This window comes from Rhinopithecus bieti, unplaced genomic scaffold, assembly GCF_001698545.2.
Source record: "Rhinopithecus bieti isolate Rb0 unplaced genomic scaffold, ASM169854v2 scaffold_5889, whole genome shotgun sequence".
Taxonomy (NCBI): domain Eukaryota; kingdom Metazoa; phylum Chordata; class Mammalia; order Primates; family Cercopithecidae; genus Rhinopithecus; species Rhinopithecus bieti.
The window spans coordinates 3,076,335-3,204,916 of NW_016805277.1; the positions used below are offsets into that span (position 1 = coordinate 3,076,335).

Sequence of the window (128,582 nt, forward strand, 5' to 3'; positions counted from 1 at the left end):
TCAGGCCCTGCTGGGGTGGCTGCCTTTTGTGAGTCTGCAGGATGATGGGGCTGAGATGCCTGGTGCAGGTGAGTCTGGGTGGTGGGAAGGGCCCAGATTATTGGGGGAGGGAGGAGAGCGCTTGAAGCTTGCTTGGAACCCCAGCCATGGAAGGGAGTCTCAGAGAAGATAAGCCCAAGGCCTGGAGCCTCTGCCCCATCCTCCCCGCACCTGAAGGTCCTTACCACGCCAGCTGTCAGGTTGATGCTCCACACCATGCTGCCATTGCAGAGCGGGGCCTGCGGGAGAAAAGTGACAGTGAGCAGAGTGCTGGCAGGGGTCGTGGGCCTGCCCTGCCAGCCCAGGCCAGGTCTGCACCAGCACAGGCCCCACACGCATCCCTCGTGTGGCGCAGAGGCAGGCCTGGCAGCCCCTCAGCGTTCCTGAGCTTCGTTTTCTGCTTTGAACAGTGGGCGTGGGGGTGAGGACCCATGTATAGGGTCTTGGAACTGAGAGAAAAAAATTGAGTGACACCACTAGTAAGGGACAAGCTGCATGTGAGGCTTGCCATAGTCAGGGCAAGAGGACAGGGGCCTGCGGAAAGGGCCAGGGCGGGGATGAGTGAAGTAGTGGTGGCCTGGGCCACTGTTGACCAAGACAAATCAGATGGGAGGCAGTGGGGGTCTGGTGTATTAAATGCCCTGCCTTCTGATTGTGAGGGAACATTGCAGTTAGGAGCATGGGCACTCTGGTGTTGGCCAGGCCTGGCTTGAATCCAGCCTCTGTCACTTAACCTCACTGAACCTTAGCAGAATGGGTTCATTGTACCTGCCTCTTGAGGTGGCTGGCAGTGATGAAATGACACATAAAGCACGTGTACCAGGCCTGGTGTAAGCAGCGCTCAAGACGTGAGCTGTTACTAGTGAGGCAAGGAGTGGACTCTACTAACAAATCCTCCTGTAAGGGCAGGCCTATTACGGTGCTGGGGAGAATGGCTGCATTATTATGGTCAAAATCCAGTTGGCAAATGCCACATGGTTCTGGGAGGGTGCTGGCCCTTCTCTGCTGTCCTCTGTTCAGGAATGGCTGAGTAGGAGCTGGCAGTGGCAGACAAGGCCAGGCCAGGAGAGCAGGTAGTCCCTGGGGACTCTGCCAGACCCCTTCATAGGTCCATCCACACTGCTGAGCCCCCAGCCCAGCTCCTCTTTCTCTCATGGCCGGGCCAGGCCTTGGTCCATGGGGATTCTTCCTGACCCTTAGGCATCTTAGGATCTAAGCCCAGCTTGCTCATTACCTCATCCTGGGAATCACCCACCCTGGAGCCCTCATAGCTAGGACCCTGGCTAGCCGACACTCACCTTCTGGTTCTGGGTGATGTTGACCAGCTCCTCAATGAGCTCCTTGAGGGCTGTAGAGGGAGGCACAGGGCTTGGGGAGGCAAAGCCGCCGAGGTAAGTGAGAGCAATGACCATGGTCAATAAGAGCTCCATGAGGCCCAGTGCCAACAGGAGAGGATTGAGGAGCGCACGCATAGGCTGGGTGGCTTGTGGCCTTGGCGTCTTGTGGCAGCTTTTATAGGCCCAAGTGGTGACGCCTGACACCATGGTCTCTGCTTTTTCAGGCACTATCTAGAAACCACATCTTTACTCATCTTGATTTTACTTTGTGGAAAATCCAGTGTCGCATAAAGGAAAGAGTTTGATTTCTCGTGGACTTATTGAGAAGGGTCCAGGGCAGAGTTTCCAAGATCTGGGTGGGTTTAATTCCAGCGGCAGGCAAGGGGCCCTGAGAGCGGCATGGCATCTGCAATGCTGCCCTGAGTTCCAGCAGTTTTGCCTGTGACAACCCTGAGTACCTGGACAGCTGACCCAACTCTGAGCTCCTGTCTTCAGACCCTTTTGGGTCACCGGAAGTGCTGGGCAGATAGTGCACTGTGGCTGTGGCCACAGTCTACCAGCTATGGGAATTCGAGGAGTTTTTTTTTTTTAATAAACCAGTCTCTTAAATTAAGTAATACTTGCTTGGATACAAAATTCAAACAGGCAATAGAAGAGTAAAGTTCACTTCTTTTGGCTTGCCTAATTCCTCCTTGGCCCCACTGTGGGAGGGATTGTCAAAGTTCAGATTTCCAGGTCTCCACTGAGCAATCCAGACAGATTCAGAGGTCTTCCTGGGACTTTTTTTTTTGGTGTTTTTTGTTTTTTTGGAGATGGGATCTCACTATGTTGCCTGCCTAGGTTGGCCTCCAACTCCCGGACTTAAGCGATCCCCCCACCTCAGTTTCCAGAGTGGCTGGGAGTAGTGTGCACCTATATCTGGCCCCTTTAATTTAAAGTGCACGGGCCATCCTGCTGGGAAACTCTTAACCCGGCCAGGCTGGCAGCCTTAGTTCAGGTCAGGGATTATAAGTGTTCCTAGTGCCACTGGGGCTTGGGGTGATCCCGTTTGCTCACCAGTCTCTGCAGGATCAACCCCTGCCGTCTGGGGGCCTCAAGTTTCCCTTCTGCAGAATGAGTGCTGTGGAGGGGCGGCTCCTGGGCCTGGCCCCTGCAGCCATGTCGCCTTTTCCTGCTCTTCCCTCATTTTCCTAGAAGTCTTCCAGAAACTCCCACAACAGAGGCCACGGCATTTGCCTGTTGGGTGTTGATGTCAAGATTTCTCCTTTACCCACTTCCTCCCCAAGCCAGCGCCTCCCCAGCCCCCCTCTCTGCCTGCTCAGGCTCCTCAACGGGGCTCAACCTCCTCACAAGGGTGTGCTTGTGACCTGTGCCACAAGGAATGTTGGATTCCCGCTCAGAGGCATCCCAACCTTGTTCACCCTCTCTTCCCACAGGGAACATCATTCCCACCCGCTCTGTCCACACTCGAAGCTTCCCAGCCCAGCTGCTGGCCCTGACTCCCAAAAGTCTGCCCCTTGCCCTCGAGGGCCCCCAGTGCCTGGAGTGCCGCTACTTGGCTGTGTGATCCCTCTACCGGCCTGTTTCCTAATCTGTAGTAGAGAGTCCATGGCATCTCCCATAGGGTCTCCGTGATGGGGGAAGGAGCGGGGAACTACCCTGGCCTGTGCAACTCCCGGTGCCCCGCCCGGATGAGTCAACGCCCCCGTAACCCCATGGCTACCAAAAACCCTGCCGGGAGCGGTGGGCAGGCGCGCCCCCGCGCGTGGGTGAAGGCGCTGGCGCGGCTGTTGCGACGGCGATGGCCCGCGGAGATAGGGGAGTGGCCTTATGTAACAGGAGATAGGCCCGATAAGCAGGATCTGCGCGGCCGGGCCCTCCTCCACTGCCTCTGGCGGTGGCCGGTGCGGGAAGCAGGGGTGGGCGCAGAGACCGGCCTGTCTGGAAGCTGCGGAGGCTGGCGAGGGGGTGGCAAAGGTGGAAGTGGTGGTCCGAGCGCCAGGCAGGGCAGGGGCCAGCTGGACACCTGGGCCCGCGGCGTCCCCGAGCGCCAGTGCGCACCGGCGAGGGGTGGGAGCGGCGGAGGGGCCGAGGCGCGCACGTGCCCCTACAGCACCGGCCGTATCAGGCCGAGGGATCCTGCGGGCCCGGCCGAGCGGCAGCACCTGCCCTCGAGGGTGGTCTCCGGGGACCGAGGCGTGCCGGGCCGTGCGGAGAGGCGCGGCCCAGATGGCTACATCAGAGGGTCTATTGCTTGTTTCTAGATTGTCAGCGGGGCTCCACTCCCGTGCGGGCAATTTTAATTAACACTAACTACCAAAGGGCCGCTCAGGGCACTTGGCGCATGTGGCTCGCACCTGCCTGCAATGCGCCGCGTGGGCCGCCGGCTGACGGCCATGGGGGAGCCTCCCCGCTTTGCTCTGGCTCTGAAGCGCTGGGATTGGGACCGCCCTTCCTCCGGACCAGCTCACCCTGGAAAAGCTGGGAAAGCTGGGGTTGCTTTTTCGGGTTTCCTCGGACTCTGGCTCTCCGTTGGCAAAGACATGCCCAGTCGGGAGGAGTAAGGCCTGAGAGAGTTGTTTTAGTAAGTGAAACGATTTAATTTTTTAGATTTCTATTTTTAGGAAAGTTACGAATGCTGATAATTTTAAAAATCAAGAAGGTTCATTATGTAAAGCGGCAGCGCTGGGAATCCGTGCTCTATGGGCCTCTGGCATTGCTGCTCCTCTTGTGAGTGAGGCACTCTCTGCCCTGCTGTTTCCCTTACTGTCTTTTAAAGGTTATTTATATTGCAGACAGCCTTGGAAGAGATAGTACCTTCCTCCGGAGCTAAAGGCAGGCGCACTTCCCATTATAAAACTTCAGGCTCCCTAAGCTCATGCTTCCTCTCCTGTAAAGCAACCCATTTGTACAGGTGCCAGCTGGCCCTCTCTGCGTCTCCCTGGGAGAACTGGAGTTCAGGGAACAAAAATGTTCATGCTCTACTACTACTTTTGTGCATAATAAACATGTTTGCCATTGATACAAGAATCCTGTGTCTTCTACCAGCATCCACGAAACTGTAAAGTGTGGCATACTGACTTGTTAGCTTGTAAGTAGGGTGAAAACTCAGATCTCTCTATTTTTGACAAGCAGCCTTCTCCCAACCCAGCCTCTTATCCAGGGAAACCTCTTTTATCTCCCTTCATGTTTCTAAATTAAGCCTAGGTTGCTATTTCTTGATTTTTTAGACATAGGAGCTGTTGTCTACAATGAATATTTCGTTCTTTCCTCCTTGCTGTCCTTCCTCCACCTGCATCCTTCCTTTTTTCTCATCAATACAGATAGATCATAATTTGGGTCAGTCAAAAGCCTTGTATGCTGTTTGCCTAATGATACTAATATATTCACAGGTGAAACATGGTTGGCTATGATTACTTTTATTTTCTTTCAAAACTTTTTACCTCTGGAGTTAATAATTATCTTGTTTTTCCATATTCTTAGTTTTCTGTGTTCCTCTCAGTGACTGAACCCTAAACTCTCGACCAAATACATGAAACTACTCTCAAGAAATTTGATGAGTTTTTCTCATAATTCATCTTCCTAAGGAAGCCAGGAGGTCAGGCCATCTGGCCTGCTCTGATCTAGCACTGCCCCGACCCTGCCACACAGCCGTCGTCCTGGGGCCTGTCGCCACTGCCCTGGGAACTCCCTTCGCCACTATGTGTGCTTCTCTCGAGTTTTTGATCTTCCTTTTTTCTTGGGTAAACATATCCCCTGATAGCTTTCTAATAAAGGGTGTGGAGAAAGTAAACTTTTTGAGAACTTGCATGTCTAAATAGATGTTTCATCCTCAAGTTGAATTTGACAGTTTAGTTAGGTATAGAATTTTAGGCAGGAAATACTTTTCTTTCAGAATTATAAAGGCCTGTGCTGTTGCCTCCTATCTTCCAGAAGTGCTAAAGTCTAGAACCACTTTGAATCCAGATCTTTCCTCACTCCTTTTGTAGAAATTGTCTTGGTCCCTATACGCCACATTTTACAACAATGTGCCTTGGTATAGTTCTGTTCTCAACAACTGTACCAGATACGTAGTGGGCCCTTTCAAACTGAAGACATGCCATTAAGTTCTGGTAAATTTTATTTTTTTAAAAAAACCTCTCTGTTGTTTTTACTTCTTTTATTGTTGTTGTTGAGACAGAGTCTTGCTCTGTTGTCCAGACTGGAGTGCAATGGCGTGATCTCAGCTCACTGCAACCTCCGCCTCTCAGGTTCAAGGGATTCTCCTGCCTCAGGTCCCGAGTGGCTGGGAGTATGTGCACCCACCATCATGCCCGGCTAATTTTTTGTATTTTTAGTAGATGGGGTTTTGCCATGTTGGACAGGCTGGTCTCCCACTCCTGATCTCAGGTGACCTGCCTGCCTTGGCCTCCCAACGTGCTGAGATTACAAGTGTGAGCCACCGCGCCCAGCGGACGGCGGTCTTCCCACTCCGATTTCGAGGTGAGCCCTGCCCTGCCTTGGCCTCCCAACGTGCTGGAGATACAGGTGGTGGGAGCCACCCGCGCCAAGCTGGACAGGCTGGTCTCCCCGTCTGATTCTTCAGGTGACTGCCCTGCCTTGGCCCTCCACGGGCCCTGGAGATTACAAGGTTGACCACCGCGCCCCAGAGCCTGAAGGCTGGTCTCCCGCTCCTGGTTCTCAGGTGGACCTGCCCGGCCTTGGCCCCTCCCAACGTGGGCTGAATTACAGGGTGTGAGCCACCGCCCAGCGGGACAGGCTGGTCCCCCGCTCCTGATCTCAGGTGACCTTGCCCTGCCTGGCCTCAACCAACGTGCTGAGATTTACAGGGTGTGGAGCCACCCGCGCCCGAGCTGGACAGGACCTGGTCTCCCGCTCCCCTGATCTCAGGTGACCTGCCTGCCTTGGCTCGCCAATGGTGCTGAAGATTACAGGTGTGGAGCCACCGCCCCAGCTGGAACAGGCCCTGGTCCTCCCGCCCTGATCTCAGTCCTGCCTGGCCCCCTTGGCCTCCCAACGTGCTGAAAATTACAGGTGGTGGAGCCATCGGCCCAGCCTGATTTCTTACTTCTTCAATCTTTGACAAATATTCATTTCACATCACAAAATAAACTAGATACATTTTTAATCCCCTCCCTTTCTCCCCTTCTTTGGGTTGTACAGGTATCCTTACCTCCGTTTGTTTGTTTCCACACAGAGGTTTAGGGACCACCCATCTTTCACCCTGTTTTTATCAACCCCCCCAGCCAAATGCAGTTGAAAATCCACATATAACTTTTGACCTTCCCCAGAAACTAACTCCTAATACCCTATTGGTTGAGTGAGCCCCTAAATTGATACATAAAATCATTTAACACATATTTTTGTATGTTATATGGCTATTATGTACTGTAATCTGGCGGTACCGTCAGGCGGAAGTAATGCTAAAGAGAAAGAAGAATGTTGGCTAGCGCAGTGGCTCATGGCCTGTAATGCCCAGCACTTTGGAAGCCAGGCAGGCAGATCATTTGAAGGTCAGGGGTTTGAGACCAAACCTGCCCTACAAATGGCAAACCCTGTCCTCCCTACAAAAATCAAAAATTAACCAGATGCCTCGTGGCACAATTCTGTAAATGCCCAGCTACTCGGAGCTGAGCTGTAAAATCACTTGAACCTGGGGCCCAGAAGGTTGCCAGTACCAAGATCACAGCACGCATCCCGAGCCTGGGTGACCAGAATGAAGACTCCATCTCAAAAAAAAAAAAAAAAGGTTTAAGAAAATTTACAAGGAAGGAGGAAAAATATATTCCTATTCATCATTAAGTAGAGGGTGGAACCCATCACAAATGTCTTCAGTGTCACTGTCTTCACGTTGGGGCAGGCCCAAAGGAGCGAAGAAGAGGAGGGGTCGGTCTTGTCATCTCAGGGGTGGCAGAGGCAGGAGAAAATCCATGGATAAGTGGATCTGTGCCGTTCAGAACCTGCTATTCAAGGGTCAACTGTGTATGTAAAAAATTTAGTGGAATCTCCACCTTCCCTCACAAATAACAATTTTTCTTAGGTGTTTTTTTTTGGGGGGGGGGGTTATCCTATTTGTTTATGTAAATACAAGCAACTGTGGATATATAGTCTTATTTTCCCTTGTCCCTACATGTGAAGTGGCTTAATATACACCTTTTGCACCCTGTTTTTTCTCACTTATAAAAATAATATATTTTTGTATTCACACTTAAATTGGGGTATTTTATGACTTGTCTTCTCCGTTCTCTTTCGTCTCTCTTACTGGAACTGCCATTTTTTGATTATACCTCTTTGACTTCTCCTTGAATTTTCTTTTTATTCTAAAAATTTCTCTCCTCTGGGATATTCTCATAGCTTTATCTTTCTTCCTGAGGGCATTTGATTCTTTGACAGTGTGTGTGCGCACGTGCACATGCACGCTGACGGCACTGTGTTCTTGTTTCTTTGATGAGATAGCTTCTAAGTTTCCTTTTTCATACATAATCTTTATTTTCTCCAAGTTTTCTTTAAAAAATTGTTTTGAACTGGGCACGGTGGCTCACGCCTGTAATTCCAGCACGTTGGGAGGCCGATCGCTTGAGCCCAGGAGTTTGACACCAGCCTGGGCAACATAGGGAGGCTTCATTTCTGCAAAACACAAAAAAAACTTAGCCAGGCATGTGGTGCGTGCCTGTGGTCCCAGTTACTTGGGAGGCTGTGGTGGGAGCATCACTTGAGCTCAGGAGTCGAAGCTGCAGTGAGTTGTGATCATACCACTTCACTCCAGCCTGGGTGACAGCCAGACTCTGTCTCAAAAAAAAATACTTTTTCCATGTTATTGGCTTTCCTTGCATGTTAGGGGATCCTGGATTGTCTGTACATGTTAAAACAGATAGGGAGCTCTGAGGGTAAATGTATGGGAGGGGGCTGTTTCCTGTAGGGCGGGTGGCTGACTGTTTTCACTTGGGGAACCTCCTGTGCCAGTTTCTTTGTCGTTTTTCGGCAGGCAGGTCAGCTCGCGCAGAAAAGATTCTCCCTGTCTCCAGCATTCTGGCAGCAAGGGTGCAGAGAGGGCTGGGGTGGGGGCCTTGGCATCTGTTGACTGTTCCTGATTTCAGCATATTTCGACTGCCCCCCACTGTGTCTGGTGTTTCTCAGTCCAGATATCCTGTCTGGAGAAAACCCTGCTACAGGAGGGTCACCCAACTTTGAGGAACAAAAATGGGTATCTGTTTCTTAAACTGAGTTTCAACAACTTTCCTTGTTTTCACCCCTTGCCCTTCTGATGTCCTTGGTCTTTTCTCAGTTCCTGAGCATTCTCGGGACTCTTAAATCAGCATGGGTCTCAGCTGGCATGAGATGCAGTTTCCTTGGGTCAGCCAAGTAGTCTGCCCGCCGTCCATCCACTTTCCACCTTTCCGACGCTGGTGCTGCCATTCCTTTCTCCCATTTTGGGGCTTTTAAAACTTTAGAAAATTCAGTTACTGTCATTTCAGTTGGTTATAAAGTGGGAGTTTGTATTTATTCCATTGTTTTTACTTGGAATTTATATTTTTAATGTGGAGAATTTATAAACAAGACAAGCAATAAGAGGCAACCACTAATCTTGCACCCCTTCTCCCTGGTGCTATTAACACCTCTGTATCTTTGCTATGCACATTTATATTTTGTTAGAAAAAATGAGATAATATACTATATGGTTTTTACTCTTTTTTCACTTAAATTATATGAAGAGCATTCTCCAATGTCAGTATTCTGCATTTAAAAAAAAAGATTACACAAAAATGTTATTGTGTAAAGTACAGATATGCAAAGAAATAAAAAGCCCCATAGTCCCAGCATCCAGAGAAAACAATCATTGTAATATTTTGGTATCTGTCATGCTAGTATGTGGGTATATCCTAAAATAAAAGGAAAATAACTTCTTCTTCTTCTTCTTCTTTTAAGACAGAGTCTGGCTCTGTCACCTATGTTAGAGTGCAGTGGCACCATCTTGGCTCACTACAACCTCTGCCTCTCAGGCACAAGCAATCCTCCCACCTCAGCCTCCTGAGTAGCTGAGACTACAGGTGAGCCACTACACCTGGCTAATTTCTGTATTTGTTGTAGAGACCAGGTTTCACCATGTTGCCCAGGCTGGTCTCAAACTCTTGGGCTCAAGCAATCTGCCTGCCTTGGCCTCCTGAAGAGCTGAGATTACAGGTGTGAGCCACTGTGCCTGGCTGACATATTTTCCTTATTTATTAGTACTTTTTTGAGACGGGGTCTCACTCTGATACCCAGGCTAAAGAGCAATGGTGCAAATACGGCTCACTGCAGTCTCGACCCCCTGGGTTCAAGTGGTCCTCCCACCTCAGCTTCCTGCATAGCTAGGACTACAGGGCACCATCACACCCCCACGCTGATTTTAATTTTTTTTGTAGAGATAGGGTTAAACCTTTAGATACCAAGGTTTTACTAATACCAGGTCAAAGGGGTGGAAGATAAATGTTTGTTTGCCTTTTATTGCTTGTCTCTTTGATAAATTCTCTACTTTAAAAATATAAATTCCAAGTAAAAACAATGGAATGAACATGAACTCCCACTTCATAACCACTCAAACCATAGTAGCGCCAATCTTATCCTGTTGCCCAGGTTGGTCTTGAACTCCTGTGCTCAAGTGATCCTCTTATCTTGGCCTCCCAGTGTGCTGGAATTACAGGCATCAGCCACTGCACCGGCCTATTACTTAATCTAATACATTTCTGTGCCAAGCACCTGGGAGACAAATAATTACAAATAATTCCCATAACAATGATAAGTTCATACATTCATTAAGGAAATGTTTATTGAGTGCTCACTATGTAGGTGCTAAACAAAACAGCACAGTCCCTGTCCTCTAAGAGATACATTCTAGTGGGTGGAGATAATGAACAAATACATGATATATAGTATGTTAGACAGTGGAAAGTACAGTGGAGAGGGAAAAAAAGAGGGCAGGTAGAATGGAGTGAGTGCACTATTATATATGGGATGGTGACGTAAGGCATCACTGAGAAGGTGTTATTTGAGCAGAGGCCTGAAGGATGAGAGGAAGTGGCCATGCAGATATTTGGGGGAAGAAATTTCCAAGCTGAAGATACAAGCAAGTGCAAAGGCCCTTTTCTTATTTTTTTTGTGCTGCTGTAACAGAATACCTAAGACTGAGTAATTTATAAATAATAAAAATTTATTGCTTACAGTTCTGGAGGCTGGGAAATCCAAGATCAAGGCTCCAGCAGAATTAATGTTATATTTACAGAAAAGATACAAAAATAGCACAGAGAGTTGCCATATCCCCTCCCCTTACCCAGCTTCTCCCAATGGTAGCACATTACATAATCATAGTGCAATGATCAAAAACAGAAAAATGAGCATGGATTTATTAAGTAAACTATGGATCCTATTCTAGTCTCACCAGTGTTTCCATTCACATCCTTTTTCAGTTTCAAGATCAACCCAGGATCTCACAGTGCATTGAGTTAATTCTCTTTGGTCTCCTGCAGTCTGAATGGTTCCTCAGTCTTGTCTTGTCTTTCATAACCCTTACATTTTCCAGGAATACTGATGAGTTATGCTGTCAAAAGCTCCTCAGTTTGGTCCCCCTGGTGTTTTCTCCTAATTGCACGGAGGTTCTACATTTTCACAGAGATGAAGTTGGGGCCTTCTAACCACATCAGGTCACAGGGTTCATGAGGTCCATGCCTTCTTATTGGTGATGTTGACCCTGACCACTTGGTTGAGATGGTTTCTGTCAGGTTCTTCCATGATAAAGTTACTTTCCCTTTTTACTTAATATATTGGGAAAGATAGTTTGAGATTATATACATTTTTTCTCAGATTTGTGCCTACGAATAATAGCTTCATCAGTGACTCGTCTCTGAAATGATTTTGATTGTGGTATTTGCCTAATGTTGCCTAATGATGATTTTTCTTTTTCCCTCTTTCCTTCTACATTTATTACTTGTAATTCTGCTATAAAGAAGTGCTGTCCTTGTCCCTGATTAATTTTTTTTAAAGTAAGTACTTGTGTATAGCCATGTAAGTTCATGAATATTTATTTTATTCTGCTTATACTCCAATACTGTCTTTATTTTGTTTCTCAAATTGTTCTACCTCTGATCATTGGGAGTTACTTCAGGTTGGGTTCTGTGTTCTTTGAACAAACTCTACCTTTTTTTTTTTTTTTTTTTTTTTTTTTTTTTATAAATATTTACTTAATTTCTGGCACCACAAAAAATTCTAGGGTCATTTTGTATTTTCCTTGCTTCAGCCCTGAAATCAACCACCTCTCCAAGGAGCCAGAGTTCTTTTTATTGAAGAGGGTGTTTTAAAATCAAGATCTTGGAACTAGGTGTCCTCATTATTACTGGGGTGTCATCACATTGGGCCCTCTTTAAATAACTTTGTTACTTTCACTATAAGCTTTTCGTTATTTTCTTAGTGGTTACCCTGAGGATTACAAATGAACACCTTAATTTAGATGAATGTTAATTTCCATTTCAAAAGTTCCTATATAGTTCTGTTGCCTCTTTTGTAGCATTATTGTCATACAAATTATATTTTTATACATTATAAGCCCATCAACAGTGTTAAAATTCTTTTTTTTTTTTTTTTTTTTTTTTGAAACAGAGTCTCGCTCTGTCACCCAGGCTGGAGTGCTGTGGCCAGATCTCAGCTCACTGCAAGCTCCGCCTCCCGGGTTCACGCCATTCTCCTGCCTCAGCCTCCCGAGCAGCTGGGACTACAGGCGCCCGCGACCTCGCCCGGCTAATTTTTTTGTTAGCCAGGATGGTCTCGATCTCCTGACCTCGTGATCCGCCCGTCTCGGCCTCCCAAAGTGCTGGGATTACAGGCTTGAGCCACCGCGCCCGGCCTAAAATTCTTAATGCAGTTGCCTTTAAATCATATAGGAAAAGAGCTGCAACCAAAAATACTTTTTTTTTTGAGATGGAGTTTTGCTCTTGTCACCCAGGCTGGAGTGCAGTGGTGTGATCTCAGCTCACTGCAACCTCTGCCTCCTGGGTTCAAGAGATTCTCCTGCCTCAGCCTCCTGAGTAGCTGGGATTACAGGCACACCCACCATAACACCTGGTTAAGTTTTTGTATTTTTAGTAGAGACAGGGTTTCACCGTGTTGGTCAGGCTGGTCTCGAACTCCTGACCTCAGGTGATCCGCCCACCTTGGCCTCTCAAAGGGTTGGGATTACAGGCATGAGCCACTGCTCTCAGCCCCCAAAATACATTTATGCTTTTATATTACCTATATATTTACCTTTACCAGTACTCTTTGAGTATTCATGTGCATTTGAGTCATTTCATTTCATCCTAAAGGATTCATTCTCCTTTCATATTTCTTGTAGGGCAAGTCTGGTGAAGACAGGTTATCACAATGTTTATCTGGGAGTGTCTTCATTTCTTGTTTTTGAAGGACAGTTTTTCTGGATATAGAATTCTTGGTTGAGGCTGGGCACAGTAACCCACACCTTAATCCCAGCACTTTTGGAGACCAAGGTGGGAGGATTGCTTAGGACTAGGAGTTTAAGACCAGCCTGGGCAAGATAGGAAGATCCCCGTCTCTTAAAAAAATTTTATTTTTTATTTTTTTTATTTTGGTGGCACATGCTGGTAGTCTTGAGAGGCTGAGGAGAATTGCTTGAGCCCAGGAGTTCGAAGCTACAGTGAGCTATGATTGCACCACTGCAAAAATAATTCTTGGTTGATAGTCTTTTTCATTCAGCACTTTCAATATGTCATTTCACTGCTTTCAGGCCTGCACTGTTTCTTATGAGAAGTCAGTTCTTAGCTTTACTTGCTTCTTTCTTTTGAGATCTCTTTTTCAATAATTTGATCATGATGCATCTAAATGTGAATCCCTTTTAGTTTACCCTACTTAGAGTTTGTTCAATTTCTTGGATACAAAGATTAATGTTTTCATAAAATTTGGGATGTTTCGGGCTACTATTTCTTCAAATAGTCTTTCTGCTCCTTTCTCTTTCTCTTCTAGGATTCTCATTATGATTGGCATACTTGGTATTCTGGTACACTTGATAGTGTCTCAAAGAAGCTCTCTTCATTTTCTTCATTCTTTCTTTCTATTCCTCAGACTGTATAATCTCAATTGACCTGTCTTTGGACTCACTTCTTTCTTCTGCCAGTTCAAATTTGCTGTTGACCCCCATCTAGTGAATTTTTATTTCCATTATTGTATTTCTCAATTCCAGAACTTCTATTTTTTTGTCTCCTTACTGATAGTCCTGATAATTTGGTGAAACATTATTCTCATAATTTCCTTTAATTCTTTAGACTTTTGTTTCTGTTAGTTCCTTGAACATATTTACAATAGCTGATACCTAGTCTTGCCTAGTAAGTCTAACATCTGGGCTTCCTCATAGATTGTTTCTATTGACTGCTTTTTAAATTGCTGTGTATGGCATGGGTCGTATGTTCCTGTTCTTTGTGTGTCTTGTTTTAAATACTACATCAATTATTGAAGTCAGATTACCTCCTCTCCAGGGTTTGCACCTGTTACTATTCCTTATTGTTGCTGCTTTTGGTTGGTTCTGTGTCTTTCCTGGACTAATTCTGTAAATTCTGTATTCTTTGTTATGTTTGGTTCCTGAAGTCTCTCCTCAGCCTAGTGGGTAAGCTAATGATTGGACAGATTTTCTAATGCCTTGAACCAATAAATTTTCTAGCTTTTGTCAAGTGCGTGCATGTCTATTTGTCCAGTCATGTCATTGATGTATCAGCAGGCAGTTTACAACTGCCTTTACCTTCATTTCTGGCATGAATTGAGTTTCAAGGTCAGCCAGAGATGAGAGCTTAGGACCGTCTCAGGACATGCATACATCCCTGCACATGCACATGGACTTCTAGATTCCCAGGAATATGCTTGAGCTTGTCAAAGCGCCCATGGACATCTTCCCAGATTTTTCCTTTTAAGTTTCTTGGTCAGCCTTTTGTTAGCCCCACCTGATAACGCTGTCTCAGGCAGCCACAGGGTTACCCAGTTGCCACTGATTATTCTGCAGGAAGGGCTGTTTTCAGAGTGAGCTCTGAGTTAAATAAAGACAGGTCCTGAAAATGGAGCTTTTCAGTGAGTTGCCAGACAAGTCAAATAGAGGCAGTTCTCTAGTAGTGGAGATCTGGGGGACCTCCAAATTCATTCTGACTCCTCCAGTGGTTACTAGGTTGCTGGTTTTCACAGACACTAAGAGGGCTGTTGGTTTTCAAGGCTACCATGGAATAAGGAAGAGGGGCATGGGATTAGGGCAACTTAAAATGCCACTTTCTGCTCTGAGATTCAGCTGTTTTCCTTTAATAAACACGCCTCAGTTTGTTGCTAACCATTAAGTTACTTTCCAAAGTTCTGAAAAAGTTGATTTTGACATTTTTGCCAGTCTTGTTGCTTTCATGAAGGAGCAGATTTTGGGTGGCTTTTACTCCATCCTTATTGAAGTAGAAATCCTTTAGATATTAAAATTATAAATTTATACAGATCCTTTGGATTCAATCAACACCACAGGGTTCTTTTTACGGCCTCCCTTCCTGATATGCAAACACCTTTTTCCAACAGTGAGAAACTAAATTTGTATTATCTACAACACAGGTATGTATTTGTTTGACTTTAGTATATACATAAAAATTTCAGAATTGCTGACCCACACCCCTGTGAGAAACACATTTTCTTGAGTTACTTTTTAAAAAGATCGCTGGCTGCTGTGTTGAGAACCATGGGGAACAGGCCCTAAATCAGTGGGAGCAGTTAGGTGGTTACTCAGATTATTCAGGTTAGAGATGGCAGTGGCTTGGACCAGAGCAATGATGTGCAAACTCTATTGTGAATTTGAACGTGAGGGATGTAGGTTGTGTGCTGCTTATGAGAATCTAATGCCTGATGATCTGAGATGGAACAGTTTCATCCTAAAACCATCCCCCTCACCCCACCCATCCATGGAAAAATTGTCAACGAAATCAGTCCTTGGTGCCAAAATGGTTGGGGACTGTTGGTTTAAATGGTGAGGCATGGTCAGATTCCGGATGTGTTTTGAAAATTGAACCCATAGTATTAAACTGATGAATTAGATAGGAGATGTAAGATAAAGAATCAAGGATAATGCCAATTTTTGCCTGAGCAATTGGAATAATGGAGTTGCCATCAACTGAAAGCCTGTGGAAGAGATTCAAGTTCTTGGAGAAAGATTGGTTTTGCTCATTTTAAGTTTTAGACATTTATTATTCAAGTGCAGATAGATGCCCAGTTATCCACAGGCAGCTGAATCTATCAGTCAAGCATTTAGGAGAGATGTGGACTGGAGACAAACATTTATGAGTTATCAGTGTATAGATGGTGGCTGTAGGAGTAGTCAGTGCCCTGCAAATATCCTATGATCCTAGGAACTGCCAATGTGTTCCTGCCAACTTTCAGCTGCTGCTATCTGGTTTTTCTTGTCTTTTTAGACAGGGTCTCACTCTGCCACCCAGGCTGGAGTGCAGTGGCACAAATCACAGCTCACTGCAGTCTTGATCCCTCAGACTCCAGGGATCCTCCTATCAGCCGAGAAGCTGAGACTATAGCTGAGACTATAGGTGTGTACCACCATGCCTTGCTAATTTTTAAAAAATTCTGTGTAAAGATGGGGTGTCACCATGTTGCTCAGACTTTTTTTTCTCTTTTTAAACTGTGGAAAGCAGTTCTGCTAGTACACATGGTAAGCCAGTAACTAACACGTGCTAGAATAGTCCTCACTCAGTAACCCTGGGAAGTTGTTATATAAATACTCCAGGTCTCTTGGCCCTTAGGTGGGATAATTCTGAGGTATACATTTTGCCAAACTCCCCAAAGTCTCCCTGTGGCACCAAACTCTAATTGCCCACTACCGTAGCTGGCTTAACAGTAAACTTTTCATTGGCTGCTTTCTCTTTCATACAGTTTCCCCAATTTCCTACCGATTACTTTCACGTGAAGCATTGTTTTACGTTTTGCTTCCGGGAGAACCCAAACTAAGATGGTTTAAAGCTATGACATTGGACGGGATCACCAAATAAGTGAGCACAGAGAAGAAAAGAGGTGCAGACTCCGTGTGAGTATGAAACCCTGTGACACTGAGGGGCCAGGGAAATGAAGAGGAAACAGCGAAGGAAACGGGATGTGCAGGTATTGCAAGGAGGTTGCAGGGAGGAAGGCAGAGCTGGATTCCAGTAGGGCTGGGCATTGTCAGGACAGTTTGAGGACAGTGCAGTGGAGGGTGACATAATGATGGGCTGTGGAATTTATGTTGAATAAGGAGAGAAGTACAGGCATGAGGGAAATGACCTGTGAAAAAGCCATAGAATCAACGGATTGAAATCTCAGTGGGGTCAAAGAATTGGGGGGGTTGAGGACCACAGAATTGTATACACCATGGGGTTACTGGAGAGTGAGATACTTAAAACTGAGATTTTGGAGGGGTGCAGTTATTGTTATTAAAAGGACTGGGCTCTAGAATAAGACTATAGAACTGAGTGTCTTCTCACTGGAGGAAAGAAAAAGGGGCTGAGGGAGGCTGAGGTGGGCGGATCACTTGAGGCTAGACGTTCAAGACCAGCTTGGCCAACATGACAAAACCCTGTCTCTACTAAAAATACAACAATTAGCCTGGTATGGTGGTGCATGCTTGTAATCCTAGCTACTCGGGAGGCTGAGGCAGGAGGATTGCTTGTATCAGGGAGGCAGAAGTTGTGGTGAGCTGAGATGGTGCCATTACACTCCAGCCTGGGTGACAGAGAAAGACTCCATCTCAAAAAATAAAAAAGGGTGAGAGGCCAGGGAGTTGTATTAGACCATCACTTGGATATTGAAATCAGCAATGATTATTAGTAATGGGGTGATACTGAACTGGGAACTAAACTCTTCAACAAATAAGAGGGAGTAACCAGGCTGGGAATAAAAGATAACTGCAACAAGAGTGAAATGAAGATAGGTTTTTCTTGAACACTCACACAGTATTTAGTAGTTGGCAAGCAGTTCTAAGCAGTTTCTAAATGTCATTCAATCTTCATAACAACCCTACAAAACATGTACCATTTTACCCACTTTTACATATAAGGAAACAGAAACAAAACAGGACAAATAACTTGCTCAAGGTCCCCAGCTAGTGAGTGGTGTACTAGGATTGGAGCCCAGGCAGTCTGGCTCATTCTAACCTCCATCCATACTGTGATGGCTATTCATTCCAATGTGGGGAAGGGGGGATATTTGGAGAATGATCTAGAAGCAGCAGTGAGAAGCCAGAAAGGCACCTATCTGAACGAAAGCAGCCACTCTCAAAAGTGCTGCCAAGGATGCCACATACTCAGGGGGAAACCAGATTTAAAACTGGGAAGTCTGTTTTAACTTGCAAATGATAATTTTGTTTCACTGCCTATATTGGTCTTGTATTGACTTTGTTATTCCTTGCTAACAACTAGCACTTTCAGAAACATGTTGATAGAAGGTAACTGGCTTTAATATTTACTGAGAAATGTTTTATTTTGCAATTAAGATGTTTAATTTTGATTTAGCAACAGAAAACATTAAGAAAATATTCTTTGCAAAACTGAGTTTGCTAAAGCTATATGTTGAATTTTATCAAATATAGCTGCTAGAATTTTCAGAATTTCTTCCCCTTCGGTTTTATTATAGTGATGATTTATCAACAGATTTTATTATAGTGATGATTTATCAACAGATTTTTCATTTTCTGAAATCTTGCATTCTTGGGATAAAAATATCTTGGTTATTGTGGATGTTTACTATATGACTAGAATTGATGTGCTCTTAATCTTACTCGTGATTACATTTAGGAACCACCCCCCCTCCGCCCCCACCCTGCCCCCAGGACACTCTGTCTTAAGGTCCTTAGCTTTAATCACATCTGCAAAGTTTCCTTTGCCATATAAAGTAACAGTCACGGGTTCTAGAAATCAGAACCCTGGCTATCTTTGGGGGCCAACTATTTAACCTACCACAGACGCTTTAGGACTTTAGGGCTTAATTATCTTCTGGCCCCAACTGAGAAAAGCTGTCTAGGCAACATGCTCGTTATATCTACAGATGGCATAAAACCATGCCACGTGACTGAATGAAGACCTGGCTGACTCTGAATAACAGAACTCCACAAAGCGTAATTCAAAAGCGTGTGATGTGCTTGCATTTTGTGTGGAATGGAAGGATTCAAGATGTCAGCTGGCAATTCCAGGAAAAACTGTGATTAGACTTTTCTTAGAAATGGCATCTGAAGAGCACATGGCGAGGCCTGCTCTTCTAGGTCTGGTTGGACCCTACAGGGAGCAGGCCTTGACTTTGTGAGTGAGCCTGGCTTGCCTTCCACACGGCAATGCCCCCTTGGAGAGGAATCAGGATTGATGATGAAGCCAGGATACTACACAGGATAGATGCAGAGGAGTGTTACAGGCTTCTTCACGATGGGCAGATCAGGCCTCAAGTGGTCAGAGCTTTCCAAAGGTGAGTGTGCAGAGTGGAGAATTTCCTCTCTGTAGAGAGAGCCCTGAGTCTGGATGACCATCTGGCAGGGATATGTAGGGGAAGAAGGTGGTGGGTACTGACTTAGATGATTACTTAAGGTTCACTGTCAAACTTTGAGACCCCACTCAACTACTTCAAATTTTAGTTGGGGAAACCAAGTCCCAGAGAGAGAGAGGTCACTTGGATTTATAAAGTTAAAAGCAGAGTCAAACATACATCTCACCACTTCTGGTCATCCTCAGATATTAATACTCAGTTTTTCAAACAACATGAAAGGAAATAAATTCAGAGGTAACATTTAACTATGATTAAAAAAAAATACCAAAACCATAAATTTTCAAGGCAGTAATTATCTCAACAAATGCATGCTTTGAGAAAGGAGCATGCATTTGCATTGGGGAGGAAGGCACAGAGTCGAGTCTCGGCTGTGCTGCTGAACCCTGAAGGCCTGTCAGAGGCTGCCTGGAATGGGATGAAGAGCAGGGAATCAGAAACAGGCAATCTGTCCAATTTTCAGTGAAACAAGTTTCATAATTTTAGAACCTCCCGACATCCGAAATCCTAGACACAATGTTCCTTTAAAAGAATATGTTTTCTTACTAAGTTGATATCAGAAATAAGCAGTTTCTTCTTATACACTGAGGACCTACATTTCTATGGCATTTAAATCTTGGGTATTTTTAATGAACATTAAATCCCAGGGAACTAACACTGCATTTCACAATCTCTGAGCACTGATCGATGTTTTTTTTAATCCTGTAGAATTTCTCCACATATTCAGAACGTCCTAAAAGCTCCACAAAATCTTCATCATGAGTGATTACCAGAAGCTGGAAGTTACGCTGCTGCGAGCGACTTTTTATTATCCTGAAAAAATGTATTTAGAACATATTATTAGTAAAGAGCATAACCCCTTCTTCAATTTGAAAAGTCACTGCAAACCTTGCCAGACACATGAACTTGTGCTGTGTGTGTCAGGGCCCCAGCTACCCTGCAGGAAGTGGAGGGGCGGCCCCGGACCTTCAGGCCAGCCAGGCAGGAGTCTCATCTCCTCTCCAGACAGTAGGGACACATGGCCTGACTCCTCACTTAGGTCTGGTTTAGGGACTCATAGGAATACAAGAACTAGTTTCTTCTAGAAGTTCTCACTAAAGCAGGTATAGTTATTTTATTGAGTTTTCCTTAATATCCAAACTGTTCAACTATAGAAGGCTTATTCCTTTGCCTGGGATTTTCCTGACCTGTTACTACTTTTCTCTGGAAGAAAAATTTTAAAGTAATAAAGACAAACTGCAGGTAAGGGGAATAACACTGCTTTCTTAAGAGCTGGGTCTACTTAGAATTCTGCCACCACCAGTCACTAGATGCATCATTACTATGACACACAGGGATGTGAGTGGGTGTTCTGGGAACATTTTGCTGAGGTAACCAGCAATGTGACTGAAACCTGAAAGACTTTTTCTTTTAGCTAGCCACTTATCCCCTTCCTGGAGCTGGATGTACTTGAAGTTTGAAAAGCACCCGCCCTTACTTGCGATGGCTGCAGAAAGGTGGCCCTGTGCTGCTCAGCTCTCCTTCTGGCCCTCTCTGCCAGTAAGGGTCTGTCTGGAGCCAGGAGTGCCTGAAACACCTCCTTTGGGGAAAGTGCCTTTTTCTCTGCCAGCATAGTCCTTATGCAAGAGCTGCTTGACAACCCTGGCGTCTGTACCCACCACAGGTGAATGTGGTAAAAGGTATGTGCAATTTTACCCTCACTGGATTTTACCTAATCTCGAATAAGCTTTTTGAGTAAGAGCTCTGTCATTCTTCACAGTTGTCTGACACATGTGGAAAGCTGGGGAGACAGTCCTAAACCCACTACCACTACCTACAGATGTCTTAGCAGGGCATGCTAATCGCTGTGCATGACATGTGGGTTCCTCTGGTAGGTTTACAGGAAAACCAGACCAGGAACCCCTCACAGTGACCCTCTCCCTGTGAACACAGTTGGGGAGCAGCAGGATGTGTCTGGGGCTGCTATTCACCATCTAGCTCCTTTAGGAGGGATCTGAAGAATTACTATCAAAAGGTAAAGCCCAGGGCCTGGCACCAACTGGCTTCCCAAAGAAGTGGGCAACACAGCTAGAGAGCGTTTTCACCACAGAACTCTCTTGATTTTGAAAAACTATCACAACCTGTCCCCAGATGTGAGATACTTACTCAACCAGAGCATGTGCAAGAGATTCAATGTTTTCTCGGTCAAGATTTGTTGTTGGCTCATCCAAGGCAATGATGCCACAGTTGAGGCAGAACGTTTCAGCCAGGGCCAGGCGAATGATAAGTGAGGCTAATACCTGGAAAAAAGCCCCCATGTGAGAAGCCCAGCACAGACCTTCTCATCTCATGGCAGGCAAGCAGTCCTGACATGATCTTCTCAGCAGGGAAAAGTGGGAAACGTCACAAGTTCACTGTTAGGTAAAGCACTGCCCTCTGGGAGAGCCCACCACTGGGACCAGATTCTTATGTCCTCCAGAAGGAGAACCTGCATGATCTCAGCCCATCATTCACCACAAAACAAAATGCTCAGAGCAATGCTGATGCCCTCACATAAAAAATTACATCAGCTACAACCAACTTGAGACCAAAGGCTAGAAACAGAGACAATGCCATTTATCTGTAATTTTAATAAACCTGTAAGATTAGCAACCTTAAAAATTCTTGACCTGGCTATTTTCCTGATAATGGGATCTGTTAGAAAACTTTGACACGTTTTCTAGAGACACTCACTTTTTCTCAGCTACCTTTAAATTTCCATATTCTTGTGTATAATTCTCAGAGTGAGAGAATAAAAAAGAAAATCCTAGGTCAAAGTATCAGGAGTATAGAAGTGTGGTTTCAGTTAAGCTTACCTGTAGAAAATCCAAGTAACTGGAACTGTTAGGCATTTTCACGGTTACTAGAAACCTAATACTAAAACCCTCAGACCCAACTGAAGCCATCTGAAGATACAAGACACACAGAACTGACAGAGTAGGGCTATTCTGGGAAGTATAAACTACTCTGTTGTGAGCTGTTAAGTCCCCTCTCCCCCTCAATTTGTGGGTGGGTATGCACGAATCAGTGAGTTGGTAATTTTAGAATAGTTTATGTCTTTTCTTTGATGCCTAGGCAAGCCAGAAGACAGAGCCACAGCTTGGCCCTGTGAGGGACAGGCATTTCCTGTCTTTGAATCCAAACTGCTGTCAACTCTACCACCACCCACTCACATGCAGAGTCCCTGGCTGGCTTTGAGAGCCTCAGCAAAAGCCAGTGTTAGGTAGGATGGAGGCCCACCTCCATTATTTGTTCTCTCCCCTCACACCAAGGGGGCAATTATTGCTAATTAATTTTCATAACTCAGAATAGTAACAGAAAATCTTTTCCTCAAGATATTTTGAAAGTATTTTAATCCAAAGAGACCATGTTTCACACTCTGTATTTTCTCATTTATAATTACCACTAAAAATCACCAAAGTAGGTAGGGATACTGATTACAGATCACAAGTTGGTCATTTTTGTAGACTGATTTAGACAATAATCTGCAGATGCTTTAAATTGGTATCAGCTGTCTAGGCTGACAACATAATACATATATGCATGGCATGTTCTTTCTTCTTTTTTTTTTTGAGATGGAGTTTTGCTCTTGTTGCCCAGGCTGGAGTGCAATGACACGATCTCAGCTCACTGCAACCTCCACCTCCTGGGTTCAAGCGATTCTCCTGCCTCAGCCTCCCGAGTAGCTGGGATTACAGGCACATGCTACCACGCCCAGCTAATTTTTGTATTTTTAATAGAGATGCAGTTTCACCATGTCAGTCAGGCTGGTCTCGAACTCCTGATCTCAGATGATCCGCCCTCCTCGGCCTTCCAAAGTGCTGGGATTACAGGCGTGAGCCACCATGCCCAGCTGCATGGCATGTTCTTTAAGCAAAAATTGCAAACTATGAAAATGGGTTAGATAATGTGAGCATCCATTTCTATGATTTCAGAATTTTATTAAAAAAAAATCAAGGACCTAGAGGTGTTCTCAAGTGTAATCTTCTGCCTTAATCTGAAAGCAGAAAGCTCAAGAATCTGTGACATCTTTGTTACAAACCTGTGCACACTGAAGGACCCAGCCTTGTTCCCCAAGGATGCCATATTCCTGACTCTTTGAACTTCATTCCTCTTCCTGATTTCCAGTGCAGGCTGTCCTCACAGGGCCTCACCTGATGCCAGCTGGCCTGACCCAGCAGCTAAGTCTTGGAGTATGGAGTGGTGGGGCTTAGTCCTATGAGGGGCTACTTCCTTACTGAGACTCCCTCCTATGTTCATTCTGGCTTAAGCTAGAATCTGGTTTGCAATACTATGATGTCACTGATTCTGAAACATCTTATGGTTATAATTGCATTTTTTCATTCCTGCTGGCACATAATACAGTGGTACATCTTATAACTGATGAGACACTGACCTTATTCTGATAAGGAGTGACATGAAAACTCTAACAGGTCTTCAGCTTCTTATTCCACATTTAGCTTATGCTGCAAGAATGCTTCAGGCCCTTCTTTTAAGTCTACTTTACATAATGTTGCAGGAAATGATGGTTAGCTTCAGGAGAGTGTAGTAATAGTAGCTGAGCCTGATTCATATTATGTGGCAGCAAAGAGCTTCCCACCATTCAGGTGTAGCCTTGGTGCTTTCACTGCGCTGATGTTTGTTTCTCTCTTTCAGTTACTTGGGTGTGTTGGCTCCCCAGACTTTTGAGATACCTGCCTTTTGTCCAGCACTGCATCGTCCTCGCATATCCAAGGCTGTGTCTCCCTTCAGCATCACCACTCGGTAGTTATAATTCCGCCTTTTATCAGAAGCTGATACATTTTCATCGGCATCAGACCGTATTTCTATGTATTCAATATCTGACACAGAAAAAAGAATATTTTAGAGGAACCTATGCTCTGTAGCCTTTTGTCATTTACAAACATATCAAATAAGCCTAGGAACAACACACGAGGCTGACATTACCAAGGGGAAAAAAATGGCTGGTGTGGAACCTCTTTCTCTGGCTGGGAGGATTCAGGAGCCTGGTGGTTTGGCCAGAAGCAACCCAGATGCTTCAGTTCCTCAGCCTCAACTCTGTCTTTCTTAGTTTCCATTAAGAGCGTCCTCTGGGCTAGGCATGGTGGCTCATGCCTGTAAACCCAACACTTTGGGATGCCAAGGCGGGTGGATCACCTGAGGGCAGGAGTTTTAGACCAGCCTGGCGAACATGGTGAAACCCCATCTCTACTAAAAACACAAAAATCAGCCAGGCGTGGCAGCGCACACCTGTAATTCCAGCTACTACTCGGGAGGCTGAGGTGGGAGAATCACCTGAAGCTGGGAGGTGGAGGTTGCAGTGAGCCAAGATTGCGCCACTGCACTCCAGCCTGGGTGACAAAGAAGAGCGAGACTCCATCTGAAAAAAAAAGTTTCCTCCGGATGGTTTTTTCTTATCGCATTTTGGTTTATCCCTATCTACACTATGACAGAACCTATTATGTCATCAGCTAAATATAATGCCTACTGCAGTCAAATACGTAAGTCTTGTTAGGCTCTAGAACAGAAAACTTTACATTTTCTTGCTACAAGATATTGCCAAGATAAGAATTCTTAGAAAATCTCAAAGACATGCTTAGAAAGGGGTCCAGGGAGGTAATGCTGGCATGATGAGAGGTCATAAGGGGAAGAGCTGTGGGTAGGGCTTTGGAAAGAGCATTTGTGATACACCATAGTACTCACCTTGTCCACGATAGGTACTTCGCCACAGGTCACGAATAATTTTATTGATTTCTTCCATTTTCATACTATGAAATTTCATTATTGCTCTGGAAAAAGAAGCCATTGGTACTTTATATATATATAAAAGATATATAATTATGTGTCATAGTAATACTAAAATACATAAAATATATAATGTATATAAAATATAAATAACTTCAATATTTTCAATGGTAAAAGTGGAATATAGTAAGAGCTAGAAAAAATAAACAGCAGCAAAACTTTGCTGCTTGGCTAATACTGAAAATTGGTAGGCTTATTTCTAGTGCTCCAGGGTTACCCTTCTCCATATTCACTCTCTAGGATACAACAAATACTCCTTTAAGTAAATACTTAAATACTGTGAAAACTTCAGGAAACATAATTTTGTAGACTTTTTTCTTAGGCCGTGGTAACTTATTGGAGGGACTGCTTCCACTGATACTCACGGGTCACAGGAAGGCCTGCTGAATGAACGAGAGGGAGTTAAAGGGGAGGAGGTTTATGGCTGGCCAAGGGGCCGGCAGTCTATGGGGAAAATATGAGAACAGTCTATGGGGAAAATACGAGAATCGCTGGAACTGCCGCCTTGTCCCTCTTCTATCACTATTAAGGCTTACCAAAAGTCAGCTTCTTATGTTGCTTTTATTCCTCAGATCTTAGATTTTTACCAACGGGAAGCTCTGGTTCAGCGAGAATGATTTAGAAGCTTAAGCTGAACTGACATCAAAATTTTATTTTACCTTCCTATTCATAGATTCAGAAATCCTAATTCTAAATATTAACTTCCATCTTTATATTCCAAATCCTAACTCTAAGCACTAACTTCCACTTAGTCCAGACATGTCCCTGTCCCCAACTCTCTTTTAAGGTAGTAGTTTCTAAACACTAAAAGAAAGAACAGAAATGTTTGTAAAAACAAAAGTAGCCTGTCAAAACCTAACATTGTTCCCACCACAGTCACCTTTCATCAAAAAGCCCTTAGGTTCTCTGGAAGCAGGTTTATGAACTAATAAATGTTGCACCAGTGGTAAAAAGGCAAACATTACTGCGATCACCATACAAAGGATGTGAGGCGACTTACTTCCATTTGCAGGCCTCTTATCTGATGCATACAAAAAAAGAAACTGAACATAATGCTACTGCCTCTGTAGAATCATTTCATGATCTTCTGGTTCACCAGCAAGAGAGAAAGAAATGACTCAACATAAATACATTTTAAATATCAGATGAAGGACTGTGAAGTAGCAGAAGACTGGAAAAAACCATATTCTGCTTGTTGATGAGAATGCAGCACGTCTCCATTTTCTACCTTATACATTTATCTCAGCCTAATACTTTATGCTCCTTTCAAAAGGAGACAAAACATCTAAGTATTTCCCAGAAACAAAACAAAACTGATGGAATGTTAGACCAATCATGTAAAGACTGCCTTTCCATAGCTTATATATTATGATACTGATTTTTCAAATGACATTTAAAAAAAGTTATCTTTACACTCAAGTTAAAAATCTTCAAAAACTAACATAAGCATTCTAATGTGGAGAACAAGCTCCAGACAGGGCAGGGGTGGCCAAGGCGCACACATGCAGTCTGCCTTGGCTCCCTTATACAACACAGGTGGTGCATTCTGTCCCATGGCCAGGTCTGCTGAGAGACAGCACTGTGGGGAAAAAGCTCTAGTTCAGGGAGAGATCTCAACCCACCAAAGAGTGTGTCGGATGGAGGTGATGACTACCACTGTGGGATGGACCATTAACTCGTCTTCATATCCTCTCTGTCTACTGTGGAATTTACAGCTGTACTGTGTAAGAGGTGTGGATGATGAAGGGTGCTACAGTAATCTACATAAGGGAATAACAATGATGATTATTATTGATGACCATTTACCATATGCGAGACAAAACTATGCTAAATAATCAATGTCATTTAATCCTTACGACAATACTGGGAATCAGATACTGTTATCTCCATTTACCGTTAACAAAACTAAGATTCAATGAAATCAGTAACTTGTTCAAGATCAGAGAAAAGTGGCTAGGATATTAATAGCCCTTGAATATGATAGTTAAAATTGAAGAGGCAGTCAAAATTCCATCTTTTAAAGCCACCAGCCTCAGTTTTATGAGGAAATGTTATCAAATCTTCAAGATACACCTAGTTCCCAAGTATATAAAGCGTGACACAGCAAGGAGAAACATAAGGGGAAAAAAGTACAAGGCTATTTTGCTTATGAATATAAATATTCTAAAACCAAATTTAGTAGTAAGGGTAGTAAAAAGAATACATCATGACCAAGTAGTGTTTACAACAAGAAAGAAACAGTAAAATTGGGGAAAATAATTCAATTATTGTAGTAACAGATGTCAAAAATAACATTTGATACACTATAACACTGAATTTTGATAAAATATCCTAAGTGAAAAATCGAAGAACGTTTTCTTAACTGGACAAAATGACTCCCTCAGATATCCACAGAAAGCATCAAATTTAATTTAAAATATATAGAAGTGTTCCTCCTAAAACTAAGAAGAGGAGAACAATGCCTCCTATTATGGCTGCTCTAAAATAATGTCCTGGAAATCCCTAACAATTTAGGGATTTCACAATTCAAATTCCTAACTAAAAGAAATGAAAATGAAAAAAAGAGAGAAAAGCCTATTATTGTTTTTGCAGGTGACAGAACTGTATGCTTAGAAAATCCAAGAAAATCAACTGAAAACTGATTCAGACTAATGAGGTAGCCAGAGATAAATATATAAAAATGCAGTTTTATTATCTAGAGCAAACACCAATAGGAAAGGCAATCGAAAAAAAAGGATCCTATTCACAGTGGTGATAAAAACCATAAAATGCCTAGGAATAAGTCTAACAAAAGGGTATAGGAGCTAGAGGAAAAAGCTGTAAAACTTTACCATAGGAGAAAAGAACATGATTGAGTAGGAGATGCATACTAAGGAGTCAAGAATGGTAGATTTGATATTACAAAGATGTCCGTTCTCCTCAAATAATCCCTAAATTAAATGCAATCCAAACAGAAATCCCAACATGATTAAAAAATGCTTAATAGAATCCATAAGCTGACTCTAAAGTTCACATAGAAGAGATAATACAAAAGAAAAAAAAATTTTTAAAGTTGGTGTACAAAGGAAAACCCAGAAACAAACCCAAATGCATATAGAACGTTAGTTTATAACTGCAACAGTTCAAATCAACTGGAAAGGTTTCAATAGTGTTACAAAGGATAAAAAAATAACATTACTACCTGTTATCCAACCTCAAAATAAAATCCAAATGAATGAAAGGATTAAAAGCTAAAGTATTTGGGCAGCTGAGGTGGGAGGATCGCTTGAGCCTGGAGTTTGAGACCAGCCTAGGCAACATAGTGAGACCCCATCTCTACAAAAAAATTTAAAAATTAGCTGGGTGTGGTGGTGAGTGCCTGTAGTCCCAGCTACTTGGGAGGCTGAGGTGAGAGGATCCCCTGAGCCTGGGAAGTTGAAGCTATAGTAAGCTGTGATCATGCCACTGCCCTCCAGCTTTGGTGACAGAGTAAGACCCTGTCTGAAAAAAACAAAAGCTAAGGTAAAATAAAACCATCAGAAGAAAACATTTTGATAATTTTAGGATTGGGAAGCCTTTCTAAATAAGGAACAACATAAATCAAAAGACTAAAGATCTGACTACCTAAAAAATTAAAAGTTACAAAAGATACCATAAAGAAAGCTGAGGTAGTTGGGCACAGTGGCTCATGCCTGTAATCCCAACACTTTAGGAGACTGAGGCAGGCAGATCACTTGAGGTCAGGAGTTTGAGACCAGCCTGACCAACATGGTGAAACCCTGTCTCTACTAAAAATACAAAAATTAGCCAGGTGTGGTGGTGCATGCTTGTAGTCCCAGCTACTTGTGAGACCGAGGCAGGAGACAGAGGTTGAAGTAAGCTGAGATTGTGCCACTGCACTCCAGCCTGGGTGACAGAGCTAGACTCTGTCTCAAAAAAAAAAAAAAAGTTGATGGACAAATGATAAACTGGGAATAGGTACCTGCAATGTATGTGAAAATAAATTAACATCTAGAATCTATTAAAATGTGACAAATCAAGAAAAAGACAACCTAGTAGAAAAACGGGCAAAGAGATATGAATAGGTAATTTCTGGAAAAGAAATACAAAAGATAACATATGAAAAGACATTTAACTTCACTAGTAAAAAGAGGGAAATGTAAATTAAAGTGCAAGCATTTTTTTGTGCAGCCAATAAAAATGTCAGTAACAAAATCCAGACATGGAAACGGGTACTTTCATATATTACCGGTGGAAATTTTATAAGTGTTTTTAGAAGGCAATTTGGCACTAACTAAAAAATATACATAACCTCTGAGCCAGTAACTCCATTTCTAGGAAGCTGTCTTTTTGATATATCTGCTCTAGTGTGCAAAGACACACTCTGCAGCATTATCTGTAGTAGCACATATTCAAAAGCTTTCTAATATGTTCAATAATGGAGTAGATATCATGCATTTTACAGAATATGCAGTCATTAAAAATACAAAGTACTTGAATATATGAATGTAAAAGATTACCACTATGTTAAATGGAAAAAAAAAAAAAACTCAGAAAAATACCTATCTTGTGATAATGCTCACAAAGAACAGAAAAGATTTATTTGGGTGTACTACGTGCAAAGCCATTGTGAGGGAAACGAAAATATGTCACCAACATAATAATTCTTAAGGGCTGAATCAAAGTTAGACATTGTCATGGAAATGAACCTAAGTCTACCTTGAAGTGTGTTCTGTGGTTTGCAGTTATGGAGTATGGGGAAGCCCAAATATCTGTAATACAAGGCTGAATGGCTTTAGTTGCATAAGTGGTACAAAATATTATGAAGTACAAAGGTAGGAAAAAATCACATATATTTGGGAAGAACTTCATCAACGTAACATTCCAAGGATGGGAAATAGCACAGGAAAACATGGGACATATTAAGGGAACAAAATTGTTTGGTTAGAACACACTTGGTAGTAAGAATTGAAATGGGAAAGCCCAGGTATGGAAGTCTTTGCTAAAATTAGAAGGGAATAGGGACCACCAGGTTTAGGAAAATTAAGCTGACAGAAGTATAATGGGTGGAGATGGGGGTGGGAAGGATGGTAAGAGATAAGAGGTGGGAAAGCTACCATGGTAATAGGTGAGAGTTACTTAGGCTGAAGCCATGGAAAGAAAGCAGCTGTGGGCTGGGTTACTCACACCTGCAATCCCAGCATTTGGAAGGCTAAGGTGGGAGGACTACTTGAGCCCAGGAAGTCGAGGCTGCAGTGAGCTGTGATCACAGCACTGCACTCCAGCCTGGGTGACAGAGTGAGATCCTGTACAAGAACCCTATAGGAGCTGAGTGACATAGAGTGGCCCAATTAACACACTTTTGTCACTTGGACTTTACAGGCATTTAACATCAAGTAACTTACAGAATGACCTTGAAAATCCATGACCATGTGCTGAGGCAAAGATTTGAATTTCATGGGCTGCAAACTTCTATGGTCAAGTAGTCATCTAGCTAGTGTATCAGCTCCACCACCTGCCTGGAGTATGCACATCTTTCAGTTAAATGCATATACTAACTCATGCAAAGTAGTATGATTTCTTTGTGAAAACTGGTTCTCGAAAGAAAGAGAGAGGCCGGGTGAGGTGGCTCACACCTGTAATCCCAGTACTTTGGGAGGCCAGGGTGGGTAAATCACTTGAGGTCAGAAGTTAGAAACCATGCTGGCCAACATGGTAAAACTCCATCTCTACTAAAAATACAAAAATTAGCCAGGTGTGGTGGTGGGCACCTGTAATCCCAGCTCTATGGGAGGCTGAGGCAGGAGGATTGCTTGAACCTGGGAGGTGGAGATTACAGTGAGCCAAGATTGCATGACTGCACTCCAGCCTGGGTGATAGAGTGAGACTGTCTCAAAGAAAAAAAAAAAAAAATTGAGAAGCTCTAAGATCTCAGAAAATAATGATTTGTAAATTACTTTAGTCTGATATTTAAATACTCGTTAAGAGTCTGAAAGATTTCATTCAAAATTTCAGTAATAATCGATTGCATTTTATGAGGAAAAATGATGGCTTTAATGGCATTTCTATTTCTGGTAATCCATGAAAGTCTTAACAAGCTTGCCCAGCCTGCCTTATTTTGTTGTTGTTCTGTTTTGTTCTAGGCTTTTAGCAGACTGAAGCCATGGTTTTTAGTTTTGTCTTTAGTGATAAGCAGAAAAGAGGGATGAGGAAGAGGCTTTATGGCCCAACCAGAAACAGAAGCTAAGAACCCATGACTGGATTCTCTCCCTTGGACACCCCATAGACCAATATCTCACCTTCCAGGAGAGGATCCTTCCAGTTCTTGCTTCTTTAAACTCATTAACTTAATTTTCTTTAGCTAGACTCCCAAACATCAGCTTTTACAATTCAGCCTATGGTTCAACCACTATGGCAAGATAAACATTTGTTTAGGTGTGAAAAACCAGTGGCTATCTTTGGGTTTTGTAATCTACCCTCTTGAGGTTGCAGGAGCTACTGTGAAACCTTACTGCATCCATGGTCATGATGGAGATGGTGACTATAAGGTGAGCCCTGAATAAAGCCCTCATCTGAAGCTCCCTTTGAATGCAGGGACCCAGGCTCTGAAGAGCCTCACAGAAAGCTGGCCACCTTGGATGCAAAACGGTAAAGGTTACGTGTTTACAACGAGTCTTAAAAGAAGTATGACCTAATATGCAACCTTCCACATCTGGGGAAAAATGAGAGTAGAACATTTTGGGCATAGGGTAGAACACCATATCTTGAGTGATATATTCTAAAATCATTTAAATTGGTATATTGTATTAGTATGGGGTAATACATTCCAAATGATGGATAATTTCCCCCTTTTCATCTATGTGTCTCTCTGACCATTGCCAATGCTTATACTTACTGATGTTTTTAGATGATTACTAATAACAGATGGTAATCAGCTTTTCTTGAAAATGCACTGCTGATTTCCTGTGTTACCTTAAATAGACAGATGAACGCAACAATTACACTGACTGTATGCTTTATTCTAAGATGTGAAAGAATGAGGGAAATTTTGTACCTTACTTTCTTCTGGGTTAGAAGGCAAATTTAGGGCTCACGTATAAACCTTGAGAAGGCCACTGTTTGCAAGCATAAGCCCACAAAGACTCAATTTTGGGGAAATTTGTATCACTTCTTTTCTTTTTATTTAGAAGAATCCATCTGAGTACCAGGTAACAGAACTCAGTAAACAGCCTGGCTTTGTTCCTTAAGCAAGCCTAAATTGCTGGAAAGCACTCCTGTACCTCTCCACCCCTGCCTGGCTCGACCAAGCTCCCTCATAGGTCCTCACTCTCCTCAGCATGATGCCTCTGTGACTGAGGCACTTTTCTCTGCCGAAAAGCCCTTCCTCCTTATCCCAGGCCCAGGTCAAAAACAGACTATGGAGCACCTACCAAGGTCTCCATCAGAAAGACTGTCAGCAGTTTGGAGGAGGGACAGGGTATGATATTCCTGTTTTCCCAGAGCCTGACAAGAAAGTGGCAGAGTAGGGGTTGTTGAATTCTTTTTTATTTTTTCTCCTATAGCCTAATCTTAGAAGTGAAGGGAATTCTTATTCCTGCTGTCACTGATTCCCAGGGTATGCAGGGATAGCTGGAGGGCTCCTATGTATGTATGGTTTTCTATTCAGTGAATACATATGAAACCCCAGGTCTGCAGGTCAATGGGCTGTAAGTAAGAGAAGAGCTGACTTTGTAGCAAAATACTTACAAGTAAAATTGAAAACAAAACCAACCTGCCTATTTAACTTGGTCCCTGGTCCACTCTAACCATTGCCCCATTTTTCTTGCTCCCCGTCACAGAAGAAGTTGTTATAAGAATTATCTATATTCGCTGTCTCCATTTTTTTTTTTTTTTTTTTTTTCCCCAAGACAGAGTTTTGCTCTCGTTGCCCAGGCTGGAGTACAATGACACGATCTTGGCTCACTGCAACCTCCACCTCCCAGGTTCAGGCAATTCTCCTGCCTCAGCCTCCCGAGTAGCTGGGATTACAGGTGTGCCTCACCACGCCCAGTTAATCTTCGCATTTTTAGTAGAGAGGGAGTTTCACCATGTTGGTCAGGCTGGTCTCGAACTCCTGACCTCAGGTGATCCCGCCCTGGCCTCCCAAAGTGCTAGGATTACAGGTGTGAGCCACCATGCCTGGCTGCTGTCTCCATTTCTTACTACCCATTCTCTCCCCACCCAACTCGACCAGGCTTCAGTTCCAACTGTGCCACTGACTGCTCCTCAGTCATTAACAACTTCCATTTTGTCAAATTTAAGGGTCACTTCTTAGTCCTTATTTGACCCCAAATAGCATTAGATTCTAGATATATTTTCTTCCCTTGGTTTTCAAGATACCACATCTTTAAAAATTTTTTCCCACCTCACCAGCTGCTTATTTACTGGATTTGCAAACATAACTAGTGGTGGGACCTTTCCCTTCTCTCTCTATGCTCATTCCACATGTGATCTCATCTCATGAGTTAAATGCCATGGATATGCTGATGACTCCCCAGTGTACACCTTTCCTTTGAACTCTAGGCTCGAGGTTATATATCCAACTGCCTGCTTGACATCTCTGCTTAGATGTCTACAAGCACTTCAAACTTAAACTGTACAAAACGGAACTACTGATATTCTCTCCCCAGTCCTGCCCATTTTAAGGAATGGCAACCTGTTCCCCCAATATCCTGTTGTTCAAGTAAAAATATGTAGGAGCAACCTTTGGTTATTTTACTTTCCCTCCCTTACACTCAATTCAGAAGCAAGGCCTGTCAACTCTCTCCAGAACAAATTCCAAGTCTATCTTCTATCACTTCCCTCCATTTTCACTGCTACCACCTGATCTAGTCCACCACCATCTCTTGGTTACTACAAGTCTCCTCATCGGTCTCTTTGCTTTTACTCTTGCCCTTTCCAATCCATTCTCCACACACAGCAGTCAGTGCAATTTCTTCCAACTAGAAATCAGATTATATTATTTCCTTCCTTTAAACCCTCTAGTGACTGCCCAATGCAGTTAGAATGAAATAAAACTGTTTACCACAGCTACAAGGTATGACATATCTGGGAATGGCCTATCTCTGATTATATTCCAGCCATGCTTGCCTTCTTCCTGGTCCTTAAAAAAACACTTTCTGTTCGTCCTGGTCTTGGCTACTGCATTAACTATTCTCTCTACCTGGAACGCCTGCGCCCCAGTTTTTTGCATATCTTGCTCCCTTCTCATCAATCAGGTCCCAGCTTAAAGGCCCATCAGTTACGCTCACATTGTTCATTTTCACTGTAATACCTACCATTACTAGCCATTTTGTTATGAATTTATTTCTTTTGTTTCTTCATCCTTATATACTTAGTATCTAGAACAGTATCAAGCATATATGTACTCACATTTTTATTGAAAAAAATCCTAATATACAACTATATATTATGTACACACGCATCTCACTGAAGAGTTACAATACAGAAATAAGTTATGGTTCTAAACCAGGAAGTATAAGTAACAGTTAAAATGTTTTTATATAAATACTAGCTTTTTTAACGGTTACAAAAAAAAGGTCATGTCCGTAATTCCAGCACTTTGGGAGGCTGAGGAGGGTGGATCCCTTGAGGCCAGGAGTTCAAAACCAGCCTGGTCATCATGACGAAACCTCTTCTCTACTAAAAATACAAAAAATTGGCCCGGTGTGGTAGCACATGCCTGTAATCCCAGCTGCTTAGAAGACTGAGGCACGAGAATTGCTTGAACCCAGGAGGCAGAGGTTACAGTGAGCAGAGATCACGCCATTGCACTCCAGCCTGAGAGTGCTGAGAGAACCAGTGAGACTCCTGTCTCCAAAAAAAAAAAAAAAAAGCAGGGGGGCCACTATGGTAGCAGCCTGTCACAGTGGTTCTGAGATCTAATTTTATCTCTACCTCTACCCTTTACCTGGGTAATCTTGGGTAGGCTGCTTAATCTCTCTGATTGCCCTTTAATACAGAGTTAGATATAATAATTAAATTGATTATGGCTATCATGTAGTATTCAATTGCTATTAGTGTCTTCTATGCATAGCCCTCAACCTCAAAGAATGTTTAAATAGGAACAGAAACCTACATTTTCTTAATGAATTTAGTTCTTTAGTGCTATTTAAGAATACAGAATTTAAGAACTTACATTAAAGAATGGAACATGACAAAGAAAGCTGGACTAAATCGCCTCTGAGCTTTTCTGACTCTATACTGAATAACAGTATAGATTTTTAAAAATTCTATTTTATAGATGAGGAAACAGAAACTCAGAGTATCTAAAGAATTTGCTAAATATCTTCAGTCAGGACTCAAAATCATCACTATGGAGAATAGTATGGAGGTTCCTAAAAAAACTAAAGACAGAACTACCATATGATTCTGCAGTCCCACTTACTGGATATTTACGCAAAGGAAATGAAATCATTAGGTTGAAGAGATATCTGCACTCCTATATTTATTACAGCAGTATTCATAATACCCAAGATTTGGAAGCAACCTGAGTGTCCATCAACAGATAAATGGATAAAGAAAATGTGGTTCTTGCTGGGCGCGGTGGCTCATGTCTAATCCCAGCACTTTGGTAGGCTGAGGCGGGTGGATCATTTGAGGTCAAGAGTTCAAGATTAACATGGCCTACATGGCAAAACTCTGTTTCTACTAAAAATACAAAAATCAGCCAGATGTGGTGGCAGGAACCTGTAATTCCAGCTACTCAGAGGCTGAGGGAGGAGAACTGCATGAACCCCGGAGGCAGAGGTTACAGTGAGCTGAAATCACACCACTGCATTCCAGTCTGGGAGACAGAGACTCCGTCTCAAACAAAAAAAAAAAGTCATTCATGTACACAATGGAGTGCTATTCACTGTCATCTGGAATAACATGGATGGAACTGAAGGACACTATGTTAAATGAAATAAGCCAGGCACAGAAAGACAAACTTTGCATGTTCTTATTCATTTGTGGGAGTGAAAAATTAAAACAATTGAACTCATGGAGATAGTGGAGATGATAGTTAGCAGAGGCTAGAAAGGGCAGTGGAGATGGTTAATGAGTACAAAAATATAGTAAGAATAAGATGTAGTATTTGATAGCACAACAGAGTGACTACAGTCAACAACAATTTATTGTACATTTAAAAATAACTAAAATAGTATAATTGGAATGTCTGTAACAAAAGGAGGGATAAATGCTTGAGGTGATGGAAACCCCATTTATCCTGATGTGATTATTATGCATTGTATGCCTGCATCAAAATATCTCATGTATCACATAAATATACCTACTATATAGTCATAAAAAAATAAGAGTAAAACTTTTTTTTAAAAAAAGAATTCAAAATCTGGACATCTGTAGTGTTCAGAGACAGTACTTTTAACCATGTATTATGGACTTCTGAGGTTTTTTAAAAAACATAAAACTTATGTTGGACTTTTACACAAAGTCCAATGTCTTGCTTTATAATACCCATTTTTATTTTTTCATCACAACCAACTTATCTTATTCCAAATAGAAGTTTTGGTGTTTTGTTTTTTGCTTTTTTTTTTTTTTTTTTTTGAGACAGGGTCTCTTTCTGTCACCCAGGCTAGAGTGTAGTGGCACAACCTTGGCTCATTGCAACCCACCACGGCCTTCTGAGTAGTTCGGATTATAGGTGTGTGCTACCACGTCCAGATAATTTTTGTATTTTTTTGTACAGATGGGGTTTTGCCATGTTGCCCAGGTTAGTCTCAAACTCCTGGACTTAAGCAATCCACCCGCTTTGGACTCCCAAAGTGCTAAGATTACAGGCGTGAGCCACTGTGTCTGGCAAAATAGGTTTTTACTGACAAAAATCTGTTTTGATTTGTGTCTCTTCAAATAAACCTATAATATCCTTGCTAGAAGTTACTGGATCTCCTATTCCTTAATGCTCAATGAATGTTTGATAAGTCTATTAGATACACAGCATCTGTTGCTAAACAACGAAAAAAAACTAAGAAGTCCCCTAAAGGCATAAATGAGGAAACTGAGAAGACTAAAAATAATTATTAAAGGCAAAAAAATAAAAAACAAATATATGTATGTGTAGTCTACTGGGCAAGAATTCCTTAAGTTTTGCTTATGTTCTTGTTTCAACACCTTAAATTCCAAGACTAACCACTTTAAACTGTTGGATCTAATATCTAGGAGAGATGGCAACATTCAAAGAGGTTAAAAAACGTAAGTTCTCATTTGGTGTAGGCATACAATTCTATGAGCCTTTTTGGACCCAGGAGCATTGTAACGTTAACCTACCCACTCACAATGAAATGGGACAAAAGATGTATCTATGGAACACTCTCAAAAAATTGTTTTAAAAGTTAAACTTAATCTAACAAAATTTAGTATAATTTATTTTTTAAAATAACATGTTAAGATAATTGGCTCACTCCCAATATTTCACAGTAAATGGATCTAATCTGTCTTACATGATTATGTACTTCCTAAAACTTGTATATGCCAAAAATATGCCTAGGCAATTCTGGGACCACCTTTGTTATCATCACTAACTAAAAAAGTCCTCATACTGAAACCAGAGTTCTCCTGTCTTCCTGAGACCTGTGGTCTGAATGCCACTGCTCAGGTTGGACTGTTGACTATGCTGTATCTGACCAGAAGTCTTAAAAGAGAAGAGAAGCTCTCTATGTAACTCTCTTAGTGCTGAGGAAGATATTTGCCATTCCGGAAAAAACAACCACCACCAAAATCTAAGGTTAGTAATAATTCTCCTGCCACAAATGAACAGAACTGCTAGATAGATTTATAACAAAACTTATTTTAAATTCATAGTTGAGCTCACAAGAAAGAAAGGGAAATCCCTATATAACAAAAATGAAGATAGAAGTGAAAACCAGACCAGTCAGTATGTAACCTGACAGACAAACTAAACTTGGGGTTATTATTATTATGTTATTATTATTTTTGAGACAGAGTCTCATTCTGTTGCCCAGGTTGGAGTGCAGTGGTGCAATCTTGGCTCACTGCAATCTCTGCTTCCCAGTTCAAACGATTCTCCTGCCTCAGCCTCCTGAGTAGCTGAGATTACAGGTGTGCACCACTACACCCAGCTAATTTTTGTATTCTTTTAGTAGAGATGGGGTTTCACCATGTTGGCCAGGCTGGTCTCGAACTCCTGATCTCAAGTGATCCACCCACCTCGGTCTCCCAAAGTGCTGGGCTTACAGGTGTGAGCCACTGTGCCCAGCCATGAACTTGGGGTTATTATTTTTATAACCTAGGGATTGGTTCTTATCATCCAGGACAGAAGATAGTCTAGGAACCTACCAACTGAGAAATTAACAAAAGCCCCTACATGCAGGCCAATGTTTTCTCTGGAGTTCCTAGTTAATATAAAACCAAAATTTCTGTGTAGATAGACATCTACAAGGAAAGGTCACAAGGGAGTCTCACAGAAAAAACAATGCTAGTAAAGATAAGTGCACAACCGAATGTTAATAAAACACAGAAACTTCACTAGGGGACAGAATCAGAATACAAAACAGCAGAAGCAGCCTTTTCAAAATGTGAAATTAAAAAATAATAATCTGAAAGAGAATATAAAATGTGTATAGTTAAAATGAATAAAGACACATTCAAGAAGGAATCAAAATACTAAGGAAGAAAATACATCAAAAGCCTGGTGCAGCGGCTCGCATCTGTAATCCCAGCATTTTGGGAGGCCTAGGTGGGAGGATCGCTTGAGGCCAGGAGTTCAAGACCAGCCTGGGCAACATGACAAAACCCCATCTGTACTAAAAATACCAAAACTAGCTGAGTGGTGGCATGCATCTGTAATTCTAGCTATTCGGGAGGCTGAGGAATGAGAACTGCTTGAACTCAGGAGGTGGAGGCTGTAGTGAGCCGACATCATGCCACTGCACTCCAGCCTGGGCGACAGAGCCAGACTCTGTTTAAAAAAAAAAATTATAAAAAAAACCATGTGAGTTTCTGAAAAAGAACAAAATAGAACTTATAGAAAAAAATGAAGGGGGGAAAAAAACAATGACAACAACTCAATAGGTAGTATTAAGTAGCAGCTAAATAATTTATGAACTACAAGATATGTACCCAGAGTCCACTATATGCAAGAGGGGTTAAGCAATGTAGAGGAAAGAGGAGGTTATGTCTAATAAAAAGTGAAGAAGGGGAAAATAGTGAGAAATGGAGAAAGAATAATATTTGAAGAGATAATGTATGAAAAGTCCACAAAACTGATGAAAGATATCAACCCTCAGATCAAAAAGCACAATTCATGAGCAGAAAAACTAAAGCTGAGTCTAGATACACTATTATAAAATACAGAACACTGAAGACAAAGGGAAAATCCTAAAAGAACCAGAGGAAAACGCAGATTACTTTTAAAGGAACAATTAAAATGATTTCTCAAGTGTAACCATAGAGGCCAACAAAAAATTGAATATTTTCAAAGTGCCAAGAGAACAAAACTGTCAATGTAGAACTCTATGCTCAGCTAAACTATCAAATTAAGAGGAAAAACTTCTTAATGACTGACAGTTTACCTAATAGTCATTCATTGAGAAAAGCTATTGAAGAATATACTCCAAAACAAAGAAAACTGAACCTAAAGAAGGGAGGAGTGGGATTTAACGAGCAAAAATGAACAAAAAAATTAGTAAACATGTGGGGTTATGAAGCCACCATAATAATTATTACTCATTTGTGATGATTTAAAAACGAGGTAAAACTAAAATATTAGACAAAAGAAATAATGCAGATGGGAGAAAATAATTAGCATTCAGGAAAAGGTAAAAGAATTCACATTAAAGCTATGGTTTTAAACTCTGATGTGCATCAGAATCACCCAAAATGCTTGTCAAAAATAGACTGCTGGGCCCTACCCCTCAAATTTTTGATCTAGGTCTCGGGTAGAGGCTGAGAGGCATTCCTAATACGTTCCAAGGTGATAATGATAATGGTGCTCCAGGACCACTTTGAAAACTAATGCATATGATTTTAAGTCAAATAAGTACGTTAAAAATTAAAAGGTAAACCCTCAAATAACTAAAGTAGAATACAACTGATCCTTGAACACAGGTTTGAACTGTGTGGGTCTACGTTTATGCAGATTTTCTTCCACCTCTGCCATCCCAGACAGCAAGACTGACCTCTCCTCTTCTTCCTCCTCCTCCTCTTCAATGTGAAGAAGACAAGGATGAAGACCTTTATGATGATTCATTTCCACTTAACAGAAAATATATTTTTCCCTTATAATTTCTTTTCTGTGGTTTACTGTAAAAGAATACAGCATACAATACATATAACATACAAAATATGTGTTAATCAACTGTTTCTGTTATCAGTAAGGCTTCCAGTCAACAGTAGGCTATTAGTAGTTAAGTTCTGGGAGAATCAAAAGTTACATGTGGATTTCTGACCGCATGGGGGCCTAGTGTCCCTAATACCCATGTTATATTGTCAATTGTATAACCCAAAGAAGGGAAAAGGAGGAGTCAAGAAAAATAAATCCATCTCAAAAAGGCAGGAAAGGAAAAAAAGATGGCAGAAATAAATCCAACTCAATTGAGTAATCACAATGAATATGAAAGGACTAAATTCACTGGTTAAAAGACAGACATACGCTGAATAAAGAAAATTCTGCTATACGTAATTAAGATGGTGTGTGAAATGGCACAGAGATAGACAAAATGACCAATTAAGTAGAATAGAGAACCCAGGCCAAACCAGGCACATAGGGAATTCTGATATATGACAGAAATGACACTGCAGGTCACTGAGAGAAGGAGAGTCTATCAATAAATAAAGCCAACACAACCGGTTATTCATAAAGGAAAAAGTTCAACTTAGAACACTTAAATGAACTTGTATGTGAAAAGCAAAATTTAAAACTTTTAGACAAAAATATAGGAGTAGGGAAGGATTTCTTAACAAGACACACAAGGAGCTAACCAGAAAAGGTTGCTAAATTCAACTAACTCAAAATCAAATCCAGTGTCATCAAAAGATGCTAAGTAAAAAAGATAAGCATAATGTTTGAAAAGACTTTTGTAATACATATAACTGAAAAGGAACTGAAATGAAGAAGAGATAAAGAAGACATTTAAATCAATAAGACCAATAGGGCCAGGAACAATGCCTCACACCTGTAATCCCAGCACTTTGGGAGGCTGAAGCAGGAGGACTGCTTGAGTCAGGAGTTCGAGGTTACACTGAACTATGATTGCGCCATTGCACTCTAGCCTAGGTGACAAAGAGACTCTGTCCCAAAACACACAAAAAGGCAAGACTAATAATGAATAAACAATGATTTATCATTTTAAAGCCATGAGGTTGGCAAACATTAAGAAATTTATAAAACCAATGTCACAGGACCCATCAAAGAAACTCTTATAATACCTGCTAGTGGTATAAATCAGTAAAGTCATTTCTGGAAAACAACATTATTTTGTAAAATTGAGCATACTCCGCAATGCACTCCCACAAACATAACCTTACACCTTTCCTCCAGAAGACATGACAAGACCTGAAAAAAAACCCTAAATGTCCATCTATAGGAGAATGGATACACTGTGGTCTATTCCCATAGTAGATTCTGTATGTCAGTGAAAATGAATGAACCATGGCCACAAACAACATGGATAAACAAAAGCAAATCCAAATAAAGCAAATCCTAGAATATCATATCATTTTTAAAAAGTTTAAAATACGACATATATATGATAAAACTGTTTTTTAAAAAACCAGAGAAAGTAAAAATCTTTGTCACTGGTTACAGGGAATGGGGATGACAGAAAGTTGAGATAAGAAGGGAGCATCTAAGTGTATGCCTTTTTAGTGATAATGGTAGATTGGTTAAAGGGAGGTAGTATCATGAATACTCCTAGATATTAGTATGCTTTATATCTTAACTTTATAACTTAAGCTAGTGTGTGTTTACATATGTACATATATTTTTCCATTGCACGGTATACATAGAATATCATATTTAAAAAGAAAAAATGAGAGGCCGGGCGTGGTGGCTCACACTTATAATCCCAGCACTTTGGAAGGCTGAGGTGGGCGGATCACCTCAGGTCAGGAGTTCGAGGCCAGCCTGACATGGAGAAACCCCGTCTCTACTAAAAATACAAGATTAGCCCGGCGTGGTGGCATGCACCTGTAATCCCAGCTACTTGGGAGGCTGAGGCAAGAGAATCACTTGAACCCGGGAGGCAGAGGTTACAGTGAGCTGAGATCGTGCCATTGCACTCCAGCCTGGGAAACAAGAGTGAAACTCCGTCTCAAAAAAAAAAAAAGAAAAGAGAAAATGAGAGAAAGATTACTAAAATATGTTAATATTCATTGCAATAAGAAAATCCCCAGTCTAATACTTACTGGTCAAGAGTCTTATAATAAATATCCAGATCCTTGTTCACAAGTTCTGTTGTCCTCATAACAATCATCATTTCTCTATACTTTTCCTCAGCATCCCGAAATTGTGGTTCTCGAAGTTCTTTCTTAAAATGAATAATTTCTTCCTCATAACCTTTCTGTCGCCCTAATGCCAAACTGTGATTTCTTTTTATATTGTCTATGTTCTCTTCCAGCTTCTGATGTTCACTGTAAAAAACGAAAACGACAAATAAGGACCATTTTTTAGCTTTTAACAACCTGAAGTGGAAAAGTCATAGATTTCTTTAGACAGGTTAAGTATCATTCTCCTTAGGAATCGTATAACAGAGTCTCTCCTTGCTTATTATTTAGGGCTTTGGTACTAAAAAAAAAAAAAAAAAAACCCCTCTCTTCCTTCCCTATCTCTGCCCCATATAGGTTGCTAAACAGCTAATTTTTGTGTGTTGAACAGAGAACCCTCATAGCATGTTATCACTGATAAAGTTCCTGGCCTTTAGACGCTAAGCACTCTGGTGATTAATATTACAAATTCACAAACTTCTGATTGTGAGCTGAGAATGCACAATTATCAACACTAAGAAGTTATGGATAACAGGCTTCATCATTTTGCTCATGTCAAGGCATAACACGAATTAAATCATATATTAATTATCTGCAGTAATACTTATTAAAAATCTAGATTCCTCCATGAAAACAAAATTTCTCTTGCCCAAGTATAAAAACCATAGTAATGACCAAAAGAAGTAAAATATTCAAACTTTTCTGATAATTTGGCAGATTGTACAAATTTCAACGTTTGCTTTAAAAATCTTCATTTGTTTAACAATCACTTATTAAGCATCCTCTTATGTGTCAGGCACTGCTCTCAAGTTTATGGGCATCTTACAGAGTTGACTGGATTACATGTCTTGTTGGCATTTCTGTTATGTCCTGGTTGAAGAAAGGTTTGAAAATAGTTGTACTTAGTAATGTGAATGAATGTAAAAGTACTGTTATGTACCAATCACAGAAGAAATTTTTTAAATATCTGGTTTTGGTCTTTAGTAGCCACGAATATATTATTTCCTTTCAAAATTTCTTCTAGAAGCATTACTTTTCCAACTTGCCATGGAGAGCATAGTGTAAAAGAACTGAGGCTTGGGAACTAGGATATTAAGGTCACATTCTTGGCTTTCATCATAATTTCCTCTGTGATTTTTCTGGGTCTAAGTGTGCATAATGCATAAAAAAAAGAAGATTCTGAAGATGATGAGCTCTTCTAGTTATAAAATCTGATTTCCCTGATATAGGAAAGAGATTTTAAATAGCTAAACTAAGAGTACTTAAACATAACACAGGATTAACCATTTGTTAGGCTTTATAAATAAAGTTAAAATTCACTTTACTATATCCTTTAGAAAAACCTGAGCATTTTTTTCATTCAGATTTCCATATAAATTCAAGAAGACATGAAAACTCTACAAGGAAGGGTTTAATAAATGAGAAGCCTGGATTTAACCAGGTGAGATGGTTCGCAATCTACGTATTTGCCTAGTACAACCTTTTATACCAGTCTAGTGCCTTAGCATCAACAAGGTTCCTACAGAATTCCTAAGGCAACTCTAAGGCAGTCAAGGCAGGAATAAAATCTTTTCTGGTCTACCAGGAAGGCAGCAACTACAATAAGTAACCATCAGACCAGATAAAGGAAGAATGAGACTCATCTTTCAAAAGAAATGCTCTGGTGGACACATAATTACAAATGAGAAAATCTAGACCGAATCTCTGTGGATAAATCACTGGCAACAACTCCACTGACAATATTATAGACTGTACAAGCTCTGACCCAGGCAAGGTCCACAGCTCCATATTCTTTATGCTTAGTATCACTATTCTGTGCAGGAGGCTAGCAGATGTATGGGGACTAAGTATGTTCAATACTGAATGACTAAGGCTCATCACTACAATGTGATTACCAATTCTGTATCACTTCTTCAGTAATAAAGTTCTTAAGGCCATGAAATAAAATTGTGTCAAAACACTGTTCACCTTCTAGTAACTCTCAAAGGATACTAGGCTGAGGCTAAAATTCTTTTAAAACAGGTATTTAACATTCTTCACATTCCAATAATAAAGACTTTTATTTAAACCGAAGATTATTTTAAAAGCATACTTTTTCATTTGCAAAACCTGCATTTGACCCATTTCCTTCAAATGTCGTTTTCTTTCTTCTTCAACTTCTTTTAGTTCCTCATTTCTTTTCTTAAGGTAAGGTTATCCTGTAGCCACCTTTCTTGTATCTAAAGGTAAACATTAAATTAGTTAACAAAAATAACCAAGTTACTAACGTGAAATCCGTAACAGGCAACTGCTGATAGGAAGTGCCATGTCTGTCTTACTTAGAATCATGTGAAGTTCAACAGAGGGAGAATAAGCCTATGTAAAGGAATCTCCAGGTCTGGGGCAATCTGGATGGCCCATCCCCATCCACAGTCACAAGTGTAATACCTTCTGTAGTGCAGCTTTTACTGCTCTTTCACGACCATAATCTAAAAACCAGGTCTACTGTTTGATGGGGAGTCTCACAATGATGTGAGCATATATCTATGTACTTATTTACTTATACAGTATTAAAATATTTAGAAAAAAATGCCATGAAATGGTGTTCACTTAAAAACATACAAAACAGAAATTTTAAATGGTAAAATTAAAAATATAACTAGATATTTTAATACCTACATCCCCAGTGGATCATTCTGCATAGGAACCCCATGATAAAGCCTACTGACCTAAAAGATCGTAAGAGATCAATACTACTATCGAAGTTTTCCCCAACTTTTTCTTCCTAGTTCTGTCTCCCAACATGTACCAAGACTATTAGAACCTGTGAGGTATATGTTACCTACAGCTTCTACTTTTAGGCTGACAAATAATCATCACTCAAGGCAAGAAGAAGTGCCACAATAGTACTATATATCTATGAACTTGATACTTTCTTAGCCACTGAAATGAAATTTCAAAAAATTGGCTGCTCTTGTTGAGTAGTTTTGTCCTTCAGAAAAGACTCAATCACACTTAGCAGCAGCAACAACAACAACAAAATTATTTCAGTGGTTTTCCTGGTGATCAAAACGAACTATGTTGTCAAGAGACAATCATTAGAAAACAGTTTGTAAGTTGATTCTTTGGAATTTAGGGAAAAAAAATTCCTGCAGAAAGAAATTGGCCCACAAATCCTGTGTGTAGAAAACTTATCCCGAGTTTGGAGTAAGGATTTCTCAAAGAGGGAGCTGGGACCCTCCTGCAATAGCCCTTGCAGCTAAGCTAAACTCAGTGATGTGGAAAGTGAGAGAGATAGACAGACCTGTGGCAATATCTTGCACCAAGAGTAAAGGCCAGGGACTGGTAGATGGGAGAGGGAAATCAAGGATTTCTCTCACATGCTTAATGTTCATATCCAATTCTGCCCATCTGTGTGTGATTATTTTTAGAATTTTTTTTTTTTTTTCTTTTTTAACAGAAAGTAAGGCTACCTTCATTTTTCCTGGAAATAATATAAACATACAGTTTATCCACAGGGTCCACATCTATGGATTCAACTAACCATGGATCAAAATACTGGGGAAAAAAATACAATAAAAGTAACAGTACAATAAAAAAACACAAATTTAAAATAATACAATATAAAAACTACATATCATTTACATGTTAATATCAAAAGCAATCTAGAAATTAAAGTATATCAGAGGATATGGATAGGCTATATGCAAACACTAGATATGCCATTTTATATAAAGGACTTGAGCATCCTAGATTTCGGTATCTGTTGTATTGGGGGGTCCTGGAACCAATCCCCCCCAGAGATACTGAAACAACTGAATACATATCTACTAAAGGCATTATTATAGGCAGTTAAAGGTGACTAAAATGGCATGGTTATAAATGTCCTTTGTTGCTAAGGCAATCTAATGTGCCACTGTAGCTGCTGTGACTTACCAAGGTTCTACTATGGGGGACTATACTTGTTGTTCCTTATTAGGAACAAGGGAATGTGCTACTACTTACTTTCATCTAATACCATAGAACATTTGAATTTGCTTTCACGATTGCATGAAAGGACTCTCTAAAGTGCTATCACATTTCTAGATGAGATTGATTTTTGGCACAAAATATTGTTGCTGGTCTGTCTACTTGCATTGTTACCAGAAAGCTAGGCATTTCTTTCTTTTAAGTCAGCTTCCATTATTCTTCTAGCTTTCAAATACAGTATATACCACCACAAGAGTACAATGCTTCGAAGTCAGATACATCTAGGCTCAAATCAGTGTTATTACTTTTAAACTGGATAACTTTGGGCAAATTAGTTTAAATTCTCTGAACCTCAGTTGCTTATAACATGGTCAATAATAGTACTACCTATCATAAAGAACTATTGTGTGGCCGGGTGCGGTGGCTCACACCTGTAATCCCAGCACTTTGGGAGGTCAAGGCGGGTGGATTACTTGAGGTCAGGAGTTTGAGATCAGCCTGGTCAACATAGTGAAACCCCACCTCTACTAAAATTACAAAAATTAGCCAGGCCTGGTGGCACTCGCCTGTAGCCCCAGGTACTCGGCAGGTTGAGGCAGGAGAATCACTTGAACCCGGGAGGTGAAGGTTGCAGTGAGCCGAGATTGTGCCACTGCACAGTGGTGAGTGAGCAAGACTCCATCTCAAAAAAAAAAAAAAAAAAAAAAGAAGTATTGTGAAGATTAAAGGTATGAGTGTATGTAATCAATATAGTGCCTGACTCAGTAATTGCTAATAAAATGCCTTTTGGGCCAAATTTGTCCTTTGTACTTTAAGCAGTGAGAATTCCAATTATAGTCTACAAAATATAAAATATTAGAGAAATGAAGGGGAAAAAAAAATCAGATGCAGTTATAGTGTACCACAACTGTTTTTTCCATTCTACTAGAAATTTGATAGTGTAGGACCAGTTCTACCTGTTACTACTTTTTATGACCTTGGGCAAGTCAGGTCACCTCCAGTTCTCTTCATATATTCCTTCATCTGAAAACTGAGAAAGGCGATTTATTAAGTTTCCAAATTATTTTATTCTGTGGACTAAATTTAGCAGGGCTTAGATCAGTAGGTAAACAAGTGACTGTTAGGCTCCTCAGCTCTTAAATATTAACCCCAGTCATTCAACTCAGATGACAGTTAATGCATGCAGCTGGTCACTTATGGAAACATAAAAATTAGCTGCATTCTAGATACCTGTGAGAGAGCAGCATGCTGAACAGATTACAGTCCAATGTCCACCAAAAGTCTGGCTGGGAATAACACCACTTCTAGAAGACTGCCTGAAAGCTATGCAGTCCATCCAGTGCTGGTTCAGTAACTGACAGCTAAAGGTATACATCAGAAGCTCTAAGGAATTTCAACAAAACACACATATCTCTGCCCAAACCCCAAGATTCTGATTTACTGTTGTGGATTGGAGACATAGACTTTTTTTTTTTTAGACAGGGTCTTGCTCTGTTGCCCAGGCTGGAGTACAGTGGCACAATAAGGGTTCACTGCAGCCTTGAACTCCCCAGCTCAAGCAATCCCCCGACTTCAGCCTCCGGAGTAGTTGGGACTACAAGTGCACACCATCACACCTGGCTAATTTTTTGTAGAGATGGGGTTTTGCCATATTGCCAGGATAGTATGGAACTCCCAGGCTCAAGCAATCTGCCTGCCTCGGCCTCCCAAAGTGCTGGGATTACAGGCATGAGCCACTGCACCTGGCCAACACATGTATATTTAATAACATAAGTGATTTAAAAAAAACTGAGATGTAATTAATATTACACAAAATTCACTATTTAAACATGTACAATTTAGCAGTTTTAGCTTATTTACAAGGTTATACAACCATCACTACTATCCAATTCCAGAGCATTTGATCACCCCAAAAGGAAATCTCATATTCAATAGCAGTCACTCTATTCCTTCCTTACCTCTAGCACCTGAAAACATTAATCTGCTGTCTGTCACTGGATTTACCTAATCTGTACATTTATTATAAGTGGAATCATACATTATGCAGCCTTTTGTGACTAGCTTCTTTTGCTTAGCATGTCTTAAGGGTTCATGCATGTTGTAGCATGTATCCTTTTTATGGCTGAGTAATATTCCATTGTATGGCTATACCACATTTTATTTATCTGCTCATCAGTTGATGGTCATTTGGGTGTGTCCATATTTTGACTATTACAAATAATGCTGCTACGAGCATTCTTGTACAAGTTGTTGTGGGAACATACGTCTTCAATTTTCTTAGTTCTATACCTAGAAGTGGAAAAACTCAGACGATTTACAGGTGCCCCTAGCTAAGAACTTTTGCTTTCTAAACACTAACATTTATTTCAGGCTTCAATCATACCACCTTCTACAGAACCTCGTATCAAGGAATAATTATGCTGAAATACACTGTATTTTTTTCTTTTTTATAAGCCCTATGAAGTCTGTTAAAGACTATACATGTCTTCCTTTCTATGAATAGTCAGTAGTCAGTACAGGAAACTGGTCTCCTTTTAGCATTGACACAATGTGAATCTTGACTCACTGTGACTTCCTCTCTTCTTTTTTTTTTTTTAAATATGGAGTCTGACTCCGTCACCCAGGCTGGAGTGCAGTGGCACAATCTTGGCTCACTGCAAGCTCTGCCTCCCAGGTTCACGCCATTCTCCTGCCTCAGCCTCCCAAGTAGCTGGGACTACAGGCGCCCGCCACCACGCCTGGCTAATTTTTTTGCATTTTAGTAGAGACGGGGTTTCACCGTGTTAGCCAGGATGGTCTCGATCTCCTGACCTCGTGATCCGCCCGTCTCGGCCTCCCAAAGTGCTGGGATTACAGGCGTGAGCCGCTGCGCGCCTCGCCTTTTTTTTTTTTTCTTTTGAGGTGGAGTTTCACTCTTGTCATCCAGGCTGAAGTGCAATGGCGTGATCTTGGCTCACTTGCAGTCTCTGCCTCTGTTCAAGTGATTCTCCTGCCTCAGCCTCCTGAGTAGCTGGGGTATTACAGGTGCGTGTCGCCACACCTGGTTAATTTTTGTATTTTCAGTAGAGATGGGGTTTTACCATGTTGGCCAGGCTGGTCTTGAATTTCTGACCTCAGGTGATCCATCCACCTCAGGTGATCCATCCACCCTGGCCTCCCAAAGTGTTGGGATTACAGGCGTGAGTCACTGTGCCCGGCCTCCTCTCTTCATTTGACTACTAGAATCTTTAGCAAGCACATCAGACTTCATGCAAACATTTTATACACTTCTCTCCTGGTTTCATTACTTTCTTGCCCTAATTTCTACACTGCCTTGTTTTCCCATTAATTTGAAATACATTTATCTTTGCTCTATTGTATATAACTAAGTAAACAATTTCTGGAACAAGGAAGGTTACAAAGTAAACCAATACCATCAGATCCACTAAATTTAGACTATCACCTTAAAAGGTTCATAGATTATTAATCTTAACAATTTCGTATATGTATACAGAGAGCTGCTGCGAATTTATAGACTGTAATTTTTATATAGGCAACTACATAAAAGCTAGTGATATTTTGTTATATATGCATCATAAATGTACACATTATTCAATATGTATTAGGCCAGGCAGAGATTTGATTTCCCTTTGACTGATATTTCATATATTTGAAATTCTTGGTGCTACAGAAAGAGACCCAGCAGAAAACTAATGTAACTAATCTTCCAAATGATTTTTAGCAACGACTTATAACTGAGTGGTTAAGGCATTCAAATAGTAAATTTTGTTTAAAACAGTAAGAACAGAGAAATGGTATAGTTTTTAAAGGCATTAACTACCATGCTTGCATAAAGCATGTGATGATGGCTTTTTGAAATGATTTTGATTATACTGTAGAAATTAATTTTGTTAATAGAGAAAATAAATGATAAAGGGATCAACTGGAAAATGACCTAATATATAAATATTTTCCTTACAGATAACTTTCAAGATTATTAAACCTTAATCCCACTTTTGTGAATTTATGCTACATAAAGATATGTTAGAATAAGAAAAGATACAGATATATGTTAAAGATATTCACGGTCACACAGTTTATGATAAGGAAATGAAATCAATCTGAGTAAGTTCTGGTATATGCACAAAATGGACTATAATCATTAAATCATTAAACACATAAAACACATTTGATTGTGTTTTTATTTCATGTGCTTAAAGAATTTTCTTTTTTGTAGCAAAAAGAAACTGATCATTAAAATCATTAAATGATCATTAAAAAGAATGTGATATATCTGTGAGTTGACACGTAAAATCAAATTAAGTGAAAAAAGGTACAGAATAATATGATACGACCCCATCCATAAAAGTAAATTTAAATATATACACACACACACACACACACACACACCCCTAAATATATCTACCTATCTATCTGCTGGTATATGAATAAAACTTCTTTAAAAACAAATAAGTGTAACAGTTAATGACATGTAGAAGTGAGACTGAGAATCAGAAGAAGGGGAGGTACACTTTTAGTTTTAAGCCTTTATGTTCAAACTTTTACCACGAGTCTTTTACTGAAAATAAAAATAACAAATAAATGAAATAAGAATGTTATTGGAATTATTTTTCTTTACTTTTTGCATTTCTTTTTTGAGACAGAGTCTCACTCTGTCGCTCAGGCTAGAGTGCAGCGGCGTGATCACAGCTCACTGCAACCTCTGCCTCCCAGGTTCAGGTGATTCTCATACCTCAGCTTCCCGAGTAGCTGGGACTACAGGCATGCACCACCACGGCCGGCTAATTTTTGTATTTTTAGTAGAGACAGAGTTTCACTGTGTTGGCCAGGCTGGTCTTGAACTCCCAGCCTCAAGTGATCCCCCTGCCTTGGCCTCCCAAGGTGCTGGGATTACAGGTGTGAGCCACCAAGCTTAAGCTTGGCCTCTTTACTTTTTGCATTTCTATTCAATGGATCTTCTATTGAAAAGAAAACTATAGCAAAGAATGTCATAGGTGTAAGTGATACCATAAGCAAAACAGACCTACCTTCTGTGTATCAATATCTTGTCTCATGATTCTCATATCTTCATTTATCTTTTCTTTGTGTTTCTCGCATTCACTTAGTTGAGCTATTACTTTATTAAGTTCAGTTTCTTTTTGCTACAAAAAAGAAAATTCTTTAAGCACATGAAATAAAAACACAATCAAATAAATAATTTTAAGTTTTAAATTACCTTCTTATAGTCGTCTTTCCCATCTTGAATATAATTCTCAATGTCTTTCATATAACCATGAATATTTTTAACCTTCTCTTTCATATCATTCAGCTGTAGAAAAATATTCATTAAATTTACACTGGTTGTACTTAAGGGCACATAACAGGAGAGCACAGTAAAACACGGGCTGAGAAGTTATGAACCTTGGGTTTCAGTTTCCACCACTACTGAATTTTATGATCTCAAACAAGTCCCTTTATCACCTATAGGAATGGATTAATTAATCTTAATCCTTAACTTCTATTTTAGATCAAGCAGCAAAATAATTTACCTCTAATCCTTGTTCTAACAAGAATTTCTAATGTCAAAATTATACCATGAATCTGAAAATACTATTTATCTTATGCTATTTAATTTCATGTGGAATAATAGTGTCCAACATGGTGCTATGAACGTAAGTTTAATACAGGTATTTGATAAGTAGATATACAAATGAAATCTTACTTTATCCTGTGCTATTTTGTTGCTTGTATTTTTTTTGTTGATTATTTCTTCTTTTTCTTGCTGGAACTTTTCCAATGTTGTTTCCAAAGGGCTTACCTGCTCTTTAGCATCCTAAAAATAAAAAAAAGATAAAGTATTATATAATATTCCATTATCTTACTTTAGGTGTCAGACTTCACAGCCTTAATAAAAGCACTTTCTATGTGCCAGGCTCTAAAAGTCAACGCATTTGCTCCTTTCAATGACCCTATGAGGACACTACCATCATTTTCAGTCCTATATTTCACATGAGCAAACAGACACAGAGAATGACTTGTCCAGGGTCACAACAGCCAATAAATGAATCAGCCAACATTTTAACCCAGTCCAGCACCAGAGATCACTCTCTTAACCACTATGCATACTATACTGCATCAACCACTAATTTGATTCTTAATCTAGGCCATGTGCTCCCAATTATATTAGCGTGTGGCTTCAAGCATGAGTTTTCATGATTTTACAGTACCCAGTCACTGCTGCATGATCAAAGAATAAGAAAGCTCATTCAGTCTAGACTTTTCTTTTACAGATGAAAATATGGTGGTAAAAACACTTCTGTTCTTAAGCTTAGCCTGCTAAGGCTATGCAGATATTTTATGGTAATAAAAGCATACTGTTAAACTAATGTTGGTGTGTCCACATCTATTCTGGAAGGAATGGGGCTTTCAAGTAATAAACTATTTTACTAAATAGAAGTCCCCATTATTTAGCCTTGTAACAGTAAATCTACAACATAGTTATATGATAACCACAGTTCAAAACAATGGTCCTCAAGCACTTTTAAGATTCTGAAGTATTGAGTGAATCTATAGAGGTAGATACAATAGAAATTACTTCAATATACGTCTGTTTTATCACACTGGTAAGTGGTATGGTATGTTAGGAAGTCAAATGCCTTCAGTGTCAGAAGATCTATCAGAAAATCAACTCTGCTTCCTATTAGCTGCATAAACTTAGGCACTCATGAGACATTTGTAAATCTCAATTTCTTTTTCTATAAAGAGATTTCATCATCTAAATAGGGTTGCTGAGGCACTGAATGGTTCAATGTCAAAGTGCTTTATAAACAGTAAAAAATTATACAAATGCAAGTAGTACTATTTTAATATCATATTCTGAACCTCTGACATTTTACAATCCAAAATTATTTAAGAAATAAAAATTTATAGTAATTATTCAGTAATATACTTAGTACTTATTGAATGAGTACCCATAATTATATAAACCTCGGTAAGACTGTTTCTAAAACTGTTTATAACTGGTTGAGTCCCAGATGTGATTAATCTATATAAGGGATGTCAAAAGGATTCCAGTGGCAACTGAGTGCCTGCTCACTGTATTGGTAAGGATTCTGAACCCACATCTGGAATCAAATGGAAAGAGTGCTATGACTGAGAGTGTCCGCTGTAGATAAAGCATCTGCAGATAAGACAAACCTCCTGTACAAGCAGGAATCCTTATACAGAGTTAACCAACCACCACCTGACCACCTCCAATAACATTTGCTGCTTAACCAGGCAGCCAGTTCTTCCTTATTATGGCAAACTCCTTCTTCCAGAAATCTTTATTTACTAGTACAAGTTCTATCACTTAGGAACCACACAAAGAATGATTATACCATTTTCATTTGATCCTCATAACAGCTGGTTTTCAAAGGGAATGCTTCCAGTTTTTGCCCATTCAGTATGATATTGGCTGTGGGTTTGTCATAAACAGCTCTTATTATTTTGAAATATGTTCCATTGATACATAGTTTATTGAGAGCTTTTAGCATGAAGGGGTGTTGAATTTTATCGAAGGTCTTTTCTCCATCTATTGAGATAATCATGTGGTTTTTGTCTTTGGTTCTGTTCATGTGATGGATTACATTTACCGATTTGCGTATGTTGAACCAGCCTTGCATCCCAGGAATGAAGCCGACTTGATTGTGGTGGATAAGCTTTTTGACGTGCTGCTGGATTCAGTCTGCCAATATTTTATTGAGGATTTTTGCATCGATGCACATCAGGGATACTGGCCTGAAATTTTCTTCTTTTGTTGTGTGTCTGCCAGGTGCCAGGGTTTGGTATTGAGGAATGATGGCTGGCTATACAAATGAGTAGGGACGGATTTAACTCTTTTTCTATTGTTGGAATTAGTTTCAGAAGAATGGTACCTAGGTCCTCTTTGTACCTCTGGTAGAAATTCGCGTGAATCTCTCGGTCCTGGACTTTCTTGTGGGAGGCCTTTACTACCCTCAATTTCAGACCTCTGTTATTGTCATTCAGGATTTGACTTCTTCCTGGGTGAGGACTGGAGGGTGTATGTATCCAGGAATTTATCCATTATCTAGGATTTTGCTAGTTGATTTGCATAGACGTGTTGATAGTATTCTCCGTATCGGCATCTGTATTCTGTGGGATTGCTGGTGATATCACCTTTATCACCTCCTTAGCATCTATTTGATTCTCTCTTCTTTCTTCTTATTAGTCTGGCTAGTGGTCTATTTATCTTAAAAAACCCAGTTCCTGGAGGGATTTTGAAGGTTTTTGTGTCTCTATCTCCTTCGGTCGCTCTATTCTTAGTTATTTCTGCTTCTAGCTAGGCTTTGAATTGTTTGTTCTGTTCTCTATCTTTTAATGTGACGTTAGCGTGTCGAATTAGATCTCCCTGGTTTCCTCTTGTGGGCATTAGGCTATGATATTTCCCTCCCTAACACACTGGCTTCAATGGCTCAGACGATTCTGGTATGTTGTATCTTTGTTCTCATTGGTTTCAAAGAACATCTTTATTTCTGCCTTCATTTCGTTATTTTAACTGGCAGTCATTCGGGAGCAGGTTGTTCAGTTTCCATGTAGTTGTGCGGTTTTGAGTGAGTTTCTTAATCCTGAGTTCTAATTTGATTGCACTGTGGTCTGAGAGACTGTTATGACTTCTGTTCTTTTGCATTTGCTGAGTGTTTTACTTCCAATTATGTGGTCAATTTTAGAATAAGTGCAATGAGGTGCTGAGAGTTCTGGCCATTACACTAATAAGGAGCATTTCATATTAAAGAAACGTGGACTGAGTGAGGTGATGTATGCCTGTAATTTTGGGAGGTCAAAGCTGCATTGCTTGAGGCAGAGTTTGAGAACAGCCTGAACAACATACTGAGACCCTGTCTCTACAAAAATTTTAAAAATTAGCCAGGCGTGGTGGATTGTGCCTGTAGTCCCATTTACTTGAGAGGCTGAGGCAAGACGATTGCCTGAGCTCAGGAGGTCAAGGCTGCAGTGAGTGAGCCGTGACTGCACCACTGCATTCCAGCTCGGGAGACAGAGGAAGACTCTTCATCTCTAAAAAAGAAGAATAGGGTGGGGCATGGTGGCTCACACCTGTAATCCCAGCACTTTGGGAGGCCAAGGTAGGCAGATCAACTGAGTTCAGGAGTTTGAGACCAGCCTGTCCAATGGCACAACCCCGTCTCTACTAAATACAAAAATTAGCTGGGCGTGGTGGTGCATGCCTGTAATCCCAGCTACTCGGGAGGCTGAAGCAGGAGAATCGCTTGAACCCAGGAGATGGAGGTTGCAGTGAACCAAGATTGCACTACTGCACTCCAGCTTGGGCAACAGGGTGAGACTGTCTCAAAAAATAAAAATAAAATTAAAATAATTTTACAAAAAACATGTATGGATATTCTTACCTTTATCTCTCTGAACAAAGACTGAACTTCAGTGGATAATTCCACAGTCTGCTCCTCCAGTTGCTGACGACGTTGCAAATTAGTGGATATCTGAAGTTTCTCAGATTTTAGCTCATTTGTTATACTTTTTAGATGTTGAATCTGTTCCTGCTGGTCCTGTATAAGCTTACGATTCAATTCAATCTTACTAGAAACTACACAAGAACATATTAACACAGTAATTAATGTAAGGGTATAGAAAATACTATTTGTATCATTCTTCCCATTTTTATTAGTCTATGGAATCCACAAATGCTGAGTTTCTGTGGGCCCCACCCCACTGCAACAAACATATAACGAGAACCCTGCTAACTCCTAAATCTGCTTGATGTCCCCTGCTGACCACTCACAGGGAAAGCTCACAGGGCAGGTATGACTGAGAAAGAATACAGCTCATGGCCAGGCACACTGGCTCATGCTTGTAATCCCAGCACTTTGGGAGGCTGAGGCGGGTGAATCCTGAGGTCAGGAGTTTGAGACCAGCCTGACAAACACAGTGAAACCCTGCCTCTACTAAAAAATACAAAAATTAGCTGGGCATGGTGACGTGTGCCTGTAATCCTAGCTACTCAGGAGGGTGAGGCAGGAGAATCACTTGAACCTGGGAGACGGAGGTTGCAGTGAGCTGAGATTGCACCACTGCACTCCAGCCTGGGCAACAAGAGCAAAATTCCATCTTAAAAAAAAAAAAAGAAAAAGAATACAGCTTATTTGATACTCTCCTACTATTCAAAATCTGTTGTGCAAAGTAAAAGAACAAAGAGAAGTGATGCTTTTCAGAAAAAAAGAGCGAATATACTGTGGACTGGAAGGAACTTCCTTGTTCATGTAACAGGTACAAAATTGAGTATAAAAGGCATGTGCTGGTAATGTTGAAGTCTCTATGGGTACAGAAGGACACAGACTGTATTACCTGTGTCTAACTTGTGCTGTTTCTCTTGTTTCTCCTGGTTGACTTGTTGGACAGTTCGATCTAAGTCTATTCCTTGTAGCTTAGCTGCTTGTTGTGCAATTTTTCTTTCAACATCTTTAAGTTCCATCTTAAGAATATAACAAAATTATTTCCTTTAATAAACTTACTGCATTATTCAAAATCTTTAAAAATTAATTGCTATTATCATTTTTTAAATCTAAACTTATAAACCATTTCCAGATACAATTTTAGCAAAGTATAATAGTATAAAAGTAAAATGATGTAAACAAAAGGAAGCTGACTAAAATGAAAACAAACAGAACTGTCTTAATTTTAAATTTATGAATTAAAAAATTTAAACCCAGGGATGTAAACTAAGCAGTTGCTCCCTGAGGGCATCTGAAATTCAGGATGGGGAATTCTAAACACAACCTGTACCTGAATACTAGCTACTATTTTTAACTCTCACACTTCAAATTCAAGCTACCATGGAGCAAGTTTTATTCTGCCTTAAACTACAATAAACTTACCTGGAACCTCTCCATAATTGTAACATCTGTCAGGCACACTTTAGCACTTTCTTCTTCAGGCATTATTGTACCCAAGAGTGTTTCTTGTTCTTCTATGTCGTTCTTTAGGCGCTGTATGTCTCTATTGACATTCTGCAATTTGTTTCTTAATTCTGGTATTTCCTTCTCCTTCAAATCAATTATGCTTTGCCTAAATAGAAAACACAATTAAAAATAAAGTATCTGATGTTTCTCACAGTTAGACTGAGGTTATGTGTATTTTTAGGAAGAATACCACAGAAGTGACATTGTATTCTTTTCAGGGTATCCTATCAGTGGATAGAGAATCATGATATCAATATGTCTTATTACTGATGATGTTAATCTTTATTCACTTGGCTTAGGTGGTGTCGGCCAGGTTTCTCCACTGTAAAGTTACTGTTTTGGTCTTTGTAATTAATAAGTATCTTAGGAGAGAAATGTTGAGACTATGTAAACATCTTGCTTCTCCTCAACTTTCTGCCTACTGATTTTAGTATCCACTGACAGATATTCCTTGCAATAATTATTACTGTGGTGTTTGTCAAACTGAGAAACAGTCTACTAATGAACTGGTCATATTCACCAAAAGCGTTAAGGTCATGAAAGATAAAGACAGACTGTTACAGACTGCAGGAGCCTAAGGAGAAATAACAACTAGATGCTATGTGGGATCCTGCATGGAACCCTGCAACACAAAAGGCCTTGATGGAAAAACTGCTAAATTCGATGTAGTCTGTAATTTAGTTAGTAGCATTATACCAATGTTAATCCTGGTTTTGATAACTGTATTATAACAGAGTACATAAATAGTTAATATCAGGAGAAGCTGGGTGAGGGATATATGTGAATAATTTGTATTATTTTTATAATTTTTCTGTAAACCTAAAATTATTTCAAAGTAACAACTTTTTAAATTACAGGAATAAAAGGAAGGAAGCCAGCCATTAAGTCAAATGCTACATGGGTTTAAGGTACAAAATGTCAACCGATTTTACTGGTACTCATTACTCTAGCTAATGAACTGCCTCCATGGCAGGTACTGACAACTATTTTTGCTGATGCCTCTGAAACAATAACATATATTTAATCTTTAAAAAAAATGTACTTCAGAAATATTCCAAATTCTTATTTAAAATTATGTGGAATTAGTATGACAAAGCAGTATGATAAATTAAACTGGTCTCTAATGGGAGTCTTATTATAAACTAAAAGAATACCCAGAAACTCAAGTGGCTACTACTTAATGATTTTTTTAAAATGCAAACTATGATCAAGAAATGCCAACCTGACCTGTGGCAACAGACTTATAGTTTTAAAAAATTTTAATTTTAATTAATTTATTTACTTTTTATGCTTTAAGTTCTGGGGTACATGTACAGAACATGCAGGTTTGTTACACAGGTATACACGTGCCACGGTGGTTTGCTGCACCCATCAACCCATCATCTACATTAGGTATTTCTCCTAATGCTATCCCTCCCCTAGTCCCCCACCAGCTGACAGACCCCAGTGTGTGATGCTCCCCTCCCTGTGTCCATGTGCTCTCATTGTTCAGCTCCCACTTATGAGTGAGAATATGTGGTGTTTGGGTTTCTGTTCCTGTGTTAGTTTGCTGAGAATGATGGTTTCCAGTTTCATCCATGTCCCTGCAAAGGACATGAACTCATCCTTTTATATGGCTGCATAGTTACTCCATGGTGTATATGTGCCACATTTTCTTTATCCAGTCTACCACTGATGGGCACTTGCGTTGGTTCCAAGTCTTTGCTATTGTGAGTAGTGCCGCAATAAACACACGTGTGCATGTCAGACCTATAGTTTTTTATACCACAGAAATAGGAGGTATTCTTATTCCATATGAGTATAACAAATATGAAGGCATGGAGATTGTGAATAATTCCATGCCAATGTTACCTCTTGAACACTGTTGTCACAGATCAGTAGTTGGCCTTAAATTATGTGACCAATATCTAAAAAGTGACACAGCTATGACAGCCTAATAAAGATTGCCAAGCATTTATTAAACTGGGGACATCTCTGTGAAGAACTATAGGTATACATACAGTTTTAACCCTAGTTTTACATTTTCATACACACACACAAAATCTTTCATCAGTATGGTCCAGGTTTTGGTGCATTCTTTTTTGATGATTACCTAAGATGTTAAAAGAAGTGTTCTGGCTGGGTGTAGTGCTCACGCCTGTAATACCAGCACTTTGGGAGGCTGAGGCTGGTGGATCACCTGAGCTCAGGAGTTCAAGACCAGTCTGGCCAACATGGTGAAACCCCATCTCTACTAAAAATACAATAAATTAGGTGGGTGTGGTGAAGGGCGCCTATAATCCCAGCTACTCGGGAAGCTGAGGCTAAAGAACTGCTTAAACCCAGGAGGCGGAGGCGGAGGTTGCAGTGAGCCGAGATTGTGCCATTGCACTCCAGCCTGGGCAATAAGAGTGAAACTCTGTCTCAAAAGAAGTGTTCTAAGAAAAAGCAGAGAAGCTTCCCTGAAGAATGCACTAGAGAGATCTATTAGGGTTCTCTGGGTTTGTTTTTCATTTTTATGACATTTTATTTTTTATATTCAAGAGTTAATTTTTCTCATAGTTCACAAGGGTTTTAAAAGTATTTTCAATAAATCATAATTGTAAACATTTATGGGGTACAATGTGATGTTCTATGTACACAATGTACAATGATTAAATAAAGGTAATTTAGCATATCCATTACCTTGCCTATCATTTTTTATAGACAGACATTTGAAATTTACTCTTTGGATTTTGTTTTCTCAGAAACTCAATTCACCTATTTTTGGACAGCATTCCTTTTCTAAGGGGATTGTGTGTAAAAAGGCCCACACAGATATGGTACTGAAAAAAACCTGTGGGAGAAATGGGGGGGAAATACCAATTGAGTTTGTATTCAAATGAGGTGCTATAATAAACGAATCTGAGTCAGTACTATACAAAATGATAAACAGGTATATTTTCAGCTGAGTTCTCAGTCATGATGTTAGTTTTACATTAGGTACTGGTGAATCTGAGGCTTTAAATGATAGTATTTCCCGCAAAGAAGCAAGATATGGCTCCCTACTACTACCTCTCTGAGCTCATCTTACACAACTCTTCCCTTTGGCCTTCCAGTCAAATATGTCTCAGAGATTTTGTACTGCCTGGAATATTCTTCTGGACAACTGCACAGCTGGCTCCCTCACTTCTCTCAAGTTTCTACTCCAATGCCACCTTCATCAAGTCCCCCCGACCACCCTTCAGCTACTCCCTATTCCCTTATCTTGCTGTATTTTTCTTGATGCTCCTGATCATCCCCCTGTGTATTATATATTCACTTATTTGTCATCCATCTCCTCCCCACTGGAATATAAACTCCATGAGGGCAGGGACTTTGTCCATTTTGTTTACTGCTGTATTATCTGCACTCCAGTAGACTGCCTATCTTGGCTGCACGAATAGGCAGTTCTCATGATAGTGCTGGTATCAAGGGCGTATTCTAAAGGTGAAAAGGCAAATGGCACACAGATAAATTTAATCTTGTTACTTTACTCCTCTTCACCAATAACCTTCCACCTAAGTGACTATCATAAATAGACCTCCACAATGTCTCTGAAAGTGACCCCAGGGGATATCTGAAAGTAGTGTCTTAACCAGAGGTGGCAGGAAGCTTAATGATCATTATGTAAGTCAATCCCCTCACTTTATGTGGGGATACTAAGGCCCAAATGAGTTAAGTAACATCCTTAAGATCACCCAGCAGAGTTGGAATTTGAAATCAACCTGACTGTACTCTTAGGCAATTGCTTTCCTGTATTTCACAAAAAAAAAACAAAAACAAACAAAAAAAAAAAGTCCTCTTGCTTGAGCATGGTGGCTCATGCTTGTAATCCTAGCACTTTGGGAGGCTGAGGTAGGAGGATTGCTTGAGCCTAGGAGTTCGAGGCTTCAGTGAGCTATAATCAGTCACACCACTATACTCCAGCCTGGGCGACAGGAACAAGACCCTATCAATCAATCAAGTCCTCTTAATTCATTATTGACCTTCCATTTGTAGATTTATTTAAACTTTAAAAAAATGTGTTTTATAATGTTATTTCCTACTATTGGGAAGAAGACCTCCTCTCTCATTTGTCCCAAACTCATCTTCCAGAATGGCCCACTGACATTCTCTTAGAGCTTGCTAAACAAATGGGGATTCATCATTTCCCTGCTCTTCAGGTTTTCAAGTTTTGGTTCCTTTATGAAAATGGTTTCCCCATATACGTGTCCTCACTTAGCAGCCCTGCCAGCATCTTGGTCCATTTTTAGTGCTTCCTCTAGGCCTTTTCTAGCTTCAGGTTCTCTTAAAATGTGTGGTAACCAGACATTTACCTGGCTAAACTAGCCAGGTAGATAACCTAGCTGAGCCCAGTCATCCCATGAAACCATGAAAAACCAATCACTGTGAGACAGTTTTTTTTTTTTTTTTTTTTTTTTTTGAGACGGAGTCTCGCTCTGTCACCCAGGCTGGAGTGCAGTGGCCGGATCTCAGCTCACTGCAAGCTCCGCCTCCCGGGTTTATGCCATTCTCCTGCCTCAGCCTCCCGAGTAGCTGGGACTACAGGCGCCTGCCACCTTGCCCGGCTAGTTTTTTGTATTTTTTAGTAGAGATGGGGTTTCACCGTGTTAGCCAGGATGGTCTCGATCTCCTGACCTCGTGATCCGCCCATCTAGGCCTCCCAAAGTGCTGGGATTACAGGCTTGAGCCACCGCGCCCGGCCTTGTGAGACAGTTTTGAGGGGGGTTGTTACACAGCAATAAATAACGGGAATAGACACTACAGTTCTCATTCATTCAACAAATAGTTATTAAAGTTACAATATAGAATATACAAATGTGTGGTTGCCTAGTCTCTAGGTAACCAGAATGGCACATAGATGCTACTGCAGATATAGGGTTATGCAGATTCAAGTCAGTCACAAGTACTTTGATACTCTTCCCATCAAGAGACACAGTATCCTCCCTCACTGAATCTTGGGAGTCTCTGTGACCACTCTGACCAATAGAAAATGAAGTGTCACTGTGCCAGTTTCTCAGTCTAGGCCTTAAAGGACTTGCAGCTCCCACTTCCTGTTCATGGAATACTTACTCTTGGGATAATCTGTTTAGGAACCCAGTCACTATGCTTCCAAAAGCCCAAGACACATGCAGAGGCCATGTGAAGACGTCCTGCTTTGAGAGCCCCAGCTGAGCTGCCATACAACAGTCAGCATCACTGTCAGTCACGTGAGCCATCAAGAACATCCAGCTTGGTTACACTTTGAGATGATTGCAGCCAACATCTGACTACAACCATAAGACCTCAAGTGAGAGGCACCTAGCTGAGCCCAGTCATACCACAGAACCATGAGAAATTAATTATTGTGAGACAGATTTGAGGTTTGTTACACAGCAATAAATAATTGGAACAGACATTACAGTTCTCATTCATTCAGCAAACAGTTAACAAAGCTGCAATATACACGAAACTGTGGAGATACAACAATAAGTAAGACATGCACCTTACTCTTAGAGGGGAAACTGTGGCCCGGCACGGTGGCTCACTCCTGTAATCCCAGCACTTTGGGAGGCTGAGACAGGTGATTACCTAAGGTCAGGAGTTTGTGACCAGTCTGGCCAACATGGTGAAACCCTGTCTCTACTAAAAATACAAAAAAATTAGCCGACTGTGGTGACGTGCGCCTGTAATCCCAGCTACTTGGGAGGCTGAGGCAGGGGAATTGCTTGAACCAGGGAGGTGGAGGTTGCAGTGAGCCAAGATTGCATCACTGCACTCCAGCCTGGGTGATGACAGCTATAATACGATGTTAATTTCTGCCATTTATTGTATAACTGTCTAACACAGAACTAAGCTCACATTTCTCCTACATGTACTTTCTACCAATTTCAAATTTTATCCATTTGATCTTTTTCTTTTCAATATACTATCTTATTCCTCTCCTTCCTTTTTATTCTCAAACTACTGCTTCTGTCTCCTCATCTCTGTGGCCCCAATAATCTGGTTTTCACCCTTGATGCTTGTATTTGTTATCTCTTGTTGCATAACAAAGTATCCCAAAACTTAGCAGCTTAAAATAACAGCACTTATTATTTCTCAGAGATACCAGGATCAGGAGATACGCTTCTCACTCAGGGTCTCGCATGAAGTCGCAATCAAGCTGCAAGTCAGGACCGCAGTCATCTTAAGGCTTGACTGCTACAAAGTCTATTTCCAAACTCACTTGCTCAAAGGCCTCAGGTCCTTACCATAAGGGCCTCTCCAGAGGGCTGCTTGCAACATGGCAGCTGGCTTCCCTCAGACAAGAGACAGAAGGGGACAGAGTGGGTGAGAGAGGGGAAGAAGAGGGGGAGAGTGAGCAAGTTCACACGAGGGAAGGTACGTGCACATGCGAGCACAGAAGAAGCCATAGTACCTTAAATAACCTAATGTTGGAAAGGCCATGCTATCACTTCTGCCTGTTTTATCAGTTACACAGACCAATCCTGCAACAGCATGAGAGGGGACTATACAAGCGTATGAATACCAAGAGGCCGAGATTACTAGGGACCATCTTAGAAGTTGGCTGCCACAAACCACATCTTCTTAGGCCTTTCTTTCTCCTTTTCCTGAAACTGCTCCTTGGTTTTCCAGGGCAATCACTTTCACTCTCCTGGTTTTTCTGCTTCCTGAGCTTTTCTCAGCCTGTTTCAGTCAATATACTGATATTAGATTAATTTTCCTAAAATACATCTTTCATTAAATCCCTTAGGTTGGCTCCTCATCACCTATCAGAAAGAGTTATAACTAGGCCTGAATATAATGTAGCCCTATCTCCCCAATGTACAGGATTCAATCCCTATAAATAATTCCCCAAACTCCAGATAACATTTCTACTGCAGCATAGGTCATACTCCTCTTCCCTTTGCAGCATGTTCTGACTTCCATCTCCTCTCGGCTGAGCTGAATGAACTTCTCCAGGCCTTATATTCCTCTCCCTGCCTCATTCTCAAAATATTTTTCTCATTTTGTATCCATTGACTCCTCCCTTCTTAACTAACATATTTGTTTGAATCATTTTGTTAAGCACTTGATTAAGCCTAGTTTTCTTTTCTTTTTTTTTTTTTGAGACGGAGTCTCGCTCTGTTACCCAGGCTGGAGTGCAGTGGCCGGATCTCAGCTCACTGCAAGCTCTGCCTCCCGGGTTTAAGCCATTCTCCTGCCTCAGCCTCCCGAGTAGCTGGGGCTACAGGCGCCCGCCACCTCGCCCGGCTAGTTTTTTGTATTTTTTAGTAGAGACGGGGTTTCACCGTGTTAGCCAGGAGGGTCTCGATCTCCTGACCTCGTGATCCGCCCGTCTCGGCCTCCCAAAGTGCTGGGATTACAGGCTTGAGCCACCGCGCCTGGCCAAGCCTAGTTTTCTAAATGTTGAATTCCGAGAGCCTGTCTTCTTAATCAGACCATTAGCTCCTGGAGGGTCATGTCTTAGGTCTCTGGGACCAGCCTTGTTCTCTATGTTCTGGGAGACACTAAGGCAATCATCACATATTTCCTAACTTGATTTTTATTTGTAAACAGAACATAACATGAATTTCTTGTACAAGTGAGGGAAAATATAAACAACTGAAAATCTTTTTGAAAGTGGAAAAGACATTAAAAACATAGTTTAAAACCTGTCTTCTGGGAGAACTTTTCAGTACTTAAATTCTGTTGCTGGGTTCAGAAAGTGGCAAGTCGACAGTCCTAAATCTGTTAAAATCTATGTCCACGAGCTAAGTCTTGGGAATTAAACACACATACAAAAGAACGTAGACTATGTCTACCTCACAGTTTAAGAAATAAGCTTACCGGCCATGCACGGTGCTCACACCTGTGATCCCAGGGAGGCTGAGGTGGGCCAATCCCTTGAGGTCAGGAGTTCAAGATCAGCCTGGCCAACATGGTGAAACTCCATCTTTACTAAAAATTACAAAAATTAGCTGGGCATGGTGGTGCATGCCTGTAATCCCAGCTACTGAGGAGGCTGAGGCATGGGAATTGCTTCTGGGAGGTGGAGGTTGCAATGAGCCAAGATCGTGCCTCCAGCTTAGGTGACAGAGAGAGACTCTGTCTCAGAAAAAAAAAAAAAAAGAAAAGAAAAAAAAGGAAAGAAAGAAAGGAAATAAGCTTACCTTTAAACAAAATAATTGACTCTTCTTATCACAGAAGTGACATAAGACAGGGCATACTAGCTCAGAGTTCTTACTGCGTAACTACCATCTGCCCAGGCATGAGACGGGTACCTTTTACAATGTGCTGCTACATGTACAGTTAAGGTAAATCCCTATTCTTACCTCATGGGCACAAGTCCCAGCATTTCATCACGCCGCTTTTCCTTTTTTTTTAGCTCTGATTCTGTTGACTTGAGTTTATCTGGAGCAAGTCGCAGTTTAGACTGCAAATCACTGATGACTTCTTGTAATTCAGCCTCTGTCTGAAAAACTCTCTGACAAACGGGGCAACATGACTGGTTTTCATCTGTTAGCTGAGTAATGAACTGGGAGTAAACTGCTGTGGCTCCAGCCAGCATGGCTATTTAAGAAAATAAGTTATATCACCAATGAGAAAAAACATAAAATACAGTATTGTCAATATGGTTTTATCTTTTTCTATAAATACATTATTCTTGCTTTATAAATATATTATAAAAGAAAAATTCTGATACTTAAAATTCCAATATTCTCTTCCAAAGAGCATCATACATTCAGATTTGTATAAATATATTTTGGTAACACATTATAAGTATAACAAAATGTCTACTGAGAGCTTTATCTGTGCCAGGCACTGTTCTAAGGGTTTTACAACTATAATCTCATTCACTCCTCAGTACCCCAGGTGGTAGTTGTGACCTCATTTTACAGACGATCAAACACAGGAAGGTTTCAGTAACTTGCCTAAAGTCACACAGTGAGTAAGTTGTAGAACCAGGACTGAAATCCAAGCCATTAGGCTCCATAACCAGGTTTTTAAATTCCCCATCCTTAACAGTTACCTGTGAATGAAAATTCAAAGGTGTCAGAGTATCCTGACAACATCAAGTAGGTGACTTACCTCGCTGTTTTGATGATTTTTCAATTTCCTCTTTAAGCCTGTCTAGATCACTTTCAAAATCCTGGCTACCACAAACATCAAACAGCTTGTCTTCGTAACTGGACAGCTGCTCTTCCTTTCTTTTAGTTCATTATTTATATGATTTTGTTCTGCTCAGCTGAAGCTAGTTCTTTGCTAAAATAAGAACAAATATGGATTTTCATTTTAAAATAGGAGAAATGAGTTTGAAAATTTGAGTAGGCAAAACAAGATAAATTTCTGCCAACAAATCATGACCAAATACTTTTTTTTTAAAAGTTGCGGGACAAGTACACTTCTGTCTTAACTCTCCCCCTGTGATACTGACTCACCTGCCAGTCCTGCTCATGGGCCTGCTCCCAGAAAAATGTACACAGAATTCTGCCTGGTTTCTGGGAGTTCATGGCCTTTGATCCCAGGTTAAGCCTCAGCAAGATGCTTGCTGGGACTATTGGACAGAAAGAAGACAGAACACTCCCATAATTCTCTTTAGTCCTTTCACAAATACTACTTCCTTACTCTCCTGTAAATACTGTTTCTTTGTATCCTCTCCCTCCTTGTTGCTGTCACCCACTTGCCTCCAGAACAGTCATTCCCTCTCATTAATCAAATATTTTGCTTACTAGTACAATTTATCTCCACTTTTAGCTCTTAAATATCATCCTAGCCAACCTCAATACTTACAGATAACATGGTTTTTCAATTTGCAGGTTTCGATGCACTAGCTACCATGTAATCAATTTCATGAATAGATGGTAATATATTGGAATAGGCTGTATGTATACATACTACTTTGAGAAATTGGTTTCAGATAAACGTGTGTTACTGCACACATGCTTCTTCATCATGACTACCGATCGTGAGTCACAGTAAAATTTTAGAAAAAAGTAACTAATACAGATGATATTTTCATCATCCTAGACTCCATTGAGCACTTCTCATCAAGATCACCAGTGACCTAAGTGCCAAGTACAGTCTTCATCTTACTCTACCTCTAGGTAGCACCAAACACTGTTGACTTTCTCCTTGAAGACTATTTTCTCAAGGCACCCAGACACCACGGCTATCTGGCTCTCACTCTGATCCCCTGGGCACATCCCAGTTTCCTTCACTTGATCCTTTTCCTTGGCCTGCTAACATTTTAAATGTTTGTGCTTCCCGGGAATCTAATTGTAACCCCTTTTCTTTGCGTAACTCTCTCAAGGTGACATACTAATGACTTCGAGTATCCCTTGCATAGCAACAACTCCCAATCTCCTGAATTTCAAACTCCAATACTGTATTCCCTCACAGACACTTCCACAAGACACACAGATTAAACATCACCAAAACCAAGTCCTCTACTTTCCTCAAAAATCTGTGTGGAATTTTTGACCCGCTTATCCAACCACCATCCAAGGTAACATCTGAGAAATATGATCACTTTTTATAATGGATTTCTCACAGAAATGAAAATAGAATTTTTAAATTTTAATCTTCATAGGTCTACAAATTTTCAAGGGACAAGACGTCTAAATTACTACCCATTACCATTTTACTTAATTTGTAAAATATGAGGGGTCTTCAAAATGTTCATGGAAAATGTGTATTATAAAAAACTATGCATGAAGTTCAAAATGTTTTGCACTGAAATAAACTCACACTAACTTGTTATAACATGTCTGAATAGGATCTAGTTTAAGGCACTAACACGGTTAAGACATCAGTTTGAAAAGAGCCCCAATTAGAGCTAAAACTGAAGCAAGAACAAACATCAAATTTATGGTGAAGTGTGGGTGGAAGAATGGTGAATCACTGATACTTTACAATAAGTTTATGAGGTCAATGCCCCAAATAAATCAGCAGTTTACAAATGGATAACTCAGTTTAAGAAGGGATGAGCCATTATTAAAGATGAAGCCCACAGTGGCAGACTGTTCACATCAATTTGTGAGGAAAAAATTCATCTTCTTCAAGCCCTAATTGAAGATCAATGATTAACAGCAGAAACAAAAGCCAACACCACAGACACCTCAATTGATTCAGGTTACACAATTCTGACTGAAAAATTAAAGTTGAGCAAACGTTCTACTTGATGGATGCCCAAAACCACTGCTTCCAGATAAGCTGAAGACAACAGCAGAGCTTTCAATGGAGAGTCTCAACAAGTAGGATCAAGTTCCTAAAGCATTCTTCAAAGAATTGTAACAGGAGGTGATGGAATGTGGCTTTACCAGTAAAATCCTGAAGACAAAGCACAGTGAAAGCAATGGCTACCAAGTAGCAGAAGTGGTCCAGTCAAAGCAAAAGCAGCCCAGATAAGAGCAAAGGTCATGGCAATAGTTGTTTGGGATGCTCAAGGCATTTTGCTTGCTGACTTTCTGGAGGGCTAAAGAATGGTAACTGCTTATTATGAGAGTGTTTTGAGAGAGCTAGCCAAAGCATTAGCAGAAAAATGCCCAGGAAACCTTCACCAGAGTCCTTTTCCAACACAACAAATGTTCCTGCTCATCCCTCTCATCAAACAAGGGGCATTTGCAAGAGTTTCTATGGGAAATCATTAGGCATCCACCTTACAGTCCTGATTTGGCTCCTCCTATCTTCTAGTTTCTTAATCTTAAAAAATCTTTAAAGGGCACCCATTTTTACGCTAATAATGTAAAAAAGACTACATTAATATGGTTAAATTCCCAGGACTCTCAGTTTTTTAGGACTGAACTAAATTGCTGGTATCATTGTTCAGAAGAGTCTTCAACTTGATGGAGCTTATGTTGAGAAATACAGTTTATTTCAAATTTTTATCTTTTAATTCCATTTTTCCATGAACTTTCTGAAGTCTTCTTGTATGCAAGAACTAAAGTTGATCAATACAACATACCATTTCAAGACAATAAATTATTTTAAAACAATTAAACAGGTAAGCATGAAATAAGAGATTTCTATTACATCTCCAAATGTTGCAACTTACTTCAATTTGGCAAGTCTGTCCCTGGTCTGATTTATTTCTTTTGATTTACTGTGTAGCCAGTCTTCAAGCTGTTTTTTGTTGGGAAAGTATCCCAACAGTGACGTTAATTCATCACTGTGCCTAGATTTTATTTTTCTGATTTGTTCATCTTTGTCAGCCTATAGGTAAAAAAAAAAACTTTTAAAAATAAAGTCTACATCTCCACATTATATCAAGAACGAAAATAAATTCTAGATTGACTAAAGTTCTAAGCTTAAAACTACAAAAATATGAAAATAAAATATAAAATTTCTTAAAGTCTTCAAGTGGGAATGGTCTCTCTAAGCCCTAAGAGTGGAGTACCAAGTCAAACAATATAGAATTTTAAAACTTCTGTATGTTAAAAGCTAACAGTAATGTTCGTGTGTGTATATATATATTTCTGTATTAACTTTTGTAATTAAACAAAACTTTTAAGCTTGAAAGTCTATTATATAGAGTACTAAGCTCACTTAGCATCTAAAATATAAAGTCAATACCAACTTAATACCTTACAGTCTATGACTCATGAATGCAAGGTAGGCTATTTTAAGTACCAGACAGTAAAATTAGAACAAAAAGAGAAATCATACTTTGTCTTTGGTCAGCATCTCCATCTGGGTACGTGTTGTTGTATGATGGTTTAACTGCTCCATCTCCTGGTCAAGTTTACGCAGGGTCCTGTCTAAGTCTGCTTTTTCATTTTGAAGACTTATTACTTCCATTTTTAAAGTTTCTACATTGCTGTTTTTCTCAGCCTTGCTTAACTCACGTTCCTAGTCAATAATTCATACAAATGCAAAAGTGTTAGATATTTTGTGCCAGAATTAAAATAATGATAAGGTGTATTAGAAATTAACTACTCCTCACAATGTTCCAAATAATATTGTTTGTATCCAACAAGAGAAAAAAACAAGGCACTATATATGTTTTAAGGTAAATCTTATTAAAGTGACCATACTATGTTATAATGGTAGAGAATTAGTAAATAAACCTAGAAGGGTCAAACAGGAAAGAAAAGTGAGAATTAGTGTAAAATTAGGAGACATGTGTCTAAGTATACAGATTAGTGAGTCCTCAGTCAACAATTAAGTATTTATTAAGTCCCCATGTAATTCACTATATTGCCTGGTATGTAGAAACTATAAAAATAGTGTGACGTGGTCCCTGACCAGTATCTCCCCACCCCAACAAGACAACACTGTGAAAAAGTGCTAAATTGACAAAAATGTATGCTACAATGGTAAGTTACGAAGCAAAAATAAATGTTTACTTAAATTATCAAGATGGGCTTTAAGAAGTTTGCCATGCTTTAGAATGCTTACTTTGGTGATGGAGATGTGAAGAAAGAGGACAGACTAGAAGCAAGAAAGAAACTTTGGAAATACCTGAAAAGACTGGCTAAGAAAGTTGTTACCACAGAAAAAGTAGTAATACAGCAAAAATCATCTAGAATTACAATGTGTGTGACCTACAGGAAATACTTGTTTTTTAAAAACTTTGGTAAGTGCTCTTTTTTTTTTTTGAGATGGAGACTCACTCTGTCACCCAGGCTGGAGTGTAGTGGCATAATCTTGGCTCACTGCAACCTCCACTTCCCAGGTTCAAGCAATTCTCTTGTCCCAGCCTCCCAAGTAGCGGGGGACTACAGGTGCGTGTCACCACGCCCAGCTGATTTTTGTATTTTTAGTAGAGATGGGGTTTTGCCATGTTGACCAGCCTGGTCTTGAACTCCTGACCTCAGATGATCTGCCTGCCTTGGCCTCCCAAAGTGCTGGGATTACAGGTATGAGCCACCGCACTCAGCCTGGTAAGTGTTCTTAACCAAGGTGCTCATAAGAATCACCCAGTTTTGTTGTGTTTTTGAATGTACATTTCTATGCCCCATTCTCAGAGATTTTGATTTGGAAGGTCTGAAGCTTTAAGGTCTGAGTACAGTATCTTTAAAAAGCTCCCTATGTGATTCTAATTTTCAACCTACCAGATTGTACAAGCAAAGACTCAGAAGATCAAGATACTCAGATGAATTCATTTTACATGAGAATAAGACAAAGTTGATGTTTTTATTAAAATGCCATAATCTTAGGATTAAAAATAAACAAAATATTTCTAAAAGTCTTATATCTTAAAATTATTAGATTATTCAAACAATATCTTACAGCTTTTATGAGCTCCTGGTCCAGTTCAAGAATCCTATCTGAAGATCCTTCCAACTGCTGTAATTCATACTTCACGTTTTTCAGCTCATTCTGCTTTTTATTTAGGATTTCTGATTTTAACTCAATTATTCTTCCCAGTCCAGTTTTCTTATCTCTTATCTCATCTATCTGTTTTGTTTCAGAGTCTCTTTTCTGCAAAGTCATTCTAAATGCGTACGTAAAGAATAAGCATTAATAATTTACCAAACAATTTAAGAAACAGTTTTTTAATTGCAAAAGGAATATATGTACACTGAAGAAAATACAAAAAAGTACAGTCATGTGTTGTTCAGCAGGGATATATTCCGAGAAATGCATCATTAGGCAATGTTATCATTGTGTGAACGTCAGAATGTATTTATATAAGCCTACATGGTATATAGCTTACTACACACATAGACTATATGGTATAGCCTATTGTTTCTAGGCTACAAACTTACACGGCATATATCTGTACTGAATACTTCAGCAATTGTAATATGATGATAAGTATTTATGTATCTAAACGTATCTAAACACAGAAAACATACAGTAAAATACAGTAATATGATTTTATGGGACTACTGTCAAATATGTGGTCCATCACTGACCAAAACATGTGGTTCAAGACTTTATTTTAAAAACTATTAAAACCATTACCCCGAGATAATCATTAACCATGAGCAAATGTTTGCTCTGCAATTAGCTTTAAAAAATTTTTTACTTAAAACCAAATACAAAATGTAGGTTTACATTTTCTTCATATTTTTATCCTTATACACTTTAGAACATTTGCTTCAATAAAAGTTTCTCTGCCTTGTAGCAGATTTTATGCTAACACTAATAGAAAATATGCCAAAATAGAGTCCAACCAAAATTAAAACAATTCAAGTAGAGAATGACGTAAACAAAACAACAAACACTATATTTCAAAATACTTGCCATCAGTTGGTTGGCAGTTTTTGCTTCCCCTTCTTGTCTCTCTTTCACAAGTTTGTGAAAATTTTTAATCTGTCTTTCACTGAATGGTCCACGCTCAAAGCCATCCAATTCTAGCTGTGTTGCCAAAGACTGAATTAATGAATCTCTAGCCCGGATATGTTCTTGATGGCGATCTGCTTGTAGCTGTAGACGACCTTTAAAAAAAAAAAAACCTCATAATTTTATTTTAAACTGGTGCTTAAAAAGTTGAGATAGTTGTAGATTCACGAGTTATAAAAAATAATGCAGTGTGTTCTCTTGTACATTTTGCCCAGTTTCCCCAATGATAACACTTTGCAGAACTGCAGTATAACAACCAGAATACTGACATTGATATAATTCATCAATCTTATTCAAAAGTCCCCAGTTTTATTTGTACCCCTGTGCGTGTATATGTGTGCTTATTAAGTTCCATATAATTTTATCACCTGAGTAGGTTCATATATCCACTATGGCAGTCAAGATACTGAACAGTTCCAACACTACCAGAACCCTCTTTTTGTTCTAATCATAACCATACCTATCGCCCTCCTGTCCCTTCTCTTACCTAGTATCCCTGGCAACTACTAATTTCTCCACCATTTCTAAAATTTTGACATTACAAAAATGTTATATAAATGGAAACATACTGTGTATAGCCTTTTAAGATTGGCTTTTCACTCAGCATAAGTCCTTGGAGATTCTTCATTCATACAGAAAATGTGTAATATCATAGTAGGAAAAACAACCAAATAAACATTTTGTCCTACCCTGTTCAACAAGCAGTTCTGACTTTTCTTGATTGAGAAGCCTAGATTCTTTATTTAATTTTTCCAGTTCACGATGACAGTCTACCAATTTCCTTTCTTTCTCCCTTACTGTTCTCTGGTGATTGTGATATAAGTCATTTAGTTGCTCATCAGTCCCTTGAAAAACCTGTGTAACACCAAAATAAAAAGCTTTAATGTACAAACATAAGAAAATATGATCACTTTGAGGTGCCAAATAGAAACCAAACTTTATTCAATATCCTTCATTTTAACATACACATAGAAGTAACAAGATCTGTATTTTTTTCCAATGTGGATGGCAAAATGGATTCAAATAAAGTTCATTACAATAATCCTAAAATTTTGAAGCAGAACAAAATTCTACCACCACAAACCTTTTCCATTTTCTCTTCGAGTTCACTATTATCTTTCTCCATTTGCTTCTTTCGGCTATCCAAGGCTTTAATTTCATTGTCAAGTTTCATTATTTTAGAGAGATTATGTTCAATTTCTTTTAGACGATTCTGAAAATAAAGAAACACCACATAAATAAAACTCACTATAGCTTACATGGCTGATAGATGAAGACAAGATAATCCAGGTCCAGGCATTTAGTAAAAGTGATCTAATTTAATGCTAACAATAATACTGTAGAGCGGGCCTAGAGAAACTGAAGTTCAGAGACATTAAGTAACTTGGCCCAAGTCCTTATAGCTAGTAGAGAGAAGTAGGAATTCAATTCCACTTCTAACTCCGAACACCATGCCCTGTCCTCAACCTCCCACAAAAGTCATTCATTCGTTGGGCAGTTAGAGTTACAATACATAAAGCAGCACATTTTAAGAACTTAATCCTTAAAAGGCTAATTATTTAATGTATTTTTCTTTTTAAGTCAGGACTACTGAGAGGGCTAGAAATTCATGGTGAGTTACCAATGCATTCTGAGCCTGTAGGCAAATTTACATGAAGAGTATACTTTAATCCAAAGCTTGCTCAACCACAGAGGACTCTGAGCAAGTAAAGTACAACAAACGAGCTCAGTGGCCTGCTCTGAGGCTCGCTTCCAGAGACAGCTGGCTGCCTCAGCTCCTAGGAATGAATACTGGCATCTGGTTCGGGGCATTCTCTTATTGGATGATGCTGGGGATATTCTTTTAGTATTTGCCTCTATGATTCCAAAACTGACCAACTCTTCTTCTAAGAAATTTTTAGAACCTACTTTTATTATTATTATTTTAAATGCAGAGACAAGGTCTTGCTATGTGGCCCTGGCTGGGGTGGCTATTCACAGGTGCAATAACAGTGCAATACAATACAATACAATACAAAATGGGCTCAAGTGTTCCTCCCACCTCAGCCTCCAAGTAACTGGGACTATAAGTATGCACCACCATGCCCAGCAGGACCTAATTTTAAACTAACATATTAAGTTACTGGAATGCTTAGGTAGCAATTGCAAACTTTCATAATTGTACCAAAATGCATCCTTAACTTTAACATAATTTATTAAAATTATACTAATAGCATACCTTGTGATTTGCATATGAATGCAAACGGCCTAAAAACAGAAACTTTGTTTACTTTGTTCCCTAATGTATCCCCAGAACATGCAATAGGTGTTCAATGTTAGCTAAATGAAAGAGAGATTTGAAAAAAATAATTTTACCAAGAACAACAGTCACAGGTATCACTGATTGAATGTCTGCTATGTTCCAGGCATTGTACTAGGTGCTGCTATAAATTCTCTCTAATCCTCACAAAAGCATATACTAAGCAGGAGACTAAAAGGACTTAACTGATTTGTACAAAAATGTATCATAAACTATAAAACATTGAAGAATATTTTTGTGGCACTGGGTCAAAGACTTCCCCTAAATATGAAACAAAAAGCATAAACCGTAAGTGAAAACAGTTGATAAACTGTACCTCATCAAAATTTAAAACTCCTGTCCTCTGAAAAGCAGTTAAGAAATATCTGCAAAACCAATATCTGATAAAGGGCTGGTATCCAGCTCACACCTGTGATCTCAGCACTTTGGGAGACTGAGGCAGGCTGATCGCTTGAGCCCAGAAGTTTGAGACCAGTCTGGGTAACCTAGTGAGATCTTGCCTCTACAAAAAATTAAAAAACATTAGCTGGATGTGGTGGTGTGTGCCTGTAGTCCCAGCTACTCAGGAGGCTGAGGTGGAAGGATCACTTGAGCCTGGGAGTCAGAGGTTGCAGTGAGCCAAGATCACACCACTGCACTCTGGCCTGGGTGAGAGAGAGAGACCTTGTCTCAAAAAAAAAAACAAAACAAAACAAAACAAAAAACAAACAAACAAAAAAACTCTCACAGTTCAATAATAAAATGACCAATAATAAAATTGAAAAATAGGCAAAAGATTTTTGCATTTTACTAACAAAGATATTCAGATGGCAAATAAATACATGAAAAGATGCTCAAAATCAATAATCAATTGACTAACTGATCAACTAGGAAAACACAAATTAAAAAATATAAAGAAATACAACCTCACAATGAGATACTACCACACACCTACTATTATGGCTAAAATGAAAAAGATTGACAGTACTAAGTGTGGATGAGAATGCAGAGCAATTACATTCTCATAAATTATTGGTAAATTGTTGGTAGGACTACAAAGTGGTACCAGATGGTACAGCTAAAGTATACGTTAAACATATACTTACCATACAACCTAGCAACCCCATTCCTAAAGTTATCCAAAGACCTGTATACAAAAGTTTATAGTTTTATCTGTAACAGCCCAAAGCCGAAAACAACTTAATGTCCATCAGCCATGGAATAGATGAGGAAAAAAATTATAATATATGCATACAATGGAAGGAATGCTCCTCAGCAATAAAAAGGAATGAATTGCTGGGGCGCAGTGGCTCACGCCTGTAATCCTAGGACTTTGGGAGGCTGAGGTGGGCGGATCACCTGAGGTTGGGAGTTCAAGACCAGCCTGACCAACATAGAGAAACCCTGTCTCTACTAAAAATACAAAAAAAAAATTAGCTGGGTGTGGTGGCGCATGCCTGTAATCCCAGCTACTTGGGAGGCTGAGGTAGGTGAATTGCCTGAACCTGGGAGGCGGAGGTTGTGGTGAGCCAAGATCACACCATTGCACTCCAGCCTGGGCAACAAGAGTGAAACTCCATCTCAAAAAAAGAATGAATTACTCACACATGCAGCAACATAGATAAATCCCAGACACAAAAGTCTGCATACTCTATGATTCTATATATGTGCCACTCTTTGGAAAAGGCAAAACTATAATGACAGGAAACAAATTAGTGGCTATTACGGATGGGAGCAGGGGGAGAGGACTGACTGCAAGGACTTTGAGAGAACTTTTTGGGGAGACTGAAATATTCTACATCTTCATTGTAGTGCTGGTTATGCTACTGTATACATATGTCTTAACTCATAGAATTTATACTCTAAAAAGTGTGGGTTTTACCATATATATATAATACCTTAATAAACTTGACTTAAAAAGAAAAAGCAAGTATAAACTTAGGAATCAAAGGACTCAAATCCTACCTTTAACCCTCATTTCCACCATCAACACCTGTGCCTCAGTTTTCTTGCCAATACAACCTCACAGAGTTACTATGGGGTTTACATCATACATTGTAAAGCACTTGGATTAGTGTTAGGCGGTAAACAATGAATGAGACCATTTGCACTACTTGTGAAAAAACTTCTGTACTTAGAAAATACCTTTTGAGTAGAGTCTGACAAAGATAACTGGATGGATACTTAAGAGCAATGAATATTAACAGCTCCATTATGATAATCTACAAAGTGCTCAGTTTCTTTCCATCAGTGTTTTCACCGCCTCTTGGTAGCACAAACATTATGACAATCATCTGGGCTTGGATCTTTCATGACATCTCTACCTGCTTCATTCCTTAAATCCAGCCAGTCACCAGATCCCCTGAATTCCTTCTTTGACATCTGTGTTTTGGTTCTAATCTCAGAGCACAAAACATAGGTTCTATCCCCAGAGTACACACCTAGTAAAAGGAGCTAGGACAAGCAGGCAGACAACAACAATGAAAACAGCCAAGTGTTTAAAGCTTAGTGCCAGTGTGAAATGAGTTTTAAAAAATAGAGCAGCTGGGCTATCAAGTATAGAAAGACCATGAACTTGTGTATGCAAAAAATAAAAATTAGAAACGTATTCCTCTAGCAATTCCCATTTAAGGCAAGAAAGGAAAACAGATCTAAGTAGGGCAAAAAAAGAGGGCAGGATATGGTGGGATGGTAATAAAGTAGTTTATAAGAGAGTGCGAGTTCCTGAAGATGAAGGGAATCAGTAAAAATGGGAAAGGATGCATTCTAGTGCATGGTTGAAAGGAAGTAGTCTTTTCTGGGAAGGTGATTTGACCCAAACTTTAATTGGGTTCTATGAAGGGAAGAATCTTCACATGTCAGAGCTAAAAAAGGACTCTGGAAGTCATCTACTTAATAAACATTTACTGAACCACCTGCTACGTGCTAGGCACTAGGCTAGGCTCTGAGGAAACAGAGAGGAATATTAAACCCTTGGAGAATTACTCACAATTAAACACAAACAAGCACATAAATACTTCAACCTCTGCTACGGCCTTGGTTAGAATCTTGGCACCACTCACTAAATCCTAGGTATTATCATTTAGCCCTACCTTGACATCATTTCCAATATAAATGCTTCATTTCAACAATATGGATTTCCTTGACAGTGTTCAAAGACGGCTTGGATTTTACTGTCTCTATGTCTCCAATGACCTACTCATTTATGATCAAAAAGGTCATGGCCAAATTTAGTCCTATGAAATCCTCTCTGGCTACCTCAGACAGAAATTCTCTTTCTTTATCCTCAGAGCTCCTACAGGTCTTGTTTTTTTTCTGCTTTACCGTTACACGTGCTTGTCATCTCTCCAACCAAGATGCTCCTCAAGAAAATAAAATGTGGAGTGGGGCAAAGGGGAAAGAAGAAAAAAAAAAAGGAAATCTTTTCCAATATCTTGGTAATTACCACGGTGCTCACACAGAGTTATCAGGACAACTCATCCTAAAATATAACATACTCTTCCACTCTTCTGTCTATTGAACTAAGTCTGAAATCCATTAGCTTTCTATAATCTGACCCCGATTCATATTGATCATTTACTCTTTTTATATTGATTTACTTAACCCAGACTTTTCCTCTCACAATTCTGTTCTGATTAAGCTTGTATAGGTAAATATACACATACACACAAGTGAATGTTTATATACCCATATGTATAGTATATATGCAGTTAAAAAAAGCTACAGGTAGAATATACTCTGGAATGTCAGAGATGAGGAATGGAAGACTATCTTTTACTTTTCACCTAATATCCTTTTATAACTTTTCACTGGGGCACATATTACTTTTAAAAGAAAAGTCAAAATAAACACGAACATTTCCAGGCACAGTGGCTCATGCCTGTAATCCCAGCACTTTGGGAGGCCGAGGCAGGCAGATCACTTGAGGTCGGGAGTTCGAGACAAGCCTGACCAAAAATGGAGAAACCCTGTCTCTACTAAAAATACAAAAAGTTAGCTGGGCATGGTGGCGCATGCCTGTAATCCCAGCTACCCTGGAGGCTGAGGCAGGAGAATTGCTTGAACCCAGGAGGCGGAGGTTGCGGTGAGCCGAGATCGCACCACTGTACTCCAGCCTGGGCAACAAGAGCAAAAGTCCATCTCAAAAAAAAAAAAAGATAAATAAATAAATACAAACATACATACATAAAATGTCTTCTAGTTTGCTGACTTGACTTCTTCCCATTCTTCAAGACCCACCTCAGCCCTACCTCCTCCCAGAAGCCCTTGCAATATATTTCTATGCATGGCCATCATTAAAAATGTATATATTTTCTACTTCACGATTCAAAGATCTATACTGGTATTTACAAGTGAGTTTTTAAAAATCAAATCAATACCTTCTTAAATGATTTAAAAAAATCTACTGTCTAAAATGTAGAAAATAGCCATTTTAAAGAATGCTCTTACTTAGACTAGGAATACCTTAAGGACAGGGGGGTGCTGTTGTAGTCCTCTTTGCACCCAAGCACAGTATACCTTGACACAAAGAAGACACCCAATAAACGCTTATTAAATGAATGAATGGAATTTCCTGTAGGCCTTTCTTATAAATCACGGGGTTTAGATAGGTATACTCATTTGCAAATATATCAACATGTTATGGATCAATTCCAAATTCTGTACAATTTTGAATGATTCAAAACATTCTGCAAATTTTAAAATTCTCTAGAAAGATCTGTCAATTTAAAATATCTTAATACAGAACTGTAGGGCTAGGTAATGATATTGCTATTTAACACCTAGTGATCTACACTACTCGTTTAGTGTGATGCTACAAATTTGTTTTCTTTCAAATCCAAGCTCTTTGAGCAATTTAAAGACTAATATAGACCTAAAAACCATTAGCTCACTGATAATATGAGAACACTACACCAGGCCTTCAGTTTCATATACAAATAAGGGGAGAACCGAAATGTTACCCAATTAGTCAAAAAAAACAAAAAAAAAAAACAACAAAAGGACTCTCTTTAGTATACAAGAAATTAACTACTGTATATCACTATGACTTTAGTTAATAACAATATATAATTGCTAAGAGAGTAGATTTTAAGTGTTCTCATCATTAAAAAAATTGAATTTAATGCATGTTAATAGCTTGATTTAGCCATTCCACAATGTATACTTATATCAAAACATCATGCTGTATGCCACAAAGATATACAATTTTTGTCAACTAAAAATAAAATCAAGTTACCTTCAATGGATCAAGTTCATTCTCATAGGATTTGACAATTTCCTTTGAAGATGTTAACTGGGCTTCCTTACTTGTAATCTGATCACGAATCTCACAAGCTTTTTCCTTATATTGCTTCAGATATTTTAGTTCCATTTGATATTCTTTTACTTTCTGACCTTGTGTCTGACGTACCTGCCGAAGTGTTTCCAAGGCTTTAATGTATCTTTGAAGACACGAAACAAAAATCAAATTTCTGGCAAAGTAAATTATGGTATATATTCATACAGTGGGATATTATGCTGTCCCTAAGGTTACAGTTACAATGAGTGTCTAATAACTTGGAAAATGCCTATGACATGGTAAGTGAAAAAAATTACATTTATACTGTCAATCAGGTATATAAATATATGCACAGAAAGACAAGTGAAAGAAAATATGCCCAGTGGTTGCTGCTGGGTGAGAGGTAGTAACTGACGACCTTTCTGCTTTTTAAATTCTTTCGGTTAAAAAGAAGCATCCAAATTGCAAACACGGTTCAATAACTTAATGGACTACAAAGTCTATTTAAGGGTTACAAACCTTGTTGCTGAAAAAATCTCATCAAACTTTTGCTTCAAAGCCTTTCCTTCACTTAAAGGCCAATTAGAATCTTCTTGATGACAGAAAATGACGTTATTTAGCACAGCCTTGGAAACCCCAAGAGAACTGATCATTTCTCGGTCAATTTCCGCACACTTAGAGCTTAGACTGACCTTTTCACCATGCCTACAGAAAATGAAAATCAAGAACATATGTAAAATAACCTTCAGTGTATCTACTCTATTGCTTAATCAGTTCATACTGTAATTCTAAAAAAAAAAAGGCCCTTCACCTATCCTGTTAGAAATGGCTTCATCATGCTAAAAAGTGTAACTCTGAAACTATTTAGCACTTCACAGATGAAAAGATACGTAAAACAAAGTAGTTCAGGAAAGGAAGCCAGAATTTATTTTTTACATATAACAGACTGCTTTGGTGAGCAGAGGCAGTATTTGTCTTTACTGTTTTTCATACATTTCATTTTGTATTTTGAAAATATTACACTGGGCCAGGCACAGTGGCTCATGTCTATAACTCCAGCAATTGGGGAGGCCAAGGTGGGCGGACGACCTGAGGTCAGGAGTTCAAGACCAGCCAGACTAATACAGTGAAACCTTGTCTCTATTAAATACAAAAAAATTAGCCAGGTGTGGTGGTGGGCACCAGCTCCTCAGGAGGCTGAGGTAAGAGAATCACTTGAACCTGGGGGAGGTGGAGGTTGCAGTGAGCTGACATTACACCATTGCACTCCAGCCTGGGAAACAAGAGTGAAACTCTGTCTCACAAAAAAAAAAAAAAAAAAAAAAAAAATTACACTGAATATATTAAGAATGCTTTGTAGAGGGCTAGAATGCACACAGATAGATCAACAGGTTATCACATTAGGTCATGGAAAGACAATGGTAGCTTGGACTAGGACTAGAATGGTTGTTGTCGAGATGGAAACAGATTCAAAAGACATTTAGATTCAATTTAGGTCTTAGTAATAGACTGAATATGGAAGGCAAGGACAGTATCAAGACTTAGGTTCTTGGTTTTTGTCACTGGATGGATAGAGGTGTCATTCACCAAGCTGAGGTATACCATAAGACCAAGTTGTTGGAGGTTTTTTAAGAGGGGAGGTCAAAGAGAAAGGACTGTGAGTTTGGTTTTGGGAACGTTGAATCTAAGTTGTCTCTGAAACAACTGGTAAAAAATCAGAGATGGGGCCGGGTGTGGTGGCTCACGCCTGTAATCCCAGCACTTTGGGAGTCCGAGGCTGGTGGATCACGTGGTCAAGAGATCAAGACCATTGTGGCTAACATGGTGAAACCCTGCCTCTAATAAAAGTACAAAAATTAGCTGGGTGTGGTGGCACACACCTGTAGTCCCAGCTACTCGGGAGGCTGAGGCACGAGAATTGCTTGAACCCGGGAGGCGGAGGTGGCAGTGAGCTGAGATTTCACCACTGCACTTCAGCCTGGGTGACAGAGCGAGACTCCATCTCAAAAAAAAAAAAAAAATTCAGAGATGGGTAAATAGGTCTGGGTAAATGGGTCTGGAAACAGAGGTCTGGTTTGGAGATATAAATCTGTGAGTCATCTATGAACACAGAGTAGTTCGAACAATGGATAAGAATGTGATTACTTAGGAAGAAAATACAGAGCAAAAAAAAGGAGAAGATATAGGACTGAGCCTAATGAGACTTCCAACCTTTATTGATGAGGTAAATGAAGTAGTATGTGGCTGTGATAGAGAGAACAGTATTGTATCATGGAGGTCCAGAAAAAGAAATTTTCAAATAAGAAGTAATAAACTAGTGTTTACTCAGCTATGGTACATGGAACAATGGTTCTCCAAGATGTCCACATTTTAATTCCTTCAATTTGTGAATGTTACATTGCACAGCAAAAGAGAATTAAGATTACAGATGGGGCCGGGCGCGGTGGCTCAAGCCTGTAATCCCAGCACTTTGGGAGGCCGAGGCGGGCGGATCAAGAGGTCAGGAGATCGAGACCATCCTGGCTAACACGGTGAAACCCCGTCTCTACTAAAAAAATACAAAAAACTAGCCGGGCGAGGTGGCGGGCGCCTGTAGTCCCAGCTACTCGGGAGGCTGAGGCAGGAGAATGGCGTAAACCCGGCAGGCGGAGTTTGCAGTGAGCTAAGATCTGGCCACTGCACTCCAGCCTGGGTGACAGAGCGAGACTCCTTCTAAAAAAAAAAAAAAAAAAAAAAAAGATTACAGATGGAATTAGGGTGTTAATCATTTGACCTTAAAATAGATTATCCTGGATTATTTGGATGGGGCAAATGTAATCATATGGGTTCTTTAATGTGAGAGAGGAAGGCAGAAGAAGAGAGAAGAGGTCACAGTGATTTGATACAAGAAGAACTATGCCCACTATTGCTTGCTTTGAAGACAGAGTAAGAGGGCATGAGCTAGAAAATATGGGTGGCCTCTAAAAGATGGAAAGAACAAGGAAACATATTCTCCCTCAGAGCCTCCAGAAAGGAACGTAACCTGCTAAAATTTTGATTTTAGCCCAGTGAGACCTAATTCAGACTACTAAACTACATAAGTGTAAGATAATAAATTTGTATTGTTTATGCCACTAAGTTTGTGGTTTGTTATAGCAGTCATAGAAGATTAATACATGAACTCTTACTACATATGAAGCATCTTATATGCATTAGCTCAACCTTGACAACATCTTTCTAAGGTACGTACAGTGATAATGAATGCCTGTTTTACAAATGAAATAAACAGACGCTCACTCTTAGGTCTACTTTGTACAGCAGTAGCATTACCCTAATTAAAAACAGAGTTATTAGTAACTTTAGTCAGAGGTGTTTCAAAGGATGAATGTGACTACAATTAGAGTGAAGAGGAAGTGAAGAAATGGAGACAGTATCAACAACTCTTCTGAGAAGACTGGCTATAAAGGGGAAGAAAGAGACAGGTAGTAATTGGAGTGGAATGAAATCCCAGGGTATAAGAGATACTTGAGTGTGTTAAAATGGCAATGATGAGAACCTGCTTGAGAAGCCAGTATAGTGCCTCTAGTACACAGTAGATGTGCATTATTGGTTAAATAAAGGAATTACTTAATTAGTTAAAAGGGAGGAGAAGTAGCTGAACAGTCAAGTAATTTGCTCAACAAAGTCAGAGACTCGAATCTAAGGCAGTCTAATCCCCAAATCCATACCCATTAGAAAATGATACCTGCCTCTAACAGAATGATAATGGTTGAAAGGAACAATTTATCATTCTTTCCTACTTGTTTGCTTCTCATCTCAACCATTCCTAAGCACGACACTAGAATTTTTTACTCATTCAACCTGTATTTGAGTGATAATGCGTTTTCCAATTTTAGTATATGTGCTGCCGAAGCGAGCACGATAATGCGTTTTCAATTCAGCAACTGTTCAGAAATTACTCAAGAGAATGGAACATAACCCTAAGTCTTTAATGGGACCATTCTATTTAATTGACAAATAGTATACACAAAAAATCAAATGTTGATAGTGGAGGAAGGTGTGTTTGTGTGTAGGGGTAGGGAGAAAATGGAAGCTCAGTACTTTCTGCCCAATTTTGCTATAAGCCCAAAACTGCTCTAAAAAAACAAGTCTAAAGTCTATTGAAAAAAATTTAATATGCTCCCCTTAACTTAAAGTAGTAGTAAACAACTATCAACTTACAAACCTGAAAATAAACAGAAATTCAAATATCACATAAACACCTACTTTGTTCTAGTAATGACTCCTTCCAAAGTTTTAAATTCTGTCTTTTTGCTTTTCTGAGTACACACCATAGATCTTTGTACAGCTATAAGTTCTCCATTGACATCACGAAATTGCAGACGAATCTGGGCTCTCACGTCTGTTTCTTGAGCAACCTTTGAAGGAAAACAGAGAAAAAACTTATGTTACTTTAATAAGCATCAGTGTTGGTTCTGAGAGAACAGGCATAAGCAATCTTACCCAGAATGAGGGAACAAAAGAAAACATCCAAAAGGAGTGACATTTTACATGCTATCCAAAATATAGAATACTGTTTAATTAATTTATAAAATGATACATTATCTACCTCCTTTATTCAGCATCATTAGGAGATAAGGTATGCAGATTTTTCAAATAAATGCATTTTATCTCTGTAAGCATCAAAAATATTTTTTATCACTAAAAAATCACAAATTTATAGAAAGGTAGAATGATTCGGTTTGGCTTTGTCTCCACCCAAATCTCATCTTGAATTTCCATATGTTGCAGGAAGGATCTGGTGGAAGGTAACTGAATCACGGGGACAGGTCTTTCCCATGCTGTTCTTGTGACAGTGAGTAAGTCTCACAAGACCTGATGGTTTTATAAGAAGGAGTTTCCCTGCACAAGCTCTCTTTGCCTGCTGCTGTCCATGTAAGATGTGACTTCCGCCTCCTTGCCTTCCACCATGATTGTGTGGCCTCCCAAGCCACATGAAACTGTAAGTCCATTAAACCTCTTTATTTTGTCAATTGTCCAGTCTCAGGCATATCTTTATTAGCACTGTGAAAATGGACTCATACAGTAAATTGGTACCAGGAGTGGAGAGCTGCTGAAAAGTTACCCAAAAATGTGGAAGCAACCTTGGAACTGGGTAACAGGCAGAGGATGGAACAGTTTGGAGGGCTCAGAAGACAGGAAAATGTGGGAAAGTTTGGAACTCCCTAGAGACTTGTTGAATGGCTTTGACCAAAATGCTGATGAGGATATGGACATTGAAATCCAGGCTGAGGTGGTCTCAGATGAAGATGAGGAACTTGTTGGGAACTGGAGCAAAGGTGACTTTTGTTATGCTTTAGCAAAGAAACTGGCAGCATTTTGCCCCTGCCCTAGAAATGTGTGGAACTTGGAACCAGAGAGATGATTTAGGGTATCTGGTGAAAGAAATCTCTAAGCAGTAAAGCATTCAAGAGGTGACTTGGGTGCTGTTAAAGGGATTCAGTATTAAAAGGGAAACAGCATAAAAGTTTGGAAAGTTTGCAGCCTGATAATGCGATTAAAAAAAAAAAAAATTTTCTGAGGAGAAATTCAAGCCAGCAGCAGAAATTTGCACAAGTAACGAGGAAACAAATGTTAATTACCAACACAATAAGGAAAATGTCTCCAGGGGCATGTCAGAGACCTTTGCAACAGCGCCGCCCTTCACAGGCCCGGAAGTTTAGGAGGAAAAAATAGTTTTGTAGGTCAGGCCCAGGGTTCCTCTGCTGTGTGCAGTCTAGGGACTTGGTGCCCTGTGTCCCAGCCATGACCAAAAGAAGCCAAAGTACAGCTTGGGCTGTTGCTTCAAAGGGTGGAAGCCCCAAGCCTTGGCAGCTTCCATGTGGTGTTGAGCCTGCAGGTGTACAGAAGTCAAGAATTGAGGTTTGGGAACCTCCACCTAGATTTCAGAGGATGTATGGAAACACCTGGATGCCCAGGCAGAAATTTGCAGCAGGGGCGGGGCCCTCATGGAAAACCTCTGCTAGGGCAGCATGGAAGGGAAATGTGGGGTTGGAGCCCCTCCAGAGTTCCTATGGAGGGGACCGCCTAGTGGAGCTATGAGAAGACAGCCACTGTCCTCCAGACTGGTAGATCCCCCAGAATAATAGATCCACTGACAGCTTGCACTGTGCACCTGGAAAAGCCGCAGACACTCAACACCAGCCTGTGAAAACAGCCAGGAAGGAGGCTATACTCTGCAAAGCCACAGGAGCGGAGCTGCCCAAGGCCGTGGGAGCCCACCTCTTACATCAGAGTGACCTGGATGTGAGACATGGAGTCAAAGGAGATCATTTTGGAGCTTTAAGATATGCCTGCCCCACTGAATTTCAGACTTGCATGGGGCCTGTAGCCCCTTTGTTTTGGCCAATTTCTCCCATTTGGAATGGCTGTATTTACCCAATGCCTGTACCCCCATTGTATCTAAGAACTAACTAACTTGCTTTTGAGTTTACAGACTCATAGGCAGAAGGGATGTGCTTTGTCTTGGATAAGACTCTGGACTGTGGACTTCTGAGTTAATGCTGAAATAAGACTTTGGGTGACCGTTGGGAAGGCATGATTGGTTTTGAAATGCGAAGACATGAGTTTGGGAGGAGCCAGGGATGAAATGATATGGTTTGGCTGTGTCCCCACTCAAATTTCATCTTGAATTCCCATGTGTTGTGGGAGAAACCAGGTGGGAGATAATTGAATCACGGGGGCAGGTCCTTCCCTATGCTGTTCTCGTGATAGTAAGTCTCATGAGATCTGACGGTTATTATAGGGGGGAATTTTCCTGCACAAACTCTCTTCTCGTTTGCCACCATGTAAGACATGTCTTTCACCTTCCACCATGATTGTGAGGCCTCCCCAGCCACATGGAACTGTAAGTCCATTAAACCTCTTTCTTTTGTAAATTGCCCAGTCTTGGGTATGTCTTTACCAGCAGTGTGAAAATGGACTAATACATAGAACTACAGTATACACAGCTTTCCTGCCCCTCAAACCACATGACAGTAAGTTGCTGATCTGACGTCCCAACACTAGTATTTCCTACAAAACAAGGACATTTTCAACCACAAAAATCAGGAAACTGATACTGATATATTACTACCACATGGTCCACAAATCCCATTCAAGTTTTGTCAGTTATTCCAATATGTGATAAGTTACCTTTAACTCAGCTGTGGCATATAAAATAATGGTTCTCCAAAGACATCCACATTCTAATCCCTTGAATTTGTGAAGGTTACATTACACAGCAAGAGATTGACATTACAGATGGAACTGGGGTGTCAATCACTTGACTTTAAAATAGAAAGATTATCCTGGATTATTTGAATGAGGCACAGTATCCAGAAAAAATTAGATGCTGACAGTAGAGGAGGCTGTGTGTGTACGTGCAGCGAATATACAGAAACTGTACTTTCTGCTCAGTTTTGCTATAAACCCAAAGTTGATCTACAAAACAAAGTTTAAAGTCTGTTGAAAAAAATTTAATATGCTCCCTTAAACTGAAAGTGGTAGAAAATGATCATCATCTTATAAGACCTAAAAGACCAACAATGAACAGATATCGATTTTTTCTGATGTTTTCTGTCTTATATTAATATGGTCACTTCAGTATTCTTTTCATTAGTTGGCACAGTATATTTTTTCCATCCTTTTAACTCATCTGTACTATTATATATAAAAACACTGTTATTCCTTTTACTCTATTTAGGGTTTTTTGGTTATTGCCCTCCATCTTTCTCATGTTATGTTTTTATTTATATCTATGAAGATAGTTGTAAGATTTATAATAAGATTTTAAGGTTCTTATCTACTAATTCTATCATCTATTCATCTCTAGGGTAGTTTTGTGGATGCCTTCCTCACTCAGTCCTACCTAATGGCTTTTGGACTGAATTAATCAGGAATGAATAACTATTCCTCTGTTAGTTATGCTGAGAGTTTTTGTCATGAATATTACATTGAAATGCTTTTTCTGTATCTATTGATGCTCATATAATTTTTCTTCTTTATTATGTTAATGTGGCAAATTACACTGATTGGCTTTTTCGTTTTCTACTGCCTAATTCATTTGTCCCAGTATGTGCTTTACAGCAAAAGGATCCAGTTCAGAATTACACTTTGTATTTGGTGGTTATGTCTCTTTACTTTCTTTCAGCCTGAAAGAGTTGCTCAGATTTTCCTTGACTTTCATGACTGATAATTTTGAAAAGTACAGATCATTATTTTGTAGAACACCTCCCAAAATTTGTGTAATATTTCCTCATGACTAGAATCAGGTTATGTATCTTTGGCAGGAATATTATACAAGTGATGATGAGTTCCTTTTTCTGCATCTCATCAGATAGGACATCATTTCCATTTATCTCATTACTGAGGGTATTAACTTCAATCCATTTTTTTTTTTTTGAGACAGGGTCTCACTTTGTCACTCAGGCTGGAGTGCAGTCACCTCACTGTATCCACGAACTCCGAGTCCTAAGCGATCCTTCTGCCTCAGTCCCCCAAGTAGCTGGGACTATAGGTGCATGCCACCACATCCCGCCAATTTTGTAGTTTTATAGAGATGTGGTTTCACCATGTTGCCTAGACTAACTTCAATCTCTCGATAAAGGTGTATCTCTTAGCTTCTCCACCAAAAAATTTTTCTTACTTTACAATTACTTAATAATTTGAGGGAGAGATGCAGAGACCATATAACTATCCCATACTTCATCAAACTTTCTTCCATTAGTTTTAGCATCTACTGTTTCTTACCTGAATAAATTATTATGATAGCTATCAAATACAGGCATACCCCATCTTCTTGTGCTCTTCAGAGGTGTGTGGCAACTCTGCATCTAACAAGTCTATTGGTGCCATTTTTCCAACAGCATGTGCTCACTTTGTGTCTCTGTGTCACATTTTGGTAATTCTCACAACATTTCAAACTTTTTCATTATTATTGTATCTGTTATAGTGATTTGTGATCAGTGATCTTTGATGTTACTACTGTAATTGTTTTAGTGTGCCACAAACCATCCACATATAAGAGGTGAACTAAATCCATTAATGTGTGTATTCTGACTGCTTTACTGACCTGCCATCCCGTCTCTCTCCCTCTCCTTGGAACCTGATTGGCTGAGACACAATAATACAGAAATTAGGCCAGTTAGTAACCCTACAATAGCCCCTAAGTGTTTAAGTGAAAAAAGAGTCAAAAGTCTCTTGTTTTAAATCAAAAGCTAGAATGATTAAGCTTAGTTGAGAAAAGCATGTCAACATCCAAAACAGGTTGAAAATTAGGCCTCAAATTTTATCAGTTAGCTGAGTTGTGAGGGCAAAGGAAAAGTTCTTGAATAAAATTAAAAGTGCTACTTTAGTGAACACACAAATGATAAGAAAGTGAAACAGCCTTACTGCTGATATGGAGAAAGTTTTAGTGGTTGGGATAGATTAAACCAGCCACAACATTCTCTCAGGCCAAAGCCTAATCCAGAGCAAGACCCTAACTCTCTGCAATTCTATGAAGGCTGAGAGAAGTAAAGAAGCTGTAAAGAAAAGTTGGAAGCTAGTAATGGTTGGTTCAAAAGAAGCTGTCTCCATAACATAAAAGTGCAAGGTGAAGCAGCAAGTGCTGATGCAGAAGCTGCAGCAAGTTATCCAGAAGACCTAGCTAAGGTAATTGATGAAGGTAGCTACACTAAACAACAGATTTTCAATGTAGACAAAACAGCCATCCATTAAAACTTAACCTAAAATATCTAAGGTATGCCTATAGTAATTTTCTAGTTCCATTGTTCCTTTTATATTAGTTAAGGTTCTAGTATAAGGGGCTTTGCTCTTTCTCCACTTTTTCCCCCCCATTTTCTTGTATCAGTATGAACTCATAGATCCCTTACTTGGGCTCCAATTCCCCACCAGGCTGTCACAGCTTGTTTTTGTGGATGCCTTCCTCACTCAGCCACACCTAATGGATTTTGGACTGAATTATTCAGGAATTAATATTCCTCCATTAGTTATGCTGAGAGTTTTTATCATGAAATGTTTTTTCTGTATCTATTGGTGCTCATATATTTCTTTTTTATTCTGTTAATGTGGCAAATTATACTGATTGTCTTTCTTTTTCTACAATCTCTCTAAGCATGATCTAGCTGCATCTCACACATTTTTACATGCTATACTTTTGATTCATTTAAAGTATTTTTTCTAATTTCCCTTGTGATTCGTTTTTGATCCATGTAATATTTAAAAGTGTGCTGCTTAATTTTCTAATATTTGGGGATTTTCTGGTTATTTTCCTGCTACTGATTTCTTGTTTAATTCTGGTGTAGTCACAGAATACATTATCTATGACTTTACCAATAGATACAGAAAAAGCATTTCAATTTAATACTCATTCATGATAAAAACTCAGCATAATAGAGGAATATTAATTCCTGAATAATTCAGTCCAATTTACTGACACTTGTTTTATGGTCCAGAATGTTGGACTATCTTGGAGAATGTTCCACATGCACTTGAAAATAACGTGTATTCTGCTGTTGTTCAATGGAATGTCCTATAAATGTCAATCAGGTTGCTTTGGTTAACAGTGTTGTTAAAATTTTCCATATACTTACTGACATTTCATCTGCTTCTTCTGTTTCTCTATTGAGAGGGATATTGAGATCTCCAGCTAAACTTGCAGATTTGTGTATTTCTTCATTCTGCATAGGTTTCTGCCTCATATATCTGGAAGTTTAACATTTAGAATTTTTGTGTCCTTGCACTAAATTGACCTCTTATCATCATAAAATGTCTCATTTTCCCTAGTTCTGATGTATTCTGTCTGGTATTAATATGGTCACTTCACTTCTCTTTTCATTAGTTGGCACAGTATATTTTTTCCACCCTTTTGCTTTTAACCTATTTGTACCATTATACACAAAAGCAGTTATTCCATTTACATTATTTGGGTTTTTAAAATTATATTTTTCTCATTATGCTTATGTTTTCCTTTGTATCTATGAGCATATTTATAAGATTTATAATATGGTTTTAGGGTTCTTATCTACGAATTCTAGTATTTCTTTCATTTTGGACCTGTTCATATGATTGATTTTTCTCTGGTTATGGGTCCTATTTCCCCGCTTCTCTGCTTGTTAACTTCGGATTGTGAATTTTGCATTATTGGGTGAAAGATTTTGTTTTATTCCTTTAATGAGTATTGAACTTTGTTCTGGCATGCAGCTAAGTTTTTTGAGCAACAAACAGTTGGATTCTTTTGAACTTTTGTTTTTAAGGTCTGTAAAGGGGGGCCTAGAGCAGCTTTTACTCTAGGACTAATTTACAATCACTTTTCTTCAGCCTCAAAAACTTCCTTTAACAATTACTATAGTGCAAGCCTGTCTGTAACAAATTACCTCCACCATTTTTTTAAAATCTGAAAATTTTCTCCATTTCACCTTCAATTTTCAAAGAATATTTTTGCTGGATATAGTTTAACTTTTATTCCCCAACACCTTAAAGGTGCTGTCCCACTGTTTTCAGGTTTAGATTGCTTTTCCTAAGAAGTAATCATACTCATTATTCTTTCCCTCTGCATAATGTGATACTTTTTCCTCCACCTGTTTTTAAGATTTATCTTTAGTTTTGAGCAATTTGAATGTAATGTACAACATAGGTATGTTTATGCTGCTTGTGATGCATTCAGCTTCTTGGGTCTTTTTTTAAACAGTTTTTATTACTCTGTTTAGATGTCTTCCCACACATTATGTCCACCTTTTCCTTTAAGTCCTTGAGCTTATCTATCATAGCTTTAAAAAAACCTAGTCGAGTGTGGTGGCTCATGCCTGTAATCCCAGCACTTTGTGAGGCCAAGGCAGGTGGATTACAAGACCAGGCTAGCTAATACGGTGAAACCCCATCTCTACTAAAAATACAAAAAAAAAAAAAAAAATTAGCCACACATGGTGGTGGGCGCCTGTAGTCCCAGCTACTCGGGAGGCTCAGGAAGAAGAATTGCTTGAACCCGGGAGACAGAGGCTGCAGTGAGCTGAGATCGTGCCACTGCACTCCAGCCTGAGAAACAGAGTGAGACTTCATCTAAAAAAAAAAAAAAATCCTTGTCTGCTAATTCCAAAATCTGTCATCTCTGGATCTGTTTCTACTCACTTTTCCCTTCTCCGGTGTAGACCACATTTTCTTTTGCATATTCCCACTAATTTTTAAAATTATATTCTGCACATTATAGATGCCACATTGAGAGCCTGGATTGAGCAGACTTCCTTTAAAAAGTCTTGAGTTTTGTTCTAGCAGCCCGTTGATTTACTGGCAACTCAGCTTGATTCTATCAAAACTTGGTTTCAGTATTTGTTAGGTGGGCCTTTCTGAGGTCTCAAGTGAACACTGGAGAGTTCCACGAGGTCACTCCATTCTGGCATATCAGGACTCAAATGTCCTGCAGCACCGTGTGACCTTTAGAATACACCACTCACAGCCCCACTTCCCACCTTGATAGTTGTTCTCTGCTAGCCCTCATTACATCTCATCCTATATATGGACAGCTTAGTATCTGGCCAAAGACTCAAAAGATCCTTATGCAGACTTCTGGTACACCATCTCTGCACAGCAACCCTACTTCAGTACTCTGCTCTACAATTTCCAGTCACTTTAGCAAATCCAAAATTCTATCTTTGTTTCATCTGCCTAGTGATGCCCAATTCTGCCCAGCTCTCTACTGGATTCCAATTCCATGTGCCAAAGTTTACAAAATGTTCCTAGGTAGAAAGCTGGAATGAATGCAGAATCACCTTTTATGTTTTTCCTTTCTTAAATAATATAGCCCTGCATTATCTGTTGTCCAATGCCTGCAAACAGTTGTTTCACATACTTTTCCAGTGTTATAGTTATTCATCTTGAGAGTATAAGTGTGACACTCATTATTTTGTTGCAACCCAAATCAGAAGTACTGGATTCTGCTTTGGAAAAAAAAAAAAATCTGGAAATATTCTTTGTTGACTTTTTAATAACTTCTTGGCATGAATTTAACTTTGATATTAATTCAATTAATCACTCAACAAATATTTACAGGCACTTTGCAGGTTTCATGTGTTGTTTTGGTTCAAAATGATAGACTTTTTTCCTCTGGAGCATGGAAGATAGGTTAAATGTAGAGAAGGTATGCTAAACACCATCATAAGTGAAGTACAGGATAATCTGGGAGTACAAAGCAGGGGCATCTAACCTATCTAGGAGAGCTCAGGGAAGGTATTCTAAAGGAAGTGAATGTTTAAATGAAACCTGACAGATGAGTAGGAGTTAACCAGATGAAAAGATCTGAGTCACTACGTGACTACAGAAATTTCAGAATGTTTGGCATAGAAATAGGAAAAAGAGGAGTATCATCATAAAACATTTCAGAAATTAACAGCCTTCTAAACATGGTAAGGCTTCTGGACTTAAGATGATGGCACTAAATGGTTTGAACCAGGGGAACTGCATGAAGTAGATATGCATTTTAGAAGAATTATTTTGTCTTTAGGGTGAACAGAGTAAACTGAGTCAAGACATGAAGCAGCGAGTAACTGAGGAGAGATAGGAAGGCAGCCTGGACAAGGGTTTTAGCATTGATGATGGAGGTAAAGTGGCTACTCAGAAACAGCCTCTTAGGATACAGACATTTCAATGAGGAGGTGGCCAAAGGTCAGTATAAAGTTTTGAAAGCCCAGAGACTGGACTCTGTCATTTCATCATAAGGAGAGTGTTCTGCTGAGGGTTTAATCCACAGCAGTTAAACCAAGGAACTATGTATTTATACAGCAAAAAATTAACCTGTTTACACTGTTCCTGACTAGAAAGCCAAATACACATATATTCGTTCTCCATGGTATCTACCTTTCGAGAACCTAGCTACCTGGCAAACATCAAATTAGTAAACAGAATTCAAGCAAGGGCTATCTTGTAGCATTTCTATCACCACATTGTTGTTGATACTCTTACTGAAGAAGAGTCACTTCAAAAAGCGTAATTTAGATTGAATTATTAAAACAAAGAAATGTGTATTATACTTCAGAACAATTTCTATCAAAAATAAAATAAAATAAAAAATAAGAAAAACCCTTCTTTCTCCAAACAATCTAGCTGTAAAACCATTAGGTGGAGCAGAAGAAGGTGTGTGCTCATGCCAGCTGAAGGTTAAGGCACCTAAAACTCAGCCTAGAGTGGAATAAATGAGCTTGAGTAGGCTGAGAAGGGTACCCTCATGGGGAAAGAGCTTAGCACAGAGTTTCAAGAGTCCAATGGTATTAGAGTTCCAGCAGGATGAAAGAGGAATCCACGAATAGGGAGGATCCAGCTCAGAAGCAGTGTCCACGCCAGGGAATAGCATGTGGATTCAGAGTCTGATAATGATGAGAAGGGGGCCCACATGAGGGATAAGTCGGCTAGGGGGAAGTCAGATCATAGAGTAGAAAGGGCATTCTTGCAAGAAGCCACCTGGTATAAAGTATCAGACTGGGAAGAGTGACCCTCTCAGTGACACAGATCTGGGGAGATTCAGGTCACAGAGTACAGTTTGCATCCCTGTAAGAGGTCACCTGGTATCAGAGAAGGCTGGGGAATGAGGATGTGATCCAGCACCGGAAGTCAAAGTCTATACAGAACAGGAAAGCATCCTGTGAGGGAGTCAGAATGAAGAGTCAGAGCCTATACAGGGTAAGGAAGACTGGCATACAGGGATGGAGTCAGCCCATATTGGGTGCTAGAGCCCTGATGCAACGATGAGATATTGATTACATACAGGAGGATTAAGTCAATATATTAAGATTATAGTTGTATTAGTACATTCTTGTACTGCTATAGAAAAAACCTGAAACTGGGTAACTTATAAAGAAAAGAGGTAGCTGGGTGCGGTGGCTCATGCCTGTAATCCCAGCACTTTGGGAGGCCGAGGCGGGCGGATCATGAGGTCAGGAGATCAAGACCATCCTGGCTAACACGGTGAAACCCAGTCTCTACTAAAAATATAAAAAATTAACCGGGCATGGTGGCGGGCACCTGTAATCCCAGCTACTTGGGAGCTGAGGCAGGAGAATGGCGTAAACCCGGGAGGTGGAGCTTGCAGTGAGCCAAGAGCGCACCACTGCACTCCAGCCTGGGCGACAGAGCAAGACTTCATTTTAGAAAAAAAAAAAAGAAAAGAGGTTTAATTGGCTCACGGTTCCACATGCTGTACAGGAAGCAAGACTGGGGAGGCCTCAGGAAACTTACAATCATGGCAGAAGGCAAAGGGGAAGCTGGCACATCTTAAATGGCCGGAGCAGGAAGAAAAGAGTAAAGGGGGAATTGTGACAGATTTTTAAACAACCAGCTCTCATGAGAACTTACTCACTACCATGAGAACAGCAAGGGGAAATCCACCCCCATGATCCAATCATCCCAACCACGTCCCTCCTCCAACACTGGGGATTACAATTTGAGATGAGATTTGGAAGGACAGAAATCCAAACCATATCATTCCACCCCTGGCTCCTCCCAAATCTCATGTCCTTCTCACACTGCAAAACACAATCATCCCTTCTTAACAGTCCCCCAAGTCTTAACTCATTTCAGCATTAACTCAAAAGTCCACAGCCCAAAGTCTCATCTGAGACAAGGCAAGTCCCTTTGGTCTATGAATCTGTAAAATCAAAACAAGTTATTACATCCAAGATACAACGGGGGTACCGGCATTGGGTAAATATACATGTTCTAAAAGGAAGGAATCAGCCAAAACAAAGGGCTACAGGCCCCAAGCAAGTCCAAAACCCAGCTGGGCAGTCATTACATTTTTATTTATTATTATTATTATTATTTTGAGACAGAGTCTCGCTCTGTCACCCAGGCCGGAGTGCAGTAGCGTGATCTTGGCTCACTGCAAGCTCCGCCTCCCGGGTTCATGCTATTCTCCTGCCTCAGCCTCGCAAGTAGCTGGGACTACAGGCACCTGCCACCACACCAAGCTAATTTTTTGTATTTTTAGTAGAGATGGGGTTTCACTGTGCTAGCCAGGATGGTCTCGATCTCCTGACATCGTGATCTGCCTGCCTCAGCCTCCCAAAGTGCTGGAATTACTGGCATGAACCACTGCGCCCAGCCAAATCTTTTTTTTTTTTTTCTTGAGACGAAGTCTCGCTCTGTCACCAGGCTAGAGTGCAGTGGCACAGTCTCGGCTCACTGTAACTTCTGCTTCCTGGGTTCAAGTGATTCCCCAGTCTCAGCCTCCTGAGTAGCTGGGACTACAGGTGCGTGCTAGCACGCCCAGCTAATTTTTTGTATTTTAGTAGAGGCGGGGCTTCACCATGTTGGCCAGGATGGTCTTGATCTCCTGACTTCTTGATCCGAAATCTTAAAGTTCCAAAATAATATCCTCTGACTCTATGTCTCATATGAAGGCCACAGTGACACAAGAGGTGGGATCTCAAGGCCTTGGGCAGCTCCGCCCCTGTGGCTCTGCAGGGCTCAGCTCCCATAGCTGCTCTCAATGGCTGGTGTTGAGTGTGTGTAGCTTTTCCAGGCACACAGTGCAAGCTCTGGGGTCTGGAGGATAGTGGCCCTCTTCTCACAGCTCCACTGGGCAGTGCCCCATTGGGAACACCATGTGGGGGATCAACCCCACATTTCCCCTCTGCACTGCCCTAGTAGAGCTTCTCCATGAGGGCTCTGTCCCTGCAGCAGACTTCTGCCTGGACATCCAGGCGTTTCCATACATCCTCTGAAATCTAGGTGGAGGCTCCCCAGCCTCAACTCTTGTCCTCTGTGCAACCACAGGCTTAAAATCATGCGGAAGCTGCCAAGGCTTATAGCTTGCAGCCTCTGGAGCAGCAGCCTGAGATGTATCTGGGGCCCTTTTAGCCATGGCTGGAGCTAGAGTGGCTGAAATACAGGGAGCAGTGTACTTTAATGGGAGAGGCTGCTGTGAAGGTCTCTGAAATGCCTTCTAGCCATTTTCCCCATTGTCTTGGCTATTAAACATTCTGCTCCTTTTTACTTACGCAAATTTCTGCAGCCGGCTTGAATTCCTCCCCAGAAAATGGGTTTTACTTTTCTACTATATGGTCAGGCAGAACATTTTCCAAACTTTTATGCTCTGCTTCCCTTTTAAATATAAATTCCAGTTTCAGATCTCTTTGCTCACACATATGAGCTATACTGTTAGAAGCAGCCGAGCCATGTCTTGAATGTTTTGCTGCCTGGAAGTTTCTTCCACCAAATACTCTAAATCATCTCTTTCAAGTGCAAAGTTCCACAGATTCCTAGAGCAGGGGCACAATGCTGCCAGTCTCTTTGCTAAAGCATTGCAAGAGTGACCTTTACTCCAGTTCTCAGTACGCTCCTTATCTCCATCTGAGACCTCCTCAGCCTAGACTTCATTATTCATATCACTATTTGCATTTTGGTCAAAATAATTTAACAAGTCTCTAGGAAGTTCCAGACTTTTCCTCATCTTCCTGTCTTCTTTGGAGCCCTCCAAACTGTTCCAACCTCTGCCCATTACCCAGTTCCAAAGTCACTTCCACATTTTCAGCTATCTTTATAGCAATACCCTACTCTCAGTACCAACTTTCTGTATTAGTCTGTTTTCTCACTGCTACAAAGAAATACCTGAAACTGGGTAATTTATAAAGAAAAGAGGTTTAATTGGCTCATGGTTCTGCAGGCTGTACAGTAAGCACGACTGGCTTTTCTAGGCTTCAGGAAACTTAAAATCATGGCAGAAGGCGAAGGTGAAGATGGCACATCTTACATGGCCAGAGCAGGAGGAAGAGAGTGAAGGCGAAGGTGCTACACACTTTTAAACAACCAGATCTCATAAGAACTCACTCACTATCACAAGAACTGCAAGAGGGAAATCCACCCCCATGATTCAATCACCTCCCACCAGGCCCCTCCTCCAACAATGGGGGTTACAATTCAACATGAGATTTGGAAGGACATAAATCCAAACCACATCAGTACTCAATTCCTTGCTTCTCATTACCTTCATTGTATTTACCAAATCCCCAACCGTGGATAAACGCAACTTTCCAACTTATTCAGTGCTTGGGCTGAACAAGACTGAAAAAACATACATAATCATGACTGGCTGGTCTCTCTTTAAATTTTCACAAAACCCCTGACACTGTCATGTAATCCCAGAACACCTCCCTTAATCGATTTACTCATTGAGGTTAAAAACTACTCTATGTTTTCTATGCTCAATCAACCCCTTCTGCCAATCTCAACCAGTAACTTCATTTCTTTTTTCATTGAGAATATAGAAGCAATCAAAAGAGAACTTTTTTTTACCCGGAGTCTCACTCTGTCGCCCGGGCTGGAGTGCAGTGGCCGGATCTCAGCTCACTGCAAGCTCCGCCTCCTGGGTTTCCGCCATTCTCCTGCCTCAGCCTCCGGAGTAGCTGGGACTACAGGCGCCCGCCACCTCGCCTGGCTAGATTTTGTATTTTTTTAGTAGAGACGCGGTTTCACCGTGTTAGCCAGGATGGTCTTGATCTCCTGACCTCGTGATCCGCCCGTCTCGGCCTCCCAAAGTGCTGGGATTACAGGCTTGAGCCACCGCGCCCGGCAAGAGAACTTATTCATTCTTTCACCACTAAAGTTTCCAATCATATACTCTGCCTAACATCCCTGTTACAATGCATAACAGTGATGTTCCTGGTATCCTCTCCGGTTGGGCAATGGATCTTATCTCTTTTTGCCTACTGAAGGATTGTACTCTGTAATTATCCCCTCTCCTGCATCAATGTTTCCGTCCAGAGTCACTCCCAACAGTCTACAAATACTCTAGTATATCCTGCTTTTAAAAACATAACAAAACAACAACAAAACTTTCCTTTATCCTGTAAACCTCTTCAGCTACTGTCCTATCTCTGTGTCCACTTACAACAAAATTTGTAAAATAATTGTTTCACTTCCTTATCTTTTCTCTGATTATTGGAACTGGTTTTGTCAAGAGCAACAAAGGACTCCACATATCCAAACATTCCTATTCTTTCTTGAGCTATCAACATATTTTACACAGTTGATGATTTCCTCCTTGTAACACTTTATTTCTCTTGTCTTCCAAGACACCACCCTCTCAGTTTTCCTTACTTAACTAATTGCTCTTTTACTATCTTTTGCTAGCTTCTCCTCCTCTTCCCAATTTCTAAAGGCTTTGTCGGCTCTAGTGCTCTAGGTTCAGGTCTTGAATATCTTTTCCATATTCACTCTCTATTTGATCTCATCAGGCTTTAAAAGTTAACCATGTAGAACTACCTGTATACATTAATGATTCCTAATTTTCTTTCTCCAGTCTTAATCTCTTTCCTGAACGACTTCTGTTTGCCAACTGGACATCTCCTTCGGATATTTTTTTTTTTTTTTTTTTTTTGAGACAGAGTCTCGCTCTGTCACCCAGGCTGGAGTGCTATGGCCGGATCTCAGCTCACTGCAAGCTCCGCCTCCCGGGTTCACGCCATTCTCCTGTCTCAGCCTCCCGGGTAGCTGGGACTACAGGCGCCGCCACGTCGCCCGGCTAGTTTTTTGTATTTTTTAGTAGAGACGGGGTTTCACCGTGTTAGCCAGGATGGTCTCGATCTCCTGACCTCGTGATCCGCCCGTCTCAGCCTCCCAAAGTGCTGGGATTACAGGCTTGAGCCACCGCGCCCGGCCTCCTTCGGATATTTAACACATATCCCTAATTTACATGTTTAAACCAGATCCACTCAAATCTTTTTTCCACAGTGCCCCTATTACAGTAAATGACAAAACTATTTTATCCAGTTGTTCAAGTCAAAAACTTTGGAGTTAATGCTTGATGCTTTTACTTCTTTCAGACACCATTATCCAAACCATTAGCTAATTTGTTGGTTCTACTTTCAAAATACACACTAAATCCAAACAATTATCACCATTCTACCACTACCTTAATCAAGCCACCTATGTTTCTCACCTGAATCATCACAAAATCCTCTTAAAGATTTGTCTCTGCCCTCCTACCTTTGCTACCTACAGATAGTCTTCTCTCAGCAACCAGACTGAGCACTTTAAAACATAAATCAGATCATGTCCTTTCCCTGCTCAAAATCTCCTAATAGACAGATTCCTATTAAAATAAGACTAGAATCCAAGGACCTACAGGATCTAGTCCCTTCTATCTTTCTAACTTCACTTTCTACCATTTTCCCTTGTTCTTCCTTGTGATTCCTTGAACACATCAACCATGCTCAGTGACTCTGCACCTAGACTGAATAGAATGTCTTCCTCCCAGATTTTGAACAACTCATTCCTTCTTGAATGAATATTTAAAAAGACAACTCTGATTACTCTGTGAAAAAGAGAGAGCTTCAAGAATGAGGGCAGGAAAACAAGTTAGGAGACGATTCTAATAGTTGAAAGGGAATATGATGGTGGCTTGGAACAGGAACACAGTGGCCGATGGAATGAAGTAGACAAATTCTGACATATTTTAGAAAGGTAAGTAAGAATTGCTTATGTATGGATGATGACATCATTTACAAAACTGGTGGGGGTCGGGTACTGAGGTAGTAACAGAGCTGAGAATGTAGGCAGGAAGTGCGTACAAGGAATCGAGAGTTCTGTTTTGAACATGTTAAATTTGAGATGCCCATTAAATATCCAAACAAACAGCTAGACATATATGTCTAGATCTAAGGAAAGAAGTCAGGGTCAAATATATAAATGTGGGAGTTACCAGCACATAACCAGTACTTAAAGCCGTTAGACTGAATAAGCTCATCCAAGAGAGATAGGGAAGAGAGTTAATGCAAAGATGGTCAACTCTTGTGTCACATTGGCTTTTAGAAAATCAAGCAGGTTGGGCGTGGTCGCTCAAGCCTATAATCCCAGCACTTTGGGAGACTAAGGCAGGCGGATCACCTGAGGTGAGGAGGTCAGGACCAGTCTGGCCAACATGATGAAACCCCGTCTCTGCTAAAAATACAAAAATTAGCCGGGTGTGGTGGCACCACCTGTAATCCCAGCTACTCGAGAGGCTAAGGCACAAGAATAGGTTGAACCCGGGCAACAGAGGTTGCGGTGATCCAAGATCATGCCACACTGAACTCCAGCCAGGGTGACAGAACAAGACTCCGTCTCAAAAAAAAAAAAAAAAAGAAAGAAATCAAGCAAAGGTAGACCCAACAAAGACTAAAGTATAGCCAGTGAGAAAGAAGAAAACTATGAGATTATAGTGTCACAAAAGCCAAGAAGGAAATTTTTTTTCTTTTTTGAGATGGAGTCTCGCTCTGTCGCTCAGGCTGGAGTGCAGTGGCCGGATTTCAGCTCACTGCAAGCTCCGCCTCCCGGGTTTACGCCATTCTCCTGCCTCAGCCTCCCGAGTAACTGGGACTACAGGCGCCCACCACCTCGCCCAGCTAGTTTTTTGTATTTTTTAGCAGAGACGGGGTTTCACCGGGTTGGCCAGGATGGTCTCGATCTCCTGACCTCGTGATCCGCCCGTCTCGGCCTCCCAAAGTGCTGGGATTACAGGCCTGAGCCACCGCGCCCGACCAAGAAGGAAATATTTTTTAAAAAAGAAATAGCCAACTGTGTCAAATCTGACGAGATGTTAATGAGAATTAGAAACTGACCACTCTATCTGGCTCATAGAAATTATCGGTAACCTTACAAGAGCACTTTTAGTGGAGGAAAAGAAAACTTGAATGGAGTAGACTGAGGGAAAAATGGGAGTCAATGAAGTAAAGGCGATGAGTACATACAAATCTTATGAATTCTGCTATATATTGGAACAGAGAAAAGGTAATGGCTAGAGGGTGAATTGGAGTAAAGGGAGAGTTTTTTATTTGAAGACTAGAGCTACCAGAGCATGTTTACATGCTGATGTGAATGATCCAACAAGAGAAACTGCTGATCCAGGAGAGGGAAGGAAAAACTGAAGGGGAAAATCCTTGGGTGGATAAGATGGATCAATGAGATCTACCCTCCAAGGAGCCTCCAAGATGTTTAGACAAAACAACAAATAATTTATCCTTAACAGACAAGAAAAAACAATATGTACACTAGTTTTGTAGATTTGATGATTGGAAAATAAGAGAATTTTCATTTGATTCTTCCTATTTCTCAATCAAGTACAAAGCAAGATCATCAATTAAGGAAAGTAGATTGTAAATTTAAGGAGAAAGAAGGTGGGAAATAGTCATTATAGAGAGGACTCAGTAAATGTACTAAATACTATTACATTTCTAAGAGGAAAATTCATAAATACTTTCATAATTACAGAGTTTAATCACACAAAAGTGGAAACAAATAATAACAGGGAGTCAGTTAATAAACTGTAAGATATAAACTCAATGGAATACAATTTAGTAACTAAAAACAATAAAATAGAAGTATAAAATTATATTAATGTGCTAAAGTATGTATGTGTGAATGCATTTATATGCTCACATAGGCATGGTTTCATAAGCAGAAAAAATCTTGGAAGAACACATAACAAAAACATAGTGGAACTGGGGTCAGGGAGCAGCGAGAGAGGCACATGATCCCACTAAAAACAAATAAACTATATCTATACACACACATATGTACTGTTGTTTCATTTCTATATGTGCAAAAACAAACCTATAGACCAAATTCTATGTCCTTACATACACTAATAGTATAAACACTATAATTCAAACAATGATTCATACACAAAGATTTTTATCATGGTACTTTTTTTTCTAGACAGCGTGTCTCACTATATTGCCCAGGCTAGCCTTGAACTCCTGGGCTGAAGCAATCCTCCCATCTCAGTCTCTAGAGCTATCTGGGAGTACCCGCACACACCCACATGCCTGGCTTATCATGGTACATTTTAATGAAAAACTGAAAGCACTTTAATGTAAGAAAATTATAGAACTATTAAAGTGTTCATGAACTTTAGGTAGAAAATATCTCAGACATACAAAACAGTATAAAGATTAAAAGAAGCATTCACATACCAAACACCCAGATGATAGTTTTTTAATGACACGGGACTTCATGATAAGGTTAAGTTGGGGAAAAAAAACCCAGCATACAAAGTTAAGAGTATGACATCAGCTATATAAAACAGTATTTAAAGGAGGAGGAAAATACATGAAAATGTCAACAATGATTATTACTGGGTGCTGAATGCATCTCTATACTTCTTCAATGCCAAGTTTTCTACAATAAGCTACTATCATTTTATAATTATAAAATACAACATTGTACTAGCACCATTACCTTGGGATCATGTACAAATGTATTTCCTTTGGTTCCAGGAGGGAAATCTCCAGTACAAATATATTTTAGACATTCAATGATGGTCTGAAGAAATAGAAAATTACATCACTTTGTTATAAGAGAATCACAGAAGTTTATCATAAAATATGAATTCATTATGAAAATATTATTTATCATGGAAACTATAAAAGATGGATAAAATCTGACATTATAAAACCTGTAATCAAGATTTGATTAAGTGTTTAAAGAATTGGCCGGGCGCGGTGGCTCAAGCCTGTAATCCCAGCACTTTGGGAAGCCGAGGCGGGCGGATCAAGAGGTCAGGAGATCGAGACCATCCTGGCTAACACAGTGAAACCCCGTCTCTACTAAAATACAAAAAAAAACTAGCCGGGCGGGGTGGCGGGCGCCTGTAGTCCCAGCTACTCGGGAGGCTGAGGCGGGAGAATGGCGCAAACCCGGGAGGCGGAGCTTGCAGTGAGCTGAGATCCGGCCACTGCACTCCAGTCCGGGCGACACAGCGAGACTCCGCCTCAAAAAGAATCATTGCTGTAAGTTCACAGAAATGCTATATAACTAAGAAGTTATCCTAATATGAAGAATTGTTACTTGGGAAAAAAACAATTCAACTGAAACCCTTTAAACTAATTTAAGTTGGGGCCGGGCACGGTGGCTTTGCCTGTCAATCCAGACTACTCTGGGGATGGGCGAGATGCGATGCACGAGTCAGGAGATCAAGAACCATCCTGGCTAACACGGTGAAACCCCGTCTCTACTAAAAAATACAAGGAAAAGCTAGCCGGGCAAGGTGGCAGGCGCCTGTACGGTCCCAGCTACTTCAGGTAGGCTGAGGCAGGAGAAGGCGTAAACCCGGGGAGGCTAGAGCTTGCAGTAAAGCTGAGATCCCGGCCCACTGCACTCCAGGCCCGTGCAACAGAGTGAGACTCCGTCTCAAAAAAATAAATAAATAAATAAATAAACTAATTTAAGTTAATAATAAGAATAGCTAACAGTTAAGTACTGAATTGTACTAAGCGCTCTTACATATATTTATTTCATTCTCACATTAACTCTAGGCTGTAAAAACTTCTCATTTGTTTGAGACAGGGTCTCACTCTGCTGCCCAGGAGGGAGTGCAGCTGCATGATCATGGCTTACTGCAGCCTTGACCTCCTGTGCTCAAGCAATCCTCCAGCCTCAGCCTCCCAAAGGGCTGGGATTACAGTCGTCAGTCACCGAGCCCAGCCTGTAGAAACTCTTTTTTTTTTTTTCTTTGAGACAGAGTCTTGCTCTGTCACCTGGGCTGGTGGAGTGCAATGGCATGATCTCGGCTCACTGCAACCTCCGCCTCCCGGGTTCAAGCGATTCTCCCACCTCAGCCTCCCCAGTAGCTGGGATTACAGGCGTGCGCCACCATGCCTGGCTAATTTTTGTATTTTTATTAGAGATGGGGTTTCATCATGTTGGCCAGGCTGGTCTCAAACTCCTGACCTCAGGTGATCCACCCGCCTTGGCCTCCCAAAGTACTGGGATTACAGGCGTGAGCTACCGCGCCCAGCTGTAGAAACTATTTTTAATCTCCATTTTATGAATGAGAAAACTAAGGCACAGAGCAGTGAGGTCACTGCCAACAGTCAACTAACAAACGAAGCAAAAAATGTGTATTGAGGCAGCCAGTCCTCATATACACTACACAGTACTTCTCTCCCTTCTGCTAGTATTTAGTACAATGCTAAGTACATAACAAGCATTCAACAAATAACATTTTCACAAAAACAGAAGTAAACAAGTTTGACATTCAATTCTCAACCTTCTCTCTTTCTACACTCTTCGCAAATCCTTCCTTTAGACTCTTCTCCCTGCTATACTGACACTGTCTTGCTTTTTCTAAAGCCACTATTCCTGACCAAAATGCCTCTTGGTTATTCTTTCCATTCAAATTTCTAAATATTCCCAGGGCTTTAAAAGAAATGTCAGTCATGCACCAACTTGAAATTGCTGACTGGGTTTTAAGAACAAAAGTTTTCCAAGTTACGCGCCACTATATCAGTTACATTTTTAAGTCAAGTCATTTATTTTCCATGTATCATGCTTGGACAGTTGGCATACCTGGAAACTCTTTAGTCATATATATATCACTTTATAACTTTTAAAAGAATTCTTGTATGGGACAACTACTGGGTAGTGAATGCTATGCTTAGAAAGCAAGGAGACAGCGTTAAAAAACATCAATACAGACCAAAGGGCATCCAGTGGGAACTGAACTCTGAGTGAGCTGCGACAGCTGTCTCGTGGGATCCTTAAGTAAACCTTGTCCCCAGGACAGGCACCAACATCCTGCAGGGACTGCCTCAGGCTAACTCCTAAGGTCGCTGCAGCCGACAGGCCACGCCCCGAGGCACTTTAAGGGCCTACACCTGTGGAGCCCTAGGGACGCTTGTCTTCCTAAGGAGAGTTCTGAACTCCCCATTTTATTCTCCGGAAAATGTAGCGACCTGTAAACTGAAGGCGGCTACTGAAGACTTACCGTCTTTCCCGCCCCATTGGGTCCAACCAAAATTGTAAGGGGGCTGAAGAAAGTGATAATTTGCTTATCTTTGTCCTCTATTCCAAAACTCCGCACGCCCAGAATGCTCATCTTTTCGATCCGGGACATGTTTGCAAACGTTTCTAATCTCACCGGGGACCTGGAGTCCACAAAGGCTTAACTGAGGCCGAAGCAGGGCGTGCACCGGACGTGAGACCCACGAATCTCAGGGTCAGGAGGATCCGGGCGGGGAGCGAGGCCACAGGACAGCCAAAAGATCCGGCCAGCCAAGAGCGGGAGAGATGGGGCGGGAGATGGCGCCTTTCCTCCCACACTAGCTGCTTTTCCCGCCGGTGGCGAGAGCGGAGGCGGGAACCAGCCCCGGGCTGCCCGCCGGGGACGCAAAGCAGTAGCCGCAAAGCGACCCCGCAACCGCGCGCACTCACAGCGTCCCGCCTCGGCCGCCCTGTGGGTCACGTGGGTCTCTAGGCCCGCGCGCGTCCACGCCGCACTCCTAGGGCACGCCGGGAAATCGGAAGCCCGCCGTGCGTGCGCAGCTCCGACTTCCGGGTGCCGGGTGCAAGGTGCTGTTGCTAGGGGCAGCGGACGTCCAGATCTTTGCTGGGGATGGGCAACCTGGAGAAGTACTGACTTTTGGAAGGGAAGACCAAAACCTGTGACGGATGGCGCTTCTCAAAGCTTGACACTGGGACTTCTGGAATAGGGGGAAGGGGTGGTGTGGATTGGAGACCCAGGAAGGTGGTCCGTTCATGTCCAAACTATTTTCCTTTTCATTCTCATTCTCTAATGTTCGTATAGTAATTTCCAGTGATCACATAACATGTGATGACGCCATTGCAGTGGTGTTTCATGGAACGTGCGCGTGTGTATTCCTTGCGCTTAGAAATATCAATTTTAATTTATAATTGAGTAAATGTTGATAATTATAACTCACGTACACGCTTTTTGAGGTCCCCGGTAATTTTTTAGTGTAAAGACGTGTTTGAGACCAAAAGTCTGGCAACTAAAACTAAAAGCAGTCTGCAAATACGAAGAATGTAGAGGTAATCCATTCCGATCAGTGCTCCCAGCAATAGATATCTTTACAAATAAGGGAAAGAGAAGTTATCTGTCTCAGAAGTAACTGAGAATATTGCTTTCTTGGAAACAAACTTAATGGAGGGATATCACATGCAAGGGCCTAGAGGAACATATATAAAAATTACTGAAACAATAGTGGAGGACATTTAAATGAAACAAAAATTTGGAATTACTGTAGTGGTATAATTGGCCTCTGCCTGCCTTGGAAAAATGTAGGAAATGTTTCTCCAGTCACACAATCCCAAGCAAATAATTTACAGAACCTAGTACATAAATTTTATGTGCCAAAGGATGCAAGTGGGGAAGACGAGTGAGAAATAGTCTCTTGCTGTACCAGGTTTTAAAACCCTGAAAGTGTCAGTTATTACAACATACTTAAAATAACTAATGGAAGAAAACATTAAAATTATATAGGAATGTCTTACTTGGCAAAGCAAATGTAATAAAACAATGGGAAAAGACTAAAGCCCTTTTTTTCATTTTAAAAATTGTAAAATACACATAAAATTTACAGTCTTGGCCAGACATGGTGGCTCACGCCTGTAATCCCAGCACTTTGGGAGGCCGAGATGGGTGAATCACGAGGTCAGGAGATCGAGACCATCCTGGCTAACACGGTGAAACCTGTCTCTACTAAAAATACAAACTATTAGCTGGGTCTGGTGGCAGGCACCTGTAGTCCCAGCTACTTGGGAGGCTGAGGCAGGAGAATGGCATGAACCCAGGAGGCAGAGCTTGCAGTGAGTCAAGATGACGCCACTGCATTCCAGCCTGGCCAACAGAGCAAGACTCTATCTCAAAAAAAAAATTTTTTTTTACTATCTTAACCATTTTTAAGTGTACGTTTCAGTGGTGTTAAGTATACTCACGTACAACCGTCACCATCTTTCAACCTCTACAAATCTCATTTTGCAAAACAAACTACCCATTAAACAATAACCCTCTCCTCCCAACATCCTCCAACCCCTGACAACCAACATTCTACTTTCTGTCTCTGTAATTTTTTACTAAGTACCTCATATAAGTGGAATCATACAGCTTTTATCTATTTGTGACTTGGCTCATTTCACTTATAATGTCCTCAAGGTTCATCCATGTTGCAGCCCAGGGGTCCCCAACCCCCAGACCACTGACCAGTATGCATACCTGGCCTGTTAACCTGGTGGCACAGTAGGAGGTGAGCAACAGATGAGTGAACATTACCACCCGAGCTGGGCCTCAGATCAGTAGGGGCATTAGATTCTCATAGGAGCATAAACCCTATTTTGAACTGCCCATGAGAAGGATCTAGGTTGCCCCATGCAAGGGATCTAGGTTGCCCATTCCTTATGAGAATCTAATGCCTGATGATCTGAGGTCAAACAGTTCCATCCCAAAACCATCACCCCACTCCTGTCTGTGAAAAAACTGTCTTCCATGAAACTGGTCCCTGGTGCCAAAAAGGTTGGGGACCACTGTAGCATATATCAGAATTCTGGTAGTTTTTAAGGTTGAATAAGATTCATTACAGTACACATCACATTTTGCTTATCCATCTATTGATGGACATTTGGGTTGCTTTCACATTTTAGCTATTGTGAATAATGTGGCCATATATAAATGGTGTACAAATGTCACTTCTGGACCCTACTTTCAGTTCTTTTGGGTATATACCCAGAAGTGGAATTATTAGATCATACAGTAATTCAACTTTTAATTTTTTGAGAAACTGCCATACTATTTTCCACAGTGGTTGTACCATTTGACATTCCCACCAATAGTGCACAAGGGTTTCAATTTCTACATATGCTTGCCAACACTTTTTATTTTATGTTTTTTGATAGTAGCCATCCTGATGAGTGTGAAGTGACACCTCATTGTAGTTTTGATTTGCATTTCAATAATGATTAGTAGCATCTTTCCATGTATTTATTGGCCATTTGTGTATCTTCTTTGAATAATGGATTATTCAAGTGGAGACTTTTTTTTTTTTTGAGATGGGGTCTGGCTCTGTCACCCAGACTGGAGTACAATGGCGCGATCTCAGCTCACTGTAACCTCTACCTCCTGGGTTCAAGCGATTCTCCTTCCTCAGCCTCCTGAGTAGTTGGAATTACAGGTGTGCACCACCATGCCTGGCTAATTTTTTGTATTTTAGTAGAGATGGGGTTTCACCCTGTTGGTCAAGCTGGTCTTGAACTCCTGACCTCATGATCCACCCACCTCGGCCTCCCAGAGTGCTGGGATTACAGGCATGAGCCACTGCACCCGGCTGAGACCATTTTTTAAAAGTCAGATTTATTAAGCATAATTGACATACAGTAAAATTCACCCTTTTCCAGGGTATAATTCCGTGAGTTTTGACAAATATAAACATTTGTGTAAACCACCAAGACCATTTAAATGAATACTGTGGATACTTGGATATCAGTAGGAAGAAAAAAGCAAATCTACACTTTATTTTACTTACCACTGTAAGTTCTGGTGGATAAAATTTCAGAAAGATATTTCTGGAAGCAATAAAAGAAGAAGTGATAAATGTAATTACCTGTACTTTTAAAGTGGGATTTTATGACCCCAAGTAGCATAAGAAATTAGCAATCACTGAGATAAGATATTGCTTGTCTCTAGTCTCAGCATGAAGTACCCAACATCATCTCTTACGCAGTTTTGCTTTCTTAAAAAGGGAAAAAAGTTGAACTTGAATCTAATCATACCTTTAGATGTAACTTTCAGTTCACAGGAATTACAAGGATTAGGCTAACAGCAACACAGGGTTGGAAAAGGCAAATCCAGAAGGTGGAAACTTACAAGACACTGGCACAGGCTCTCAGGAGATCATTATCATTAAAACAAAGACTGTTGTAGATTTTAAAATACTTATTAAAAAACATATTGTTGCAAATTAAAAGATTTGAGATACATACCACCCCAATGCAATGCATGGTCCTAGTTTGGAAACTGGTTTGGCCATAGATGTGTGAAGGAAATTGGGAGATATGTGGGGAAATTTCAATGTAGACTGGAAATCAGATAATAAAAAAATTCTCCGGGGCAGGCGGATCACGAGGCCAGGAGATTGACACCATCCTGGCTAACACAGTGAAACCCCATCTCTACTAGAAATACAAAAAATTAGCCAGGCCTGGTGGCGGGTGCCTGTCGTCCCAGCTACTCAGGAGGCTGAGGCAGGAAAATTGCTTGAACCCGAGAGGTGGAGGTTGCAGTGAGCCAAGATCATGCCACTGCACTCCAGCCTGGGTGACACAGCAGGACTCTGTCTCAAAAATAGTAATAATAATAGTTCTTGTTAATTTTATTGTATTAGGTATGATAATATTTGCTATGTAAGAAAATGGTCTTTTTTGAGATGCATATGGAAGTATTAGTGATAGTGTGTCATGCTGTCTGTAATTTAAAATACTTCAGAAAAAAATAGTGAGTTGAAGGAAAAAAATGGATATGACAAGGTAACCAGGTTCCATTACAAACAAATTTCAAATTTGTAACAACGGAAACTATAAAACTAAGATAAAAGCTCTAGGATTGGGGTGGAAAAGATTTGTAATAAAAATGATTAATCCTTAAAATTAAAAGGCAAATCAGTCAAGTCTCTACTTCTTAGTAAACTACTACTTCCAAAAAATATTTGGTTTCACTGGTACTAAAATTAATGAAATGAAAAATAAAACTACCACGAGATACTGTTTTATACCTAAGAGCAAACCTCTTTATTCTTTGTTTTTTGTTTGTTAGTTTGTTTGTTTTGTTTTGTTTTTGAGATGGCGTCTCGCTGTGTTGCCCAGGCTGGAGCACAGTGGCGTGATCTTGGCTCACTGCAACCTCTGCCTCCCGCGTTCAAGCAATTCTCCTGCCTCAGCCTCCTGAGTAGCTGGGACTACAGGCATGCAGCACCACGCCCAGCTAATTTTTGTATTTTTAGTAGAGACGGGGTTTCACTATGTTGGCCAGGATGATCTCAGTCTCTTGACCTCGTGATCCACCTGCCTCGGCCTCCCAAAGTGCTGAGATTACAGGCTTGAGCCACCGCACCCGGCCTGAGAACCTCTTTATTCTTACAATACTTTCTAACGTATTTCTGCCTTTTTTCTGATATTAATACTGGTACATGAACTTTCTTTAGACCAGTATTTGTCTAGTACAGTAGTAAGTCCTTGCTTAATAGTATGGATTCGTTCTTAGAAATTGCAACTTAAGGGAAGTGAAACCAATTTATCATAGGCTAGTTGATATAAACATGAGACAAGTTCGTAGGACATTTTTTGGTCATAAAAACATCATCAAACTTCTAAATAAAGATGAAAACACTTCTATTCAATATTAAACATTGAAACAAATATGAGCAATAGATACATTTAAGAAAGATTCATAAGCAAGTAAAATGAGTATTTACCCAACTATTCCAGTTCAAGTTTGCAGGTGGCTAGAGCTTATCCCATCAGCTCAGGGTGCAAGGTGGGCACCAACCCTGAACAGGATGCCATTCCATCACAGAACACACACACATGCACACACACGCACGCAGCCTGGGACCACGTAGACATGCCAGTTCACCTCACATGCACATCTTCAGGATGTCGGAGGAAACTGGAGTACTCAGAGAAACCCCACACAGACATTATGTACACCCTCCACACAGACAGTGGCCTGGCCAAGAATCAAATATTATTTTCTCATGAATGTTATAACAAATTTCTTCTAGGACTTGCTATATATCTTTGCATTCAACCTTCCTATGTCATTTTGCATTGTGTATCTCTTGAAAATAGCTGATAGATGATTTCTAATGCAATTTCATAGTATTTGCCTTTTAATAAATGACTTTCATCTGTTTTCAGTTACTGTGATTGATGGTAAATGTAGGCTTATGTCTTATTCCTGTGTTTTTTCTTTGCTTCTTCGTCTCCTTTCCTGCTTTGTAGAATATCTGAGCTTTCTTTATTCCTTGTTTTACTCTACTGATTTGGAAAATACACATTCTATTTCTATTCTTTTAGTGGGCACTCTTAAATTTTTCACATTCCTATTTTGAAATCCAGAGTTAATATCATTAGGATCCTTCTAAACAATACAAAGACTGTAAAACGTGTCAGCTGATCACCCCCCACCTTCCACATTATCACTGTTTAGTATTTTTGTTCCTCATTGTCTTCAAATAAGAAACAAAGTAAGTGAAATCAGTTATTTTTAAGCCAGCATTATTCATTTAGGTTTACCAGCATATTTATCAAACTCTTTGATTCCCACTGCTTCTGCATCACTTCTTCCTTCTGGGTTCATTCGATCTCCATTAGCAAAACCTTTAAAGCCTGGTGCTAACGGAGCTTCAGGGAAAGATATCTGTCTCCCAGTGCTGATATCAAGATTAAACAAACTATTTTTATGAAAGTGCTTATACATTGTAAAACCCTGTGAAAATATAAGAGATTTCTTTTTTTCTGGCCAGGTGCAGTGGCTCACGCCTGTAATCCCAGCGCTCTGGGAGGCTGATGCGGGCGGATCACAAGGTCAACAGATCGAGACCATCCTGGCCAACAAAAATTAGCTCGGCATGGTGGCGCGTGCCTGTAGTCCCAGCTACTCAGGAGGCTGAGGCTGGAGAATCGCTTGAACCTGGGAGGCAGAGCTTGCCTGAGATCTGAGCCAAGATCGCGCCACTGCACTCCAGCCTGGCGACAGAGCGAGACTTGGTCTCAAAAAAGAAAAAAAAAAAGATTTCTTTTTTCTGCATTGAATATTTTCAGAGAGTGATCTGGTAAAATGTAACAAAAGCTATAAAAATGATCATGCAAGTTCCTTAGCATAAGGAAAATGTTTAAAATTTTACACAGGTGTTTATAGTAGCATTGTTTAAAATTGTGGAAGGCTAGAAACAACCCTAGTGCCTACAAGTTGGGAAATGGTGATGGAAACTAGTATATCAGTTTCATCTAATAGCAGGTAATCACTAAAATAATAAGTAGGAAAACTGTGTAGATATGTGAAAAAGAAATACTAATAAAAAAGATAAATACAGACTGCATATATTCACTGATTAAAACTCTGTAAAACTGTCTATGTGTTAGTAAGGATTAGAAGATGTTTTTAAAAAACTGATAAATGCTATACCAAGAAATTCTGTTTATTTTCTTATAATGTTATTTATTCAATTAAAAAATCAAAGGGAGACTGAAAGGATAGAAGTTCGAATAGAGTCAAGAAGAAAAAGATGTTATCAATTTACATTTAGTCACCACGAAAATTTTGGGGTATCATTCTCGATTGATTAGAATCAGTTCATGGAAAAGTCATTTGACCTAAGGACTACATAGTAAAAACCACAATTATCAGTTTTAAAGACATGTTGCCAGTGTGTTACCCACTAGTAGAGATAAAAGTTTTAGGGCAAAAGGATGGATGTTACCCACCAGTGTAACTTTTCAATATTATTCAAAGTCCTTTTTCTAAATTATAAAATTACCAACCAGTAGTTATTTAAAATCAAAGTACTAATTCCTTATTTCTTTCTATTTCCCTAAAATAATGTGGATTTTTAAAAATCTAAATGGTAGTTCACATTGCCTCAGTCTCTGTAGCTGAACTTTAAAGCTTTGCTCTCTTTTGCCCGGGAGTTCTGCCAAAGATGTTTTTGTTACTTCAGGCTCCCAGCTGCAAGTAAAAGACTCCTTGAGGCCGGGCATGGTGGCTCATGCTTGTAATCCCAGCACTTTGGGAGGCCGAGGTGGGTAGATCACGAGGTCAGGAGTTTGAGACCGGCTGGCCAAGATGGTGAAACTCCGTCTCTAGTAAAAATACAAAAGTTAGCCAGGGGCGGTGGCAGGTGCCTGTAATCCCAGCTACTCAGGAAGCTGAGGCAGGAGAATCGCTTGAACCTGGGAGGCGGAGTTTGCAGTGAGCCGAGATCGTGCCACTGTACTCTAGTAGCCTGGGTGACAGAGCAAGATTCTGTCTCAAAAAAAAAGAAAGAAAAAAAGAAAGACTTCTTGAGTTTCCACAGTATAGTAATCTTCACTTAATGTCATCAATAGGTTCTTGGAAACAGACTTTAAGGGAAAGGATGTATAACGAAACCAATTTTACCATAGGTGATTTGATATGAACAAAGGTTACGTTCCTATGGCATATTTCTGGTCACAAAAACATCACCAAACTTCTAAATGAAGACCAAACACTTCTAATATTAAACATTGAAACATTTATGAGCTATACATACATTTAGGAAAGATTCATAAAAACAAGTAAGGTAATTATTTACCCAACTATTCCAGTTGAAGTTTGAAGGTGGCCGGAGTCTATACCGGTAGCTCAAGGTACCAGGTGAGCACCAGTCCTGGAGAGGATGTCATTCCATTGCAGAGCATACAGACGCACACACATAAACACACACTCACAGACTGGGACTGTGTAGACATGCCAATTCACTTTGTGCGCACATCTTTGGGATGTGGGAGGTTGTGCATACTCCACATAGACAATGGCTTTGGCTGGGAGGTGATTGTTTTTCTTATCAACAATATAATGAAATAACGTGGAACTAAGAAAAGTTATTCAAGAACCTGCTGTATTCACATTAATTCAACGAGTACAACAAAAGATAAAGTTGTTGTAAGTGCCTGCTTGTTCATTTGGTTATTTATTCAACATATTTTTATTTCACTGTCTACAATAGGCTAGTCCTCAAGGATAAAGAGATCAATAAAAACCTTATTCTCAAGGAGCTCATAGTCTACTGGTGAAATGAAAAGGTGCCACCTGCATTACATTCATGGAATTCAAAGTCTTTTTTTTTTTTTTTTTTTTTTTTTTTTTTTTTTTTTTTTTTTTTTTAGAAGGGGTTCTCGCTATGTTTCCCAGGCTAGTCTTAAACTCTTGGACCTGATCGATCCTCGGGCCTTAGCCTCCTGAGCAAAGCCTTTTAAATAATAATGGTAAAACAATCATTAAGTTTTCGATGTGCAGTATTATCATTTATTATTATTTTTTGAAATGGAATCTCGGTCTGTCACCCAGACTAGAGTGCAGTGGCACGATCTTGGCTCACTGCAACTTCTGCCTCCTGGGTTCAAGCAATTCTCCTGCCTCAGCCTCCCGAGTAGCTGGGATTACAGGTGCCTGCCACCAAGCCCAGCTAATTTTTGTATTTTAGTAGAAACAGGGTTTCACCATGTTGGCCAGGCTGGTCTTGAACCCCTGAGCTCAACCAATCCACCCTCCTCGACCTCCCAAAGTGCCAGGGTTACAGACCTGAGCCATCGTGCCCGGCCACGGTATTCTTTTTAATACACTTTTTATTTTAAGTAGTTTTAGATTTGTAGAGAAGTTTCAAGACTGTTAGAGAGAGTTCCAGTGTGCCCCGCACCCAGTTTCCCCTGTCGTTAACATTACTATGGTACAATTGTCACAACTAAGGAACTAATACTGGTACATTACTAAACTCCAGGCTTTTTCCAATTCCCTTAGTTGTGCCCATTGTCCTTTTTCTGTTCCTGAGTGTCATCCATGATACCACATTGTATGTAGTCATCATGTCTCTTAGAGGCCTCTGGCTGTGTCAGATTCTCAGACCGTGCTTGTTTTTGATGACCTTAACAGTTTTAAGGAGTACTGGTCAGGCATTTTGTCTCCATTTGGGTATGTGTAGTGTTTGTCTCATGGTTATGCAGAGGTTACTGGTTTTGGGGAGGAAGATGACAGAGATAAAGTTCCATTCTTATCACATCAAATCAAAGGTACATGCTGTTAATGTGATGTTTCACTGGCACCGTTGACTGGCATCACCTAGCTGAGGTAGTGTTGATCAGGTTTCTCCACTGTGAGGTTACTCCTCTTATTCTCCCCTTTCCATATAGTTCTCTTTTTAAAAAAGTCACTCTGTGTATCCCACTCTTAAGGAAGGGGGGTTGTGATCCATCTCCTTGAGGTTGGAGTAGCTACATACATTATTTTGAATTCTTGGGCACAGGAAATTAAAATCATTAACTCTTATTTGGAGTTTTGCATTAATAAAGCTTTTTCAAATACATGATTTTACAGGTCCAACTCCGAGACAGTTTACAGTCAGGTAGGGGAGATCAGACTTACAGAGGAAAAGTTAATGACATGAAAACTTTATAAGAAATTTAATTTTGTACACCCATGTTCATAGCAGCATTATTCACAATAGCCAAAGGATGGAAGCAACATTAGTGTCCGTCGACAGACCATGGATAAATAAAACATGGTATAGACATCCAATGAAATATTATTCAGCCTTAAAAAGGAATGAAATTGACACATGCTACAACATGGATGAATCTTGAGAACAGACATTATGCTAAATGATATAAACCAGTCACAAAAAGCCAAGTACTGTATATGAGGTACCTAAAGTCATCAAATTCATAAAGACAGAAAGTAGAAGAGTGGTTGCAAGGCGCTGGGAGAATGGGGACAGGGGTTGGGAGCTGTTGTTTAATGGGCACAGAGTTTCAGTTTTGCAAGATGAAAAGAGTCCTGGAGATTTGTCACACAACATTATGAATGTACTTAAGGCTACTGAGCTGTACCCTTAAAAAATGGTTAAGATAGTAAATTTATGTGTATTTTGCCACACTTAAACATTTCTAACAGAAATACAATTTTGAATAGAAATATTTTTTATAACTAGCCTTCCAATAAGAACCCGCAGTTTTGCTGTAAAACAGAGGATGCAAAATGGTGCATTATGTAGTTGCCAACATTTGAAAAATCCAGAGATTATATATAATAAGCAGGATTTCAGGCTTCTTTTTGTCATTGTTGTTGTGTTTTTTTGTTTTTTGTTTTGATTTTGTTGTTTTGTTTTGTTTGAGACAGAGTCTCACTCTGCTGTGCACGCTGGAGTGCAGTCGTGCAATCTCAGCTCACTGCAACCTCTGCCTCCTGAGTTCAAGCAATTCTCCTGCCTCAGCCTCCCGAGTAGCTGGGATTACAGGCACACACCACTACGCCTGGCTAATTTTTGTAAAGGCTTCTTTGAAAAACGGAATGATCTGGTAATGTGAGCCCAAATGTGTCACCTGGCAACCATCAGCTGGAGCTGAGCAGCACCTGCCACCTTTAGACAGATCATGCGTGCTATAGTTTGATGTGACCCCCACCAGCTTTGATGTGTTACAGCCTGCCCATTTCACTCACTGGTCTTGAACTCCTGGGCTCAAGAGATCCACGGCCTGGGCTTACCAAAGTGCTGGGATTACAGGCATGAGCCACTGTGCTCAGCCTAATTTTTTATTTTTTGTAGAGATGGAGTCTCACTATGTTGCCCGGGATGGTCTCAAACTCCTGGGCTCAAGCAATCCTTCTGCTTCAGCCTCCCAAAGTGTGGGGATTACAGGCATGAGCCACCTTGCCCAGCCTCCTATGATAGAATTTAAGTACTCAGAACTTTGTGTGTGTAAGGTACTAAAATAACAAGTTATTTGGCAATTCCTCTGAAACTTTCACCTAAGCCCTAACTTCCTCAGTGTAACACAAAAGTGTCAGGGGGAATCAGAGAGAACTCTCTCATGTTCTCTGGGAAGAGAAAGTTCCTGCCAGAATTCAGCTTCTTTTCTGAGAACACCATTTTAAGAGCACTTTGACCAAGCCTATTGTGATTCCTACCTCACTCCGGATAGATTTTCTGAAGTGAACCAAACTTCTGCAGTCTCAAGGAAAACATTTCTCAAGTGTGCAAATCAGACACGTCTAACCAAGAGTCCAAAACTTCAGCACAAACAAAACCAAACGTGGTACAAGAAGGCTGCCACTGAAATCCAAGACTATCTTTATCTTTCCAGTGCAGAGCTGGGACTGCATATGTATGAAAGGTGTGTCTACCTCCCAGCTGCCTCTACTTCTCATACACAACTACACCTAGCTTTGGAAAAGTGTTCTGGGCAACAGTTTGTGTTTGGTACCATCTGTTCTTGATGCTCAAGACAGGCCTGAAGTCAGGCTTCTAGGCTGCCAACATAGAGCCACTCTGGGATGCTCACTGAAGCACTCTATTAAAAACAATGGGCCACATACACCTCCATCATATGTGCTCAGGCCAGGGAAAAAGGAAGTGTGTGGTCTAGGAGGGGGCCTCATTTGCGCCTTTCTGGGATTACAGGTCTGAGTCTAAGGAACAAAGGCTGATTCCCCTAATTTCATGGCTCACCCAAGGTGTGAAAGGACACCTCCACCTTATGGGACATAAAGGAGAGGACACATCCATGTATTATGTGTCTGTGACAGATATTTATTGGTTGCTGTCCCAGAATCGGTGTCCCTCTTACTACTGGAACCCCACATTTCTCAGCTATGCAATTGAGGTGAGGTTAGGGTCACTGGTAGCTCCAGGGAGAGCCAATCAGTCTATTCCACACCCTGGTCACAGTTCAAGGATGAACATGGGACCCTTGTCAGAAAGAGACTGAATTTGAAAGCTTTTGATTAAACAATCAGAAAAGCACCGCTTGCTTTTTCCTGCTGCTCATGAACAGAATAGGTATAGATCCAGGAGTCTGGACATCATCTTGAGACCTCAACAGGAAAGCTGCCCAAGGATGGAGTCAAGGAAGAGTCACTGAAACCATCAAAATGTAAAAGAGCCTTCATTCCTGGACTGTTTGGTTCTATGAGTCAATATCTTCCCTCTTTATCTTCAACCACTTTGGGTTAGGTTTTTAGTCACTGGCAACAGAAAGGATACTAATCAAGACCCCAGTGAACAGAACTTAACCCTGCCAAGGCTTGGCAGTCTCCATTTTAATCACTGTCTTCCCACCAGTATTTTCAATTTCAATTAAGACAGATTAATCTCGCCACAGTCATGGTAGAACATAGCCGATCTGAAAAACATTCCCAATATTTATGTATTTTAGCATAAAATTATGTTTAGTGGCCTATCTTATACTTCTCCTTTTTGCACACATCTTTCAAGAGGAACTCAATCTTCTGATTTTTAAGAAATGCAAATGTGGGGCAATGACGTATCAACCCAAAGATTTTCTTTGTAATAGAAAATGTTTTAAGGGGGGGAAATAGGGATTTTTATTATTAAAAGATAAAACTAAATTTACTTTTTAAGATATAAGGCATTGGAAACACTTAGTTTCACAATATGCCATTATTAGGCATTCTCTATCTGATTGTTAGAAATTATTCATTTCCTCAAAGACAGAGAATAAATTGATTGGGGATGCAGTCTTGTACTGTGCACTTTCTTTGCCAAAGGCAAAAGGAGAACATTTCAGAACCGTGAGGATGCTTCTACATTTGAGTTTGCTAGCTCTTGGAGCTGCTTACATGTATGCCATCCCCACAGAAATTCCCACAAGTGCATTGGTGAAAGAGACCTTGGCACTGCTTTCTACTCATCGAACTCTGCTGATAGGCAATGAGGTAATTTTCTTTATGATTCCTACAGTCTTTAAAGTGCATAGGTAATCATTTGTGATGGTTGCTTTACTATATATAGAGATCTGTTATAAATAATAAGATTCTGAGCATGTTAGTACATGAGTGATAACTATATCACCAGCAAACATGCCATTAAAAGTTGTGAATGCTGGTGTGCTGTAAAAATGATTGTATTTCCTTTCCTTTCCAGACTCTGAGGATTCCTGTTCCTGTACATAAACATGTAAGTTAAATTATGATTCAATAAAATGATGGCATGAATAAGGAAATTTCCTATTTTAAGCTGTAAATCATTAGTTATCATTGGAACTATTTAATTTTCTATACTATGTTTTCATACGGGTGGTTGTGAATGTCTGTACTTATAAATATGAGGAATGACTTTCTATCAAGTAGAATCCTTTAAACAAGTGGATTAGGCTCTTTGGTGATGTTATTAGTTTGCCTCCCAAAGAGCATCATGTCAGGGATTCTTTCCAGAAGGATTCTGCACTGAGTGAGAGGTGCCTTCTAGTCTCCGTGCGGTTCTGACTAGGGTCTTTCTCACTCTAATGTCTTTCTGAAAGTATTAGCAACTCAGAATTATATTTTTAGAACCATGATCAGTAGACATTAAAATATATAACAAATGTCCTATATTAATAATTTCTGCACTACTTAAATAATTATGACTATATGATGGTATTGTATGTATTTGAAAATGTCCTGGTCATATTAAAATGTAAAATATATAATTTTATTAGTCTAAATAGAATGAAACTACCAACTAGAACTGTAGAAACACATTGATGTGAGTTTAATGTATAATGTATTACACTTCCAAAACATTTTTTTCAAGTTACATAATTAAGTTATATCGTTTATAAAACTCCTCAGTAATCTTATAAGCTTCATCTACTTTTTGAAAATTTTATCTCAATATGTGGTGGTTTGTTGCCTAGAAAACAAACAAAAAACTCTTTGGAGAAGGGAACTCATGTAAATATCACAAAACAAAGCCTAACTTTGTGGACCAAAATTGTTTTAATAATTATTTTTAATGGATGAATTACAATTTATATATATTTATTGTGTACAATATGATGTTTTGAAATATGTATACATTGCAGAATGGACAATGGACCAAATTTTTATACATTGTTTTAATTATTTGTATTTTTAAAATGTTCCTGATTTAGCACCAACTGTGCACTGAAGAAATCTTTCAGGGAATAGGCACACTGGAGAGTCAAACTGTGCAAGGGGGTGCTGTGGAAAGACTATTCAAAAACTTGTCTTTAATAAAGAAATACATTGACGGCCAAAAAGTAAGTTACACACATTCAATGGAAACTGTGTTTGTCTGGCTGTGCCTATTTCTATGGAATTGGCAGTTTCCTATAATATCTATTGTCATTTTTCTTTTTTCGCAGAAAAAGTGTGGAGAAGAAAGACGGAGAGTAAACCAATTCCTAGACTACCTGCAAGAGTTTCTTGGTGTAATGAACACCGAGTGGATAATAGAAAGCTGAGACTAAACTGGTTTGTTGCAGCTAAAGATTTTGGAGGAGAAGGACATTTTACTGCAATGAGAATGAGGGCCAACAAAGGGTCAGGCCTTAATTTTCAATGTAATTAAACTTCAGAGGGAAAGCAAATATTTCAGGCATACTGACACGTTGCCAGAAAACATAAAATATTTAAAATATGTTTCAGATATCAGAATCATTGAAGTATTTTCCTCCAGGCAAAATTGATATACTTTTTTCTTATTTAACTTAACATTCTGTAAAATGTCTGTTAACTTAATAGTATTTATGAAATGGTTATGAATTTGGTAAATTAATATTTATTTCATGTTATGTTGTGTTCCAATAAAACAAAAATAGACAACTGTTCAATTTGCTGCTGGCCTCTGTCTTAGCAGTGGAAGTTAGCCCAGTTCGTTGAGTACACGCCCAGTTTGGAGGGAGGGTCTGAGCACGTGTGGCTGGGCATCCCCATTTCCCCAGAGCAGTCTCAGGGTTGCAAGGCACACCAGAGGTGGAAGTGATCTAGCAGGACTTAGTGGAGATGTGGGGAGCAGGGACACAGGCAGGAGATGAACCTGGTTTTCTCTCTACAGTATACCCAGAACCTGGGATGGTGCAGGGTAAATGGTGGGGAATAAATGAATGAATGTGCTTTCCAAGACTGATTGTAGAATTAAAATGAGTTGTAAGGCTTCCCCTGGAAGAAGGGCAGTGTGGGAACCTGTAACTAGGTTCCTGCCCAGCCTGTGAGAAGAATTTGGCAGATCAACCTCATTGCCAGTATAAAGAGGAAGCCAGAAACCCTCTCTGCCAAGACCTGCAGGGGTTCTTACCCCACCTGACCCTGCACCGTAACAAAAGGAACAGAGAGACACTGGTAGGGCAGTCCCATTAGAAAGACTGAGTTCCGTATTCCCGGGGGCAGGGCAGCACCAGGCCTCACGACACTCCAATCTGCCTGCTTACAACTATCAGCATCACTAGAGATTCTTCCGTTTGAGAAAACTTCTCAAGGATCCAGAAATTATGCTCTTTAAAATATTTTAAAACTGATATAGACCCAAAGGAGAGACCCAGTAACAATATTCAGCTGTATCATCCATTCTCTCTTTCTTTCATTCAACAAATCTGTGTTGGTCATGGGCTCTCTGCTGGGTGTGGGATGCAGCTGTGGGCCTGTGCTGGAGGTCCTTAGAGGCCAGTACTCCTAGCCTGGGCTTTATCTGTATGGATTGCAGCAGTGTTGGGCTCCACTGCTGTGTGAAGCAATTGCTCCTGCTCTTTCTGGGCATGGGAGAAGGGCCAGAGCAGTCAGACACAGATTCCCACACAGGAGAATGGAACTCCTTCCGAGGAAGAAGACAGTTTTCCTTCCAGCACACGCCCAGGCATGGCGGTCAAGACCGTGGACCAGGTCCCCAACCTGTGCATGCACCAAGCCCTAGGATCAGGAGCAGAGCCAGTGAGGGAGGAAGATGGATGAGCACAGCACGGTGCTGACAGCTCTAGAAAAAGACAGGAGACAGGAAACAGGAAACTCAACTTGCAAAAAGACTGAATCTCAACTTGATTCAATGAGGCAGATACTGAGTTCCAGAATGCTCCAGGACTATTCTAGGGGCTAGGATTCAATAGTGAATAAAACAGACTAAATCCTTTCCCTTGTACACTTATATTCTCTCAAAACAGCTCCTTTCCCTTCTTCCTTATCAGGAATGAGTTGTAAGGCTTAACTACTGTAAGGACCCTTATCAGGGTCTAATATAGTTAATAAGGACTTAAGACTGGAATATCACATCTAAATCCCCAATAATGAGCCCTCACCAATCTGCCAGGTCCCAGAGAAGTTAAAAGCAATCAGGGCTGTTTACAACTAACAAATAAAACTTGATTCGAACTTGTCGTGTCAAGCCTGTTGACAACACACACACATGTCCACGTGTCACTGCTGTGCATAAAAACCTCTGACTCACTACCATCTGAAGTCCAGGCTCCTTCACAGGTCATTCGAGCTCGACCTCTGCCCCCTCTAACTCCTGACATACAGAAATACAGGCATTGTCCATGTAACATCCTTGGCAAGAAAACATTAACCAGGTGCCTCATTCCCATTATTTTAAGTGGGAAAAATGTTAATGTATTATGTCTCAACCCAAAATTTTCAACCAACTTCTTGAAACATAAAACATAGTAAAATGCCTGTATATAAGAAAAAAATCACGTTAGGGTGTAAAAATTTAAACAAAATATTTTGTATTTATTTATTTAATTGTAATAAAATAAGGATATAAGATATTTAAAACAGAACTTCCTGATCATTCAGCAGTTAATATAATGTTGTTTTGTCTGTATAACATGCTGCACGTCCCCTTAGTTAGCATTCAGAGGCTTTCCGACTGTCTTCTGTGAACTCTGATTTGCTACCAATTGTATGTGGAATAAACCTAAAGACTTTGTCCATTGACTCTCCTCATCACTTTGTTAAAGAATTTGTTATGTTTAGGGGACATACATATTTTTCCAATATATATATTGGTGGGAAAGCATTGTATTGAGAGACATATTCTATGACGAAGTGCTCTACGTGGAAAACATTACTTGTGGAGATGTTCAGGCCAGGTGTGGTGGCTTATGCCTGTAATCCCAGCATCTTAGGAAGCTGAGGCAGGAGGATCACTTGAGTCCAGGAGTTCAAGACTAACCTGGGCAACATAGCAAGACCATGTCTCTATAAAAAGAAAGAAAAGTAGCCAGGCGTGGTGGTGCACATCTGTAGTCCCAACTACTCAAGTGGCTGAGGTGGGAGGATCACCTGAACCCAGGAGGTGAGGCTGCAATGAACCCTGATTGTGCCACTCTGGGCAACAGTGTGAGGCTGTTTCAAAAAAAAAAAAAAAAAAAAAAAAAAAAAAAAGGATGAACTGTAAGAATGCTAGCTCTTATTCTTCCACAGAATACCCGTTTTCATACCTCTGTGCCTTGGTCCACACTATACCCTCTGTCTCAGTATCTTTGTTCTTTCCCACCCAACAAACTTGTAATTGCCCCTTTAGATGTTTTCATTCACCATCTCCTTTTTTTTTTTTTTTTTTTTTTTTTTTTTGAGGCGGAGTCTTGCTCTGTCACCCAGGCTGGAGTGCAGTGGTATGATCATTGCTCACTGCAGCCCTGAACTCCTGGGCTCAAGTGATGCTCCTGTCTCAGCCTCCCCCAGTAGCTGGGACTACAGGCACTTACCACCATGCCTAGTTAATAGCTTTTGAAATTATTTTGTAGGGATGGGGTTTCACTGTGTGACCTGGGTTGGTCTCAAACTTCTGGTCTCAAGTGATCCTCTCACTTTGGCCTCTCAAAGTGCTGGGATTACAAGTATGAGCCACCATACTGGCCTCCTTTTATATTAATTAATTAATTAATTTATTTATTTATTTTTTTATTTATTTACTTGAGATGGAGTCTCACTTTGTCACCCAGCCTGGAGTGCAGTGGCGTGATCTCAGCTCACTGTAACCTGCACCTCTGGGTTCCAGCGATTCTCCTGCCTCAGCCTCCCGAGTAACTGGGACTACAGGTGCCCACCACCACACCCAGCTAATTTTTTTGTATTTTTAGTAGAGACGGGGTTTCACCATGTTAGCCAGGATGATCTCGATCTCCTGAACTCGTGATCTGCCCGTCTCAGCCTCCCAAAGTGCTGGGATTACCGGCGTGAGCAACCGTGCCTGGCCTATTTTTATTTTTTTAAGAGATAGAGTCTTGCTATGTTGTCCAGGCTAGACTCAAACTCTTGGGTTCAAGTGATCCTCCCATCTCAGCCTCCTAACTGGAACTATAGGCAAGTGCCACCATGCCCAGCAGTTTTTAAAATCTCAATGTACCTGTCTGTGGCCAGCTGACTTACTGCTTTCATGGTCTCACATCACAGTATACATTTACCATCAAGATCATGACAGAGAGACAGTAAAATGCACAGGCCTATAAATGTAATGAGCTGTTACAAAAGTTTCAAAGCCACAGGAAGGTTCTGCCAGGTGCTTAGAATGTTTATTCCATTTATACAATAAAGAACTTGAAAAACAGTCCCAGAGTATAAAAGACTCAAGCCTAAGAGTCTCCATTTATCATTTGTCCGATGGAAGTCCCATTCTAACCAAAGAATCATGGCAGATTTAGGTTTTCCTGGTGTATTAGCTCAGACCTCATATCTAACAATGTTTGAAAAGTTTGGATATGTCCTATACTAGTGTGTACTTATCTGATGAATGGCTCTAGGTCTCTCTGGTAAAGGATTAAAGAAAGTTTACTGCATGTGTATGTAGTGGTATTGTAGAGTCCTCGTGTTCAATCAATGGACACTGGGTTTATGAATGCCTTAGATCTGGGAACTGGATGAAGAGCCTGCTTTTCCATTGTGGTTGCTGATGTCAGCCTTTACCACCTGATTACATATACATGCTAATTGATTATTAATGTCTCTTGTCCCTAGGAACACTTTAATTTCTTAGCCACCACAATAGATCTCTGAAGGTTAAGAGTCAAGGCACCCTGGTTGGCACCATGGCCTTGCTGTTTGTGGTGGTAATTATGTCCCCCTTGCCTCTAATGTTTAGGTGCTTCCAACCTGAGTTCTGCCATTCTAGGGATCTCATGTTGCCTATTGATATTAGGGAGCCCATGTCATTGGCAGCATCTTTCATCTTCAACCCAGCTTACAGGGGATGTCCACCACCAATGTGTGCAATGATGCCTGCTTCTCTTCACTAGTGCATCTGTTGCTGTGTTAGTAAAAGGAGAATATTCTGTGTCCTCCCATAACATACTCAGATAGTGGGTTCTCAGGCCAGATACGATAAATCCATTTTAGTATTCTTGCTTCTCTGAGCTACCTTTTCTTCAATACTGTGGGAGGAAGTTCCGGTGTCTCCACTTCATATTCTGTACACCATCATCAGGATCAGGCTTCAAGGAGCCACTCCAGCAAACTATTAGGACTAGCTCCAGTTGTTTTGTGAAAACTTAAATTTTGAGTCATAAGTATACCCATGCCAATGAATCAAATCCCATTCAACTCTAAATTCTTCTGGACAAACAGTTGCAGGATGCACTAGATTCTGGATTCTGACGGTACATATTAGTAAACTCCTGCACACCTTACACTTCCCTGCCAAGACTGTATGTCAGCTGTGAAGCTATTGCCTCTCAGCTTCAAGCCCACTATACTATACTCTGCTGCAGTTGGGATTCTGCAAACCAATTTCTCCTTTGCCAGCTGAAACCCTGCCAGTATCTGTCAATGGATGGTGTAGACTAGGAGGCTGGAGAAAGAAAAGGGGACTTGTTTCTTTCTATTGCTTCCTATCCTTTGTTTTTGTTTCCTGTTCCTGTCCTCTTATATTCCTATTCCTAATCCTAATCCTAACATTAACCCTGGCAGCAGTAGTTGACTGTAGTAGCAACATTTGATTATAGTTTGCAGTTTTTCCACCATTCATAGAATGAACCTTAGCACACTTCATTCCCTGCTGAGACCCCAGCACCAGCCAAACAGTGTTCACTCAGAGGTCTGGATCCCATTCCCATAGGACCCCTTTTCTGAGCTCAGGAACTGCACTGCATGCAGAGCAGCGTCCCCTCCACAGACATCTGAGTTTCAGGTCCACAAAGCCCCTCCTCCAAATTTACAAGTTTTAATAATTTTCACCTGTTCCCTTTGCTTCCCTGACATAGAAGTGCTAGCTGCTTCCCACAATTGCCACCTCCTTGATTCCCTTTTTACCTGCCTTGTTTTTCCTTTTTGCCTGCCTCGTTTTCCAGTACCTGGCTAACAGTTCTTTATATTCAATTCTGTTTATTAAAATAACTGGTATAGTTTTTGTCTCCTGGTTGGTGCCTAGTTAACACAAGATGTTCTTACATCTGACTTTAATTATTGGCCTTGAGGCAATAAGGGGTGTTGAGGGAGAGCTGTGAGCAGAACAAATGTCATCTTGTAAAGCGTATGTTTCAAGTGAAATAGTTACTCTGTTTCCAGGCAGGGAGAAGTTAGTCTACTCTGGCAAGGGGGAAAGGTCTGCTTCTACCAATTAAGGAGGGCTCAGAGTATTTGGAGGTTCACAAGTTTTAGATTTATCCACCCAAATGTTTCTATCCCAGGTCTCACGGTTCCACCCTTTTCTCATAAGAGCCCTGACTTTGACGCAGAATGTCCAAAATCCACTCTTCTCCTATGAAGCTCTTCAAAGGCCTGTAAATAATCAGATCCTGAGCCTAATTTTCAGATTGGTCTGCCCCACAGTTGCTGGAAATAAGAGACTCCTTTAAAGTTGCCATGGGAGTTGTCAAGCATTCGGAGAATTTGTTAAGTTAGAATTAGATTGCCATGAACCTATCATTTTCTTTTAGTAAGGTCTTCAGTGCTGTCAGAAGAGTCATTGTACTCTGCAATCTTTATAATTAACATTGTTCTCATATAACCCTGCCACTTTATCTTTCATTGTCTTGCTGTCCACCTGCCCCTCATCTAAATTAACCAGAGCTAAAAGCTTAAGAAATTGCAAAGCCACTGCCTGCCAGAAGTTATTATCAACCTACTTATTTTCAGCAATAGGTTCATATTATTTTAAAAGAGTGAAAAATCCAATGTCAGTGTTCCATTTCCAAGTGTTTGTTACCTAAAACTACATCTGATACTAATTGTCATAGCCAGGTCTCTTCAGAAAGCAGACCTGAGGTCAGGCCCTGCTTGCCTTCTGTGCCTGTAAGTTAAGGGTGGTGTGTTGCTGTTGGTGCAGACAAAGAGACAGATAGGAGGCAGTGAGGGCAATCTGAGAAGGCACACAAATATGTATCCAATACAAATATAAATTTCCACAACTGATGCAAGAAGACATAGAAAAATCTAAACAGATCTAGAACCACTAAAGAAATTAAACCAGTCATTTAAAATCTTTCCTGAAGGAATAAACCAAGTCCAGATAGTTTTCTAGGTGAGTCCTTCTAAACTTTCAGGTCACATATAATTCCAAACATATATAAACTCTTACAGAAAATAAACAAAATGAGATATTTCCCAGCTCATTTTGGGAAGCTAATATACAGCATACCAAAGTCAGCAGAGAAAAATATGTGAAAGAAAAATTATGATCCCATACTCACTCATGAACGTGGTCATAAACATTGTTATCAGAGTTTTATAAATACAAATCCAGCATGTATAAAAAGACATTGCATAACAACTAATGTAATGTCTTTCAGGAATATAGAATTAAATGTCAGGAATATGAAATATTCCTTTCAGGAATATTAAATTAAATGTCAGAAAATCTATTAATGTAATTTACCACATTAATCATTTTTTAAAGAGAAGAATGATGCTGGGCACAGTGGCTCACACCTGTAATCCCAGCACTTTGGGAGGCCGAGGTAGGTGGATCACCTGAGGTCAGGAGTTTGAGACCAGCCTGGCCAACACGGTGAAACCCTGTCTCTACTAAAATTCCATAATTAGCTGGGCATGGTGGCGTGCACCTATAATCCCAGCTACTCAGGAGGCTGAGGCAGGAGAATCGCTTGAACCTGGGAGGCGGAGGTTGCAGTGAGCCGAGATCACACCATTGCACTCCAACCTGGGTGACAAGAGCAAAACTCAGTCTCAAAAAACAAAACAAAAAAGACAGAGAGAGAAGAATCACATGGGCCGGGCGCGGTGGCTCAAGCCTGTAATCCCAGCATTTGGGAGGCCGAGACGGGCGGATCACGAGGTCAGGAGATCAAGACCATCCTGGCTAACACGGTGAAACCCCGTCTCTACTAAAAATACAAAAAACTAGCCGGGCGAGGTGGCGGCGCCTGTAGTCCCAGCTACTCAG

General features: G+C 40.3%; 3 protein-coding genes and 1 long non-coding RNA gene across 4 annotated transcripts in view; 2 read left to right on the plus strand and 2 right to left on the minus strand.

Annotated features, from left to right (window-relative positions):
- IL13 (interleukin 13) overlaps positions 1-1,519 on the minus strand; it is a 2,933-nt gene extending 1,414 nt beyond the window's left edge. The window contains exons 1-2 of the mRNA XM_017871929.1: positions 1,338-1,519; positions 225-278 (exon numbers count right to left, since the gene is read on the minus strand). Of these exons, the coding sequence (XP_017727418.1) occupies positions 225-278; positions 1,338-1,511 (228 nt within the window). The 5' untranslated portion in view covers positions 1,512-1,519. The remainder of the gene's footprint in view (positions 1-224; positions 279-1,337) is intronic.
- A 15,804-nt stretch (positions 1,520-17,323) lies between these two features.
- On the minus strand, positions 17,324-106,226 carry RAD50 (RAD50 double strand break repair protein). The gene is given in 29 exon segments (XM_017872025.1): positions 17,324-19,748; positions 21,081-21,214; positions 23,652-23,794; positions 24,657-24,742; positions 42,141-42,365; positions 44,311-44,401; positions 44,404-44,437; positions 51,194-51,307; positions 51,382-51,474; positions 51,868-51,978; positions 55,571-55,764; positions 56,523-56,649; positions 57,053-57,242; positions 65,431-65,668; positions 66,188-66,313; positions 66,316-66,333; positions 66,336-66,361; positions 69,153-69,310; positions 69,764-69,946; positions 71,330-71,510; positions 71,512-71,534; positions 72,290-72,483; positions 73,078-73,243; positions 73,473-73,601; positions 79,903-80,107; positions 80,464-80,649; positions 84,190-84,341; positions 103,168-103,251; positions 105,695-106,226. Coding segments are annotated over 29 exon segments (3,927 nt in total). The 5' UTR covers positions 105,824-106,226; the 3' UTR covers positions 17,324-19,561.
- LOC108529587 (uncharacterized) lies at positions 19,755-31,180 on the plus strand. The gene is made up of 3 exons (XR_001885579.1): positions 19,755-20,177; positions 23,610-23,717; positions 30,881-31,180. It is a non-coding gene; the product is annotated as an uncharacterized LOC108529587 (long non-coding RNA).
- Positions 106,227-119,004: 12,778 nt separating the features above from the next.
- Positions 119,005-121,081, plus strand: IL5 (interleukin 5). Its single transcript, XM_017872026.1, has 4 exons — positions 119,005-119,185; positions 119,394-119,426; positions 120,382-120,510; positions 120,616-121,081. The coding sequence occupies exons 1-4, from the start codon at positions 119,048-119,050 to the stop codon at positions 120,712-120,714; spliced, it is 399 nt and encodes a 132-aa protein (XP_017727515.1). The 5' UTR covers positions 119,005-119,047; the 3' UTR covers positions 120,715-121,081.
- Positions 121,082-128,582: the final 7,501 nt, after the last annotated feature.

Bases quoted from the DNA above. Each gene is read 5' to 3' on its own strand.
- IL5 (XM_017872026.1), top strand. From the start codon at position 119,048: ATGCTTCTACATTTGAGTTTGCTAGCTCTTGGAGCTGCTTACATGTAT. The intron at 119,186-119,393 runs GTAATTTTCTTT...TTTCCTTTCCAG, and splicing joins CTCTGCTGATAGGCAATGAG to ACTCTGAGGATTCCTGTTCC. The intron at 120,511-120,615 runs GTAAGTTACACA...CTTTTTTCGCAG, and splicing joins AATACATTGACGGCCAAAAA to AAAAAGTGTGGAGAAGAAAG.